This window comes from Rhodamnia argentea, chromosome 7 (assembly GCF_020921035.1).
Source record: "Rhodamnia argentea isolate NSW1041297 chromosome 7, ASM2092103v1, whole genome shotgun sequence".
NCBI lineage: Eukaryota > Viridiplantae > Streptophyta > Magnoliopsida > Myrtales > Myrtaceae > Rhodamnia > Rhodamnia argentea.
In genome coordinates, this window is record NC_063156.1 from 21,554,279 (window position 1) to 21,660,097 (window position 105,819).

General features: G+C 39.2%; 7 protein-coding genes across 13 annotated transcripts; 3 read left to right on the forward strand and 4 right to left on the reverse strand.

The window, feature by feature from the left end:
* The first annotated feature begins 4,337 nt into the window (after positions 1-4,337).
* On the forward strand, positions 4,338-94,095 carry LOC115734880 (serine/threonine-protein kinase ATM). 6 transcript variants are annotated; one of them, XM_030665853.2, is made up of 79 exons: positions 4,338-4,532; positions 4,918-5,026; positions 5,131-5,274; positions 5,799-5,960; positions 6,054-6,243; positions 6,337-6,493; positions 6,572-6,708; positions 6,829-6,916; positions 7,316-7,419; positions 8,097-8,195; positions 12,626-12,682; positions 13,006-13,057; positions 13,738-13,812; positions 14,297-14,338; positions 14,445-14,515; positions 14,866-14,914; positions 15,402-15,473; positions 15,747-15,902; positions 16,007-16,093; positions 16,176-16,366; positions 16,744-17,347; positions 17,443-17,514; positions 17,672-17,836; positions 18,274-18,399; positions 18,870-18,997; positions 20,263-20,419; positions 26,451-26,497; positions 26,586-26,649; positions 26,784-26,858; positions 27,343-27,465; positions 27,719-27,904; positions 28,530-28,651; positions 28,733-28,802; positions 28,891-29,018; positions 31,091-31,232; positions 31,322-31,462; positions 31,590-31,688; positions 31,795-31,841; positions 32,088-32,265; positions 32,360-32,581; positions 33,575-33,646; positions 34,286-34,355; positions 35,181-35,298; positions 35,403-35,526; positions 36,634-36,777; positions 37,303-37,410; positions 39,924-39,971; positions 40,169-40,273; positions 40,393-40,479; positions 43,426-43,743; positions 43,890-44,002; positions 46,540-46,606; positions 46,966-47,040; positions 53,035-53,157; positions 54,130-54,294; positions 54,381-54,479; positions 55,051-55,202; positions 55,285-55,486; positions 55,563-55,610; positions 55,743-55,826; positions 56,635-56,718; positions 62,052-62,132; positions 62,280-62,369; positions 62,448-62,510; positions 63,369-63,509; positions 63,598-63,654; positions 63,786-63,845; positions 64,055-64,149; positions 64,272-64,380; positions 65,125-65,214; positions 66,185-66,264; positions 66,358-66,436; positions 66,720-66,766; positions 66,855-66,954; positions 67,685-67,816; positions 68,018-68,152; positions 68,238-68,303; positions 68,685-68,828; positions 69,140-69,558. In XM_030665853.2, the coding sequence occupies exons 1-79, from the start codon at positions 4,455-4,457 to the stop codon at positions 69,215-69,217; spliced, it is 9,069 nt and encodes a 3,022-aa protein (XP_030521713.2). In that variant the 5' UTR covers positions 4,338-4,454; the 3' UTR covers positions 69,218-69,558. The 6 variants fall into 6 exon arrangements, 4 of the variants coding, with proteins under 4 accessions (XP_030521713.2, XP_048138241.1, XP_048138242.1 ...); XM_048282284.1 differs by lacking the exon at positions 14,297-14,338; XM_048282285.1 differs by lacking the exons at positions 64,055-64,149; positions 64,272-64,380.
* On the reverse strand, positions 59,753-61,519 carry LOC115734883. The gene is made up of 2 exons (XM_030665857.2): positions 60,199-61,519; positions 59,753-59,888 (listed from the first exon to the last, which is right to left on the reverse strand). Exon 1 carries the CDS (start codon positions 61,213-61,215, stop codon positions 60,472-60,474), a length of 744 nt encoding a protein of 247 aa, XP_030521717.1. The 5' UTR covers positions 61,216-61,519; the 3' UTR covers positions 59,753-59,888; positions 60,199-60,471.
* LOC115734708 lies at positions 69,723-75,482 on the forward strand. Its single transcript, XM_030665606.2, has 2 exons — positions 69,723-70,734; positions 75,437-75,482. Exons 1-2 carry the CDS (start codon positions 70,154-70,156, stop codon positions 75,465-75,467), a joined length of 612 nt encoding a protein of 203 aa, XP_030521466.2. The 5' UTR covers positions 69,723-70,153; the 3' UTR covers positions 75,468-75,482.
* LOC115734640 (serine/threonine/tyrosine-protein kinase HT1-like) lies at positions 73,830-76,835 on the reverse strand. Its single transcript, XM_030665504.2, has 3 exons — positions 75,851-76,835; positions 74,421-74,876; positions 73,830-74,315 (listed from the first exon to the last, which is right to left on the reverse strand). The coding sequence occupies exons 1-3, from the start codon at positions 76,205-76,207 to the stop codon at positions 74,067-74,069; spliced, it is 1,062 nt and encodes a 353-aa protein (XP_030521364.1). The 5' UTR covers positions 76,208-76,835; the 3' UTR covers positions 73,830-74,066.
* LOC115734709 (CASP-like protein 4A3) lies at positions 85,791-87,945 on the reverse strand. Of its 2 annotated transcripts, XM_048282288.1 has the most exons (4): positions 87,235-87,945; positions 86,613-86,748; positions 86,248-86,320; positions 86,052-86,139 (listed from the first exon to the last, which is right to left on the reverse strand). In XM_048282288.1, exons 1-3 carry the CDS (start codon positions 87,843-87,845, stop codon positions 86,297-86,299), a joined length of 771 nt encoding a protein of 256 aa, XP_048138245.1. In that variant the 5' UTR covers positions 87,846-87,945; the 3' UTR covers positions 86,052-86,139; positions 86,248-86,296. The 2 variants fall into 2 exon arrangements, with proteins under 2 accessions (XP_030521467.2, XP_048138245.1); XM_030665607.2 differs by lacking the exon at positions 86,248-86,320 and having other exon boundaries at positions 85,791-86,139; positions 87,235-87,944.
* Positions 91,247-96,521, reverse strand: LOC115734639 (protein EXECUTER 2, chloroplastic). The gene is made up of 11 exons (XM_030665503.2): positions 96,116-96,521; positions 95,541-95,657; positions 95,391-95,456; positions 94,563-94,669; positions 94,410-94,491; positions 93,231-93,923; positions 92,732-92,858; positions 92,471-92,634; positions 92,279-92,353; positions 91,737-91,829; positions 91,247-91,640 (listed from the first exon to the last, which is right to left on the reverse strand). The coding sequence occupies exons 1-11, from the start codon at positions 96,440-96,442 to the stop codon at positions 91,539-91,541; spliced, it is 1,953 nt and encodes a 650-aa protein (XP_030521363.1). The 5' UTR covers positions 96,443-96,521; the 3' UTR covers positions 91,247-91,538.
* Positions 96,522-103,994: 7,473 nt separating this feature from the next.
* Positions 103,995-105,607, forward strand: LOC115734815 (transcription factor bHLH162-like). Its single transcript, XM_030665761.2, has 3 exons — positions 103,995-104,269; positions 104,615-104,971; positions 105,434-105,607. Exons 1-3 carry the CDS (start codon positions 104,132-104,134, stop codon positions 105,500-105,502), a joined length of 564 nt encoding a protein of 187 aa, XP_030521621.1. The 5' UTR covers positions 103,995-104,131; the 3' UTR covers positions 105,503-105,607.
* Positions 105,608-105,819: the final 212 nt, after the last annotated feature.

Consider the following 105,819-nt stretch of genomic DNA (forward strand, 5'->3'; position numbering starts at 1 on the left):
GTTGCAATATTTGTTTTGAATTTTCCAGGTATGATGATAAAATATTTTTTAAGACACTTTAGCTGTATGCTTTATCATTCTCATGCTCAATTAAGTTGTTGACAGTCATCGTCTTCAACTTCCATGGTGGTGAGGTTTTGAGCTAAATTTCTTCATTCTTTTCCTTTTCCTTTTTCATTGTCTGATATGGTTTTCTATATTTTTTTTCTTACTTTCCTTCCGTTTTGATGAGCTTTTCTATTATGATATTGTCTAGATCTAGAAATTTCTCTCTTACATTTTGGGAAGGTTTCTATCACGGTTTAGTCTAGATTTGGGGGGATAATTACTAAAAAAGTCATAAACCTATTGCACTTGTGCCAATTCAATCATAAACCTTTTAATTGTGTCAATTTAGTTCTAAACATTTTGATGATTTGCCAATTTAGTCATAAATCTTTTAATTGTGTCAATTTAATCATAAATCTTTTGAAATTTTGTCAAGTTAGTCCTATATTTTTGAAGTTTTTCCCTTTTTGTGCTAAAACTATTATTTGAGTAATTGGCCGAAAGGACTAAATTGACAATTCGTTAAAAGGTTTAGGTCGACTAATTTGGCAAATCATTAAAATGTTTAGGATTAAATTGGCATAAATGAAAGGTTTAGACTGAATTGGTAAGTTGTTAAAAGGTTTAGAACTGAATTGACGCAAATAAAAGGTTTATGACTAAATTGTCACAAGTGCAATAGGTTTAGGATTTTTTCGACAATTTTCCCTGCATTTGGGGATTCTTTGGGTGTATGATTTCGGAGATTTGTTGGTGTACAAATCCAGGTTCAAGGAGATCGGAGGAGTTTCGTGAATGATTCACTATTACGGATGTTAAATCTGTGCTTGTTCAACGTTACTGTTTTTAACAACAATGATGTTGAGGACGTCGAATCTAAACACACCGCCAAAATGTTACGCAAGAACAATAGTTGACTCATTATTGAAGATGCATTAGATTATCAATAGCCGATTTTTGTTTGAAGACGATAATCTTGTTATAATAATTTATTCTATTATCTGGAGATTTTTTTTTTGTCTCGAAGTTGTCTGGAATTTATATTGATTTGCGGTTGAATTGCGTTGTTTCTCTTTTGTATTTCTATAAAAATGGATGAAATTTTATTTTGAAATGAAAAAACAATGGCTGGATCAACTATTGTGGAGTACTCTTTAATAAAAAGTTACGGGTCAGAATCGAAAATTACGGGAACCAGGCGGGAATATTAAGAATGAACACTAGCTGTTTTTACAATCGGGCAACGGGTTTGCCGTCAATCCGCGTTTTGAATTGGAGAGTACCGGCGTCAATCCGACGGTTAAGATTCGGGTGGTCCTCGTGTCATCTCTGACGGTGATTGTCGGGTCAAGCGGGTCTCGCCTCGAAATCGACGCGGGTCAAGCTAGTAGCCTTCTCCGTGTTGGGCGGGGGGGCCCACGCTGATTCTATCAACATTGCTTTTGTTTGGGGGGCACGTGGATGGTAATGATGCGATCAGACGAGCAGCCCCCCCTCCTCCTAAAGTAGGGAATAAATGCCCACCGTCTCACGATCCGACGGCGACTTTCTCGGGCTGATCACAACCTCAGATCGGAACAGTGCTAAAGTGACTTGAGGTCCTGCGGGGCTACATTCTCTTTTTCCATATGTGCATTTTTTAATCAGGACTATTTTTTATTTTTTTTGTCTGATGACTATATTTTCATTCATTGTACCTTTTTCGTGGTTTTTTCTTATTCTTTTTCGTTATTTTTCTCTTCCTATTTTTTTTTATTTATGACGTGCGCACATAAAACATTCCCAATTAAGAAACCCCGAGAGTTTGGTTGATTTGACTTGGATGCGATCAATTGAGCGAATTCCGATTGAAATGGGCTCGAGAATGGAGCCCAATTTACTATTCAGACCCGTCAAAATTGGGCCGAGCATGAGACTAATCAGGCCGACTTGAGCTTGATGTCGTGCAGACATCCCGGGCCGGACTCAATAGAGCCCGTTTTCTATATTTTTGCTTGGATTAGATGTCGCGCGGTACATTTTGAAACTCACCTCTTCGATCCTAATTAACCGGAGCGGCGAGGTGCCCAGGTGGGTATTAGTTGGTCTATTGGAATTTGAATGCTCGGTAATTAGGTTGAGTCGGGGCAATTAATTTCTTCGTAAGATTGATTGCACCCAATGTAAGGAGTATTAGCCTCTTCCTAAAATCTTTTATAGCGGGTGATACTATATTACTATCCGGGTCCAAGGGACTCGCTAGGGATCATCATTTTATGTAATGCTCCTAAAAATTAGGTCATGCGAGATTTGAACTTAAAACTTTATGGCTGCATTTGTCTAGTTGTACCGATTTCTAATCAGGATAGAATTAAATGTAATATGATAAGAAGTTCAAGGGTTTTGTTATGTCCTATTTATTGTTTGGTGAGATACAAATATAAAGTCAAATAAGTAAAGGCAAGGTGCGATCGGGATCAACTCTATCCTGCGAAAACATCGTAATACTTTAGAACTTATTTAATGATGAGTTCTGATAAGTGAGCTATTATTGAGTAGTGGTTTGTGCCGGTTGAATTCGGGCACAACATTGACAGAGTAAATCTTGTAAAATTGGAGTTCTTGATTTGGAGTTGAATCATTTGACAAGACCCGCCGACCTTGCTCAATGTCTTTTCGAGTAGCAAACAAGTGCTGGACAATCTAGGTGTTTTTTTTTTTGGTCGAAACCGAACAATCTAGTTATTTGACATCTTTTCGCAAGTCAAAGATACACTCATGCGCAGTCGTTTAAGAGAGCAACCTTGAAAGTTGATGATTAACTTTGAGTTTTTCATAACATTTTGAGACCTCCGTCGAATGTTGAAAATGTTTAAGCGGTTAAAGAATGAGAGATGTGATCTTATATCACACCAAATAATCGATTAACGAATAAGGTCGTGGAAATACCCGCCTTTATGATCGAAGAGCCGCCCTAGTGTCACCGAAGAGGCAGCCACACTTAATGGTCACCACTGCTAGAGATGCGGCTTGGCATAGAGGAGAGGTGGCCCAACATGGTGGAGAGGCAGTAATTGTGAGAAAATTTTGGTTCTCCTCATGCTTGCTTTCTTGAGAAATCCTATCCTAATTTATCCCACTCATTCCTTGTGATTTTTTTTTTACCATAGCCGTATCTCTCTATATTCCCTTTATTCTATTCCGAACAGCTACCAAACATCTATCTTAGTATATATTCTGACAACCAAACGCAATCTATAAGGTAACACATGAGATCACAATTGCTTGGCCAACTCAACTAACCACAGGGATTTGATGGTAGATTGGATTAAAACGTGTCCCATTGCTAGTCTTAGGGCACTGCTCGTACTGTGTTAAGTTCCATGTATGGTCTTGTGAGTACTTCTCTACTACTCTCTTCTCGACAGTCCTAGAATCTGTTATAGCGGGCAATTCTATTTGGCCTCCGAAGTAATCATCAAGTCTTGGTTTAAGGGACTCGCTAGGGATCAACATTTTATGTAATATCCCTAAAAATTAGGTCACGCGAGAATGAGACTTAAAACCGTAGAAGGCGAGGTGTAGGATCGCGATTGCCTTGCTAGCTCAACTGATTGCCCGGATTTGATGGCAGACTGGATTAAGCATGTCCCATTGTAAGTAGTGCTGTGTTAAATTTGACATATGGTGCTGTCAGTGCTTCTCTACTATACTCTTTGGTGGAATTTCGTACTAGGGCCATGTTGTTTTGACACTGAAAATCAAGGTTTTCAATAAATTTTGTCGCGTATATAATATTATTATAATATAATTTAGTTACTCTAATAGAGCACTATATAATCGTCTGATCACCTAATTATCGAGTCTTAAGCATTATCAAAACGATAAAACGATAAAACTCACACATTGGTAAGTAGCGATAATCTCTATCCCAATTATTACAAACTTGCTCGCATTGCAAATCCGGTATTGCACGGTTTTGGAACAAGGTATTCCCGTCTTTGGTTCGATTTGTCCACGGTTATTGCAATGCAATTCGTAGAGGAGCCTCCTCTCGACGGTCCACATTGCGTTGGACATGACGGTCCAGGGCCGTTGGCAGGATCCGAACCGGCGGGTGAGGATGTTTGAGGTCCAAGAATTACCTTTTAATTTTCACATTTTATAAGAAGCCAGTAATCGGGTCGGGCGAAGATGGCCCATATGTCGTATAGGCCCAAATTGGACTATCGATTCGCAGGATACTTTATTGGATTTCCTTTTCCAAGTTAATTTGCTATATAAAATGCATTCTTGTCTTACGTCATAATTGACTAAACCCTGCCTCCCTGCCTCCCTGCCTCGCTCCCTAAACCCTCTTCCCGCCAACGCTCTCGCTCTTCCGACAGCGAGACGAAGTCCACGGAACTCTCCGACGATCCGCCGCCATGGCCGCGACGGTCACGTCGAGGGATGTTCAAGAGATCATCTCGAAGCTGTCTTCCGATAAGGCCAAGATCCGAGAAGTACAGTCGCCTCTTGTTCCTATTTCTTTTTCTCGGGAAAATGGAGGAATGTTGACACGTTCGGTTAATCGATTCGGGACTGTCTACCTCCAGTTTCTTTAACCGAACGAAAGAAGATATAGAGAATCGGTTGCTTGTCTGATATTGCGGAGGCTCGAAGGACGAGTCCTTAGAGATTCCCCAGAAAATCTTGAAAGTTCCGTGCTTTTCAATTGTAGAAAGTTGTCGGGGAGACCAAGTTAATTTTCAAGAACTATGTTAATTAGTTGCACAATCTTTGTACTAAGCGAATAAGTTAGCATCTGTCTCACGTTGTGATTGTTTTGTTCGTTGGCCATTTAGGTTCCTTTTGGTTGATTTTCTTTGATACGTATCGTGTTAATAGGAGGGAATCAAGTTGTTGAACATATGGTTGGATGGAGAGAGATCCTTTGGCTTCTGTAAATATCTTGGGCAACACACTGCAAGGCTTTCATCAAATGAAGTACCTCACTGTAAGCTATTGGACTTTCTGGGTCTTCCTTTTGCCCTCTCTCACATGGCGCCACCTAAATCAAAGAATGAGCAAAACTGATGAAGCTCCAAATTGTTTGTGCAGCTGAAACATGGCCATTTCTTGTCAAATTGCTCATCCAGTGCGTGTCATTGGAGGTATCATCCAGCAAAAGGAGGTTGCCTAAGTTAACATATGCAAAATCTCTCAGAATCGTGGTCCAAAGAGCGCATGATACAAAGTTTTCAGGTTTTCTTCCAGTAACCTGTTCAACACGATAAACAAGCTTGCTTTTCTTTTCCGAAAATTTCATTCTGATGGTCAGGAAGTGAATGATAAAAAAGCAGGACATTTTGCTGAAAGTTGTGTTGAAACTTCATTCTAAGGGCTCGTAGATGCAGGTGCCGTTAGTATTAGGAGAGGGAAAGTTCAGGTGTAATAGTGTGCTTCTTTACAGATTGCTATTTGGAATCACTTCCTTTGAGAAAATGCTCAATTGTGAAGGTTGATTGTTAGCCCTTAAATTCGTAGTTTTCGTTGGCACGCGTTCCTTGCTCCATGCTTGCATGACAACACTAATTTTCTGGATTTTTTTGTGTACTTTTAATTATTATTATTTTTTTCTGGAGAAAGCCAATGACAAGTGCTTCTGTTAGAGCTGCCCCCCTTGATCTTCTTCTTTTGCGGTCGAGCGGTAGCTTTCATTTTCCAGTCTGCATCAAGTTTCTTTTTCCACTTGCTCAGTTCGTGAATGAACATCTTTCTTTTACCAGGCGATGATTTGCCGCTGATATCTGTGGCGAAAGTGCTGCTTAATCACATATGGGATGTCTTAAGCAATGTTCCAAGCTTTCAATCAGAATATGGCTTGATTCTACGGCATCTTTTGGTTGTCAGAGATTATCAATTTCACATGAAGAAGAAAATATATGGCAGTGAGTCCCCACTTTTATGATTTGTACCTCTTTTTGGTATAGCGAATGGTTGCTGATTGGTTCATTTTCCACTTTCATATTCATAATGGCTAGACATGGTGCTTCTGTTCATGGAGAAGGTCGAGACAAGCTCGAGTGGTCATAGTCAATCGAATCTCAAAGAGGAGGTTTTTCGCTGCATTTCGCTGCTGCAGTGTATGCTGGAAAATCCTCCGGGTGACTACCCAGATAATATTAGAGAAGAAGTTATCGATGGTTTTGTTAGGATATTCTCTTTTGTTAGGTCTGTTACAAAATTTTTTCTTGCCTTGCTTAGTCATAGATTCCTATAACGAACTCTGGGCCTAAATTTACTTGAACTTTTGTTTTTTATTAGGGAAGAGGGAAAGATAGCACGCAAACTTCTTGAGTGTGTTAACACGTTTTTGCTGAAGGATGGTCCAAATTTAGGTTGTCAGGCGTTGAAAATTCACAAGACAGTGCAGCAATTTGTGTTACGTACTTGGTTGGCTTCACGGGGTCGAGGCCTTAAGGTGCGCTGCCCTGCCATCTTAGAGGCTTCTGCTTCTTTCCTTTTCGAATTTGTTATTCAGTGGAATATTGTCTTGCAGGATGCACTTATTTTGTATGCAAGGTTGCAGCTAAATTTGGCTAAAGAAGATGATGGGAAGGGTCTGGTTGAACAACTTTTGGATGTTGTTTGTAAGGATCTCGATCAAAGTGCTGCCTCTACCAGAGGCGTCCCTTGGTAAAAATAAATCTCTCTCTCTCTCTCCCACCTTCCCTGCGCAACCCCCCCTCTCTTAAAATTAGTTTTTCAGGGTAGCGCTTTGAAAAAATTGCTGTATTAAATGGGATCTACACTCAGGAGTGAAGTGGTCAAGGATGATAAATTCGGTGTTCTCGGTGGGTCTCATTGTGGTTTGGTGGAACTGGCTGCTCTCGTATTCTATAAGGTACTTCTTGGTCATCTCATTTTTGTATCTCCATGCATCTTGAAGTAATTGCTGTGCCCTGGACCTTGATTTTCTGTGTCATTGTTTGAGAGTGAGTCTGAATATTTTGAGAACAATTTTCTGGACTGTGTGCAATCGTGATTAGCTTTTGGACAGATGCTGTTTTTATCTTCTGCTTTTAACATGTTGAGCTGCATCTTATATCTTTAGGGTGATAAAGGCGTTGATGTACATATACGCCACCATAGTTTGAGTGCACATATAGGAAGATGCATTAGTTGATTTATTGAGATGTGAGCTTGGTCCTGTTTTTGCTTAGAACTTCTCATATGATTATTGCAATGTTAGGCCTGAATGCTTTGTTCACCTGATGATTATTCCAATTTATTGCTCTTCTAGTCATGCATCAGCTCAAGCAAAGCACCATCTCCTGGAAAACGGATTAAAAGGGAACATGCAGCCATCCTTTTGAAAGAGGCATTAATGGGAGGAAAGTGGTCATGGTGCGTTATGTGTGTACTTTTTGTGGTGGAGTCTAACTTTTGGGGACATGATAGGACCCAATAATCACGTTTTCTACGACATGCTAAACCTATCAGTTCATATTATGCATCTAATTTGAGCTGCTTATTTAATTGAAAATATTTCTTTTCCTTGCTAAGTAGAGAAACTCATGTTCAAAAGGTTGGGAGGTGCTATTACCCACTTACAAACAAACTACAAACGGTATTAGCATCAGAAGTTTGAACGATAATGCCTTGGTAATTGTCAACTAGTTGGTATAACTTGACAACTCTTATTCTTCTTCTTAAATTTAATTTTGCAATAGGATAAAGTTCATGAGGAAGTTCTTAAGCTGTTTTTGTCTCAATAACCACTTTAAAGGCTTAGCCAGAGAAAAAGATGCACGATTTCTAGTAATTCTAGAAGGGTTCAATCACCGGGTCCTAGTAGAATCCATGCAGATGAACTTGTGGGATATATAGGTAGTGCAAGGAGCATAAAACATTCATCACTGGCAGATTGAAGCAGTAACTTTTTTGAAGTTTCTATAAGAATTCCCCCTGGGGACTTGTCTAAGAATATTAAGTCATTTCTGCATTATATTTGATCTATAATCAATCTGAGTTGTTATTTGTAGTTTTGGTCACTTCATACTGATACTGACTTGCCGACACAGGCATGCTGCATTCTGTTGTCTTCTTCTTAGATACCAGAGTTGTATTAGCACAGACCTTTTCACCTACTGGTTTGAGGGCATATGCGCCAATTTTGAAAGGTGCCTCACGTTCTTTGGATTTCTAATTTTCCTCCCCTCCCCCCCACCCCCAATATATGCCTTTTTGTTATCACTGTCCACGTTTATGTTGCTTTCTTGCCCTACTACTCTGCATGTTTGAAAGCAATTCATTGTCCTACACCACATTATAGCAGTATTCCTGCTAAGGCAATTTTTGTCTATCATCTTTTTTGACTAATACGGTGTCATTTCATTTTTAGCATGTTCTTTTGAGATGCTTCTGGACAGTTAGATGGTGAATGACTGAATGGTGCCTATTCTTTCTTCTGTCTGTAGAATGTTTACGCAATAATTTGGTAATCTATTGAGTTCTGTGTTCTTCTGTTTTAATTAGCAGTCGTTGTGGCAGAACTGGTTGTGATACACTAATTTAATGTAGACGTTGTGGGGATTCATCAAGTGTAGTTTGTCTCACTGCGTGAATGTCTTTTGATGTTGCAACAGTAATAACTCCTTGTGAGTGCACAATAAAGCTTCAAGACTTTACCACACCTTATAGAGGCTTGAGCCAAAGAATAATGCTTCATGTGGATTTCAAATAAATCAATGTCGAAAGGGCCATTCTCATTTTTCATTTGGCAGTAGTATTCTTCACATGCACATCCGGCATGCATGTATAACGGGCCTTAAGTTTGGGATCGACCCGCGGAGCGACTTAGGCGTCCTTTGGATCGGTGGAGCTCCTAAGCTCGGCCTTTTGTTGATGATTCACCTGGATCTTCGTAGGGAGAGGAAGTTCTAGAGAGAGGCTCTGGGACGAATGCTTTGTGATATTTGTTTTGTGGATGAGCAAAAGAGAAAGAGGACTCCCCTTTATATAGTAGGGGCCTTGAATTACAATCGTAGAATTCTATCTCATTTAATGGCTAAGATCGCACCTCCTATTTTCTCAACTACCGACATTAAATAGGAAGGTTCTAAAACACAAGGCAAATTACTGTCTCGCCCGTCCCCGGAACCTTGTAGAATATGGTAGAAAACCCTAGACAAACTCTAGGGATCCAAGACATAGCAAGTCTTGGGGCATCTCTCGGCCATCTGCACGACCGGTTGGGACATGAAAACCTCAGCCTGTGTCATTCTCCCCCACCCATTTGAGCGCCGTCCTCGATGCTCTTGGCTCGGAGATGATTTCTGCAGCGGAATTTTTCTTTTGGCTGCCCGCATCCTTCTCTTGGATCGTCGGTTTCTTTTGTTGTTTGTTCTTTTGTCCACGAGAGCACTTTTTCTTCTGTTTTGGGACTTGAGGTTTCTTCGGTTTTTGATCGCTTCACGAGTCATCGGCGACTCTTTCTCTGTCTTGGCCGCACCAATGTCTTCTAGCTCTAGTAATAGCTCATTGATCGGCAAAGTGTTTCGTTTTTTTGTGGGTAGCTCCCACTTTTCCTTGAGCATCTCCAAAGGTCGGGTCTTTGTGCTTGACTCAAGTGGTGCCTCAACTCTTGTTTTACTCTCCACGAGTCGGATCGTGTTGATGTTCTTTGTCTCTTTCACCCTATTGAACATTGTTGCAATCTATGGGCATTCGGGATCGTTGATGATGATCGATTTGGTTCTCGGATCAACCACACTAGCCTTGTCAAAGATGTCCATACCCGGTAAGAGATCACAATCGTCGAGCGGGATTACCTCGAAGTCGAGCTTTCCTTTCCAACCGCCGACTTGAATCTTGACTCCTCTAGCAATGCCATTAGCTAGCTTATCTTGTGAGTTGAGTGTCTTGAAGAAAGGTTTAGTGGGTTCCACGTGGAGTCCCAACCACTTGGCTGCTTCGCTTGAGAGGAATAGGTTTGTCGCCCCCGTATCAACCAAGCGGTGAGCCTCTTGCCAAGTTCCTTGACTTCCACGAAGTTTAGCGTTGATGCCCACCGAGTTGAGTCGACTTATGCCACCAAGTCGCGCTACCCTTGGTTCTTCTTCTTTTTGCTGCCTACCATCATCCTTGACGACGGCGGAGTATAGTGTTTTCTCATTGTTTCTTTTTGGACACTATTGGGTCCAATGGCCGCCTTTGCAAATTGCGCACGGCTGCGAAGGAGGATGTTTGAACTTGTCCTCCGGGTTGATGTAGTTGTGTTGTGGTTGGTTGCCCCGATGTTGGTAGGCTTGATGTTTGGAAGACCTTTCTCCCCAATTCTTTTCTCTATCTCTGTGTTCTTTTCGACCACGGTCGGAATCGCTTTCATCATCCCTGCGATCCATTTCTCGATCCTTCCATCCATTTTCCTTGGATCTTTACGAATCGAGTTTGCCGAGGTCAACCGGAGACTCGGCCATGGAGATTGCGTTCGTGACACTCTGAATATCTCTTTGCTTTAGCTTGAGTTGCGCCCACGGCTTCAATCCATCCATGAATGCTCCGAGAGCCTCCTCATCAAGATTGGGGATTTGGAGTTTGAGCTCGAAGAACTCCTTGATGTATTCTCGGATTGTGCCTTTTTGCTCAAGGCGATGAAACTTGCTTCGGGCTTCTTATGGAGCAGACTCGGGGTAGAAGTAATCACGAAATGCCTTTACAAAATCGTCCCAATTGTTCATGGGATTGAATGTGCGTTTCCTGGTCTCATCACACATGAATCACAACCACATCATGGCGCCACTAGAGAGATATAAAGCAGCAGTTTGTACCTTGGCCGTCTCGTCATGGATAACAACGGTTCATACTTAAGAGTAAATTATCGACTTCCATGGCGGATTGTTCGCCTTTGAACTCTTTCGGTTCGGGCACCTTTATCTTCGACACCGCTTGAACGGTGAATGCACCAATTGCGGTTGCACCAATCGCGTTTCTTGTTTTGCACAAGACTAGCTCCGTCTTGAGCTCTTGAATCTCCACCTTCTCCGCTGCTATCTCGGCCTGGTGGGAATTATCTTTCTCTTGGCCATCTAGCTTCAAAACTTCAATTGATGCTTTGAGAGCTTTGTCCTTCATTTGCAACGGTGCTACGGCTCCATTCGTAGCGGTGGTGAATTCTTCGCGAATCTTTTCATCCATGTTGTCGATCCGCTCCTTAGCATCTTCAAGGCCATCAAGTAGCTCGTGCATCGTTCTTTTTATCTCGTCGAATTTGTCAGCAAGCGCGGACACAACATCCGACGATGCTTCTTTTCTTCTTGATTTACCCCAAGCTTTCTCCTGCGGGGCTTTCTCGTGAGGAACTTCTCCATCCATGGCAACAACATGATCCATGTCTGAGTTCAACATTGTCTCGACTAGCTTGATGCTCTACGACCTCATGAATGGCTCACTTCTATGTTGCTCTGATACCACTTGTCATGGGCTTGGAGTTTGGGATCAACCCGCACGGTGACTCGGGTGTCTTTCGGATCGGTGGAGCGGCTAAGCTAAGCCTTTTGTTGACGATTCACCAAGATCTTCGTAGAGAGAGGAAGTTCTAAAGAGAGGCTCTGGGAGGAATGCTTTGTGATATTTGTTTTGTGGATGAGCAAATGAGAAAGAGGTTGTAGATCTCCATGTCATCTAACGGCTAAGATCGCACCTCTTATTTTCTCAACTACCAACATTAAATAGGAAGGTTCCGAATATAGGGCAAATTACTTGTCTCGCCCGTCCCCGGGAACCTTCTAGAATATGGTAGAAAACCCTAGACAAACTCTAGGGATCCAAGACACAGCAAGTCTTGGGGCATCTCTTGGCCATCTGCACGACCAATTGGGGCACGAAAACCTCGGCCCGTATCACATGTCCGGGACATTCAAATTGATATATATATATATATATATATATATATATATATATATATAAATAGAATACTTTTATGCTCCGTAACGTGGATAGATGCTTCTTTTTGGTACAGGTAAGATTGGGGCCATGGGTGTATGGTTTCTTTAAGCCATTTCATGCGAATTTTAGTATTTCTGAATGATTTAAGGTCTTTCAAGTACTTTATAGGATCAATCGGAGGGTTAAAGGACTTGCTGGAGTATGAATATTATAATGTTCCGATAATGGGAAAACATTCTATATGCTTTTTGAGAGATTTTATGGGACTACAGTCAACTGCTCTAAAAGCTTAAGTTGATAGAAGAAGGTGTGGTTTAATATTTATATATTCCAACACTCTCCCTCACGCTTAGTCTGGTTTTTTTGCCTAGTACTAAGCGTGGAAATATTCATTGGGGAGGCAAATAGAGGCCTAGAAAAATTTGAACTCGGGACCTCCCGCTCCGATACCATGAGAGATTTTATGGGACCACAGCCAACCGCTTTAAAAGCTTAAGGCGATAGAAGAAGGCGTGGTTTAATATTTATATATTCCAACACTTTTCATGGTCTGAATCAATTTTAGCCTAAATTTTCCTTATGCATGTGGTATTGGCATAAAGCATCTTGGCATTTTCAAAGGGGTTCAATTAATTGCTAAGTGATGACTTTTATTGTGAAATAGGATTATGAATGATGCCAACACAGAGCAGAGTTATGAAGGTTTTTTGTGGACTTTGAGGTATGAGGTTTTTTTTAATGTGACCAGTGAGTTATATGGGATTGACTCGTGATTTCACATGTCCTTTCACTAGGATATAATTCATCTTTTACTTTGATATGAAAAGGGTATTTTTATTATTTAATAGTATATAAATGTGGCCAGTGAGGAACTCAGAAAAATTTGAGGACTTGATTCTATAGGTTCAGCATTAGATGCTATATATGGCTCTCAAGAGTTACATAAGCTTGTTAGATGCACACGCAATCATTTTTTATGGGTAGAAAACTTCTATATGTTTATTCCTATATGTTCTGATGAACAATATTTTCTCGTAACTCAAGGAGTTTGCAGAAGCTATCTTCACTGCTGTCTCTCTCAGGTTCACTCAAGGAGGTAATTCTGGAACCTTGGTCACTCGACTAAATTACTTCTTTATCATCTCATGTGGAACCTACTCTGTTGTATCATGTGAAATTTCTTTCTTTAATTTTTGAAGTCGTTGCTGATGAATTACCTTCTGTCAATTCCTGCTCAGACAAGACTTTATGTTAGCAAAACCACTGACTAGAAAGGATGTTGCTTTTTCCTTTTCAATGTACTGAAGTAAGGCACTGGCGCTCCAAAATCTGATAATCTTGGTTCTTGCAGCATTCTTTTTCCTAATTTATTATCCATTTAGGAGGATTTAATGCACTCTGTAAGGTTTGTTTTTTCCCTTTTTCTTTTGCTTGGTTGACTATGTTATGATTTTGAATCCTTCGCCTCTGTTCCAAACTCCAACCTGTTGTTACTAGGTAAGTGCCCATGTCTCTCTGCGAGCTTTGTTCAGAGTTTCGTGTTTGTGTTAACTAGGAAGTTACTACATGGCATTGTATTTATGTGAATTGAAGAGGCTGTCTTCTTTTGCTAATCAAAGTATTTCAGACATAGTTCAGAATTTATTGCACGGAATGATACCAGTTGACAATTGAAGTGAGGTTCTTGGGTTTTTTTTATTTTTAAAATCTCTCTTTCCCCCTGGAAGCATGTCTAGACTGGAAAAGGCACTCAGCTCCAGGATGAAACTTTTGCAGTTTGACTCGGGCTGGCAGTTGATATGGAACAGTCTGATGCATGGTTTGCCACTGTTCAGTAATATAACCATGGTGGTAAGCTTTGCTCATTGAATGTGCTTAGGCTTATAGAACTGATTCCAACAATGATGTCATATTCATGAGTTTCACGCTGGCACAATCGACTTACCCCATCATATTAATGAAAGATTAGATACATTACCTCGTGACCCATGGATTTTGTTGCTACTTCATCGAGCATTCTATTGTATTTTTAATTCTTTTGTCGTGTTTAACCAGAATTTTGTTTGGTTGGTGTGCACTATAGATTCTTTATTTGTGTAGAATAGATTCCTCATGAGAGCATATATCCTTTTCTTCAGTGCTGGTTCTGCAGCTATCAAGTCTACCGTGTAAAATCTGTATTTTGTTGATGATTTTTGCACCTGAACAATAAATAATGTCAAGTAATTTCAAAACCTTGGTGAAGACTTGAGTTTTCTTTTTCATATATTTTGATTTTATTATCTAAAGCTTTTATTTAGCACTTGTTTGCATTTTATTGAATTCTATAATGCAGGCTGATGCTGCTCTCATGCTCCTTGGAAGCCTGATTTCAAGGGTTAGTACGAGGGATATTTTACTTGATGATGCATCTTCATTACACTGACCATTTCTTCATATGGATTGGATTGAAATGCTCTTTCATGTCCTTTTTTTGGTTCCAGGATTTAGTTATTACCTACTTAATACCTGAGGACATATGGGATCTAAGGTTATTCACACGAACAACGTCGGAGTAAGTACTCTATTCTTATATGCGCTGACAGGGTGTAAGTTCATCAAGTTGTTTTTTATTCAAAGAACAAGGCAAATAAGAGCAATAAAATACCTGAGCCAGCTTCATCAAAGACCTCAGATCTTTACTTTGCTCTGATCCTGATCTCTTCTGAGGACTTTAATGAAAAGCTTCAGTTATGGTGCTTAGCTTATCTCTTGTGGACTGGGGCTCCTTGGTTCAAATTTTTTGCATTCTAAAGTGGCATATCGTCGTCAACTGTTATTATGTTGCTTCCCATCCAAATAGTGAATCATTAACTGTCTTTTATTTTTTGCGCATCTAATTGTGTGATCGCTTCTTTCATATAGGTCTGTCTTGTATTTCATTTCCAGTTACTTCTCCAAGAAAGGTTCTCAAGTAAGTGTGTTAGACTGACAAGATTTTGCAGTTCTCACATAATAGTGTATTGCCATCCCTGTTAGTTAGTTCACTATTGTACTTCTATCTGCTAAATTACTTTTCCTAAGGCTGCTTCTCCATTGTATTTTTTGCATGTTTTTGGTTTAATTTTTTTCAGAGTAGCCTTTCTTCAAATATGATTGGTAGAATTGATTATTCTTGCTTCTTGGATCTTATGTTTTCACACGTTAGACTCCAATATTTTGCCTTCACTTGATGTTTTTCCTCTTTTTTGTGGGGGGGGGGGGGTGGGTGGGTGGGTTTGAATTTACTTGTTTTCCTTGTCTGTCTCATTCCCTGCCTTTATATAAGCTGCGATAAGGTTATTTTGGCCCTCATTTTCCCTGGCTGAATGCAATGAGTTTAGATTGGATTTCACTGTACACGGTCAAACTGAGTGATCATTTTTTTTATTGAATCAGTCTCTTTCTGCTCGATTATGCAGGTTGACCCCAGAGACATGTTACATCTGAGGAAAAATCTGTTGAGAACAGTCTTAGATAATTTAAGATGGAAGGTTTGTGTGCCCAAAGTTTCCAGAATTCTATATGTTAGCCATTCTAGGACTTTCTTCTGTTAAGCTTGATATGCTGGTACTTATAGGTAATAATGTACTTATTTATACATATACAAATACTTAATAGGTGATAGAAATTTCTGGAGTATTTTGAGATCTTTGTACTTTTAATTTTTGTATTAGAGATCTGTATTCATCTTTGCTAGCACCTCTTAATCTTTTGTTCACTTAGCACACTTATTATGGATTTATATTTTGTTGGTAAATTACCAGGATCCAACCCTGTTCAATGAGAAAATTGTGCTTTTGTTGCCCGCGTCCATTTCTGCCCTTTGTTCTGGTTATGATCCATTTAAGCAGCGGCACAAATGGACTCCTTTGTCAAACTTTCCTCTAAGTGATGCAGATTCTGTTGCCAGTGGAACCAAGGTAGGTAATAATGTTCTTGTCCTTCTGTTTCTCTCCTCCCCTTCTTATCAGGCTTTTCTTTCACGATCCTCTTGTTCGTTCTTTGAAACTTGACTTGGTTTTAGGGAGAAGATCAATGTGACAATCTGCCTGACATTTTTGACTGCTCTGTGGAAGCTCTGACAAAAATTGACCTATGTTGCAAGAAGGAGGTGCAAAAATCTGGTCTCTTTCTCTCTGATGGTTTTGGTTTGCATAGTTCCGGGGCTTTTCTTTAAAGTCTACAAATTTTAGGTTTCCCTTGGCCATCTTCATCAAGAAGTACATCTTCCTCCTCGGCAGTTAAGAGAACCGCTATTACATGACTTGGAAATTCATATCGAAGGAGCGTTGGTGTTCGAGGATCCTAAAAGCAAGCCTCTGTCAGATATTTTCTTTGTTTGTGCTCACTTGGCTAACTTAATATACGCCTTAAATTTCACCAGGTTTGACCCTTTCTCTTTGCATTTTACAGTAGCAATTTTGTCAGAAGTTCTAGTGAGTAATTTTCATTCTTTAAGGTGCCTGACTATTGAGTAACATTTTAATTTGTCTTCTCTTGGCTTGCTTTTTGTTTTACTCCTTCCTTTTTTTTTTTTTTACTGTCTTGGACTTTTAATAATGTTTTCCCATGAATATACTCATGCTCTGTTCAAAAGTACCGAGTTCTTTTATTTTGTACTTGTGCTTCCTTGGAGTATAATCATCAGGGACTAATGATCTTCAACTTGTTTCTGTCAAGCTCGAATGTTGATCTTGTTTGATGTTTTCTCTCACTTCTCTTTTATTCCTTGTTTCTTTTTTAATTCTTGTTTCCCTTCAGACAAAGGGAAGAAGTAGTAGTGGTCCTGTCAAAAATGGCCAAATTCTTGTCAGAGCTGTTGGATAATGCCACTGCTGTCATTCAAGAACCCCAAAACGATGTTCATTCTCAAGGTTGTTTCGGTCCTAGTGTGTTGTGCGATGGAACAAGTGCTGTTTTAATTTCCTTTAGAAGCTTTGTTTCCTCGCCTATTTTCTTAGAGTGGAGAAATGGAAATGCTCTAGATGCTGTCTCTCATAGGGCAATAAACCAGTCCATGCAGAGGCTCTTGAGAGTATTGGTTGGTCTCTATGAAAGTAGAAGGTATGAAAGAAGCCCTCAGTCTGATGTGGGCTTATCTGCTGTTGATGTGATGCTTGATCAATATTCTTGCCAAAGTGGTGGAGATAAGAGTCGTATTGTGGATATGGAATTGGATGCGGGCAAGGATTTCAAAGATGTAGACATTTCTCCAGATGGTGGGGAAATTGATTGTGGAATACCTTTTTCTATTAAAAGTTGGAAGTTGGGCATGATATCGCTGATATCATGCTTTTTCTCCGTGGTACCTGAAATGACATGGGAAATGTTATTTGGTTTACTGAAAATAGAGTGTGATAGGAAGGTAAATACCTAGCTTACCTTTTCCTTATTTCTAATGGTCACATGTTACCTTTAAACTAATAATTTTCTTTCAATTTTTATCCATTTTCGCTTCAGGTGTCAGAGAATATTTTGCATAGCATTTGCTTGTATCCATATTGGTCTTCTGCAGTAAATGTTTCGGATATGGTGAGAGGATACTGGGCTTTTTAATCCCTAGAGTTCCTTGAGTATTTGTCCAAAGATTCTGGTCATTTTTATCGAAGAGCTTTTCTTCATTGAGTCTTAATAAGCTGTCTGCAGATTTTTATTTTTGTAGTTCTAAAACTCTTGTTTTATGTCATAGGTGAATCTCCTGAATGACATGATGAAGATGCAAGTCAATCTCAAGCTGGATTGTGGCAATATAGTAGCTGCTATTTGTACCTTCACAAGAACTTTGTTGTGCCTAGACACTGACAGAAAATATAGGGACTCTATTGGATTTTTTGGAGATGAAGAATTTGACCAGGTCAAAACTTCTCTTCACTCTGGATTTTAAATGTAAGGTCATAACTTGTAACATCTAATATATCATTTGGAGCAAGCAACTACTCATTTCTACTTATGACTTTCCTCCAAATTTCAAATAAATGAAGGTATACTAATTTTCAGAAAAAAAATGTGGTTTTGCGTGTCAATGTTTGTATATTTAAAACGTTTCTGGTGTTTTGCATTAAGTGTGAAAGGTGCAAAATGTGCAAAAATAAAAAGTACAAGTCACTCCAATCAGAACATTTCTCGTAATACAGAGAGAGATAATGATGGTATGAAGATATGGTACTCTGTGTACGTTATCCAAAATTGAAAAAAGAAAAAACTATAGGATTGGCTGACATTGTGTCTACTGTCATGTGGTCTTTGCTAAATCTTGCCTTGTTTTGTTAGTGATGTCTTCATCTTTTGCAGAGTTTGGCACGACTTGGAGATATGGTGTCTGAAATTGCAGAAGTTGAACTTCTTGATTGGTTAGGACGTCTAAAGCTCGTTGACAGCATATGCAATTTGGTCCTAATATCTCCTAAAGTGGGCCAGGTAATTGCAGCTTGTATAGGCATCAGTTATAGGAGACTGAGGAAGTTGAATTAGTATAATGAACGGTGCAATCCTTCAAGTTGTGGGGCCACTACCCATTGTTCTAAAAGCTTAAGCTGGTAGATGGAGGCGCGGTTTAATATTTAAATACTCTAGCAATCGCCCTCATTCGTAGGCTGGATTTTGGCATAAGACTAGAGCATGGAATTCTATAATGGGGAGGCAATTAAGGGGCCTGGAAAGATTTGAACTCAGGAACTCTTGCTTTGTTATCATGTGAGATTTTGTGGGAGTCAACTATTCTAAAAACTCAAGCTATTAGATGAATGCATGATTTATATTCAGATAATCTAGCAATCCTATTATGTCATTAACCATGACATAGGTCTGAATCTTACATTTACTTAAAGGATCTCTTTCTTGTTCATTCAACCATTTTCTTCCTGAACCTGCTATTCACATTACTACAGATGCTGATTGAGAGATTGCTCACAATGCTCCGAGATTCTGACTATAGAGTAAGGCTGTTCTTGGCTAGACATATTGGTGTTCTTTTTCAGACATGGGAAGGTCATGAAGAGCTGTTTGAGGATATATGGTCAGTTTTACTGTGTTATGTTTTATTTTATTCAAAATTCTTGGACAAAATATATGGCTTGATATCGCGATGAATGTTATTCGATAGTGGATTCCGGTGCTTTATTATCTGATGTTTATTTTTGTTAGGAACCATGGAGAACAACATCGAATCTTTTTTGTAGTTACCTTGTTTTATGTGCTATGCTGTTGACCAGATCACTTTTATTGAGTTTAAGTTTACCAGATAAATGACATATTGCTAATATCATTTAAAACGAAGACTACATGACAATACATGTTAGCATGACATACACAACTGTAAACCTTTTGGTCATGTTGGTGCATTTTCGTATGTGAACTTTGACCATATATCATTATTTTAGGCACTAGCTAATCTCTGATAGTCATTGAAATAATTGAAAGTTGTGGACAATTTTAGCAATGGGATATGCATATATGTTTTTCGTTTGACCTGTCTTGGTCTAAAAATTTGTCATATCAAGTATGGGCAGAGATTTGGTTGATCTGATAATTGTGGACTTTTCTACCTCCAGCCTCTGTTGTGGTACTCTATCCACCCACTTGGTCCTTTGGTAAGTTCATAAGCAACAAGCTTCCCCTCCACCTACTACTTCCTCACCTTCTTTGCTCTCTCCTCATAACCAAGTGCCCAAAATTGCTGCAATCTGACATCCTCCTTCCTCAGATTGTCTAGTTACACTATTGCCAAGGTTCTCTTAAAGTCACCACTCCAATGAATGGAGATTATGTTGGACTGATCTCAGAAGCCTCTGCCATCTTACAACTTTTCGAACAAAATGTAGATTATATAAGAATTACTTCTAGTACATCTTCGGTTTTCCCTTTTTGCAAAGAAGAATTTAAAACTGTTTTATCTGTACATTCTTAAGTAATTTCTGGTGATTTCTTCGATGATGTCTACTCCCACCCACTGTGCTGCTCTTATGGTGGCTGTTGAACTCATTAACAGGTCTAGAAGTGGTTATTTTTATTTTGTAGTGGAAAGCCAAGATGAATGAATATTTTGGATGTTAGCAAGCAGATATAGATGCAAGTTTTAGTATTGGAAAGGCTTAATTTATGAAAGTTACAAGAGTAGGGTGTGGATTATTTGTTTGGTGGACTTGGGAGTAACAATCTTTATTCTTCATTTTATTCTGTTACTATAACAGTTTCCTGTGCCATAAGGTGAATTTTTTTCTTTATCTTTATTTGTGCTGAAATGAGTAACTTTAATTTGCATAATGCTCTTGATATGTCCAGCTCCAACTTTGGTGTTCCGTTGGTATATCTTATGAAAGGAAAGATTGTCCCTGCAAGGGATGTTTTAGCAGCTGGTCCACAGCCTCGCCCCGTGATGGAAACCATCATCCTTACTCTGTGTCATCTTGCCTTGCACAGTGAAAAAATAGAACTGCAGGTCTGGTAGATGAATCCCTAGAACTCGGTTGTCACATCTGTATGTTCAATTGAATTTTCTGGTTTCTTTTTCGGTTGGTCTAGGTAGTTTGATGACTTGGCTTAAAATCTGAAGGATAAATTTGTGGTCAAGATGAGCTGGTGAATGCAGTAATTCTATTCTTGACTAATTGAAGGTAAATAGAAAGGTGTGGAAGGAATTGAAGAATTCTTGTTCCTAACCCCGGAAATTTGTACACTATTTGGTGTTCAGTTTCCAAAAGTTTATCATTGTAAACAGTACTCAATAATCTTATTCAATGAAAAGAATGACATACTTATACATACTAGGGTAAACTCCCAAAGCCCACAAACCCACAAAGACCATCCTACCCTTTTTTACTCTTTAACACTCCCCCTCAAGCTGGAGCATGGATATTAAGCATGCCTAGTTTGTTACAAATATACTCAACCCTACTACTCCCTAGAGATTTGGTGAAAACATTGGCCAATTGTTCACTAGTCCTAATGTAACCAGTAGAGATAACTCCAGCTTGAAGCTTCACATGGACAAGATGGCAATCAACTTCCATATACTTGGTACTCTCATGGAATACTGGATTAGAAGCAATATGGACAGCTGCTTGATTATCGCACCATAGCCCCATTGGTGCGGGATCTTTGAATCCGAGTTCAGCTAATAGCTGGTGCATCCAAATTAACTCACAAGTAGCTTGAGCCATAGCTTTGTATTCGATTCTCGCACTTGATCTAGCCGCAACATTTGCTTCTTACTCTTCCAAGATACTAGGTTTCCTCCCACAAAAGTGCAATAACCCGATGTAGATCTCCTATCTATAGGGGATCCTGCCCAATCAACATCCGAGAAGGCTTCCACCCCTCTGTGACCATGATCTCTACATATGAGTCCACGACGTGGAGCTTTCTTCGGGTATCTCAGAATTCTGATTACGACATCCCAATGTGAGGTATGTGGGGAAGACATAAACCGGCTCACAATACTCACTGAAAAGGAAATATCAGGTCAAGTGATAGTTAGATAATTTAGTTTTCCAACCAGCCTTCGATACCTTTTCAAATCATCTAATAGTTCACCATCCTCTGCCATCAATTTCAAGCCCACTTCCATTGTTATATCTAGTGGTTTAGCTCCTAACATACCCGCCTCGGTAAGTAAATCCAGAACATACTTCCGTTGTGAGATATGAATATCTTCGCCCGTGCCACTTCGATACCCAAGAAATATCTAAGTGATCCCAAATCCTTTGTATGAAACTGCTATTGTAAGTACGGTTTCAACTCTTTAATACCTCTAGAATCATCTCCAGTTATGACAATATCATCTACATAAATTATAAGAAATATCCGACCAGCTTCGGAAACTTGGCAAAACATTGAATGATCTCCAGTACATCTACACAATCCAAATTGGAGTACCGCCTCGGTAAACTTCTTGAACCAAGCTCTAGGAGACTGTTTCAAACCATACATAGATTTTTTTAAGCAACAAACATGGCCGGACTCCCCCTGAGCAACAAACCCAGGTGGTTGCTCTATATACACCTCTTCTTGTAAATCACCATGAAGAAAGGCATTCTTAACATCAAGCTGAAACAAAGGCCAACTAGCAGAAGTAGCCAAAGAAAGTAAAAGACGAACAAAGGTCATCTTAGCCATCGGAGAAAAGGTATCACCATAATCGATGCCACAAACTTGTGCATACCCTTTAGCAACCAATCTAGCCTTGAGACGAGCAAGAGAACCATCGGGGTTAACCTTGACAGTAAATACCCACTTACATCCAATGGCTGTCTTCTCTTCGAGTAATGAAACAAGATCCCAAGTCCGGTTTTGGTCCAGTGCCAATAGTTCCTCTTCCATAGCTGTCCTCCAGCCTGGACTAGATAATGCTTCAGCAACAGTTTTAGGAATTGGATGTGTATCAATGGTCATTAGACTAGCCCGACAAGAGGTAAAGAAACTAGAATATGAGACAAACTGTGCAATAGGGTGTTTCGTACAATTACGAACTCCTTTGCGATGTGCAATAGGAATATCAAGATAAGTATGTGATCGACTTACCTCGGGATCATAAGATGATGAAGAAGAGATAGGCTTAGATACATTTGCAGGGGGCTCTACATGCCGACAAAGACGTCTATTGTAAACATATTGGATAGGTGGAGGAGGAACAGGAGGTTTTGAAGTGGGTGTTGATTCCATAATAACATATGTCAAGGAATCATCATCCTCTGTAGGGGGCTCCACCGGATTATCGGAATAAACAGTAGACTCAAAAAATGAGACATCCGTAATAGTGAAATACTTATGCAAAGAGGGATTGTAGCACCGATAACCTTTTTGTGTACGGGAATACCCCACAAAAATGCATTTAAGCAATCGAGGATCAAGTTTAGAAAGTCCTGGATGATGGTCGTGCACATAAGAGACACAACCAAATATACGAGGAGGCAAATGAAATAAGGGGTCAGAAGGAAACGGAATAGAGTGGGGAATTGCACCCTTAAGAACAGAGGATGGCATGCGATTGATGAGATAACACGCAGTCATAACAGCGTCAGGCCAAAAGGATTTATCTACCTTCATTTCAAACATCAAAGAACGAGTAATTTCTAACGAGTGGCGGTTCTTTCTTTCCGCGACACCATTTTGTTGTGGTGTATCTAAACAAGAGGATCGATGAAGAATCCCCCGTTGGGACATGAATTTCTAACAAGTGGCGGTTCTTTCTTTCAGCGACACCATTTTGTTGTGGTGTATCCGAACAAGAGGATCGATGAAGAATCCCCCATTGGGACATGAATCCAGAGAAAGTCTTAGAAAAATGCTCTTTGGCATTATCACTGTGAAGAACACGGACAGAGGCTGAAAATTGAGTATGTACTTCGTTAACAAATGCACAAAAAATAAAGAATAACTCGGGACGACTTTTTATTAGATATAGCCATGTGGCTCTTCAATAGTCATCCGCAAAAGTAACGAATTACTTAAAATCCAACTTTGAAGTGGTAGGACATGGGCCCTAAACATCGGAATGAACTAAAGCAAATGGCCGAGAGGCTTGTTTATCGACTCTTGGACTATAAATAATACGGTGCAATTTCCCAAACCGATGCGACTCACACTCAATTCGAGATAAAGAATGAAAACGGGAATCTAATTTCTTCAAACTTTCCAAAGAGGGATGTCCCAAGTGACAATGAATTTGATGTGGAGAAATTGCTGAACAAGCAACACCGGTAGCATCGTCAAACACATATAGCCCCCCCCGGACATATGTCCTCTACCAATCGTCTTCTTCGTCTTCAAATCCCGAAAAATACAGGATTCGAGATAGAAGGCTACGTAACGCTTATATTCTTTGGTAAGATGACCGACGGACATAAGGTTAAATGGAAAATTCGGGACGTACATCACGGAAGATAAAGATATGGAGGATGTCAAGGGAATAGTGCCTTGGATAGGGACTCATTGGCTAATGTAACATTGGACGTAGACTCATGAAAGGTAGGAAAGATACTTGAAGATCCGGTCATATGATCGGTAGCACCCGAATCAATGACCCAAGAGCGAGAGGTAGATGAGAGACACTTTGTGGCATTACCTGTCTAAGCAAAAGTAGCTGTGGAAGAGGAAATTGGCTGAGAAATTTGGAACCGATTGTACCTAGCAAGTTCCTCTTCTGACATTTTCATCAATGTTCCTCCTTCGTAGGAGCGAGAAGAAATACCAGACTCAATTGCATTAGCTACATTTGCTGCAGTCAAATGAGAGGGCCTTCCATGAAGTTTATAGCAAAAGCATCGAATATGTCTCGGTATACCACAATAATGACATGTCCGTGCAAGTCCAATATTATTTCATGTATCACCATACGTACTATTGTATGATTGTGGTTGGCCTCTGCCGAACCCACGGCCACTACCACCACTACTAAAGCCACGACCACTACGACCACCACCACGGCCTTGACCACCACCTCGGTTCCCTTGGACCGCCAATGCAGAGCTATCATCCGTGGGGGATATATCTTTAGATGATTCATGCGAAACCCTTAAGACCCGAGAAAAGGTGTCCGTTAGTGAAGCCACAAGTGTTTCCCCGAGAATTGGTGAACGAACTACATCAAATTCTGGTCATAGTACCCCACAAAACCCATAAGCGCCAATTGTTCTCGTTGCTCCCGCATCTTCTTAACATCGGAGGCAATTGGCAAAATATGATTAAGCTCTTCATACTTCTGTTTAAAATCAGCAAATAATTGTGTAAGAGGCCGACCCTTTTCGTCCGCTCTAAAGAAATCCCGAGAAACTTCATAGATTTTTGATAGATTATTTTCTCCAGAGTAAAGAACATTTAAATAATCCCACAAGTCCTTAACCGTAGTGACATGTGTAACCAAGGCAGCCACATGAGATTCCATAGAATTCCACATTTGTCCAAGAATTCTGGCATCTATTGCATCCCATTTAGTATCAACAGCAGTTCGTTCACCTGTCGGATGGTGATTTTGCTCTCTTGCAGCAATACCACCACCACAATTCTCTTCCATCGCTGGAAGTTGGTGACCCCAGCTAATTTCTCCTCTGTCAAACAACTAGATGATGCAGATACGAGTTCAGTCAATACTCCTTTGTTGTTATCTTCCATACGTAGATACTTCCACTAAACTAGGAAGAAAGCTTCACAAAATATCACTACACCACTGATTACCAAATAAACCGACACTAATTGAATCAAACCACATGCCACTAAACGACCTCTGCAAATTCGATAAAATCAGAACACCAGCTGCCACACACAACGATACTCTGCCTTTCTCAATCAACCCACATATCATCACACACAATCAGCCAATCAACATTCACAATAGTACTATGCCCCCCTCATGCATATTAGTAACCACGTCAAACTCCATACTACCCATCCACTTCACAATCATCTGTATAGAAGCATTTAGAGACGCGCACAACGTTTACAAAGCACTTACTTCAGCTGTCGTGCCTTCGTTTGCACCTCAAGCAGCAGATCAGATGAGTACAGGTTGTGCGACCACCAAAAAGGTAATCACACCTCAACGAGCAACGTTAGAAGCCGCCAGAACCAAGTTGCTGAACCTGGGTTGAGTCACGTGACCACCAGAAGGACATCGCTGGGCCTTGGTGACGGTAGCCGACCACCGGAAGGGAGTCGCCTGGGCTGGGCGACGTCGGGTTTTGGGTCGCTTGGCCTGGGTGACTGGGATCTGGGGTCGGGTCTTGGGTTGCCTGGCCTGGGCGACTCAGGTCTGAGTTCCCCTGGCCTGAAGATGCTTGAGCAACGCTAGTTTTGGTGGTGATTTGGTAGTCGACGGTGATGGAGATTAGTTCTAGGGTTTAGAATCTAATTTGGCTCTGATACCGTGTAAACAATACTCAATAATCTTATTCAATGAAAAGAATGACATACTTATACATTTTAGGGTAAACTCCCAAAACCCACAAACCCACAAAGACCATCCTACCCTTTTTTTTACTCTTTAACAATCATAAACTTTATTATAAACAGCCTTACCAAAAAAAAAAAAAAAACTTTATTATAGACAGCTTTATGTTTCTATGAACCGGGCAACTTTCCTGTTGAAAATTCATTACTTCACTGTACCTATAATGAAAAGGTTCATTACTGCAGCGGTGTAGGGATGTTGTAAACAAGCAGTCTTAGCACTCTTGCTAAGACAAATGTATTAAGTAATTATAAATCTAAGACATACGAATGAGTTAATGTGCCGTAATGCACACATCACAAGACCTTTAGACATGTAAACTTTTACATTTCCAGAGCACATTCATGTAGCTTAACTGGGTGCTATTTAACAAAATCAATGCAATAATGAGTAAGTTCAATTTCTCTCTTGCTCTGGTTTCTATGCTTCTTTTGGACTTCTCTACTGATTTCCATCCCTCGTCTGTCTTGGGAGTGCTTCCCTCTTTTTCCTCGTCCTGAGTTGATCTAAATTAGAAACTTTGCAGGCTATCTTTATGATATGCGTAATTTCTGCAATTGATCCATGTCACAGGTACAAGCATTCTCTATTCTTTGTTATTTAGGGCCTGACAGTCTCTATTTCCCCACTCATTTTTGCTCAGAAGCTTTGCTCCCTGCAGGATGTTGGCAAGTGCAGTGCTTGACAATTTGTCTAGAATGCTTCATTACACTACCAGGTTAAAGGTGACGGACATTACTTTTTTTTTAATCCCTCTCCTAACATGGAATCTGAAGCGCATTATGAGTGCAATGGTGTATTCATCTTGAATATAATGATTTCTTGTCAGTAATGACACAAGCATCTTAAACTTTTGCAGTATCTGGAAGAACTCATGGGACCTATCATCTTCTGCTGGGTTACTTGTGGTGTAAGCTTGGCTGCCCTTGTTGAGGTGATGCGCTTTGCTTTTGCTGTAAATATTAATTGAATGCACTTAATTTGGTCTACAGAGGCTTCATGCCCTGACAACACTTTACAAACTCTCTTTAATGTTCTTGTGTTTGCTCTATTGCTTTATTATGTCTCATCAAATGGATGCCACTTGAAGCATTTTACCTTTTACATCCTCTGTTCCTTTCCAGTGACCCTAATGAGCTCCCTGGACTTTCTCGTTTGGAATGTATTTAAGATCACCTCTTAAAGTGATTTAATGCTGTAGGTTTATCCTACATCACCACGGGGTTTTCATTATCTTATATGCATGTGGTCTGATACCATGATAGAGCACTTGTCCAAAAAGTTTTAAGCGTTCAAGAAATGGGCCTAAAATGTATACCAAGAATATTTTGTTACAAGTAAAGTTTTCTGTTCCTGTTGGAGCTTGCACTTTGCATGCATTTTGGAATCGTCACTATCGTACCATTTATTTATTGCAGGTGAGAAATTTATTTGTTTCAGAGGTGGAACCTAGTTACTTTGTGCAGTATTGTTGCGATTGGCTTCTTCCAGCATTCATTCTGCATGAAGACAGTAAATCTCATCTCACCTGGCTTGCACAGGTAAGATTTCATTCTGACATCCTTTTATCTGGGGTTGACAGCGAGGATTGTTCAATTAGTGATACATGTGGTACTTTTGTGCCATACAATGAAGGACAAATGTTTGAAATGATCATACATCTGAAGTCAGCTGTATATGTTTTTCTTTATTTACATGGTTATGTTTACTTTGATAATCACATTGTCCAATGCTTCTAGACTTTTAATACCCGGGTGTTTTTCGTCTTAGCTGACTCGATCATTTTGATTCCAGATTTCTGGTCAACCTTTGGCAGTGTTGGTTCAAAATCACTTCGTCCCAATTTTTGCAGTTTGTATGGCTCTGCACTGCAGTAAAAGCTCGGGATGGGAAAAAGGAGCAATGGTGCTCCAGAGTTCAATTCTTCAGATTGCTGAGATATCTGAGACTGCAAGGGACAATCTTATTAAGAAGCACATGGTTTGTTTGTTCCTTTCCATTACAATTTTAGTGGTGGAATTTTGAATCAGTTAGCCATACTATCTTTGGATGTTATCGCATTTAGGTCTTATTAGCACTTAGTGTAGTAACATCCTTATCAGGACTTAACTCATCAACGAATGTATTCAGGATTTATCAATAGAATGAAAAGAAGATAGAAATTGATAACGAAATGTTTGATCTTTTCGTCCCCTGCCATTTTGTTGTATTGTCAGGGGTACTTTTTTTGTGCCAAATGCTTTTTATGTGGTATGCTATATGTGGGCATTGCCTCTTTTAGTTAGGTGGCTAAGTTTAGCAACAGAAGTAGTAGTTCTGTTTGAATTCTGATTCTGTGAAGGCTCGGCAAGCTTCATATCACGCATCTTCCTATAGAGCTGTTTGTTGTACTCTTATATTACCTCCATCATTTTTTACCTAAGAAATTACCAACAAGGGAATACCTTCTTTGATACTCCGGAATTATTTCCTGATAATGCTTCACGCCAGTTTCTACTGATGTCATGAATTGTTTAGCTGGTCAGTTCTTTGTTTACTTGCAGCATTTTGCTCTGGAGATTAATGAAGCATTTTGATAAGGACTCGCTCTTGTTTTCTTTTCTAGGTGTCCATAGTTAGCCACCTGTTGTCCCTTGCCTATGATGGGTTGGATCATCCGCTTCCTTTCTTTTGCAAGGATAATATATCCTGTGCAATTCGAATGGTTGTCGACGGGTTCCTGGATCAGTACATGGCCTTCTCTGCACTTTTTGCTTAGTCGTTTATGAATCATCTTGGTAAATATGTTCTCACATTTGATTGTCACAGGGGAGACTGTCCTTCAGTGGTTGGTGTTGTGGATAAGATTAACATTTTCCGCCCTGATAGAGTTTTCATGGTGGTTCTTATTTTCTTGGACTTCAACTGATTTTCTTATGAATTAACATTGTTTTCATCTCTTAGTGAACTCATCTCATGGTCTGCAGTTCATAGTTGAAATTCATCACAAGGTTGCATCAGCAAGTCATCACAGGCACAGATGTCATAGGTTGGCTGAAATCGAAGTTCTTGTAAATATACTGGAGCATAGAGCTGCTATAGCAAGCACTTCAAGGTGAGTTTACTCCTTATGTAATTTCTTTTGTAGTCTTTTGCACTGACTATATTGATGACTGGGGGATCTCCTATCCTAGATAGTGCCATAATCAGTAAGAAAAAGCTTCCTGTAGGGCTGGACATTACTGTGCATGTGTTTATCCTTTTGTATGGGGGAGATGCTGAAGATGTTTGTATATTCTCGGTCTCAGGAACTTTGGAAGGAAGAGGCTCGCCTGCGTGGCTTGCACTCTGTCCTGCATTAATGAACACTTTTTAAAGTAAAAAATTTCTACAACCTCCACTTTTCTCGCCACCTTAGATTTGAATTTGGCATTTATATTGAGTGTACTTGAAATTGAGTGCACAATCGTTTACTCCGAGAGCTTGTGCTGTTATAGAATGACAGGGAATATAGTTTTTATCTTAACATGTCCCCTTAGATGAAGGCTGATTTGTTGATGAAGGTCTTAAACGTGTGAATGTGATGTTCGGGGTGAAATAGTTGTCGCAGTCCCATACTTATAATGAAAGGGGAGCCAGTAAATGGGTGAAATGGGAGTGGAAGGAATGAAAATCGAGACTTTTGACTCTGATACCAAATTGAAATTGAGTGCGCAACTGTTTAATAAGGGGAAGGAAGCACATAACAGACAGGTGAAGCGATAGAAATGAGGTAAACATTGATAAATGTATAAATTCATGGCATTGTTTGAACTCGAAAGATATTTATAAAGAAGGGGAGATCAGTAAGTGGGATCTCATGTGGTATTATTCTGAAAGGAATGTTTTACTGACGCCTATACTTTTATGAAACTGGACGGATACCACCTGCTCCTCGAACCTCCTTTGACCTTTTAAAGCCGTGCATAAATTTGCCAATAATTCATATTTTTAATTACACCACCATCTCTTTCTGGCAAGATAAGTCTATTTAAGCTTAAGAATTATCGGAGATTTGCACATCATCCGAGTTACTGTGTTAGGTCAGTTGTTTAATCAACTCAGGTGTCTGAACCAATTATTTTCCCTTGCTGATAAGAAGTCCCAATGCTCACATTCCTAGTTCCCTGATCCATTCTAGTCCCTGCGACATCAATCAAAATCCGATCTTTGATTTTTTGCATAGCTTGGTAAGTTTTGTCCCCTAATTCCTGACCACCATCATTTATTTGCATTTGTATTGAGGCTCTCATGGACTAATGCCTGTTAAGTTGGTCTATACATGTCTAAAAGCCCCTGTGTGTTGGTGTGAATATTCCTGACTACCATCATTTATTTCCCTTTGCATTGAGGCTCTCATGGACTAATGCCTGTTAAGTTTGTCTATACATGTCTAAAAGCACCTGTGTGTTGGTGAGAATATTCCTGACTACCATAATTTATTTCCCTTGTCATTGAGGCTCTCATGGACTAATGCCTGTTAAGTTGGTCTATACATGTCTAAAGCACCTGTGTGTTGGTGAGAATATTATGTCAATTGAGCCTTTTTTGTGTTGATGAGAACACAACGAAACTACGTGTGTTCTCCGTTTCAACACGATTAGAGAATGTTGGGGTAAGGGTGTCAAACCGTCCATAAATTGTTCAGTCTTTGGAGTTTTTTAAATGAAGAGGAGGTAAATTTTATCGGCCCTCTCTACCTCTTCATGTAGGGGTAAATTTGTAAGGATGCCTAGGGAGAGAGACCCAAACCCCAATATAGTGGTGGAACCTGTCAAAGAGTTGGCAATTCTACGTCAAACATGTTGATGATGATAAAAACAACTTGGCTCCTATTACAAGGCATAGAACCCCTCACACAAATTGTTGGTATAAATCAGAGGAACTTGGGGTTTCAGTGGTGTCAAAGGAGATTATGGAAAGATGGGAATGACCATCAAATTTCATTGGATAAATGGGGTGTTTATGAAATGACGGTATTTTAAATTGTAAAAGAAAATTATATTTATGGTTGTTGCTTGGAAAGATGGTGAAAGTTCAAAGCCTAGAGCTAGTCCATCTGATTTGTTTACAATGCACTGATGTAATCAATGAATAGTCTGCTGTGTTTATCTATCCAAGTTTATAAGCCACATATGTTGTTTGCAGTTATCTTTTCAATTTGGTTGGTCAATATATCGGTTGCCATGCTCTGCAAGATCAGTGTTGTCGTATAATAGCCACTTTGCTAAAGACTTTTGAGAATGATCCATCCAAAGAAATTTCCAGTGTGTTGGGAGAGCAACTTCAGGTGGATGTTCTGTTGCTAAATTTATTAAGCAACTTTTCTGCTTAATTTTGTGATAGTGAGTAGCTCATTGCTTTTTGCGTGTTCTGCAGTTTCTGGTATCAAAGTTGGTTACATGTTGCATACCATCCAATGCAAATGGAGAAAACCCTCCAAGTGGATCATCCCAAGTTTTATCTTTGCTTCATCAGCTAGTTTTACATTCTGGCCCATCGCTTCATGATTATATTAGAGTGAGCTTTCTGCCTGATTCCTGTGCTAATCTAGTATGTTGTCCTTAAATTGAAAAGTGATAAAATTTGACCTTTTAACCAAGGCCTTGTTTTTATCTACTTATAAAGCATGACCTTTGCTGGCCAGGATTTGGAACCTTTTCCTGAAATCAAAATATTTGATGAGCTGCGGGAGTTTCATGAGGATCTATGCATGGTGTACTCTCCAAGGGATCACTTGTTGAAAGTACGCAGTCTCCATATTGGGGACAATCCTATAGTTGCTTACTTCAAACTGTTCTAATTCTTCTTTTTTATTTAATTCTTACATTCCTCTTATGTTCGTTCATCAGTTTGCAAAGAGGTCTTGCTATCTTCCCCGAAGGCTATTTCTCTGGAGGTGATTTCTCTTCCATGACAGTCTCAATTCCGCATGTGATGTATTCAATTTTGTATTCCTCTTGGAAGATGTATTTTCACTTAAATAAGGGTGCAAACAGTTAATTTGCTCAATTTCTGAAGTATCGTATCTCTATTACTTAATCTTCTAACAGATGGATGGTCCCGAATTTATTCTTAAGAGTTCTGCAGCTGGAGCGGTTCTATCATTCCTATTAAGATGCTCACCATTTGACTATCTTTGCAGTCTCCAAGCACTTCATAAGAAGTTACTAATGGGAGAATCATCTGTAAATTTTGACGCAAGGAGTACGCAATGGCATGATGATCCTGAAATAAGAGATGCAGTTTGGACGCTAGTTCGCATGTGTGGCTGTGAGGATGCTGACGGTGTTGGAGCATTGGTGTCAGATCTTTTGTCTAGGGTATGCTCACTAAGCTTTTCTTCCTCAATGTTGTCACTTTGTACGGTATTTCACAATGTTGATTACTGCATCCTTTTTTCATGATTATGTCAAGGTTGGTATTGGGGATTCGCATTGTGTTGTCTTTCATCGTCCTGGAGAATTTAATCGTGCACATGTTTGCCAACCCATATGCTCTGGGGGGGCTTCAAAAGTGAAGCTTAAACTCCAAACAGGCATACCTGAAGAACTTCTATCGGCAGTTTTGAGACTTTTGAAGAAGTATTTGATGGACGATTCTGTTGTAATTGTTGAAGTGACATCGCAGGCTCTCAGGGTGAGTTTGTGGAGTGCTTAATGATTTGAAGTTCAAGCTATTCACACGAGTTTTTGGAGTTGTTCTTCTGAAGTGCATTTTGGAGTGTTTTAAAGTCGATAGTTTGGACAGAATAAAGGGTGATCGTGAAAGTGGTCTACATTATTAAATTGTTATGGATAATTGCAAAGTAAAATGGCATGGTATGCATAACAACTATCGCACTATTCTCTAAGCTTCGGAAAAAGTTATTTAATCTATCGACTACATGACTGACACGGAGCATCCAATGCACAAAATACTTTCTCCTAGGCTTGATATCAATTTTGTAGTAGGATTCTTTTTTTAATGAGTACTCTATAAGTTGGTTTTGGGCTATAAAAGACTAGTTGTTAGGAGAATCTATTTGGAGTTTAGGGGGTGGAAACAACTGAATAAGGACTTAGGACCTGGGAACACTTTGCAAACGTTATCTTATTATGATTGATATGAAAGTATTTCTCTAGTAGTAGCATTCTTAGTTTAATAAATGCTTCGGTAATTAGCTTTGGGCTGCCAAGGACTGGTTGCTAGGAAAAAGCTATTTGGAGCATAGAGGGTGGAAACAACTGAATAATTTGTAAATTGAACTTTAACGGGAAACAGGATGTTCATGGAGGACTTAGGAACACCTTATTATTGAAGAGCCTTACCATGACTGTAGACATTCATTTACCATTATACACTTCGACGAATAAAGTTACAGAGGATAGTTCAGGACTTTGCAGCAAGTTAGAGTGTTAATTTTGACTTGAAGAATTTGATTGTACTGAAGTCACGATCCTTATGTTGCACAATTCTCCTTCCTATGCTTTTTTTCTCAAGGAAAGATTTTTTGTTTTCCCATGGCTTTTCTTTTTGATAGCTTTGGAATGGTGTTCTCTCAGCTCGAGTTTGGCTTTATCGCATTAGCTCTTGGTTTAGACACATTGTATGAATTTGCTATCATGCATGACGTAAGTCTGTTTCAACCAGGGAATTCTTTCAACTGAAAGGGGTCAAAGTGCTTTATCAACATTTGATTCCTATGAAAGGTCTCTTGTGGAGGTCAGCTTTTCTTTTATGTAATTGTAAATTATTAAATAAAAAAAGGAACTGTTTACGGTTGTGTTAGAATGATAAGGCCTGGTGAGGTGTCTAGTTGGAATTAGTATATGGTCTGGGCATCATGTCTTCATATACTAATGACAACTAAAATGTTACTTCCACTACTTCCTCGCAGGCTACATCCTGGGAATAAATATGTCGAAAGATGAATTTCCTACTCTAGCAACGCATTCCATGTGTTTTTTTTTTAATAGAATGGAATATGAAGGGCTAGCGAATTTTAAATGCTTGCTGTCGTTCAAATCCTTAGGATTTGGCTTTGATGCATGCTGTTGAGTTATCTCTCCTTGCTTATGTACTGGATTTGTCTTGGCCTTATATTTGCAATCTCCTTTAACCTAACCTAAGCTTTTCGAATGGAATTCCTAATACGTGCTCGTTTCAATTCCATCAATTTTTTTTTTGGTAGCCACAATTCCATCAATTGGTGTGTGCAATAAAGCTCTCATATCTGACTAGCTTCTACTTTAATATTAAAAAATGTTTTACTCTGTGAATTTAAGTTATTGTACTTTATCATGACTTTGGGCTTCGTGAATCTTCATGCTTTTAGTTTATTTTATGTTCTCCCTTGGATAGATTCACTCAAGGGGGGTTAACATGGAATTGGTGGAGAAGCTTCTTTTGGATTTGGAGCGGAAGTTTAATGGTAAATCATGCCTTTTGCGGCTTTTCCCCTTTGGTGTTGCTGTTTCATTGTTTTTGTTTATGATTTCAGAATATGCAGCTTCTTTGGTTATCCTGAACTGTATATAAAACAGGCTTAAAGTCCATGTTTTTGTGCGACCTCTGTCAGCTGGAGAAAGAAATGCTATTTAGTTTTTTCTTCCATTTATTTAATTTTAAGGCATTTACTTGGCTATCAGCTGTGATTAATTAATAACACAGGCATTTATGAAGCAATAATGGAAGTACCTCGTGGGTACTCGAGGGTTAATCTAAAATTTGATCATTATGAGTATGATATTGCTGGATTAGCATGGTATTGACGTGATGGCCATAATCTGAAGAAACTGTAGCTGGATTGACATGCTGACAAGTAACATTCAATGTTACTGGAATACTTGATATTATTGGGATATGTGTTAGATCCTGTAAATTAAAATTTGGAGGGCTAACAGGTTTTCGCAGCATTATAATTGGTGGATCTAATCTGTCATCAGTTCCAATTTAATATGCTAATTAGGCCGTAGAGCTTGCCCGGGAAAAACTGAATGCTACTGCTTTTATTCCCTATACGTAGAATTCGTCTTACGATGACTGCTATAAAGCATGGTAAGCACAAAGCAAACTTGCAATGACTACTCTAAAACATGAAGCCTTGGGTTTGTATATGTGTATAATTTTACAGTTTCATGTCCAGATCGCTGGAGTATATACGATGTGGTGATGTACTCTGTGTTGGCTTTGGTTACTTTTGTGCCTTAGCTGCAATTCTGAGTGGTTGTTTATTATCTTAATATCGATATCTCAGTCGAGGCAATACCACTGGAGAATTCTGAAGTATGGGAAACATTTGGTAAAACTTTTGATACATGGATCTGTCCACTTGTTTTCTCTCTGATTGGACATTGCGATGATGTTTTTTTGAGGTAATGCCGTTGTCCTTTGTGGAAAAGTTTTTGGTTTCATATGTGCTGGATACCTAGCTAACACATAGAAAGCATTTAATCATTAAGTTTCATGCCTGTGTCAGACTATGTCAAGATGTTGTTTCGTTAAAAGTAGAAGTGGCTGAGCTCCTGCTTCCGTATATTATGGTCAACCTGGCGGGAAGGAAGGGTTTGGATAATGATTTTTCCAAGATGATCTCCTCACAGGTTTCTTCCTTCTTGCTGTGAGATATGTTTTAAGCCATATTTGAGAAGTTTTATTCATCATTCTACTTATTTCATGCGGTTTTGGTTTATCCTTAACAAAATGTATATGTTAGATCGTACTGTTGACATAAAGCTAATCATTCATTGATAGCTGGCGAGGGTATGTAGTTAATATGATGGGGCCGTGACCTTTTGGAAAGTCCTCATACTGGACCATACTAATGGAGAGGACAATTGTGATATGCTAAAGAAACAATACCTTAGAAGAAATTCAACCCAAAATGGTAAGCGGAGGGAGATTACATGTATATAAGGCCCTGTGTACCGCGTAAGCAAGCGATGTGGATATTTAATACCTTCCTCACATGCACCGGAATGAAACATTGGGGAAGATATGTGGAGTTGATGAATAGGAAATAACCTCAACGAGAAGCTAAGTGAAATATTAAATAGTGCGTGATGTTGTAGAACCTGGCTCTTTTAGAAGTTGTGGAACCAAAAGTGCAAGCTACTCTTCATGTGTATAAAGCCACTGTATATCCTTTAAATGGATGATATGGAACACTTTAGTGACCTTGAGAGAGAGGAGTTCCGGTTGCTGCAGTAATAGATTGTGGAATATAGTAGACTTTTACATGAGCCACGTATTTGTGACACCTACATAGCTTAATTTTCATCCTTGTGGTAAAGTGGCTTGCGAGATATACTTTAGAACTCAGAATTGTACTTTTATTACGAACTGGAGTTGAACACAAATGAGGATGTTTGCAGTAGACGAAGTAAGGTTGAGATGTGGAGACTATAGTAATGTTTCTCACTATACCTTGCGCAAATCTTGTAGTTTGATTTTTATGTTTGCTTTCTCTTTTGGTAAATGCTTTAACTTCAGCTAATTTGATCCTACTTGATGGTGCATTTTTAGTGAATGCTTTGATTCTTATTGTCATAACTGAGCTCCTTTTTGTTTGAGCTCTTTTTATATATGCGTTTGCACTCCCTTGGTGTCTGTAGTAGCCTATTTTTCATCTATTACAAAATTAGATGTCATTTGATGGTGGATTATTCAATTTGCTTGGGATTTTGAATTCTTCAGTATTAAATTGCCAGGTTCAAGAGCACATATTTGCTGAGACAAATAGGTTAACCAAATCAATCCAAATATTTTTGGATGTTTTAAATGGGCTTCGTCTCTACTATAGCCTGGAAGGGTCTGCTTCTGCTTCAGTATTATCGAAACTGGAATGTTCTAAGGTAAGTCTGTTGAACAACCCAAGTCTTATTTGTTTAAGTTTTTTGGCCATCTTTTTCCTATCAATCAGAAATGGTTTGGTTCAAGAAATGCTATCCAGCAGTTTTTTTGGTTATTTTGTTCACAAAACCACTTGTGCATTTCTAGTTTTTAGCCCCTTCATGGCTCTTGCCATTCTTGAAAGGTTGTTGGTTCTTACAACCAGCGTTACAAGTATTTGGACTGAATGAACTTAGGGTTGGTAGTTGAAGCATTACTCCCTGACTACAATCGGGATTTAGCTTGATTCTCATTAATCAGCATCATTTTCCATGTTCTACTGTCAGGACTCCAACTGGCTCATTTATGTTTGATATTTAGGCCTATACCAGTACAATAACACCTCACATAGTTCTGAAGGCGCTATGTCTCTCCGAGTTAAATGTGTCTTCTAGTTTTTATTTTTATTTTTATTTTTCTTGACTTGCTTTGAATCAATGTGGTTTTAATATCATTATCCTGATTTTCTTTGGAAACTGGCTCTTCAGTATACTACGATCTCCAGTCATGGATCAAAAACGCGTTCCTCCTCAACAAAAGCTAGAGATTCAACTTCTAAATTGGCTTCTTCTGCATCATCACATTCATGGGAAAAGGTCAAGTTTGATTCTGTACTTGCTTTTCTTAGGATCTCTTTCTTGCTTCGTACTATCTGATACTAAGCAACTCGAGAAAATTGGATTTATGTAGAAAAGCTGTAGAAGAGTCATTTCCTGAGAATGTTATCATTTTACTTAAATGGTTTGGGTTTATCTGTACAATATCCTTTCCTTACAACCGGAAGATATTTTATCTGTACTGAAGGTATCAGGCCATGTAAAACTTTTCGGAATAGCTTTTACTGGTAAATTGTGGTTGACTTTATCCTTCTTTGCTAGCTTCAGGCGCATAGGAAAGATGATATCTTGACCCAAAAATAAAAATAGTTGGATTTTTTGCTTAGAGATGTCTTCTTTGTTGGAATAGCTTTTACTGGTAGATGGTGTTTGACTTGTATAATTCTCTGCTAGCTTCAGGGGCATTGGAAAGATGTTGAACGATGATATCCTGACCCAGAAAAAAAAAAGTTGGATTTTTACTTAAAGATGTCGTCCTTGTGTTAATGTGGAATAAGTTATAGCTTTGTAAGTGAACACTAGTCATATAGTGGCAACCTAGGTGTGAGAGTGTAACAGAACGTAGATCCGGGTATCCTCCCATTATGAGATGCATATGAGTTAACTGTAGGAAAATGGGAGCAGAATACATAAGTTTTCCATCTGCTTGTTGAAAATGTAAGTGGAAGAAAGCCATTATCACAGTCTTATTTTACCCTTATTTTTTGAGGGAAAGAAGGGATAGACATGGGAAAAAATTTACAGTTGCAAATAGGCCTGATAAAAATAAAAATTATTCCTGAACTTATTCAAATCTTTGAACATTTTCTTTCCTGTCTCCAAACATTTAAAACTATTTTTTTCCTTCTCTCCATGTGCATGCTCATGTGCTCTTTTGCTAGCATCCGAAAGGAAGAGAAAAGATAGCAAACATTCATTCCTTTCTTTTCTTCAGAAGATGTATCATCTGCCCAATCCCCTCTTTTTCACCTTCAACAGTTCCGCAACTGCCTACATCGATGGAGAGGCTTGTCAATTAAATTTTATTGAAGATAATTTTTTGAATTTTATTTTTTACTGTCAAATTCTATCAAAGGTTCTTAGAGAAAGCTCAAGAGGATTTGGCACTTCTTTCAGTAAGGATCTTTCATCTATTTTTCCATGCAACCCTTTCTTCAGCAACCCCGACAGCAACTTCAATGGTTTCTTCCCCTATCCTGGGTTATCAAGAATTGAGAATTGATTGTTTCGGGTGGAAGGGGAGCTTTAATGGTTGGAATGTATGATAAGTAAATTGGCCACTCTTTGCTTGTCTGTTTCCATGAACTCACTTGTAAGATCCCTTCGGTTTGACCAAAAAAAAAAAAAAAGATCCCTTTGGTTAAGTGAATATATATTGCAAAAGCTTGTTAACAAAGAATGGATCAAAAATATAAATCAAGCATACATCTTAATACTCTCCTTAGTGTCTGAGGCTTCCGTGTGAAGCTCTAAACCCAGAATTCTATTTGTAGTTTGTGCTTATGCTCACTTGATTTTGACGCAGTTTCAAATAGACAAATAGACAAGTAGAGACAGGAATTTGCAGATTTGCAATAAGAAAGTGTTTGGGATTCTTGTGCTCTGAGATCTCTTGTTAGTAATTGTTTGTCCTGAAAGTTTAAGCTGTTGGAAACTGACTCGCAGTGTATATCAATTATATTTCTAACTCTTTTGCTTTCTAATTGAGAGCCTTCTTCCCTTTATGCCATGTCTGAATGGGAAAAACAAAAGATCCATCATCTGTCAATACTTCCAAGCTCATGTCTGTCCATATCGTGTTAGTATTTATTAATTTACCCTCACAGAAATATCTCCTCATTACCCTGTTTTATGAATTGAAAAGATCCCCTCCCTGGTCTTGTTCACTGGTTGAAAGATTTCCTTCAATGAGTATGTGGTCTTTGATGGCCCTCGTGAACATTATAGACTACCCAGAGATGTCCTCCACACGAAACTTTATCACTTAACCCCGCAGTCTGGTAATTTGTAATATCAGCTGAGCAAGCTCATAATTTGCCTCAAGAAGATGATAAGAGATTCCCAAGATCTCTTGCTGAATTCAGATGAAGGTGCAAATAGTCGAATGCTATCTTTTTGCACAAGGATAGGAAGCATCTGTTGATTTTCTTATTGAGAAGATAAGTGCATGATTCAAATGAATTAATAATTCCAGGAAAGATTAATCAAACAAAAGTTCAATGGTAATGATAGATGGAGCAGAGGATAATAAAGCTTGATAAAGTCTTCTGTTCTGTTGCATCACTTTCATTTGGTGAAAAGGACTTTTTGATCAATCCAAAAGTACAGGAAAAAGGTTCAGAGTTTGGTAGAGGAGTTTGAGGGAGAGCAGAAAATTGGCGTGGCACTTGTTGGAATGGGATAGTGAAAGATGACTAACACATCACAGGAAGTTTTTGAATTTGAATTTTCTTCTTGTATACTAACTTGGTTGTTTCTCTGCCATGTTCCAGGTTTATTGGATGTCCATTGATTACCTTACTGTGGCAAGGTCGGCTGCTGTGAGTGTCAAACCATCTCTCTCTCTTTCTCTCTGTTTTGGACTTATTTTATTTTTTACAAAAGGAAGGGAGTGGAGAGTTGTCAATATTATGGGGCATGAGGCGGCTGCAGTGCTCCTCTTGCTATATTATTTCTTTTGCTGAGTTTTTCATTTTTGGCCAGATCAATATAACTAAGTTTTGTGTCCCCATTGCAGTCTTGTGGATCATACTTTACCTCCATTATGTATGTAGAGCATTGGTGTGAGGAGAATTTTAAGAGTCTCACATTGGGGAGGCCTGATTTCTCCTATTCTGAGAAGGTATTCACTGCAGTCTTTTTTAGCATTTCTTTGATATTTCTATGGACTTGTTACTTAGGTGTTGTGAAGTGCGTTCAACTGGGTACCTTCACATTTGCTTTATTGTTTCCCATCACCAGCTTCCCTGTCACATTGAGATACTGGTATCGGCAATTACTCAAGTCAACGAACCTGACAGTTTATATGGGATAATTCAGTCGCACAAGGTTAGGTTTTATTCATTTTCAAGTAGATATAGTCACTGTTTCCTTCTTGACATTGCATTTTTCATAACTGAATATGATTGTCATTGTGTTATTTGCTGTTTAAAATGGTGCAACTCTTGTAGTTTACTTTGAATTTGTGATGTCACAAAGCTCATTAGAGAACCGGTGGTAAATAGCCAAGAGAGAAGAAGGAAAAGAGGAGAAAACGAGAGGAGAAGAAGAGAGGAAGAAACAGATGTAAAAGCCAAAAAGCGGCTCTCAGTTTCTGTGTTCACTTTACCCTACATCTATTGCAATATATTTAATAAATTGTACATGACCATAGGGCCCTCATGTACGTAGAAAGAAATAAAACCTGGCAAATTGACAAAGTAACGTAACGAGTGACATAGTTGAAACTATTCTTGACATTGCATTTGTCTAACTGAATATCGTCGTCATTGTGTTCTTTGCTGTTTAAAATGGGGCAACTCATGGAGTTTACTTCGACTTAGAAACAGTTGGAAACTATGAGCTCATTCTTGAAAGGAACCATAGTTTTTGCAATTGGCTTTTAATTCGTTTCATGTAGTAAAAAGAGCTAACCTAGAGACACGACAGGGGTAACCTGGATATTGTTTAGAGCGGGAAATCTAGTAAGAACTAAATTTCCACATCCTTGACTCTTTCTTTTCTTTTCTATGTAGAAGGTGGGACCTCTCTTTCCTTTTGAAATCTTTTTTAAAAAACCTCTCTTTGTTGGAACATTGGAGGGCAATGCAGCCTGATCATAGTCATATAGACTCTGTCTATGAATCCTACACCTCAGCTAAATGTGTTACATGGTTAGAGGCGTGGCTCTATTTTCTGCTTCTACACCGACATAATTATACCATTTCACTTCTTGCTCTTCCACGAGATGAAATTTTGTCCAATGGACATATGATATCCTGATGTAGATTATATTCAATAGGCATCTCCATATCTGATGGTACAAATATACCTTGATCCTGGTGCGACGCTACTTTACCTCAAGCACCTTTATATACTGAAGAATATGAGACACTGCATCCCAATGGCTCTGTTGTAATGAATCAAGGAACTGACTTACTCACTAGGGGAGCTATATCGGGACGAGTAATGCTAAAGGTAGTTCTGGGTTTGGAATTCATTCCCCTTCATCCTGGACTATATTCATGTTAGGATCCATAAGGATATAAACTGGTTTAAGTCCCGGCATACTCGTCTCCTCTTCTAGTTGTCATTTATATTTTCCTGTTTGCAAGTTGAAATATTTTAATATGTGGTGTTACCTTTATATACCGAAGAATATGAAACACTGCATCCCAATGGCTCTGTTGTAATGAATCAAGGAACTGATTTACTCACTAGTGGAGCTATATCGGGATGAGTAATGCTAAAGGTAGTTCTGGGTTTAGAATTCATTCCCCTTCATCCTGGGCTATATTCATGCTAGGATCCATAAGGATACAAACTGTTTAAAATCCCGGCATACTCATCCCCTCTTCTAGTTGTCATTTATATTTTCCTGTTTGCAAGTTGAAATATTTTAATATGTGGTGTTACCTTTATATACCGAAGAATATGAAACACTGCATCCCAATGGCTCTGTTGTAATGAATCAAGGAACTGACTTACTCACTAGGGGAGCTATATCGGGATGAGTAATGCTAAAGGTAGTTCTGGGTTTGGAATTCATTCCCCTTCATCCTGGGCTATATTCATGCTAGGATCCATAAGGATATAGACTGGTTTAAATCCCGGCATACTCGTCTCCTCTTCTAGTTGTCATTTATATTTTCCTGTTTGCAAGTCGAAATATTTTAATATGTGGTGTTACCTGGACTCAACACTTTGGGCCAAAGTACCTGTGTGACACAACACAGATGTGGACTTAAGATTTGTGTGTGGCACACATTTGAGTTGTGGACATGGCTTGCCATCACTTTGAATTCTGGTCCTCCCTTTTCTCAGTAGAATCTGGTATACAATAACTATAGAAGAAGATGAGGATGAAGGAAAGGAGGGAACGAGGAAGGGAGGGAAAGCGGTCCGGGGGGGAGAGGAGGGAGGGGTGGGAGTGGGAGGAAGAGAGGGAGGGAGGGATATAGGCTGAGGGCGGAGATCCTTGAGCCATTTGGGCCGACAAATGCCTTGTGCAAATAAAGGAAAAGGGTAAACTCACTCAAGTTTTTAATTTATGAGTTTATTAATAAGTTTTCTAGCCTAGGTCGTACTCACAAATGACATTTTAGGAAATACGATTATCTTTACAGATGAATTTGAGAAATTAGGCTAAAACCATGTGTGAAGAAAGTAATTGCAAATTGAGCTGAAAATTGTGCTGCAATGACTTATTTATTAGTAGACTAGGATGGGAGAAATTAGGCTAAAACCCTGTTTTCCCAAAAGTATCATTAATCAATTGAATTTATATTAAGGTCACTACATCGTGCCCCTGCTTGTGTCCCATTTCTCGGGTCCTTTTCAAACGAGTTCCAGAGTAATATTTTCTCAAAGTACTAATTAGATGCCTGGATTTGCAACACCTGATCCTCGCGAGTGCAGATAACATTATTAATCAGGCGCGTCTTATTTCTCGGATCCTTTGTAACCTGCTAGCATAGTTAGAGCTAAACTTTGAGTTCGGGATGATGGTGTCATGTTACTTCGAATTGTAATCCTTGCTTAGCAAGCATGTGCAATAGTCTGCTTTCTTCATCTTAGATCTTGGCTGTGGCATGATTATGTATGGTCGGTGGATATGCTAGTGTAATCAAGTCAATACGGTAGTATGAACAAATGAATGCTCAAGTCTCCCGAAAAGTTATGTATTTATCCTAGCGTGTTTTGTTCATTTTGCTTGTCTCATGCATGCTGTAGTCCTGTTCAATTATTACAAAGTTGTTCTGTATTAAATCAACAAATGGATATTACTGTTGACAGTTGACCTCTCAAATCATCACCTTTGAGCATGAGGGAAATTGGAGCAAGGCCCTTGAATATTATGACTTACAAGTACGGTCAAAAGCGATGGTGGCGGATGACAAATGTTCCAGGACAGTGTTAGCAGAGACCCTTCCTTCAACAGCTCATCCATCTTCTTCTACATTTGACGGTGTGACTGGGCTGGGAAAACCTTACAAAGGGATTGTTAGATCTTTGCAGAAAACTGGTTGTAGTCATGTGCTGGATTTGTATTTTCAAGGACTGACTTCTCGTAGAGGACAGTTCCAGTATGATGAAGAACTTAATGAATTGCAGGTACAACTTTGTTCATTTCCTTCAGTGGAAAGATACCTTTTTTGCAATACATATCCTTCTTTGTTGGATTTGCAACATTTGCATTTATTTTTAACCAACTAGAGAAAGCATACCAATCGGGATGATTATGATTTCATGGTGCACAGTATGAGGCTGCTTGGCATGCTGGGAACTGGGATTTCTCCTCACTTTACAGATCTACTGCTCTTTCTTCTGGTCAACAGTTTAGATGCGACCGTTTCAATGAAAGCCTCCACTGGTAATTTTTTAATATATAAATAACCTTTATTTTCACTTCAATTATTACAACTTCTAGTTCCTTTATAAGTTTCCATTGAAATTACTAGGACGCAACATACGAATGGAAGACGATAATTGAACCTTTCCGAGCAACTTTTCCTTTGGTTATATTTTAATAGTAATTCCGAGTGTGGTCGATTCCTACATATATGAATGCACATCTATGTAAAACTATTGTAAGATTTTGTGAGACCATTGCCAACGGATTTAAAAGCTTAAGCTTATAAGAGGAGGGAGACTACATGAATATAAAGAGCATATAATACTCGTTCTCAAGCGATATGAGATAACAACTTCAACACCCCCTCTCACATGCAAGCCGGATTAAGAGCGGCACGTGGAATTTGACTAATGGGGGGTGGACGCACAATCGCGGAAAGGGATAACTTGGCTCTGATACTAGTGGGTGGTCTTAGGCCTCTATCATCTCAAAAGCTAGCTCAAAGGGCGAGGCTTTTCCTCACACTTATAAACCGACCATCAGCCTCTTCCACAAGCGATGTGGGCTCCGATACCATGTGAGATTTTGTGAGACCACTATCAAATGTTCTAAAAATTTAAGGCGATAGGTGGAGGGAGACTACATGAATATAAAGAGCATATAGTACTTGTTTTCAAGTGACGTGGGATAACAATTTCAACAAGTATAAAATATGAACCATGTGAATTTACCCTAAATGATGGAAAATACTTCGTTTCCTCCCATCCTCATATGTGCGTCCTCTCTCTCTCTCTCTCTCTCTCTCTCTCTCTCTCTCTTAGATATTGAATGCGAACCATGTGAATTTCTACTCTCTCTCTCTCACACAAAAAAAAAGAAAAAAAAAGTGCGCGCACACGTATTCATGACAAGCTTCCTAGTATAGGCGGTCGGTTGGGAGACCGGAGTTCTCATGATTGTTAATAGTGATCTAATGCTTTCTGCTTGGCATTTTTTCGTTTTTGCGCACCTAAAACACCAGATTTATTACTAGGCAGATCAAAGGAGAAAATTGAAAATTGAGCTAAAAGACCGAGAATGAAGATACGTAAGTTGTCTTATATTGCTTATTGTTAGAAAGTCCAACTCAAAAGCTTAAGCTTATAGGTGGAGGGAGATCACATGAATATAAAGAGCATTTAGAATTCTTTGTCAACTAATGTGGGGCATATTTCAACAATCCCACTCACATGCAGGCTAGATTACGAGCAGCACGTGAAACTTTGACTATGCACATTCACATGGACTTTTGAGGAATTTTCTACCACGCATATTCGCGAAAGGGGTAGCATTGGCTCTGATGCCATGTTAGAAAGTCCAACCAAAAACTTGAAGCTTGTAAATGGAGGGAAACCACATGAATATAAAAAGCTTTTAGAATCCTTTGTCAAGCAATGTGGGACATACTTCAACACTTATCTATAGTGTTAGACTAGTCCTTGTATCCATGTTATCTTCCTTCATTTTATAGCTTGAGCTTCTAGGTTGGACATTTTGGCATAATATAAAAGTTAGGTCTTGATTCTTCATGCGCTATTCATTATATCATTTCAGTTATGATTCCTGTGTGTCTTACATTATTGTTGGTCAATTGAACGTGTTCTTGGTCCAGTTTGTACATAAAAGGTGGTGTCAAAATTAGGCCACAACGCTTGCCTATGAGATTTGACAGAGTTTGATATGCATAGTCTTCACCTATCTAATAGCTAAAACTTTTAGGATGGACATTCTAACTGAAAGAAAGTTTCTGTCCCTTCTACTCTCTCTCGATTGTGCTATGTGCATTGTCTAATTTGGAAGGAAGGAAAGAGACAGGAGAAGGTATTGTAGTGATGTATTGATAGATGCAGAGATTTTGTTCAACATCTTACAACGTAAATCTTAGTGACAGCTATTCGCATATCAGTAGGCATCGCATCTTTAAAGAAAGAAACATATTTTTGTGAAAAAATTCTGCAAATATTGACCAATGAAAGAAAATATCTAATATCTGATGGATGTTATCATAAACTCATGATCTATGAGCTAACCAACGTCAATACTTTGAATACACATATTCAGTATTATACTGCTGTTATTTTATGTGCCGCTTATACGTCAGTTTCTGACATGTCAACGCAGTTCTTTTCATCATATATCTTCTTATTTTGACCAACATTGTAGATTTGGTGTCTTCGTACATTTAGAAACCATGAACTAGATTCTTCATCATGTTACGAGATGGATTTTTTTGTCCATCAATAATTTTGACTATAGGTAGTTAGCTCTACTTGAGCACAAGTTCAATGGATGATTAGTTGAAGAATGGTGCTATTCTTGAAGCTATTCTAGCAAAGCAGTGTATACCAATTGATTTGAAACTTTGATGTTGTCCTCCAGTCCGAATGATGGATTAACTGGCTAGTCTTCATGCAGCACATTGTATCTTGCATTTGCTTTCTAGTCAAAGAACAATGTTATTGACCTTTGCATGCTTATATTTTTTTCCCCTTTCTTCTCTTCATTGTGGAATGCAGTTGTTTGAGGTCACTGCAAGATGGGAATCTTGATGAATTTCATGAAAAACTCAAGGACTCAAAGCAGGTGATTGCCTTTTAGTTACATCAACGGGATGTCGTTATCTTTGTTACAATATTTAAATATTAAAGCACTCATTCATTTAACTGCTTAAGCTATTATAATAGTTGGCAGTGTTCCGATAAAATTTGATGTGGTATTAGAGCAAGACGTCTTGAGTTCAACTCCTTCTAGGGCCCTTATTTATTTCTACTATTGTCAATTTGTACACTTTAGTATTAGGTCAGCCCATCCTATGAGTGAAGCAGAGTATCATGATACTTAAAGATTAAATCACACCTTCATATAATAATTTGAGCTTTTGGAATAGTTGGTAGGCTTTTTACAAAATTTAACAATGTTCCTTATCTTTATCTTTGTTTCAGGAGCTTGTATGGTCTCTCTCTCATGCAAGTGAAGAAAGTACTGAACATATCTATTCAACAATCATCAAACTCCAGGTAATAATCCTCTGTAGTTTCTTGTACTCAGGAAGTAAAGATAAACAATGTCAATTACAGTCCTTCATGGACCTGTTTCAGCCACTGCTCTCCAGCTTGAGTTTGCTATAGAACACCTTCTAGACATTAGTGTTTATGCAAAAGGCATCACAAGACATTAGCAAACAGTACAAAGCCTTTATCACAATTGCTCTTAATCCAGTTGGCGAATGCTACGCAGCTATAACAGAGGCTTCGTAATGTGGTTTCTGTATGATTCAGTATATGTAGCTAGTGGTGTGCCCTTCTCTTTATAATGCCTCAAAGTTTTGCTTTGATTGTACATAAACATTCTAAAGTAGCAATGTAGGTGCATAATAAATTTTAGATTCTTGGATTGTAGTTCAAAGGGTGTTGGGAGACAAAAAAATTGAACTAAATGCTTGATTAGGTCATTGTGACCCCAAGCTATTATAATAATGCCAAAATTACAGTATTGTCCTTATTGCTGCCATTCATAAATAATAAAGAAAATACTCAAATATGGCCCCATCGACCAAATGCTCTTAACACTCCCCCTCGAGTTGGAGCTTAGATATCGCACATGCCCAACTTGACTAAAACAGGATGAAACGATTTACCCCCTAATCCTTTAGTGATCACATCTGCAAGTTGATCACCTGACTAAACAAATGACATACAAATTAATCCACTCTTCAGCTTCTCCTTGATTCTGACCCCAAAAAAAAAAAAAAAAAAATCCTTCTCCTTGATAAAGTGCTTGTCAATCTCCACGTTTCATGTGGTCATGCTGTGTAGGATTGTGAGCAATACTAATGGCGGTCTTAATATCACAATATAGCATCATAGGAACCGGAACATATACACTAAGATCTTCAAGTAATCTTTTGAGCCATAACAGCTCACAAACTTCCTATGGCATCGCACGAAACTCTGCTTCAACACTAGACCGAGCAACTACATTCCATTTTTTTGTTGCGCCAAGTCACAAGATTAGTACAATATCCAGAAATGGACTTCCGATCAAGAGATCCAGCCCAATCAGCATGTGTATAGGCTTTGACTTTCATCGTGAGGAGATAAAAGAATTGCTTTCCCAGGAGTAGATTTCCAATACTGAAGGCTTCGAAGAACAACATTCATAGGAGGAGAGTAAGGATCGTGCATAAACCGACTCACCAGGCCCACAACAAAAGCAATATCAGTTTAGGTGTGGGACAAATGTATCAACTTGCTCACTAACCATTGATATTGGATCACCATCCTTTTCATCCTTTTCTTGATGACAAGTATTGGCCTCAATAGGTGTGTTAGAGGGATAGCATCCTAATAACCCAACTTCTATCAAAAGATCAAGGACATACTTCCTTTGGGATAGAAATATACCTTTTGAAGATTGGGCAAATTCAATCCCAAGAAAGAACCGAAACGTTCTTTATATCGAACTCTGGTTCAAGAAACTTCTTCAATTGGCTAATCTCATCACTATCATTCTCTTGACAACAATGTCATCTACATAAACAATGAAAACAGTGATTTTAGCACCTTATTTCTCCACAAACAAAGTATAATCAACATTGCTTTGTTTATACCCAATGGAGACCATAGCTCTCTAAAACCTACCAAGCTGGGCTCAAGGTGACGGCTTTAAATCATGAAGTGCATGTTTCAGTTTGCACACTTTACCTTGAGTTTTGTCACAATAAAAACCTGGAGGAATCTCCATGTACACCTCCTCTTCTAACTCTCCATGAAGAAATACATTCTTCACATCTAAATGCTTAAGATCCCATCCCTAGTTAAGAACACATAAAAAGTAGCATTCCAACAATATTCAGCTTGGCAACGGGAGCAAAGGTGTCGTGAGAGTCAATCGCAAAAGTCTGAGTAAATCCCTTTGCCACTAATCGTGCTTTGTATCTGTCCACAATAACATCCATCTTATGTTTGAGTAAAAATGCCCACTTACATCCTACCGGTTGTTTCTCAGGAGGAATAGTATTCAACTTGGCAACGGGGAGCAAAGGTTTCTTGATAGTCAATCGCAAAAGTATGAGTAAATCCCTTTGCCACAGCACCATCCATCTTCTGTTTGACTACAAACATCCACCATTGCTATGTTCCAGCTCTCATCTGCGAAAGCTTCCCGCCAATTTTGCGGAATAGAGACTGAAGATAGGCAAGACACAAAAGTACGATAAGAGCTAGACAAAGAGTCATATGAGACAACAGGAGATATAGGGTGTCGAGTACTAGTTTCAGTACCCTTTTGAAGTGCAATATGGAGATCAGAAGGAGAAACCTCATTGGAAGGAGCAAGACTGCTTGTTGGTAATGGGATCCCTAAGACAAGATGTCTTCAAAGTCTTACTACTATCAATAGTTTGCCTAACAGGTGTGGGAGTAGTCTCCCCTTGAAGTGGTTGCTCTGTTATCTCCCCTTGTGGTGTTGTGCTATTCTCTTCTTGTGTTGCATTGTTCTCCTCTTGGGAAGAACTATCATAGACTATCGAAAGAGAAGGTTAAGTAATATCTGGAAGAACATCCAGAGTGAGCAACACCTCTACGCAAGGAGAGTAAGTAATATCCATAGGAACATCTAGAGTGTTGACACTTCTACGCTAGAAGAGTAAGTAATATCCGCAGGAATATCTAGAGTGGGCAACACCTCTACACTAAGACACTCCACCCGAGAAGGGGGAGCCAAATAGTAGGAATTAGACTCCTTAAAAAACACATCCATAGATATAATGGTGTGCCCGGGAGGAGGATGATAACACTTATAACCCTTATGAGTAGCTGAATACCTAAGAAAAATGCAGCGGAGACCACGGGATTCCAACTTACTCTTAGAGGAGGTGTTACGAGCATAGCAAATAGAACAAAAAACTCGGGGGAAAGAATAAAAGTTGATGATTCCTGTAGATCATCAATAGGTGTATGAAAATCAAGAATTCTAGTTGGCATTCAATTGATTAAATAAGCAACGGTTAAGGTAGTATCACTCCAATACTAAGTTGGGACATGACGGGCAAACGTAAGAGACCTAGCAACCTCTAACGTATGTCGGTTCTTTCTTTCAGCGACCCTATTTTGTGCTGGGGTGTTAGACATGACTGGTCCGATCAATAATGCCATGATTAGAGAGAGAGAGAGAGTTTACATTGAGCAGTAGTGTACTTAGTGCCATTGTCGCTGTGAAGAACTTTCAAAGTGGCATTGAACTGAATCTGAACCATTTTGTGGAAAATTTGAAAACAATGAAAAACGTTGCTCTTATGTTTCAACAAATAAACCCAAGTTGTACGAGAATGACAATCGATAAAATTGACAAACCATCGATGACAGGAAATGGAAATACGCTGAGAAGGACCCCACACATTAGTATGAATCACATGAAAAAGGGAAACGTCTTTTATTATTTGATGATGGATACATTGAACGAGTATGTTAGCAAAAAGACAGGCTTCACAAAAAAAATTCGTATTTATTACAAGCTGAAAGAAACTAAGAAAAACTTTTTCTAAAGTTCCTAAACAGGGATGACCTAATCTGTAGTTCCACTGATGAAGATCTGTCAATTCTGGATTAACTTGATGATGTGTAGAAGACAAAGTAGAAGTAGAAACCCCACTACCCTAGAGCAAATAAAGACCACCATCCAATTCACCATATCCAATCTCCTTCTTTGTTATCACATCCTGGAAAACACAAGAAGGAAAAAAGGTTACTTTACAATTTAAATCTCGAGTATTGGTAGAAAGGAGATTAGTAGATAATGATGGAATATGTAAAACAGAAGAAAAGGGAAGAGTGGAGGAACGATTGATAGACCCTTTTCCCGCAATGGACGAGAGGGTTCCATCAGCTATGCGAACTTTTTCTCTGCCGGAAGTAGGGTTATATTGATGGAAGAGACTAGAAGAACCTATCATGTGATCTGTAGCCCTTGTATCAATGATCCATGGGCTGGAAACAACAGATGTGCTAGACCCCCCAAAGAAGATACCTAAAGTGGCTAGGTTTGAAGCAAAAGGAAAAGACGAATTGGCAACCGTAGAGGAGGCAGCAGTAGCAGAAGCTTTTAGTAGACGTCGAAATGCTTGAAGTTCTTCCTGGGATAAGCCGATATCAGTAGTAGATGCAACAAGAACAGTTTCAGTATGGTTTGCCTTGTTTTTGCCTTTATTTGTACCCTTTTTGCCTCAAAATCTACAGGTTTTCCATGTAACTTCCAGCATGTAGCCTTTAGTATGATATGACCTATGACAATGTTCACACTTCACAACCTCCTTGGAGGTATCATCATATCAAAAGGACGATTTAGATTTGGCAATAGTGCCAACACTGGTTTGTGCAGCAAATTGATCAATTGTAGAGGGATGGAGCATTGCCGTCCGACCGGCTTTCTTCAGAGTGAACTAGGGCATAGGAATGTTCCAAAGTAGGGAATGCAGACAGGCTGAGGACTTGAACACGTATATGATCATATTCAATGTTTAATCCTGCCCAAAAATCATAGGCTCTGATCTTGCACACCTGCCTCTTACAGGCAGCATTGGTTGGGTGATAATCAGCATAATGATCTAGCTCTTGCCACAAACTCCGAAGCTCAACATAATATTGAGATATAGTCATCTGCTTCTGAGTGGTGTCATGAATTTTTTTCCGAAGCTCACACTCTTTGTGCATCATTCCTAAGTTGACCATGAGTATCCCTTGCAGCCGACCAAATCTATGCTGCAATATTAAGATGCAGATATCCGTTTACAATATGTGCCGCATCGAGTTAAGCAAAAAGGTCATTACCAAAGAGTCATTCAAGGTCCACTTGTCCCGAGCAGTACCTAATGTAGTCAGCATCACAAAATTGCCATTGATAGGTTTTGTATGCCCACAGCTTGCAATGATCAAGAATGCAGATCGAGACCAGATCAAATAATTTGTGCCACTGAGCTTCACTGGGATCGTAGAAAAAGTAATTTAATATTTACGGCCGTCTCCAATATGTAAAGCTTACAATTGTATTCTCAGACATTGTCTCTTAGAAATTGACTAGAAAAGTGTGAAAGGAACAATAGAACCACCAAAACCTTGCTAGAGAAGGCCAAGGCTGAAGTTTTCCTCCAAAAATCAGCCAAATCAGATCAAGGGAAGGCACAAAAATCTATTTTTTGCAGGGTTTTGAAAACCTTAAAAAAATTTCGCTAATTCTGATTTTTCCCAAAGAATCTGGAAAAAAATATTTCATGGTCCACGGACTGCAACTATTTGGTCTTCACACACGGGAGAATCGTAGGCCAACGGCACGGTAGAAACAATCTCAAACAAGAAGATCCAAAAAATCGCAAAGGAGGTTGAACCATCTATCGTACAGTGCAAGGAAGCTTTAATTTATCTCATAATGGTGATGTTTAGGGCAGACACTTGATTCAAAGATCACCTCATTAGTGGTGCCCTACACTGTAAAAGAGAGCAAAGAAGAAGGTGAGAAGGAATTGCGGTGGGAGGGGGTGAAGGTGAGAAGACAGAAAGAGAAAAGACCACTTGCGCAGAGAAGAGATTGGGGTTAAGGTTTCAATTTAGCCCTTGCTTTGATACCATGTTGAGAGACAAAAAAACTAAACTAGATGCTTGGTTAGGTCAATGTGATCCCAAGCTATCTATTTATAATAGAGCGAAAAGGCCAAAATTACAATATTGCCCTTATTGCTTCCATTCATAAAATAATTAATAAAATACACAAATATGCCCCCATCGGTCAAATACTTTCAACGAAGGGGAATCTTGTGGTCCATAATGCCCCTTATTTGCATGATATAGGATCTCTAGTGTTTCCCTTTACTAGTTTATGTCGTTCTTCAAAAGTCAAAGCAAAATTTACTGGATTTGTGTCTTGTGATTTCTAGAAAAATTGTTTTTTTTTTTAAACTTTGCTATCGGCTATTTTTAGTTATCCTTTTCACTCTTTTGGCCATGATCATTATTCTGCAGATATTGTACCATCTTGGCAAAGCTTGGGATATGCGTTGGAGAAATTTCTCTTCCAATAAATTGAAATTGTATCCATGGAAGCAAAAAGTATTTTCTGAATCTTCAACTCCTACAATGGACCAGGTAATTACTTGGCTTTCATCTGCTTAGGATGCTCTCCAATAAATATAGTGGTGATCAAGCCTGAGAGCTTCCGTGTCAACTGATGTCATTGTTTCATAGATGCTTCCACTTCAGAACAGTGTTTTGACTGATGATGTGAGGTGTGGAATGTTGGTCAATTTGTATATCTGGTGGAACTTTTCCATTTGCTTAATGTGATCAATCTTTTGCAGTCTTTTACGGAGTGGACATCCAATTTATGAAAGCCTCTGAACAGGTTTAGGTTGAGACAAGGATTTGTAGTTAGTGTACTAAAGTAATGATGGCTCATTAGCCAATATGATCTATAGAAACAATATTACCAAGACTATGATTCAACCTCTTCTTGGTTTGCATGTGTCAACCGAGATATTTAAATGTGGATCAACTATACAAACACTTTTATGTTCGTGTCCTTGATTCCATATCAAGTCTTCTGTAAGATCTAAGACCTCCATAGTTAATATTTTCTCCACATCTTTTTAGGTCTTTTCTTGCCCTTTTTAATCTAAGTCTCTATTCTATGAGCTCCCAATGAATTGCCCGTATCTAAAGAACGGTGGAAAACGATTCTGGGCATAATTATTTTTTCCTGTTTAGTCAACATTCAAATCCTAATTCATCAGACTGTTAGTAGGCTTGACATAACTGTTGAATTCTTCCTTGTGGAGCGTAAGCCTTTTGCACATGTACAGTCAAACCTAGTTGAGAGCTCGAACTAATGTAGCCAGTTGCCTGTTTATGCAATGATGTTGTCATTTGATGATAAACCTCTTCACTATACCTGACAGTTTAAGTCTTTCCTTAGTGTATGCCTGTAGCTATTCTCTCTGTGTCTAAAGCTTTTGAAAGCAGACTACTATCTCAACTTTTACTACTATTATATTTTAGCTTGTATGTGTTTCTCTAATTTCTATCAGACCTAATGATCTATTTCACTTGACTTCAATTTAGATGGTTTGGCTGAATTCTGATTGGGAATGGATTGTGAAACGAACAGAGCTGCACATGAATCTTTTAGAGCCTTTCATTGCCTTCAGAGGAGTTTTGCTCAATATTTTGAGTTGCAAGGACTGCATGGTGCAACATCTTTTGCAGTCTGCCTCCACCCTTCGGAAGGTATAATTTAAAGTGACTAGTTTCACTTAGTACGTCAATAGCTTATGCATTTCTTAGTGTAGTTTCTTTTACATGCCTTTATACAGGGTTCTAGGTTTTCTCAAGCAGCTGCATCTTTACATGAGTTTAAGTACCTCGTGGTTGGGAGTGGTGAGCCAGGCTCTACATTATGTTGGACTGGAATGGTAAGATTGTCTGGTTTAGTTGAGATTTGCATGGGCTAAATAGTAAATGGACATGCTGATATGAACTTTGACTGTGCTGCCTTTTTCTGTCGTTGGTTCATCTCTTTGTAACATTTGTTTCATCTAAGAGAGAGATCTTCTCCTTGCAGTCTGTGATAGGATTTTGTTAGTGTCTCTCATGCTCTGTAAATTGAGCCATCTTATTAACTCTTTCATTAAGTTATTGAGTAAAGATGTAGCCTCGGAGTATTTCTCTCTCCCTCTCTTGAAGATCTTAGAATAATTACAGCTAGAAATTATTTGTGGTAGCTTATATATGGTTTTACACCTAATAGAATTCTTATAAAAGTGGAAATGTGGGAAAATTTCATTATGAGTGTTAAAGTTGAGTGCAAAACGATCTCCTCTAAAAGCTTAAGCGGTCAGAGAGCTGCACAGAATTGCTTTCTACAGAATAAAGAAGGGAATACCATAAATGAGTGAAAGGGGATTTGTGAATCAAACTTGAGACTTTAGAGAGCAACACTGAATATAGTTCGTGTCTTAACACTTCAATTTGCTGTATATGCAGCTGGAAGAAGCAAAGCTTCTGCGTGCCCAGGGTCAGAATGAGATGGCCATCAGCCTTGCCAAATATGTTTCAGAAAATTTCCCACTAGACGAAAAGGCTTCAGACGTATATCGCTTGATTGGAAAGTGGCTGGCAGAAACCAGATCTAGCAAGTAATCTTCCGCATTTATAATTGAAACTTAGTTTGCTTTCCGTTAGAACGTTCAGGAATTCCTACTTTTCTGTGAAATGCAGCTCGAGAACTATTTTGGAGAAATACCTGAAACCTGCAGTTTCACTAGCTGCGGATCGTAAAAGTACAGATAAGAAATCCATAGAAAGACAAGGTCAGACCCATTTTCATCTTGCACACTATGCAGATGCTCTTTTTAGGAGTTATGAGGAGAGACTTACCTCAAATGAATGGCAAGCAGCGATGCGGTTAAGGAAACACAAGGTAACTCTTTGAGCTTGAACTGTTGCGGCTAATTGATGGTTGCTATGACTGTTGTATTTGCATGTTCATTGTGCAGACCTTGGAATTAGAAGCACTTGTAAGGAGAGTGAAGAGATCAATGAAGGCAAGTCCAAGTGCTCAATTAATCAATGACCTTCCTTTGGTCGTTTGACGCAACAGTTTCTACACATCAGGAACTGATATTCATTTATGTGCTATAAAAATTCTGATAGACAGTGCTCTATTTCATATTTAGGGGGAGAAGACAGACTACTCAGTGAAAATACAAGAGTTGCAAAGGCAGCTTGCGATGGACAAGGAAGAAGCTGAGAAATTACAGGTGTCTGTAAAATACTGCTTTACCTTTCCTTATGCAGAGATGCTACTGTGTTGCCTTCGAAGCTTTGACCGTCCCTCTCTATCTGCCAGTGCATTTTATTTTCTTTTACCAAATTAATAAATATAGAGGGCTAGCGTTGTAGTAGCTAAAGGTCACTCCATTGTGGCCTGAGGTCACTGGTTCAAATCATGGAAACCCCCTCTTTGGTAAACCAGGGTTAAGGCTGTGTAAATCAACCCCCACAGTGCATGGAGCCTTGTGCCTCAGGACACCCTGTTTTTTACCATGTTGATATTTGTACTCGAGATGCTCCTAAAGGGTCTGTTAGAATGTTTCAATATTGAACCCTGCATTGATCTAAAGCCATTAGAAATGTTGGCAGTGGTCCCATGAAATTTCACATTGTAAGAAGGATGTGTTGAGTGCAAATCTTTTTAGGCCTTTTATATGCATTAGTTTTATGCTAAATTCCAGCCCACACGTGAGGGTAATATTAGAATAAATAAATATTAAATCATGCTTTCGTGTAATAGGTATGCTTTTAGAGCAATTGGCACTAGTCTCGGATAATTTCACTGGGGTGTCATTTTCGTGTAGCGGAGAACTTGTGGAATATGCTGTCAATTGTACTCCTTAAGGCATTTAGGGATCTGTGACTTCAGCATTCCAAATTAAACTTAAGAATGGGCTTTGCTTAAACATCTTTGTACATAGCACCCAAACTTGAATTACCTCATTTTTCATTTGCTTAAGGTGTAACCTGTTTAATGTTCGTCCAAGATTGCTTAATTGCTTTTCAACCTATCAGGATGACAGAGACAACCTTCTCAACCTGGCTTTGGAGGGATACAAGCGTTGTTTGGTCATAGCCGACAAATATGATGTAAGGGTGGTAAGTATCTTTTGATTAAGGGTGTTTCAGAAATTTGTTCTCTGGTGCTTCCAAAAGACTAGAATAATGAAATTTGGACTGTATGGCTTTGATAAATTCTTTTTCTCCAAGAGTTGACACGCTTCTTGCCACAAAGCTGATTAAAGAACCTGCGGTAAATAGGAAAGAGAGAAGAAGGAAAAGAGGAGAAAACGAAACGAGAAGAGAGGAAGAAACAAACGTAAAGCCAAAATAACAGCTCTCAATTTGTGTTCTTTACCCTATGCCTATTGCTATATATTATATAACTTGTACAATGACCATAATGCCCCCATGTAAGTAGAAAGGAACAAAACCTAGAAAACACTAGTAACGTAATACTCCCCCTCAAGCCGGAGCATAGAGGTCACCAATGCCCAGCCTGGTACAACCACTATCAAAGGCAAGACGAAACAACGCTTTAGTGAACATATCAGCAAACTGATCTCTAGAAGCAATGTAAGGAGTAGCAACCGACTTTCGCTTCACAGCATCACGAACAAAGTGACAGTCAACTTCTAAATGCTTAGTTCGCTCATGAAATGCAGGATTCCTAGCAATATAAATAGTTGTCTGATAATCACATCATATCAATAGGTTGATTAGTAGAAAGTCCAAGCTCCTGGAGAAGGGATTTCAACCACAATAATTCAGCCACAAATGTGCCATGGCACGATATTCAGCCTCCGCACTAGATCTGGCAATGGTAGTCTGCTTCTTGCATCTCCAAGTAATCAAATTTCTACTAAGAAAAGTGCAATACCCAATCGTAGACCGCCGATCACAAGCTGATGCAACCCAATCAGCATCAGAATAACCAACCAAAGTAGAAGAACCATTTGGTTTATAAATTAGTCCCTTACTAGGAGAGCCTTTAAGGTACCGAAGAATGCGATAAACAACATCCCAATGAGCCTTTTTTGGTGACTCCATAAATTGACTCACCACCCTAACAGCAAAGGAAATGTCGGGATGTGCAACGGTAAGATAAATTAGTTTTCCGACTAAACGCCGATATTGATGCTTATCTTCAATGTCATCCCCATCATCAACTCCAAACTTCTGATTTGGATCCATAGGAGTATCTACTGGCTTGGATGCTAGTGTACCAATCTTAGACAAAAGATCAAGAATATACTTTTGTTGAAATAAATTTATACCTTTTCTACTTCAGAAAACTTCAATACCCAGAAAATATCTAAGAACTCCCAAGTCTTTAATCTGAAACTGTTGCTGAAGAAAAGATTTGACCTCAGAAATGCCAATCACATCATTGGCGGAGACAATTATGTCATCCGCATGTACTGCAAGAATAACCATCCGCGACTCCTTGCTAACAAAAGCAGAATGATCAGAATAACATTGGTGGAAACCACACTTAGAAATCATTGAACTGAATTTCTCAAACCATGCTCTCGGAAATTGTTTCAACCCATAAATGGCCTTATATAGCCGGCATACTTTACTATGATTCTCCCCCGAGCAATATACCCAGGAAATTGCTCCATATATAATTCCTCCCACAAATCACCATAAAAAAAAGCATTCTTCACATCTAGTTAATATAACGGCCAATCAAAATTCACAGCAAGAGATATAATAACACGAATAGAATTGAGACGTGCCACAGGGGAAAATGTCTCAAAATAGTCCACCCATAAGTTTGAGTAAAACCTTTAGCAACAAGCTGGGGCTTAAGATGCTCAATCGAACCATCCGGGTTGTACTTGATAGTGTACACCCACGGACACTTCACCACATCTTTCCCAAGAGGAAGATCAACTAAAGACCATGTCTGGCGGGACACTAGAGCTTCCATTTCCACATCCATAGCTCTTTTCCACCCAAGGTGAGACAAGTCCTCAGTGGAGATAGGAATTGTGTATGTAATGATAGAGCAAAGTCATGTAATGGGGAAGGAAGATGTGAGAGAGACACATGACACTCGATAGGGTAAGCAAAAGAGGATTTTTGTGTACAAGAACTAGTACGTTTGCGAAGGGCAATCGGAAAATCATCTGGACCAGGAGACAAGGATGGAGATTGGACAAAGGGCATGGAAGAGCTCGAGAGCGGTGGTGCCGTAGATTGCTTTCGCCTTTGATACACTTGCAAGGGAGGAGATACAGGAGGACTAATAGAGTATAAGGGGATAAATTGCGGGATAGGAGGATCGACCACAATGTTAGTTGAAAACTCTTTACCCTCAGTAGAATAGTATGGTGTGCTCTCAAAAAAAGTAACATCAGCACTTACATATTGTGTGCAAGTCATAGGATCATAAAATCGATATCCCTTTTGAGTACGTGAATACCCAAGAAAATTACATTTGGCGACATGAGGGGATAGTTTATCGGCACCTGGACGTAAGTTATGGATAAAACAAACACACCCAAAGACTCGAGGGGTAAGAGAGAATAACAGCTTGTCCGGGAACACAACACCGATCGGTGACCGATTATTGAGGACAGTAGAAGGCATACGATTTATTATATAACAGGCGATAAGGACGGCATCACTCCAAAAAGATTTTGGGATCTGCATATACAACAAGAATGAATGAGCAACTTCTAGAAGATGACGGTTCTTTCTCTCGGTCACACCATTCTGCCGAGGGGTATAAGTACAACTTGTTTGATGTATTATGCCAAGATTAGAACAAAATGAAGAAATTGAAAAATTTTAAGGGATGTATTAAATTGATTAGTGATTTCACGATGAAATAATTGAAAAATAGATAAAAATTCATAACAGTCATGAAGCATATAGAGCCATTTTAGACGAGAATAATCATACACAAAAGTAACAAAGTACTTAAAATCATTTCTACTTGCAATACGAGTAGGTCCCCAAGTATCCGAATGAACAAGTTCAAGTAAAGTAGATGCACGAGAATCACTACAACTAGGAAAAGAGCTACGATGATGTTTCCTAAGTTCACAAGCCTCACACTCAAGAGGAGAAGCTGATTTACACTCGGGAATTAGTTGTTGTAACTTAAATAGAGATAAATGTCCTAAACGAGAATGCCATAATAGGGGACTAGTAGAACTAGTAGCTAGAGCATTGGCATCAATAGTAGAGACACCATCCGGATAGTAGAGTCCATCACGTTCATGCCCTCCACCAATCGTCTTCTTTGTCTGAAGGTTCTGAAATATGCAAGAAGAGGGGTAAAATGTAACAGAACAACCAAGAACTTTAGTTAATTGACTAACATACAACAAACTCAAAGGAAGTTGGGGAACATGTAAAGCAGAGGATAGAGATAACGAAGTTGTAAGTGAAATAGTCCCCGATCCAATCACACGAGTAGAGGAACCATTAGCTAAACAACTTGAGATGAAGGACTAGAGTAATGGTGGGAAGAGAATAGTTCTTGCTCGCCCGTTATGTGACTAGAAGCTTCCGAGTTAATGACCCAAGTGCTTGGAAATAAAGTAGAGAAAAGAGCCATGTTACCTGTTCGTGCAACAGTTGCAGTAGATGAGGAGTTGGAAGCCTCTAGTTGCTGGACACACTTGAGAAGTTGTGTAACTAAATCATCCCAAACCGCAGACTCAAAAGAACTACCCCCAATTGGGATAGATGGATTCGTGTCACTAGAAGACACATTTCCAGCACTCCCTTCAGACATAGCAGCATTTGCAGTAACTAATCATTGAGCCCACTCGGGCTTGCCATGCTTGGCCCAACAAGTGTAAAAAATATGACCAAATTTGCCACAATATTGTTTCAATCAAAACTCTGTCCACTACGTCCACCACCATGGCCTCCCCCTAAACCATGGCCTCTATGAGAAAATCCACCATGACCACGAGTACCACTACTAGCCACAAGTGCATAATTGTCTTTAGATGATGTAGAAGATGGAGGGACAATGCGCTGAATTCGGCCAAAAGCTCCATTCATAGAAGGAACTTTCTCTCCAGCAAGAAGCTGGCTCTTAACAGGCTGCAAGTCAGCATTCAACCCAGATAAAAACTTGGCCACTTGAAATTCAGTTCGCTGTGTCTTTAGTCTCTCAAGATCAGTAGTGATGGGTTGATAAAGATTGAGTTCTTCCCACATGCCTTTCAAAGCACTGTAATACTCTCCAAGAGAGTTGTCCCCTTGTTTAAAATTAAAGATCTTCTCGTATAATTCATAAACTCTAGACATGTTTTTGTCTTGTGAGTTGCCCTGCATAAGATCATCCCACTCTCCCTTGGTAGTTGTGTGGAACATCACATTAGCAGCAATAGATGGTTCCATGCTATTCCATAACCACACCAAAACTGTGTTATTCTTTGTCATCCAGTCACCATATTCTTTGGCATTAGCATCGGGGGGTTCAGTCGTAAGATAATTGAGTTTCCCTTTGGCATTAATGTAAACTTCGACTGCTCGAGCCCATAGCAAGTAATTAGGGGCCCCATTTAATTTAGTAGTGGTAATATGAATATTAGCACTGTCCGTAGGAGGCTTACTGGTACTCATGGTGATAATCTCGAAATGAATATATATCTATCACAGATCAAGAAGATTGAAACTTCAGTGCAAGTAATAAAACAGCCCTTTGCTATGTATAATCAATACCAACAGTCATGTATCTTTGATGAAAAATCATACAATACCAGTCGACCATAATCAACGAAATATTCTGATCATTGAATCCGACGATTAGTAAAGTGTTGTAATCCATAGCTGCAAACAGATCCATAGCCGCGAAGAGAACCTGATGGATTTGATTTCTCCTGGTCTTATGTGAGGACAGAAAATACATAAAAATTGCAGCTTTAGGTGGCTGCGCACCAGTGAAGGAAAAGGGGTATTAGGGGAACCTCAAACTAGCAATACGATCAAGGAATTAGGTAGTCAGATCTGCTCTGATACCGTGTCACAAAGCTGATTAAAGAACCTGTGGTAAATAGGATAGAGAGAAGGAAAAGAGGAGAAAATGAGAGGAGAAGAAGAGAGGAAGAAACAAAACAAAGCCAAAAGAACGGCTCTCAATTTTTGTGTTCTTTACCCTATACTTATTGCAATATATTATATTACTTGTACAATGGCCATAATGCCCCCATGTAAGTAGAAAGGAATAAAACCTAGAAAACACTCAAGTAAAGTAACACTTCTTTTTATTGTTTCAATAATCTAACTGCATGTGACTTGAAGAACTGTCATTTGTAAATTGCATTTTCATGAATTTTACATTTTTGTTAGGTTTAGAGAGTCTATAGTAGTGCCTTAAAATGTTAAGTGTAGGCTCAGTGTCCTCCATTTGATCTGGGAATTTTGTTCCCTTTTGAAGAAACTGATCTATGTGCTTCCAGGTGTTCCGGCTGGTTTCCTTGTGGTTCAGTCTCTCTTCCAGACAAAATATCATAAATAGCATGCTTAGCACAATTGACGAGGTACGGCTAAGCTATTGGATTAGTTTCCAAATCATATTATGACATATTTTATTACCAAAATTAGTCCATCCTTTGGTCATTATTTAAGAATTAGTCCATCAGTTTGTCATTATTTTCAATCTATCCCTTTTTCTAACGTGCTTGCAGGTTCAATCTTACAAATTTGTACCACTAGTCTACCAAATTGCTTCTAGAATGGGAAGTTCAAAGGATACTCAAGGACCTCATGGCTTTCAGGTTATTAAAGCATGTAATACTGTAGATCTTGTAAAGATGCTCTCAGTTGATTTAAAAAATAATAATTTCGTATTGCAGTTTGCTTTGATCTCTCTTGTCAAGAAGATGGCCATGGACCATCCATATCATACTGTCTTTCAGGTAATCAGGTTCACAAATAGTTGGCATTAATTGCTAGCAAGGGTTTACTTCTTATCCAAGAGTATGCAAAATCTCTCTTTGACATCGACACTCACCTTTATCAAGGTCACCCTTTGAAAATCAATTATTTGATATACCAATATCTTTGGACTGGTAATACACGTATCTCGAGAAAGATGTAAGGCAATCGGCAATTGAGCAGACTGTATTGATGGAAAATGGAACTTGAAAATTTTCATCTCCCATTATCTATCGCATGATAATGCTGCCTTAATGACTTCATGTAAGCTTTTCAGCAGCCAGAATGAGAACCTTCCATGGTGAACGAAGGCTGAGAAAAATGTAAGTTAAAAGATAATATTAGGAATTCACACGGGAAATCTGCTACCCTATCATTTAGGCTAAATATGAAAATATGGATTGGTGTAACATGAAAAATGGCTTTATCTTACATTTCGTTTCTGTGGACCAAGGAGAAAGGAGGGTAGTACTTTTAATGTGCACGGTAGCAAATATAATTGTTAGAAAGTCCAATCTTAAAGCTTAAGCTATTAGGAGGAGGGTGACGAATTGTACGTTAGACCCCAACAAATCCGTGGGCAGGTGATGTGGGATACATTATCTAACCCCATAGACAAGCAATATGGATATTCTAACACCCCTACTCAAACTAGGCCAAGAAGGAAATGGGACTTATGGGTTAAACACATCACATGAACAAACAATATAAAATATTTTTAAGAGTGTTGTTGGTCATTTCCGGAAATCCTATGTATGTAGAATTTTTAATATATCCGTGATGCAGTCTTGTTGTTTCGTTCTTCTCCCCTTGCTTCAACTTCTTTACTCTTTGTCTAGCTTCTAGCTCTGGCCAATGGTGACCGAATCAAGGACAAACAGCACAGTAGAAACTCATTTGTAGTGGATATGGATAAGAAGCTCGCAGCAGAAAACCTCTTACAGGAGTTGTCAGCACATCACGGAGCTATCATCAGACAAGTAATTTGGATTACGGTTCGATAATTTTATTTTTATCTGTATTGGCCACTCCAATGTGAGTTATTGATGAGATACATTTTGTCCGCAGATGAAACAAATGGTGGAGATCTACATCAAACTTGCAGAACTGGAAACGAGGAGAGAGGTTTATCTTACGTTTTGAAATGCATAAATTTTTACATCTTTTTCTATCTTCGAAAATGAAAATGTTAAGTCATTGTGTAATTTGAATGTATGTATGGCATCACTGTAACTACTAATATGTGGTATTTACAGGACACCAACAAAAAAATATCCCTACCACGAGAAATCCGGAATCTTAGAGAGCTAGAACTTGTAAGCCATTTTCTATTATTTTCCTATTAAGCCCAAATAAATGTATAATGATAAGCAATGTGTGTACTTTTCAGCGGCTCCATTTATATCACTGAAGTTCATGGTTTCTCCATGCTCTTTCGTAAACATCCACTTTTTTCTGCCGCTTTTCCTTTTATCCTTTAAAACACAGCATAATATTTACCTTTTCATACATGATTGAATTTTAGGTGCCAGTTGTGACAGCTTCCTTTCCAATTGACCGAAGTTGCCAGTATAAGGAGGGCTCCTTCCCATATTTCATGGGATTAGAAGATACCATCACGTTTGTCATCATCATTTGAAAAAATTCAACACTCTTCCTTCAACCCAATGTGCCCAAAGATATATGTTGAATTGCTCATGCTACTTAATGCCAACTTTGACTTTCTTCTTTGTGATGTATAGGGTAATGAATGGAATAAATGCGCCAAAAGTTGTTGAATGCTTTGATTCTGATGGTCACAAATATCGGCAGCTAGCAAAATCTGGAAATGATGATTTAAGACAAGATGCTGTGAGATTTTTAAGCCCTTCAATATTCTACATAAAAGGCTGCCGAGAGTTTTCTTGCGGCTTTTCAACTTTTGTGATTTTTTCTTTTTAAGCATATGATGGTTCTTGCTAAATGATGGTTCTTGCTAAACAAAGTCTCGTTCTGTAAAGAGGTCTTTGATGTTTGTGTTCATTTGGATGATTTTCTGGCTGTGGTGTAGCTTTTAAATTTTTTTATATGTTAAATGCCAGTGTAAAATCCATCAATGCTGAAGTGAGAAGATAAGGACTAGACCTCACCCCAGTTTGACTCTTCTCTATAGAAGAGTCAAATATTTTCTTAGCACAGAATGATCAGACTTCCCTAGAAAATTCCATGCTACTATTTTATGCTGAAATATATCAAAGGCCTGGCCATCTTGGTTTATTGTTTTTATATCATTCTTCAGTAATTTCAGAGTGAATAGTACTTTTTAGATTTATTTTTGTCCCACTATTGTACAAGCTGCCATTCCTTCTTTTTTGAAAAGAACACATAGACATCAGTAGACATCTACTTCAGTAATGATTGTTGTTGTTTCTGGCGCACAAAGTTAGAATTTTTTGATATTCTCCTTTGGGCATGAATGGAAGTTTCTGTTTCTTCAACATATTCCAGAATTTGCAATGTTCAAGGGTATTTTCAGAGTGGATTGTTGCATCTAGCTTTGCAAGTAATGGTACTTTGATCCTTATGCTGAACATTGATTTTGCCAATCCTTTGCAGGTGATGGAACAATTTTTTGGTTTAGTGAATACTTTTTTGCATAATCACCGAGATACACGAAAGAGAAGATTAGGTGTACGAACCTACAAGGTACCTTCCCACTCAAATGTTAGCCTGTAATCACAATCCTATATAATGGTTTTCTTATTGACAATATAAGAGTATTATGTAGTATGTCGAAATTGTATCCTATTGGTCAATTTATATCCGGTGACAGTTTCTTTCTCATATAACAGTATAATAGTGATAAACTCTTGTTATCACAACTAGACAAGCTTTAAATCTTCCACTCATTTCAAGATTATATATTTGTAGTCTTCATTCACTTGCCTGTGAGCTTCCCTCCTTTTGAAAGTGTTTTGGTAAACTCTGATTGCTGCCCAAATGCATTGTTAAATAGTACTAATATCATAGTGTCACAGTAGTCTCTTCATGCTTAACTCTTAAGTCTTACAAGTGGATTGATCTCTACTGTCGGTTACCCAGAATTCCACCCTCTGCATTCATGAACAGCTTAACTCAATCCTTAATGATTGAATCTGCTGTGCTTGTGTGGTGCCTCAAGGTCCATCTCTTCCCTCCTTTCTACCAAGGAGACAATTTTTAAACAGATGCACGGCATTTTGTGTCCCTCATCACGCAATATACAGCTTTCATGTTGTGCTGAATGCATCTGAGCATGCTTGTTTCGCAAATAATCATCCCTTATTACTCTCTAAAACAGCATTGGATGCCTCTCCTGGGTGAAAGTCTTCCAAATGATTTACCCTATGCTAGCGTTTTATGTTTCCACCTCAGATGTGGAGGCTAGGTAGAAAGCAGACTAATTAATATTTAAAATGAACACATTTCTAACGGTAACCATGCTTCCATCGATTTTAGTACTCTCAATTTGGACTGAGCTTGATGAATTTCTAGAACTTCTGTTTATATGATCCTAGATAGCATCATTGGAGCAAAGGGTTTCTGACTTTATTTTTTCTGTTCTTTGTTGTATATACCTTACTTGAATGGCATGTTCTAACTGTGGTAGATTTAATGCCGGTTTTCTTTTGAATAGGTCATCCCTTTTACACCTAGTGCGGGTGTGCTTGAATGGGTTAATGGCACTCTTCCTCTAGGTGAATACCTTATCGGAAGGTCAGCATAAATAAAAGATGCGGTTTCCTAAGTAAGTTGACTTCTATTGTTATTTGAATCTTTATATAGATGATGTTGTCAATCTAATTTCAGCATGAGAAATGGAGGTGCACATGGTCAGTACGGGAGAGGAGATTGGTCATTTCAAAAATGCCGAGTGCATATGGCTAATGTAAGTGTCATAACTTTCGGAAGTTATTAACATGTAGTCAGTGAAGCATGCTGTAATTTATCATGACGAGTTGGAGTTGCATGATGGGCAAATTCAGTTGGTGTTGAGGGATGTAATTTAACTATCTGAGTCAGTAATACAAAAGGGGGCCAAAAGAGGGTAGGTGCTAAAGTTAGAAATAGGAATATTACCCCAGCTGCTTTTCTTTTGATAAGTGTTCGATAAGTGACCATTTTCCCTTTCTTTTAGTGAATATCGATTGGATCTGTCTGTGTGTTAATAGGAAAAGGACAAGCGCAAAGCATTCCAAGAAGTCTGCAAGAACTTCAGGTTACTGCCTCTGCTTGGAGATAAAAATGCATACTTTAGTGAAGATCAAAGCAAACTACCTTGAACTCATATTTGGCACTTGACACAGGCCAGTCATGCATCACTTTTTCCTGGAGAGATACTCATTGCCAGCTGATTGGTTTGAGAGAAGGCTTGCTTACACAAGAAGCGTGGCTACTAGTTCAATGGTTCTTCTATATATATTTTCTCTGATATTTCTTGTAGAAGACATACCTTTTTTTTTTTTATGTTGTTTAGCACATTGTTGTGTTATATTCATTCAAGACATTGTTGCTGATATAAGGATTACCTTAAGGTTTAAGCTTGATGCCACAAAGCAGATGGCACGATGTGATAGAAACTGAAAGGCTTTAGTGTTAGAAAGTCTAAGTCAAAAGCTTAAGTAGATAGGTGGAAGGTGATTACATAAATATAAAGCTAAATGAAGCCCATAGACTAGCAATGTGGAAAACCTTGACACCCCCTATATATGTGAAAACAGGATTGATGACGGCGAATGAAATTGACGCAACAGAAGCCTCAGACACGAAATACCGGTCGGAACTGACTTTGATATCACATTAGAAAGTCTAACCTAAAAGCTTAAGGCTAAGGATGCTACATGAATATGAGGTCCTTTGAAATCCTGTAGACAGGCGATGTGGAGTACTTTAACAGTTAGGAACTTAATTTCCTGTTAGTGTCGATTTGACCTAGGCAGAAATTTATCTTCAGAAATTTCAGATAGAAACGTGAGCCAGTGATGGGTGAACACATTCCATAGAAGTTAAAATAAGATTTTACTCTGTGATTCTGACATTTATGCCAGTCCTTTTTCACCTTCTCTTGGGAAATTCTTTTAGTTAATTGTTTTCCCAGAATATGTGAGAGATGCTAATGAATTTGTTTCTTATTCAGGTTGGCTATATAGTCGGTCTAGGAGATCGACATTCCATGAACATTCTAATTGACCAGGCCACTGCAGAGGTTGTTCACATCGACCTTGGTGTTGCCTTTGAGCAAGGCTTGACGCTGAAGACGCCAGAGCGGGTTCGTTAGTTTTAAAGCTTTCAATATTTTGTCTTCCTCTTGGAAGAATTTCTGCAAGAAAAAATTATTTTGGAAATATTAAAGAGAAATTCGTTAAAAGGGTACAATGAGGTACTACTTTCCTAGGAAGTAATTGCAGGGTAGAGTGCAATTATAATAACCAAAATTCCACTCAGCAGTCTCATTGATTGAATTCTGCAGGTCCCTTTCAGGCTAACAAGAGACATCATTGATGGTATGGGAGTTACGGGAGTAGAGGGAGTGTTCAGAAGATGTTGTGAAGAGACTATTTCTGTGATGAGGACAAATAAAGAAGCATTGCTGACGATTGTTGAAGTAGGACTAGCTTTTACAGATTGTCTTGAGAAATTGGTTGTAGTTTTGTGTTTCATTATGAAGACTGAAAGATAATCTTTTGCAGGTTTTCATCCATGATCCACTTTATAAATGGGCTTTATCTCCATTGAAGGCTTTGCAGCGTCAAAAGGTATTTTCAAGTGTTGAGCACATTTATCTAGAATATTGCAACGAAATTGAAAACTCAGTTCCCTTTGTCTTATTCTTCAATGGTTAAAGCCACGGGTGGATGGTCAACGTTGTCCTATGGGACTTATTCTAGGATTCATAGAAGAGATTCGAGAGTTGCCAAAACTGTGCTGCCTAGTGGCGATAGATTTTCTGTCAAGGGAAAATTTGGAAAGCTTAAAGAGCCATGTTGGCATATTTGACATGGTTTCGAGTATCCCACAAAGGAAACATGACGTTATTGAAGTCAATGAATGTAGTCTACACTCGATTCTTTTTGCCGTTTACTTGATCTGTGATGTTGTAGAGATTTGCATGCTGAGTATTGATCTTGACTTGACAGGAAACGTCTGATGACCTGGAGACATACTTTGAAGACTCTCAAGATGAATGTGAAGGGAATAAGGATGCTACAAGGGCACTGATGCGTGTCAAGCAAAAGCTGGATGGATATGAGGAGGGAGAAAGGAGAAGCGTGCATGGTCAGGTAATCCCTCCTTTTCCATTCCCAGTGGTCCACCATTCAATTGTGATCCTGAGCATGGTCTCTCAGGCTCATCTTTAAATAACCAACGTCATCTGAATTAAGAAAGACATGTCGCATTCTCCCATCACTGTTTATCAAGTTTTCTTTTCTAGCTCAAATGCGAAGCCGGTGTTTAGTTGCATTTAAGTGATCCTGGAAATGAATTTTATAGCGACTCTAGTAGTAAACAAATTGTTTGGCATCAAGGGTCATGAGAGACTTTGCAGTGCTTTAGTGAGAGTATGGTAACGTTGATTGTGATATTATTCTAGGTCCAACAACTCATACAGGATGCCATTGATCCCGACCGTCTATGTCAACTGTATCCTGGATGGGGAGCCTGGTTGTGAAACAAACACAACTCTACCTCCAGACTTGTGAAGGCACCCACCACCCAGTCATCCTGTACAGGCGGCTGTGTATATTATTCTTATTGGCTGAGTCATGTATTGGGTGTAGCGGGTGTTTGTAAGAATGAGAAAAGGATCCCAGTTATTTCATTCGAACTTTTTTTTTTGGGTGCCCTTCCTAATTCAAGCTCATTCAATGATATGGTCTGCTAGCTCTGATGTAACCAGCCCGAGAGCCAACATCCGCATCTATAGTTCTCAATGTCACATTACGTGGTGTTGGTGGTGGCTCCCTTTTGTGTTGCGCTATCAATGCCTATGTGTTTACTTTTTCCATTTTCTGTCGTCAATTTTCATCAAAATTGCGTGGCAGAAAGTAATGGGAGAGTTAGGGACAGCTATCTTGGGCACATTGAGAGAAACTCTACAAGTTCTACAAGCTTCTTGTGTGAAAACTCCCTCTTAACAAATGAAAGTCAAATAGCACGTGGTCTGGCCGGTACCGAGTGTCCACCTCCCCATTGGGTCAACTCCTTTTTCACCTAAAATAAAGTTGGACATCCTCGCTCCGTCCAAAACAAAGTTTCGATCGCATGGTTATGTCGTTGCCTTTTCGGTTTAATTGCTCAGGGATGCCTATGTCAAAGAAGCGTCACTATAACCACTAGTAGAGATGGCAAAGCCTACTTGTTGCTTTTGTATGTAGCGGGTAATGTGAACGAAGTAGAAGCACTCGTGTCTCAAATGAAAAAAGAAAATGACAAGACGTACCTTTTTCGAAGTCACGCATGTTGTCCAGCTCCATAACCGACCACCGCCAACGCATTAATAGCTACTTCAACTGCAAGTCCTCCTTGTATAAATTGCATCTGCCTTGTGAACTCTTAACGGCTTCCTCTTTCTCTCTCGCTCTGAATTCAAGTTCGGACATCCCTTATGATGCAACATTTACCTACTGCTTCTCAAATGCAAGCATTGGCTTTGCTAGCTCTCTGTCCAAGCTTCGGCAGCTACTTTTTGAGCAAGATAGCAGAGATTGCTTCTAGGGCCATGGAAGCGATGGTCATGGATAACGCGCTCGACCGAGAACCTGCCAGAGAACTGCCAGAACAAGAAGAGCTAGCCGTCGAGCGAGACGAAGAGGGTGAAGCACGCGATTTCGAGTTCACATTTGTCGGTGGGGGTTCAGAGTTGCCTGCTTTGGTAGCCGCTGATGAGATCTTCCACAATGGTCGGATAAGGCCTCTGTGCCCCGTCGTCCATGAAGCTCTGCTGTCCAATGCATGGATCGGAAACCAGGATGAGGATGGCCTTAATATGAGGGACTCCAGGAAAAGGCCTTCGCGGATGCCACTTAAGAAGCTCATGAGCGAAGAACGATACTCCTGTTCTTCATCCGAAGCAGATGAACTCGATGGGATAGCTCCAGAAATGTATTGTGCGTGGACGCCAAAATCACCAGGGGCATCTCGGGCGCGCTCTAAAAGCAAGAGCAATTCTACTTATCGTTCGACAAGGTGGAAAATCAAAGATATGCTCTCTGATTAAAAATGAAGAGATATTGACAGCACAAGGGAGGTGGATTGAAGGCGTCATATTGCGAGAACTATTGAAATTAAATCAGTTAGAGGAATGATGGATATGTATAACGTCTTCTTCTATTTTATGCCATAGAGCGTGTTATTATGTGTCCAAATTCAAATTATTCGAGTTGGATGGAACTAAATCGGGACCAACTGCAATGGAAATGAGAAGTTATTGCGGAAAATTTGTACTGGGACCTTGAGATTGATTATGGAACTAGGATGGGTATTGCTAATTTTTCCAATAAATAGTCGAAGTTTGTTGGCGAAACGTTTCAACATTTAACACTTGCCAACTTTTGTAGAAAATTATCAACCCAGTCTAGTTATTAAATTTTGGACAAAAAATTGTCAAAAAAGTTCCAAATCTATTGCATTAGTGCCAATTCAGTCAAAAACATTTTAATTGTGCCAATTTAATCCTAAACCTTTTGCGTTTGTGCCAATTGAGTCCATCTAGCTCATTTTGGCCGGAAATTGCTTACATGGACTTCGGTTGTCCTACGTGGCATGGCCAGTGATGATTAGGACATTTTTTTTTATATTTTTTTACTTTATAATAATTTTTTTAGTGTTTTCTCATGTTTTTTCTTTTTTCTTTCTTTACTCTTTTTTTCTGATTAAGGGCCGGCAAGGGTCGCCGACCCAAGCCCAGTGGCCTAACAAAAATAGAAAAGAAAAGAAAAAGACGGGAAAAATAAAAAATATTTAAATATTATTAAAAATTACCCACGCCAGTGTCGGCTAGCCAAATGGACTGAATACAAAAATTTTAGGACTCAATTGGCCAAAAAAAAAAGTTATAGAACTAAATTGACATAATTACAATAGGTTTAGGACCTTTTTGGTAAGTTTCTCGCCAAACTGTCCATGAATGATTAACCATTTGTTAAATTTCTAAATTTCAGCTCATCCATTTGTCATTCGTCGCATGAGAATATTAGGTATCGGATTCTTCGATAATGAAAAAATTTGATCCCCAGAAAAAAACTTATCGATATCACATAATGTTGCCTTCATATTGTATTTAGACATTAGAAACATTTTTGCTTAGTAGTAACATGTCCACGTCAAAGGATTTGCGTTTGAGTTGGCCCGGTCATGATGAATTGAATTGAAATTAACTCAAAATGTTGAACGGACTTGAATTTAGGAGATGAGAGAGGCCCAAATCCCATTTGATCCAACCCGTGTTGAAATTCAGCCGGCCCACATTCCCATCTCCTATAGCTGAAATCCCCATGCGCATTCCACCTGAAGTTCTACAATTTGGTTTTAAAAAAAAAATGCATATTTCCTCTTAGATTTTCTGCCACCTGTGAAGATAAGAGGGTCTAGATTTTTATTTCTTACTCTTGAGTGTCATAATTTTTTTTTTTTTTTGTGTCTTAGCGACGGGTACTTTTGTTTACTTAATAAAATTTGAGAAATAATCAGAAGTAGCATCAAAACATAGCAAATTCCGAAATGATGGGGCTTAGACAGCTAATTAGAAGGGATGCAGCGTAATCTACGAGCCTTAGCTAATCAATCTGCACACGAGTTTTGCCTGAGATAATATATTTCGGACAATTTCGCTTAATCCCAAAAAAGGGAAAGTGATACTTTCTCTCTTGCTTTGAGAGCTCAAGACTAGTGCCTATAAATTGGAGTGCATGGCCGGCCGTTCAAGGGGAGAGAACACAATTCACTCTCTCGGTTAGTCTCTCTCGTGGTCTCTCTCCGGCGGTAGCTCTGTTGGCTGTAGTCTCTTTTCCGGATGGCGGTTTTTCATTCCGTATGGCCTCCATCTTCGCCCGGACATCCTTCAACTATCACGAGCACTGCCGAAAATTCCCACCATCGCATCCCATTGTGCTGTTCGTGAGCACTCTCCGCGGGTGGCCTCCCTCTCTTAGTTGCGGTTCATTCATGTCAGCCAACCCTTGGTTCGTGACTCTACTTTGGTGATCCAATGTTCCACCCTTGCGGCCAATCTCCTTCGACGTCCTTCAACGAGCCCCCATCCGAGTCCCGGCATCTCTGTTGTCTAGGGGTTGCACTATCTCCGGCGGTCCCTTTCTTTTGGCGTCCATAGTGTCCTAACCAAGGTAGGATCCAACTATTAATCCTAGTGGGAGTAGGATCGATGTCGTCTGCAATTGAATTCGATGCTTTGACTTTAGTTTTTATGTCATGTCATGTTTTTTTTTTCTTTGTATAGTGTCATGCCTTTAGGTTTAATTCAATTTCTCTGGGTTTACCTTGCATCATATATTGCATATTCTATTGGGTGAATCAGATCTTGAGCCAAAAGATCGGACCCTCAATCCTATTTCCGGTTGTGGTAGCGTGCATTTAATGTCAAGAACGTTTGATAATGTTGAATCTTGGTCATATTGCGTGGTTCTTGACTAATATTGACGAACTCGCATGCCTATTGAATAATGTTGAGCAACTTTGAATAATCTTAAGCGGTCTTTATTAACATTAATGAATCTTTGATAATCTTGCCTGATTCTTGATTAATCTTGATGAGTCTTGGCTGATATGGACAATTCTTGATAATTCTAGGCAGTTCTTGATACTCTTGAATCATATTGCATGTATTGCATTACTCTCAATATTCAGCGATTTGCAAGCGCCACGTCAATAACTGACGCTCTGAATTTTTTTTTCTCTTGTCCTCCTCCATCTTCAACCTCCGCTTCGCCTGGGCTTGGCTTTCTCCACCAACCAAGCCGCCGCTACAACCATCCTTGAGCCGCGCTGCCATGGCCATCACAGTCCACGGAAAAGTTGTTGGCTTGGCTTTGTACGTGCATAACAAGAACTCAAATGTGGCTGATATTTCGGCACTCGCACGGTTGCAAACAGATGTAGGTTCTCAGTTGCGACTGGTCCAAAACGATGAGCTATCATGATTACATGCCCAGTTTGATTTCCTTCAGTCCAAATTCGAATCTCAAGGCCCTTTAAGAGCATACATCAAAGCAAGATTTGAACTCGACCACAGAAACTTTGGCTAGTTTGGCTGGATTTGTCCACCGTTTGCCAAAACAAGAAAGATGACTATTCTTCAAGTCATAATCTAGATTAGGTAAGTAGAACAAACGAATACATCAAAGGTAAGGGAGACAACAAACTTTCTGTCACTCCCACATGTATGGTTTGAGAAAATGGATGAGGACAGTGAGTTGCTACTATCAGGCTCCTGACGATAATCAAGCCTGTAAATCCGGTCTATAAAACCACGACTAGCATTGTAAGCTATTTGCCGAAGGTCGCTAAGCCCTTATGGAAGCAGATCTCTGACCAGCAATACATTTTGGTAGGCATCCAAAAATAGAGTGATTGGGCGAGGGTACAAAGGATGAGAAAAATTCCGGATCCCGCTCGAGAGATTCTACATATCTCTCCAGTATCGAGACAATCTCATTGAAATGGGGACGTTTTTCTGGATTGCTTGACCAGCATCGGCTGATGAGGTGTCTAAACGCTGGAGGACACTCTGGAGGCAGTGGTGGTCTAGCGTTCTGCGCAGAACCAGCAAAACAGTATGATACTCAACATTTCCATTCACCCCAACAACTTAATGCAACACATCAGACGGTTTGCGATTTCAAATAAGTCAATAATACCTTCTGGGAAACCGCAAAGGCTGCCTGCTCTGGAGTCATGTCCTCAAATGGTGTCAACGCTGTCAAGAGCTCCCACATGACTATGCCAAAACTGTAAACATCAACTTTCTTAGTATGGTGCTTCTCTTTGATCATTTCAGGTGCCATCCAACGGTAAGTTCCAGTGAACCCTTTAGTGCTTCCCAACTGAGATTCTGAGCATGAGATACCGAAATCGGCTACCTTCACAGACATGTCGTCTCCGAGAAGCACATTCTCAGATTTGAGATCTCTATGGAGAATCCCTTGAGAATGAAGGTATTTCATTCCTCGTGCAATCTCAAGAGCTAACTTCAGAACCAAGTTAAGAGGAACGGAATGCGGCTCCTGGTGGTGGAGGTATTTCCTCAACGATCCGCCAGGCATATACTCAGTGATGATGCAGAACACGGGTGGTTTTTTACAAGCTGCAACAAACTGCATAAGTATGGAAGATTAAATAAATGGGCGTACGGTTATTTTAGTCTATCTGTTAGATGATGGATAATTCTCAGTAATATATGCATACGAAAATTGCAATGATTCCACTCAGGACTTAGGCCAACAGCTCAAAGGAAAAACCGCTCCCAAAAAATAGGGATAGACAGTCATTCTAACTTATAGTCTCTCAAGAGTTCTCAATCTGACCCCATCCGGCACTTACTTTAGGGAGGAATTATTTCCAATGGAATGGTTCTATTCAACAACAATTAAACTGTCCAATGCCGTTCCACAGAAAAATAAACACAGTTGAGGAATGAAGGCCAGGAAAGTAGAAGGTGTAAATGCCATCAAGACGGCGAGTGTGGAGTATATGGTTTTTTTTCCCGTACTTGGCACCACACTGCATTATCGTGGAAAGAGCAAGATCTGTAATACCCGACTATCTGCATTTTGCCTAGATTCATCCTAAGCTGAATTTAAAATCCATTTCGACTGGCATCCATCCATCTTGTGCGCATAGCAAGATTACAGAGGTGATCGTAAAAGAGTAGCAGATCAAACATCGTTTGCCAAACTGACAAGTAAAGTAGTTCAGCAGAAAGAAACAGATCACAGTTATATAGATGCAATTTCTCTAACATAATAGAAGCCACTGGTGGTTCATATTTCTCACAGACAATACCGCTCTTTAACCCAGTAGAATGCATCTTCAGATGCTTCCCTATCCATGTTTATCTAACAGCAGTAGATGAAAACAGATTCTACCAACCACAACAGCTAGTTACTTTACCATGTGATCATTCACCGTCTGTCCTATCGATGCTTCTCTAACAGCATGTTCTCCATTTAAGCAGCAAAATGCAAAAGAGGAAACCCCTAAAGCACACTGGAGATTCTCCGAACAACCAAACCACATATGCAAACCAAAACAACGGTCACAGACAAAGGTTGATGCCTAAGGCCCTTACGGTTATGATATTCGGATGCTGTAGCTGGAGCAGCGACACGACCTCGGAAGCAAACTGCTTCTCGAGGAAAGAGGCCAAGTCCTCATCCTCCTCAGGCTGACTGATCATCTTGATAGCAACATCCCTCTGCTTGTAAATCCCTCTGTATATCCTGCTATGCCTCCCCGAAGCGAACTTGCCCCCAATCAAGAGCTGAGACATGTCAGCACTCCACTCTTCTTCTCCCTCCCCTTTTATCTCTGCACCAGAAGAAACCAAGTACTTGGACCAAGAGATGGCCCTCCTGTACTCCCTAAGCGAAAGCCTCCTCTCTGGCTTCCCATTGTTTGATGTATGTTTCAGCCACTGGAAATTCATGAATAAGTGCCAAATCTTGCAAGATCATCAAAACCCAGGAAGAAGAAAGGGAAAAACAAAAAAATCCCTCCCTCCTCCTTCGGCCCCCACTCTCGGAACCCAACGAACGCTTACACCATCAAAGGAAGCTGCTTTATCAAAGCTTAAACCTCCTCATCTCCACCCACATTTCCGCCACAATCAAAGACCCATTAATGCTAAGCTCAATTCTGCGGAATCAATGCAGCGCACAAAGCGCTAAATCAGAGCAAAAGGCACAGCCTTGGAATCAGAAACCACAACGGAACTCCATTTACAAGAAAAGGGACACGTTCCTTTTTCACAACAAAAACATCACCCGTCTTTATCTTTCTTCTTTTTCGCCCCCCCTCAAATATCGGACGTAACCATCAAAAAGATACAAAACCAAAGGGAAAAAAGAAACAAACAACGGAAATCAGCGAATGACAGCCATTTCCCACAACACGGTGAAGGAAAGAAAGATGATCTCACATGGAGAACGCAGCGACATGGCAATTCCAGAGAGAGAGAGAGAGAGAGAGAGAGAGAGGAACGAGAAGAAGTTAGGTTTTGGAAGCTAACGACGGAGATTTTGGAGAGAGAGAGAGAGAGAGAGTCGGCTGAGGTGGTGGAGTTGTGATTTTATGGTGTGCAGTGAAGGCATATGCGCAGAGCTGGCGGTTTTCCATCACCACACTCTCTCTGTCTCTCTCTCTCTCTCTCCGTTCACTCCTATTTTTAATCTTTTCTACTTCCCCCCTGGCAAAAATAAATTAAAGAAAAAATAATAATTATTCTTCGTGAAGGAAATTTGACGCATTTGAACTTTGAAGGATGTCTTCCGACCACAAATTGTTTTTTTTTTTTTAAGGATGTCCGGCATGAGCTAAGGATTCTTATTATTATTTATTATTTTTTTTATTTTGGTTAATTGGTAATTTTTAAGGACACTTGTTAAGATAATTCAATTACAAATAAAATGTCAATTTGAAAAGGAATGGCGGAAAAAAAAAAAAAAAGGGAAAAAAAAGTAGAGTACCATAACTGGTGCTAGTACGACAAACATGAGTAACGTGCGACGATCCACCCATGAGCAGACCGGATGGGCCCCGTGACACCGACCACCACCAGTCCTTCTCCCCATTTTACCCCTTCCTTTTCCCTTCATTTACCAAACTGCCATCCCCTCCCCTCGTGCCTTCCTCTCTCTCTTGGGGTCGTGTCCTCCCAATCCTACTTCGGCCAGTTTCATCATATTATTAACTTGATTTTCAAACCGTATCATGAGTTATTGGTGAAATGTTGCCAAGATGCATGTCGAACAAGAAAAATAATCAGCATCGATGCTTTTGAGTTCGATTTTCATTACTCCGAATTATAAACATACTGAAAATTCACCTACGTTTTTTTTTTTTCATTATTGATATGAAATATATACCGAAATCAAACTACACCAGGAGTTTCCTTAAAACTTGTATATTCATTTCAATACAACGAGCTAATCACTGGGTTTATTCATTGAGGAGTCACTTTTACCGGATCGGACGGATCAATAACAATAATTTTTTTTACAATGTGCGGGGCTACCATTTAGGGGGGGGAATCTCAATCCGACGACGTGCGTATAATATCAACTTACATTACTTCACATAAGGCATACAAATTGCGCGCTGTGTCCTTTCAAAAAAAACAAAATTTCGAATTCTCTACCTGCTCGAGAAGAATACGTTATGATGGTTAATTGTTAGCGAGAAAAGCCAATACGTCTTGCCCGTGCATAGAATTTGAACGGCGCCTCAAAGTTTTAGTTTCGACAATTGCCGACCGCACGGTGAAAGGGGCAATATGGTCATTTGGGAAGTGGGGGTGGTCGGGGGAATGAGGTTTGCGGTTAGCGAGCAGTTAAAAGGAGCCACGTGGGGACCACGCTCCGCAGGTGGGGAGCGTGTCGGACGAGGCCGTATGGTCCTCTTCCGTATACGGTCATTCTCTCCTTTTTCAACCTCTTTTTTCTTTTCTATTTTTATTTTCTCATTAAATATAAAATATCATCATCATCCACCCTTTCATTTATTTATTAAAAAAAAAAAAAGAGAACAGGGGAAGCGCGTGTGCGGTGAGCTCGCGGAGGGGCCCACGAGAACGGCCAGTGGGCCTCTCCTTATGTGATGACGATTGGCCAATGGCTGGAGATGTGGGGCCCAGATTGCCTGGGTGGATCAGCCTACACAAATCCTCCACGATAGATAATAACGATAATAATAATAATAATAATAATAAAATAGGAGAATATTCTCATATTTTGATAATTCTTTTTCTCGAGAGCGATAATCATAATTAGGGTTTGGTGGGCGGGGTGGTACTCGGTAGCAATCATTTGAAAATTTGACGTAGGATCCATCTGATAACGAGGAGATCACCAAAGAAATTTGCTCGTCGCCATCTAATCTGATCCTTGATCATTTGTTTTTTTTTAAAGCTGTTCATCTTACTTCATTTTTCGTAAACGATTCGCAGTTCAACTGCTCCTAATTTTATTTTATTTTTCTGGCGAAATTGGCGGAAATCTGATATCGGCAACGGCATCAAGAGCCGAGTATAGCAATCGGCACATCCTAGGTAATCACCATTTCCTATTCTTCTGAAACGTTATGTCCTCATGAACGTGGTAATTTACGCACGGGCATGACTTTTAAAGATCCGAAGGAAATTTACACGAATAAGGGCCAAACCACAAGTGTCGAAAGGCGCAAGCTCAAGGCTAAAAAAGGATAAAGTCATTCTCGAGACTGAGCTATATAATTCCAAAGTCCGTCGAGAAGTGTAGGACACACGGAACGTTCGAATAGAAGGGAACAAAGGTACGCACCGGCAGTGATCGATCGACGCCAATGACCTTACTTGAATCAACAACTATATATGGCGCGGGTGTGTACAAGAAAGAAGGGCTTCACACGATCCAGATGAAGCGGAAATGGAGACGGAAGGTGAATTCCTTGACGAAACGAAAACCGCCCATCGAACATCGTACCGTCCACTTAGGACAAAAGTTAAGCACAACGAACGAGAATAGGGAAAATGCCATGGAATATCTCAATTTCAATTATCGAAGACATTGTTGTTCCCAATGCAACGTAATTGGCGTCTAATTAGCGGGGACGTGGCCCCCGTATAAAGTATAAAATGAGGGGAAGTTGTTGACCTCCATGCCTCTGCAACAACGTAGGAGTCGCATTTTAAAAAAGTGTTTTTTTTTTCCTTAGGTCCGTCTGCTGTACTTTGTAGTTTACCCATTATTGAGATACCACTCTAAGAAGAGTTAGAATTCTAATCTTATATCAGGACCTACAGGCCAATAGATAGTCTCAAGTAGATAGTTTCTACTAGGTGTACGCCTCCCAAAAGACAACGGAGGCATGGAAAGATTTTCTCGAATTGTACATGATTAACAACGCTGATTCGATGTACTCTACCATGGGCTCGAGATTTTAGGCGTCGTGTTTCCAACATCGTATAGCTCGGAAGTTGAAATCACTTGGCGAGTACAATACAGAGTATAAAGTTCGCGCTCATCACTCTCGAAAAGGAGTAGAAAGACGGCCACCCAAGAAAAAGGCCCGGCCCTGGTTGCTGAAGAAAGTGGACCAGACTAGGGGCCCATTATCCCGTCCATACAGAAAGCTAACGGCAATGTGACCAGTTGTCCATCGATCACGCCAAAGATGCAGTTAGAAAGAAGCTACATACGTATGCATTGCCCTTAAAGGTCACTATATTCACAAATCAAATCCTGATTAGAAGTGTGATTGAACTTAAGCTACCAATCTCCTCAGGACTATGATTATAGCTGGCAATGTAATGTAACCTATGTTGCACTGACCCGGCATACAACACGCGACATGACACGACACGCCGACACGTGAATTCTCAAAAAATAGAGAATTCCAACTTGTTAGGATACGTTTTGTGTGTGTGTGTGTGTGTGGTTACCTTTTTCGGGCGAATAAACTCGAAATTTATATAAGATACATCAAATAAGAACAACCATCCCTTCCCCCATGACTCTGATACCATAAGCATGCATTTTGAAGGGAGATGAAATAACTCATAAGCACGCATTTGAATTCAATTCCATAGAAAACACTACAATTGGAAATTGGTTTTTTGATGATTTTAAAAAGCAAGCCAAACAAATTAAAGAAAAATATTATGAATTCCTATACCAACTTGGAGCTCATATGTTCTTCTTTGATTGGTTTGAGCAATATTTTTTAAAATCTATAGAAATATTTGTTTTGGATAAACAATACAAATGGAAATTAGAAGATGGCCAAATCATTGAATCTAATCATCCACCTCTTAGAAAAATTAAAGTTGCTCATCGTGATAAAGAAATTCCAGCTTCACCTTTCAAAATCCCATCTGAATATGAAGAACATGGAATCCAAAAAATCATATATACACACACACACATGCATACATGTATATATGACAAATAATAATTTTTATGATTTCAATAATAATAACATCATGATAAAGAACACAAATAATAAATCCATGTAAGGCTAAAGAGCAACATTTCATTCCACCAATGTTTCGAATTGAAAAATTCAATTATATTCCCTTCCAATAATCCATAAACTAGGAGAAAAAAATGACAAGACATCCACATTCCACCATTAAAATTAATATTTAACAATACGTGGAAAACAAAAAACAAACCCCATTTCACCATAAATAATAATAATAAGTCATTTATCTACATTATCCACTCCTTTTGACAAAAGAACGGACTCTATATCCGGCTCATCAAGTAAAATACTTGCAACTTTAAGCACCCCAACATCTTCAAATGTGTCAAATGCATCTCTACCAATATCCCACATCTTGGTTTATTCTTCTAAATATTGTGGGTCTTTTCTTGATAGAAGATGAAGGTTGCGATGAATGAAAACCAAATCTTCCGTACATCTTGGGGTCATCCTATTTCTTCTCGCCGCGTGCACAAAAGAGTAAGTAATTCAATTCCTCTCAGCACATGATGAAGAAGAAGGTTGTGCAACAAGTTTTAAGGCTACTCTTTGAAGCATAGGTGCACATGCATCATGTTAAACCCACTACATCTTCGATTCCATAGAACACCGGTCTCGAATGGAATGAACATCTTGAAAATGCTCACTTTGACACGCAAAATCTACATACTCCATACTCACCTTGTAGAGCTCATCCTCGTTAGGAAATTATTTCCTAAGGTACTTCTTTCTTTCTTCATTGATATCATAATCCTTGTATGAAGAAATTCGAGCAATCTTCATCGAGCCATTGATCGCTATAGTACCTTATCTAACAAAAAAAAAAAGTAAAAGTATTATATCATTATGACAAACAAAGATAACCAATAAAATAGTAATCTCATATAAGTTTAGAACTTACTTAAGATTCAAGGCATGTGCCAAGTAATGAAGAGGAGCATTGTTCCTAGTCTAATGATCCACAAGAATTGCATGAACCACATCATAAAATGTAGACTCCTCATTTAGTCTTTTCACTTCATGCATGTATATGGCTCTCTTTACTTTTTCAATCATCGAATCTCACGTATCATAAACCAAGTGAAGACAAGACTTGTCGGTGTTACAAATTCTAAGCATGCCATAAATAGGAGCCGTGAAGAAAAGTACGTATTCAATTGAATCCCACTAAAGATCATCCAATACCTTCTCTTTGACAAACCTAGCCCTTCCTTGATTATAATCTCGATAGATACTCCATTTCCCACAAAAAATCATGCTTTGAAGACCACCTTTTATCAACTTAAACATTGTAAACATCACAATTTGTCGCGACCTAAAAAATAAACAAGTTAATTTCCGGGCTAATGGATTATCAGGTTAATTAATTAACTAACCTAACTCGGACTCTCCCAAGTCCATACCAAATCGCAACTTAATGTTCGAATAATTAACAAACAATGTAATTTGAATTTGGAGTCGCCACTAATCATTTTCGGTAGGTTGATTAGAAACCTAAATAAAATAGCAGGAGAAAACTATCTTATTTCTACGAACCAGAAATTTTGAATCCGGGGATTTAGTTACGCTAGATTACTCTAACGCCCTTTCGGTACCATTTTCATGAAAAATGTCTGATTTGATAATTTTGATGGATTTTACTTGAAACTCAAAGGTGCAGTTTTTTGGTTTTTTCCTTTTTTTTTCTTATGAGAACGTAAGACATTGAACTTTATGCGATATATACCATGGATGATTTAGAAAGAAAGAAAATGCAGCCAGTCATGAGTATTCACAAAAATAAATTAACATGTAATAATGTTAAACTTTGGAACACGTGGCATACCTAAAATAAAAAAACAAATGTTCAAACCAAACGATTACATCTTTGTATATCGAGATGGAGAAGATGACCTTCTATTACACAAAATCTTACTCACGTACACGTTATAGTTTCGTTTAAGATCTCGGAGCTGGAAGAACGTAGCTGTCGTCGAAAATGGCAAGCAGTAGCGTTGTTGGGTGGCGAGAGGCGAAGTATGTGTCGGGACTTGTTAAAGATGATGCTCGACTAAAGCTCTTTTCTTTACTTTCGAATTTTCTCTTCTGATTTTTCTCAAGAACTCTCTCAATTCCTCTCCAAAAAACTCTCCTTCCCTTCAAGAACTCTTCTTCTTTTATAGGCAAAATTCTTCATCCTTCATTATTCATCTTCATTTTCTCATCTTCCATTTCCATCTTCTCTTCTTCATCTTCATTTCCCCATCTTCCATTTTCATCTTCTCTTCTTCATCTTCATTTCCTCATCTTCCATTTCCATCTTCTCTTCTTCATATTCATCTTCTCTTCTTCATCTTTTCTTCACCATCTTCCTTTTATTATCTTCTCTTCACTATCTTCCTTTTATTATCTTCTTTTCACCATCTTCCTTCTCCATCTTCTTTTGATATTTGCAATACAATCCCTGAGATTCTAAGTATTTGCAATACGAGTTCTGAAGTTTCAAGTATTTACAATACAGTCCTTGAAGTTCTGAGTATTTGCAATACATTCCCTGAAAAAATATTTCTTTCAAACCCAAATATTCTTGGTACATTTTTCACCCCATGTCTAGTCTAGACGCATGCTAAATTAAGTGTTCTGCTTGCCCAATTATACGTCAATGCAATGTACGCTAAAAATAAATATGTGATATGATTTTTATTTAGAACTAAAATTAGTTCCAATTTTTATGCAAAAAAAATAGATTAGTCAAAATTTAGGTGTCAACACAATTATCAAAGCAAAACGTGTATCCGCCACGGAAAACAACTTCAAGTGAAGAAACTCATTGTATATTGCTAATCTAATAGAATCGTTTATGATAAAATTTTTGATTTGCATAATATCCTCAATAATCTTTGTAATCTAACTACATTGCCCATATACTACTTGATTGGTCTCTACATTTTTTGCGGCATAAATGTTCTTCAAAGCTAGATTAAGGGTGTGCACCATAAAGGCGTCCAAATAATAGACGGAAATTCTTGTTCAATGAGCTGTCCCGCGCTCTTACAATTTGAAGCATTATCCGTAATGACTTGCACCATATTCTCATGCCCAACTTCATTGATTACTTCTTTCAATAAGTTGAAAATGAAATGCATGTCCTTCCTTTTATTCGAACAAGCAACCGATTTTATAAACATGGGATTTCTATTCGGCACCGCTATAAAGTTAATAAGTGATCTCCTTTGTGAGTCACCCTATCCATCAGTCACAATAGTTACACCCTTATCCCTCCACATCTTTTTAATAGGTATACACAAATTCTCAATATTTGCCTTCTCTTCTTGCAACAAAGTAGTCCTTAACACAAATTATACTTTGGTGGTACTTACCCCACTATGTTGTGATTAACGGCATAAGTGAAAGCGGATTGAAAGTAAGGGTTATTTGCTCGGTTAAACGGCAAGCCCGCCGAATAGAAAATCTTAGCAAGTAAATGATCTAAATATTTTCGTTGAGTCATGTTGAATGCCTTCTCAATTGCTCTTCCACTCCTACTTCCAATCTTCATTTTCATAAGAGTTAAAAGATGAATCCATCCCACCAATGCTGCTACCACCACCACTAGCTGAAAAGCTAGAAGGGAGCAAAGGTACATATCTAGGCGCATTACTCATTAATCTGGCATCGACCTCTCCATCTCCAAAAGATCTTTTTTCTACTTTTCCGCATTTTCCAATCCTTTTTCCACCTATCAGTAACAAATGGGCCCTAACTATTGTGTATGAACTCTTAAAATTCTTTTCACAAAAATTGGCAATTCCCACCCCCGCTTCACCATGATCGGCCAACCTAGCTATATACTTTCACAGTGGTATATTTAATTCTTCATTGGAGGATGTAAGTGGTTTGTGCCCTAAAAGTGCTACTTTCCATGCTTGATATCACTTTACAAAAAACACAATTACACCAAACCAGAGTTTATACAATCATTACAAAACGTATGAGATATTAAAAAGGAAAAAAATCCTCTTTCTCCTTGTGAAGTATATACATGAATAGCACTATATAACATGTTGACAACTTAACTCTATATTCGGCTCAGTTTTATAAATGTACAGTCGCGTTTAAACAATTTGGCCTTGCTGAGTATGATGAACTAAAATGAAATAATCAAAAGATATGTTAGAGAAAGCTTAGCTGTTGCACCGCAATTTCACGGGAGATATTATACCGATGTTCAATACTAAAGTAGAATAATTAGATGAAAGATTGAGACCCACATAAAACCTACTTTTTGGACCCTAAGCAAAAGAATCAAAAGAAAGATTTTTGGACCCTAAACAAGAGGAGTTCAATGTCGAGCATTACCTGAACCGAAAAGCGAGGAAAGTGAAGGGGGTGAGGCGAGGTGAAGCGGCTAGGCCAGGCGAGAAGGCTAGACGAGGTAAGGTGAAGGGACGAGACCGGTGATATGGCAAGGTGGTGAGGTGAGGCTGCTAGCCCAAGCAACGGGCGAGGCAGTGAGGTGGCGATTGGCAAGGCGAGGCCACAAGAGAGATAGAGTCACAAAGAGCGAGAGAGATGCAAGAGAAACAGAGTGACAAAGAGCGAGACATACGCGAGAGAAACAAACTGAGAGGGAGAAATTAGGCTAGCGATTTTGCAATTTTCAGATTTTCATGCCACTTACGCTTTTGCCCTAAAAAAATTGACATTTTCTCAGTTTGTCCTCTAGCACAAGCGAGTCCCAGCGTGTCCCTACCATTGACTTCGTGTCGGAATCTCGAACACGCGGTCAACGTGTGTCCGACTCCGAGCATCTCCCAGCGTGTCGGACACAGACACGCGAAAAACTCCCTAGAGGGTGTGTACGTGCAACATAGACTGTAACACACGCAAACCTTGTGGGGCTCAGCCTCCTTTTTGCTCTCTAGAACACATGAAGCTCCAGCTCCTGCGGTTTCATCAGTCTCACGAAAGAGTGGTTCTACCTCTCGTGTCATCAAACAAACACAAGCACCAAAGGAACTCTTTTATCTTACACAATAAGGCATTCCCAACAATCAACAAGAAAATTGGAGTGCAGTAATCACCCATGCTTTTGTGTTTATCTGCCTATTTGATCACAATGTTGGGAATGGATCTTACACCCTGTACAACTTAAGCAACAAAGCAAGAGGAGAAGAATTAGGACTTCCCGAGACTCTACGTTCTACCAGCTACACAGATCTATCATCAAGCAAAATCGCGAGTACACAGGTCGTAACCAGAGATGAGGGAACTAAAGGCGAAGGATACAAAAGCCAGGAAGGCTATCCCGATTGAAGCACTCGCCATTTCCGTAAATTGATCTTTGCCCCAGTTTGTTTCCCAGTCAACAACCCGGGTTGCTGCTGCGGATGATGCTGCTATCAAGAGATATGCCAGAATCTGCAATTGAATCAGAAGAACCTTCCCACTCAGTACGTATGCCCCTCATCTAAAATGGGAAGGTCTAAATGCACCTATCATCGTAAAGAAGAGGTTTCAAACAAGACCCTGAGCAAGCCTAACGTCCATCTAAGCATGAGACTGCAAACATAAAGAGTCAATCCAGACTTCCCAACTGCCTCTGCTGAATTAACAATAGCCATGTTTTAGTTCTGTCTACAGCAATTCTTCTCTCCTCCTCTGCCGAAAAAAGGACCCACAAAGATGGACAGAATAAAGAATCAAACGACGAATACAACTCCTCGAGAGCGCTAGAAGACAAACTCTTACGAGTCCTGAGGGTATGAGTGTAATGACTGCTCTGTGATTCTACACTTGTATACTTCACGATTTCAAAAGCAAAGGAGCAAAGAATAGTTCCACTGCATGCTAAATGTACGAATGGAAAGGGAACATATACTTGCTTGACTTGCCTGATCCATGAAGAAATCGAAATGAGAACGGAGGTGGTGGCGAATGACATGCTTCCCAGTGATCAAATGGTAAGCCAGATCATATGCTTGAAAACCCGAATATGCAAATCCAATGACATTCACGGATAGACAGAACCTGCCATCAAATCAGCTTTCTCATTAGAATAAAGAGGAGGAGGAGGAGGAGGAGAAGAAGAACCCTGTGAAACTTAGAGCTAGAGAAGAAACAAATGATCTAAAGAAAGAGATAACAACGTTTATGCCAGAGTTAGCATCCAGTTTCTATAAGAAGCAAAACGATAATGTCGAATCTACGACCTCCAGAATGAACCCACAAAGAAAAGGAAAGCATTTTAGCGTGAAGCATCACTGCATCTGATTCTGCAAATTACAAAATGATTCAGAAGAGGCAAAGTCAAATGATTCTTCCGTTCCTTTCCTCCTACAAAGAAGTGTGTCCGTGCGAATTCCTCTATATGATTGAAGTATCGATTTTGCGGACAACAAGCTTTTTGGTAAGGTCAGGATGATAAAGCATGCATTTTTGTAAAAAAAAATAGACGCAATAATGGTTCTCGATCAGAAGCTAAATTGAAGAAGAAAATCCACAGTAAAGGCACACCTGTACTCCTTGTAGCGATCAAACGAATCGCCGCTCCATCCCTGCGTCTTATCAGCAGCCATGACCGAGAACGAAATCAGGCACAGTATCATCTCGCTCATCCTAAACCCTAGCCCCGCCCTCTTCACCATCTCCCTCATGCTTGACCTCCTCAGTATCGTCGACACCGCCGTCGACCGCCCCTCCTCCCTCCCTCCTCTCCCGCCGGCCTTCGCCGCCGCCGGAGGAGCATCCTCATCCCTCGCCGCCCTGTTCGCCGCCCACGGTGGCGGCGGAAGCGGCGGCGGCGGCGGCCCAGGAGGCTTGTGGTTCGCGCGCTCGAGCGGTTTCTGGACCTGGGGAAGAAGGCGCGATTGGAGCGGGGAGTACCGGGGTTGCCTGTCGACGGAGAAGATGGCCTTGGAGTTGTCGGGAGGAGGCTTGTCGAGGGTCGCGGCCGGGGAGACGAAGGGCGGCGAATCGGGGGGCTCGCCGAAATCGGATCTGTGGGGGGAGTCGTAGATGGTGGAGGACTCGGAGTTCCGCGACGACGACTTCTTCATGGCGGTGCCGCGGTGTTGTGGGTGGAGGTCGCGATGGTTTTGAGCGTCGGAGGTGGCGATCGATTCCATATAGTTTCCACTGAAATGGGGCGGGCTCTTAAAGAGAGGGAAACAAGGTCCAAGTTTTGGAGTTCGAGAGGAGCGAGAAAAAGCAGAGAGAAAGAGAGAGAGAGAGAGAGAGAGAGAGAGAGAGCTTTTTCAGTTTCCACACTCTGATAGTGAAAGAGAGACACACACGAACACAGACTTTCGAAGTGGGGTCCACCGACTGCCACGTAAGCTTCGCCAATGGGGTGAAACATATGGAAATTGATGAGCAGGATAATTACGAAAGTGGTCCTTCACCGTCACCCTAAATTTTTAATTTATTTAATGTGATCCCTCAACTATTTCCTCTTATGTAACGTTGTCTATGAAATTTTAATTTATTTACTATGGACAATCTTTAAACATTTTTATATAGTTTATGGATTAGATTGAACATATATAAAAAATTCAGGAACTACATTGATCCAATTAGAAATTTAGAGATGATATTACATATTAGGCTAAAATTTTATGAATCAAATTGAATAGATTAAAAGCTAAAGAACGACATTGTACATTATATGAAAGTTGAGTGTCATTTTTCCTTGATGACTCAAATTTCTTGCTATATCCATACCACAATGATTAGAGTCCATAGTTACTCGGGGAAATTACCAAAAGAGTCCCAAACCTATTATAATTGTATCAATTTAGCCAAAAATCATTTTTTTTTATCAATTCAGTCTTAAATATTTTCCAATTATGCCAATAAATTTATGACTGAATTAGCACGATTTAAGACATTTTTAATAATTTTCCATAATTACTTAATTGTTCTCCGTAACCGCGGGTTCTACACTTGCGACAAGATCATCTTGGGCTGCCACAATTCAAGAGAGGAGTAGGCGCCCACAAACCGAACATGTATAAATCTCATTTGCAATTTGTCTTTCCTTAAACTTATTAGGTTTTTGCCGTTAATATTGTCAGTTCGATTTGCTTGCAGAAGCAACCTTTTGTTTGGAGTTGGGCCGACAAAATCAATTTGTGTCTTCTTGGAAAACCAATTCGCCTTTACCAAGTATCAAAATCGCATGGAAAAGTTTCTCCTCAACGTGATTAGTAATTTCGATCGATCGCGAATTAATCAGTCTTTTCATATAGTCCCCATCAGAAAAGAGTTCAGATGATTAATTACTACTTCCCACATAAAGATGTAAGTTTGTCGGTAACTTTAATAAGTAACGTAGCAATCATCTATTTGTTGCTTGGATCAAAGGCAAAGGATTGCTCGGATCTCTTATAAGGATAACTTTGCCGTCTTGTTTTGCCACTCATTTTTTATCATTAGGTTTTGAATTTGTGATCGTTAGATCAAAGTATTCTTCATAAATCTCTCTCAATTTTTCCTAGACTATAATTGCGGGTAGCCGGCGGCGATTTTTTTTCAAAAGATTTTCTTTTTTCATAGAAAGACTTTATTACCTCCGCCTGTGACTTTCCTTACAAACTTAAAGGATGAGAGTTAATTTCAGAAAATAGTCTCACGTTAAATAAAACCGATTAAAAAATAAGCTCAAATTTTTTTTAAAAAAAAAACTTTAGATTTCACCCCCAAAATAGGACTAAAACAACAAGTTAAGTCATAGCTCGCCATCTAATTCAGACCCTTTGGGTAGAGCCACGCCACGAATCAACCATGGTTATCGATAGCGATGATCATCAAATTTTGGAGAAGATTTCCAAGTACCATGATGTAATGGTAGGCCCTCATCCGATAAGCCAAAGCATTTGTTTATTTATAGTGTGGAATGATTCAGTGATTCGGAGCACCTTAAACTCACGCACTTTTTATATCAAAGCGCACCCAATCCCACCCCATGACAACGAAAGAAGTAAACAAAGCTCTTAAAGCCACCTTGATGGTGACGTTAATTTAGTACTTTGACCAAATATGTAATGTGATATTTAAACTTTTAATTTGTTCAATGTGATTTCTGAATTTTAGCCCATGTGCAATGTTGTCCCTAGTCATTTAAATTGTTCGATATAATTCCTGAATTTTTTATAAATGTTTAATTTAGCCCATTGACTATATAAAACTATTCATTATTGTCCTTAATTTTAAATTAATGGAGGGACTACATATACCAAATGTCCAAGGACCACATTGAATATTATATTAAAGTTCAGAAACCACATTACATGTTGAGTCAAAGTTCAAAAACTATTTGTGTTATTATCCCATTATAATTCGATCAAAGGGGTCTTAATGACAACTAAAGGCACTAACTAATTCAACTAAAATTTAAAAATAATATTTTTAGAGAGGTTTAAAATTGTACTACATTATTGAGGAAGCTACTTACTTCAAATGGAAAATTTCACATTTTCGGGACATTGATATTTTAGGGCTAACGAGTGGAGCGCACTAAGAGCACTCTTTAATCTTCTCCTTTCAGCAAAAGGTAAGCCACACAAATTGGCCTTGGGTGGATCCAAAGTCCAAACAGGCTGGCCATGGACATTCCAACACGTCCAAAAGCGATGCTTTATTAGGTTCTTTGTTCTTTTAGGAGTGCCCTTATGCTTTTGTAGGGGAAAAAGCCAAAAACACCTCACAAGCTTTTTCATTTATCTTCTTCAAAACAGATGCCTCTTTTTCTTTACCCACTTTTTCTGCTGGTCTCCCCTTTTCTAGGTTCAATAAAAAATATGGATCAACAAGAAGAGATCATGAATGGTAAAGAAACATCAAATACTTCACCTTTGAAGCGACGCCGGCGAGACACCTGATTTCGACAATATTCTCCACGGGCAAAAAGGAAACAGAAAAGACAATAGAAAGAATGCAATTGGAATGAATCTAAGGAAAAGCATCACCTAATTCCTATCCCATGGTTTCTTGCCTTTTAATGCCTTGAAGAACAATAAGAAAACCCCCCAACCCTAACATTCATGTTAGGGCAATGTGAAAGATCATGTACACGAGTAGTCAACATCAATTTTTCAGCACAACAGCAGATCAAGAACAACAGGAAACCAACTATAAATATTCCCAGACAGCAATCACATACCATCATGAGCACTCCATCCTCCTATTAGCAAATATCTGCCAGCAATACGATGGCACAGCGGCACTTGCATGAACTTCAGTTCAGAGAAAATGAGAATGTATCCACCAATTTAACATAACCCCAGCAAGATTCACAATGTTCTCCAAAACCATAAAGAACTTAAGAGTTTAGGCTATCAAATAACATCAGATATCATATTCGAATGAACGGAAACCCCAGGGAGGAGTCGAAGTAGAATGTCTCACTACAATGTGTATCCCAGGGCATATCTCACTACATGCAAATTTGTTCACTGGTCATCCTCCTTTAGCTTGAGGAAATCCATGAAGAGAACAGTGATGAGTAAATTGTAACAAAGTAAACAAATAGCACTCAACAACTCATTGCATTAGTGTAGAGTCGGTCCTTATTTTGGTCAGGGAAAAAACTATACATATAAGACATAAACACTACAAGAAAAGGCTGAAAACAAAGAAAGCATAAACAAATACTATCAAAACTTTCCTCTCAAGACGAGATAAGTACTTAACGGCAGGTGATCCTCCACCAGAATCAAACATGCTAGGGACAATAACCTCTATGCTCTGCCTTTTAAGTAGATATGTCTTTTCTCTACCACATCAAAAAGGGTAATGAGAAATATTCGATAGCTACGAGCTCATTCAGGTAATTTCAGACGGTTGAATAAGACAAGGAAACTCCGCTCAGGTACCACATAAAGGAATCCAAGATCAGCTCCCTTCAAGTATGGACCCATGCCCTATAATTTGAAATCAGAACAAGAAAACACGTATCTGACGTAAATGACCTGTTATACACAAATTTTGCCAGCAGACAGTCTAGGGAATGGTGTTACCTTGCCATTTAATTGAAGAAGCTCTCCATCAACCCATTTTGGGTTGCGAAATCCGAACTCTGCTATCCTTCCTTGACCTTTGTAACTACCAACCTAAAAGAAAAGCATTCCACAGTTTAATATATCTACCCATCACGGCAATAATGCAAAGAAAACATCAGAAGGACTTTACTAATCCGGCCTGGAGGGGAACAATCCACACAATTTGGCAATTTTCTGGCACCTATACTGACCAGAAATGATATCACAGCAAGTAAAAAGAAATATCTTCATGTCGTTTGTTGAGATGCTAAAACTGTCATTTCAAGTACACTAGACTTTCGACCAAAAAAAAATACACTAGAAGAGATGTGAATGGAAACTTTATGCTCTGAGGATTTAGCAGCAGCTAGAATGTATTACTGTACCAACCAGCAAAATTAGAGAATAAAACCAAGACAAATTACACGGTACCCCTCGAAAAAGAAGCAACCTAAAAAATCAGGATGCACATCCTCAACCAGAGAGAGAGAGAGAGAGAGAGAGAGAGACAGAGAGATTACCACGCCTAGTTCATCTGGGTACAGCCCTCGATTAGAAGCTCGTCCCCTTTTCCCAATTTTGGCACGAAATGTAACCTATAAAATCATACTTTTGGTTAGCTCAAAATTAGATGCTCCTCGCATAATAAATAAATACAAACAAGTAAATACATAACCCTTTATGATCATCCCAAAGACATGAATATAAAAGACCTGGCCAGCAGGAACATTAAGATCCCCAGTCAACTTCACCGCTTCAACATATTCAAAGAACTCCACATCCGATGAACTAATATCGGAGCCATTCCAATGTCCAAACTTGCGTCTCAGTTGAACCACCTCAGTACCATAAGGGCCAAATGCACCGACATATAAACCTAGATTTTAGCAAGCAAATGTCCTTTAATGTCAGGTTTCTCATGGTAAAGAAAAAAGAAGACGAGAGAAAGGAAAAATTGATAATCTGAAGCGTACCATCAAAGGGATCTAAATCGCCTTTGGAAGTAGTGATTCGACTGAAATTCGTAAATTCAGATAGTCTATTCCTTTTCTCTGCCTGAGTAACTGCGAGTTTGACGATTTCCCGTACATCTCTTGAAACCTACAACAAGAGAAAGTTCATAGTGAAGGAATGTTTGAAACATGAGTACAGAATGTTTGTGAAAAGTAGAAGACGCATACATGGATCCAATGCCATAATGTTCTGCTTTTATGTGAAAGCCAATCATATTCAGAAAAAGAATTCAAGAACTTTTCATTCACTGTGACCTGAATGCAAAGACACTGAACAGAAGTAAATATGCTTCTGTTGATCAAATTTCTTTGGCAACATTTGTGTTTGTTCAAGCTAAATACAACTTTTGTGCTAACCATTAGAATATTAATAGGACAAAATCTACAGATGAGTATGGGAAATTTCAAATTTTCTATGTATACTCAATTCTAGGATCAAAGCTTTAATACTTAAACTCACCTTTGGCGAAACTTTGTCTGCAGCCCAGAATGCCTTTGCAACATCAGGGGGCATCAATTCAGATACACCTTGAGCTGCTATTGCTGCAACTTTCAATTTGGATACTTTGTTATTTCCGCCATCATGCCCAAGGCCTTTAATAGGAACGTGTAGCACGAAAGAATCTCTTTCTATATCCTTTAATTCTGCTGGAAGACGAGTATACTCATCCTTGGAAGGTGTATCCTCATTATGCACTACCCCACCAATAAAAAACTTCATATCCAAATCCTTTTCATCCTCTTTGACACTGCTATCTTCACCTAAACCGATTTCATCAGACTGGAAATTTTCCACATCACCATCTTCATCTTCTGAATTCTCCAAAGGAACTGCTTCCTCATCATCTTCCTGCATTAACTGCTTGACAGGTTCGCTTTCCTCAATCACTTCCTCAGCTACATCAATATTCATGACTTTCACTTTCAGTCCAGGAATTCTATCTTTCAGAAAGTTTATAACACTTTTTACCCCTTCCTCAGTTGCTCCTTCAATATTCAAGCCCTTATCATCATTCGTCTCATTGTTCAACTCATTTTCTTGTAAACCTACGCCTGATGTTTCATCAACTTTAGAAGATTGGCTTTTTGTGGATTTTGGTGAGGAGCTTGTGGAGGCCATTGAGCTCCCTTTGGTTCGATGCAAATATACTACCTAACAACATCGTGACATCAGAAGCATTTCGCAAAATCTTCAACAGAACTAGGTGAATCACAATGTAGCAGTTTCCGCTTACTTTACAAGTGCAATGAGAACGATTTTGGGGTAGAAAAATGCTAGAAACAATTTTGAGGATGACAGAAACAACTAACTCAGTCTGCAACTCTGAGATATCACAAAGGGTCCATATGTAAGGAAAGAAAAAATAGGAGGATTTAAGAACAATGTCTTAACCAACATTAACTCAGATGCACAGATTTGTACTACCAGAAACAAGGTTGGCTCATCTAGAAGATTCACATCTCAGAGAAATTGAACTTCATTCATGTATCAGTACAAAGAATTACCAAAAGTCATGCACGGTAGCCATCATGTCAAAGAAATCAAAAAGCGTAATCACACATGTACGGCCAATTATAGGCTTAAGGCACAAACATTTGAAGCTTATGTGCAATCCAAGTTAAATCATCAGTACATCACCTGCATTTGATACATGTCATCAGCATCTTTGACAACAAAAATTTCAAATATTGGAGTTCCAGGAGATGCAGTGACCAACTGCCTGTAACAAAAATATTAATCACTGCCCATTCCAGTTAAATGCTGCATAAACTATAGTCAGAAGAAATTAACCTCGGGCTGTAACTTCTTCCGACAAATCTGCCCACACTGGGAGTTATGCGTATAAGTCGGCCAAAGGGATCATCAGAATCTTTTGAGTAACCAACCCACCAGCCCACCTGCCAAGAACAGGTGGTGAAATTGTTAGTGGAATTCAAAAAGTTCAGCATGGCCGCAACCTTTCCAGTTCTCCATTCTACCTGTTTTAGGAAATAGTTTTGGCAATATGAACAGACAAAAACCTAATTAATTCCAGTACATTCTTCAGACGACACGACATTTCGCTGTTCTATATTACTTTCTATTGCCCAAGCTAATTTGACAACATGAAAACATATTATTAACTCAATGACACATATAATGCGTCAAATATAAAATTAATTTAGGATAAACAACAATGACAGGGTGGCCCACAACAAACAACAGCACAGGGCAAAATGCCGACATCATGGAAAGGGAACAAGGCGTGCAATATTAAATTCTTTCATACTGCAAATCCTACCATTTCAGCAGAACACCTTCCTTTTATAATGGCCCTCCGCATAGTATTTAATGACAGTCTACAAAAACTTGAACCAAAATCAAACCAGTACATAATACCCTATGACATGAACACAGAGAAGTACATGAAATAAGACGATAAAAAACGGAACCAAACAGGAATAAGATGACCAAAACTGAGTTATGTTGGGCCTCAGATAAAGATGTTCAAAAAGAGTAAAGATGAAAAGAATTTTAAAGGTTACTTAACAACCAAAGAGTTTTCAAAGCGTAAAAAAAAGGAAAAGGGAAAATAGGTAGATCAATATGAACAAAGTAATGTCGTATGATGAAAATTACCAGTCCACTTCCCGTATGTTTACATAGCCTTGACGCCTCATGATAACGCTCTTCCTCTATTGCATTCTGCATGTAAACAGGAGATTAACCAAAAGGTGAACTGGCTAATGAGCAAGTAAATGCTTCTAGCAAACAAAGCTCTGGCCCAACCTTCAACTGAGACATGATGTCAGCAACAGTATCCTTTGATGTCGTTTCAGAAATAGCCATCTTCAATTTGGCAGCCTCATGGAAATCTTCCTTCTCGATTGCTTCTTCAAGTTGGAACTGTAAATCATGATTAGCATCATGAAGAGGACACTACTACATCATCGTTTAGCTTTCGCAGGGGAGACTGCAGTGACTTTGAATAAATTTACAATGACCAGAAGTAAAATTTAATTAACAGTCTTCCTAAAGAATATAAGTCGTGCAAATTAGCATTCTTCAGCAGTTTAAAACATCGCCCGATAATATTTGGATAAAAGAGAACAGGAACATCTCCTACGTCAATCTAGAAAGAAGGGCGCTCACGGCTTATCAATATCGTGTTGCCCACAGAGCACATATCAACACTAAATATTAGGTAATAATCAAAATCAAGGGCAGCTAGTAAGCAACATGCCAATTCAAAATCCCGCTAGACTAGCCACAAGAAGTAGAATGGAGAAACCCAATTCAGAATTACTCGATTCCAAGCTCAGAAACTTGCACGCTAAAGCCAAGAAAATGAGCACAAGGAATACCATGAGAACAGAGGCGAAGCTCTCGGCCTGTTCAATCTCGGAGAAATGGCGGCTCCATCGGTTCCAGTCCCAATCGGAGCAGGAGCTGCTGGAGGCACCGTCAAGGCTGACGTTACCACCGCAACGGCAGAGCAGAGGGGGGTCCTTGCGGGGCCCGGCGGAGGAAACGCCGGCGTTCTTGCCGGGGACAGTCCGGCCCCCACAGCCGAGGACGAAGAAGCTGGCAGGATTGGCCGTTTTCTTGGCCGGCGAATCAAGAAGGCAGAAGGGTCTCAGGTGGGAGGCTCGGATTGAACCGCCCGTGACCCATGCATTGGCCACCGCCATCTCTCTGCCTCTCTCTCTCTCTCGCTGAGCGCAGTTCAATCGATCTTGGGAGGTTTGTGTTGAGGGACCTCCCGGTGTATGGATAGCATCGCCAGATAAAAAATTGGAATATCCGGACCGAACATGTACATTACTTTTCCCCGGAGTTTTTCCTTTTTGTTCTGTCCTGCGTTGTTGGAAAAATTCATTGATGGGGATGCCCAAATTTAAGCTCCGGAAAATAAATATTTTTGAAAAAAATACTATTTATATCGTTTATAAAAATAAACGAATGAAATATATTATCTTATATTTAGACATAAATTACTGGCGATCATGGGAATATTTTTCATTGACCGATTATTTTAGGCAATGCAAATGATTAATTTTAGAAAAATATTCTCAAAGACATTCGTTTCTCGTAGTAAGACAGACGGAGTTGAATCTAAAACATATGCGTAATTCTCAATGTTATTTCCTTCTCTCACACGTTTGATGACGTCGTTCTTTTAAGGCAAATTTGAATCGCGCGCTCATAAAACACATAATAAGTTATACTCATGTAAAGATACCCCGATTTCGAACTTATTTTACACATTTTTTTTAAATCAATTAATGACATGCCGATGGCACAGGTTAAAAAAATTGTATACAAAGCATATGAATTTAATTATTTATCTTCTTATTAGAAAGTACAAACATATTTGCTTATAAAAATGAACGAACGAAATATATTATCGTATATTTAGACATAAATTATTATCTATCATTAGAATATTTTTCATTGACGGATTATTTAAAGCAATACAAATGATTAATTTTACAAAAATATTTTCTAAGACATTCGTTTCTCATAAGACAAACGGAGCTGAATCTAAAACATACTCGTAATTCTCAATATTATTTCCTTCTCTCGCATGTTTAATGACGTAATTCTTTTAAGGTAAATTCGAATCACGCACTTATAAAACACATAATGCGTTATACTCATGTAAAGATACCCCGATTTCGAACTTATTTTTCACATTTTGTTAAATCAATTAATGACGTGCCGGTGGCACACGTTTAAAAAAAAATTGTATACAAAGCATATGAATTTAATTATTTATCTTCTTATTAGAAAGTACAACATATTTGCTTATAAAAAGAAACGAACGAAATATATTATCGTATATTTAGACATAAATCGTTGTCGATCATATTTTTCATTGACGGATTATTTCAAGCAATACAAATGATTAATTTTACAAAAATATTTTCCAAAACAAATGGAGCTGCATCTAAAGCATATGCATCAACGTAATTCTCAATATTATTTCCATCTCTCGCACATTTGTTGACGTCGTTCTTTTAAGGTAAATTCCAATCACACACTTATAAAACACATAATGCGTTATTCTCATGTAAAGATGCCTCAATTTGGAACTCATTTTACAACTTTTGTTTAATTAATTAATGACAGGCCGACGGCATACGTCAAAAAAAAAATTTATATACAACGCATATGAATATTACCATTCATCTTCTTATTAGAAAGTACAAACTAGAAACAAAGCTTAATTACTAAATAAAATATTTTCATAAATCTCGATAATATTTTTCATCATGATGGCATCGTTTCGTCTTTATATGAAATTAATCGGGCATGAGCGGGTTTGGATCCGCTAAGTTTGGGCGGGTCGATCTAAACAAAAATCCGTTCGTAGCAAGAGCAAACCGAGTATGATTTTAGGCCCAATAATGAATTTAACCATGGAGCCTGTTGTTTTGGGCGGGCTTATCCATGACTCGCCTAGGCCCATCCGTTGACAACCTTTGATTCTTCGTAAAAATAATCATGTTTCGGAAAAAAATCAATCATTTTATGTATGCTCCACCGTTGATTTAGATATCCCCACTTTATATCGGTCGGATTACATGAGTGTAAAAAAAAGTTTATCCCCGTAATTACAAATAGACTAGACCCCATTACAACAAGTAAGCTGGATCAGGCTCTAGTTATTATAATCTTCAATTGGTTTGCTCAACTTTAAAGTGTCCCACTGCTGCCAAATGTGCATTACAAAACACATAAGTCGCGGCATATTTTTTCAATTCTTGAAGACGCGTGTGTATTGTACGTACTCAGAACATGCAAGTGAGGTGATTTGAACTCGGGCCTTGAACGAGAAGAACGAACACGCATTATGCTAGGGGCTAACTCCTCGAAATTCACTCTACCGGCATCGTCAGAGTTCCATCGAGCCAATACCAAAACAGCTTGTGAAACCACGGGACGTCGGGACCGAATGATTAATCCGGGATTCAACCGACGGTCATTCCGTTTTTCCGGAGCCGGGTCAAGCGTCCTCTGCGGGTGCGGATTCGGATCAGGGTTCGCTACATTTTTTTTTTTTCTCCTTTGCTCATCTCATGATCTGTACCCGTTGATTTGCGGGGCCTTCTCCGTACAATACCAAAAGTCAAGCTCCCGACAAAAGGCAGCATCGTCTTATTATTATTATTATTATTTTTGTGGTCGGAGCATCATATCGTGGACCAGCTATCTAATTTCCCATCTTCTACGTTCTTCTGGAACGATTATTACAATTTACTCCAATGCCGTACGCATTTTCACTTTGATTTCACGCCTTGCATGGTCAAAAGTGAGGAAATGAGGCTCGGAAATTTCAACTATTTCTGCTACTAAATAAGGGACAAATAGAAAATTTTCGTCATATTGTGAAGAGATTACGAAAAAAATGTTCAAATATTTAGTACTATATTAATAGAATCGAAATATTTTAGGATTGCATTGAAATTTTTATAATAAATTTAAGACTGATTTGCGTATTTATGCTTTTGTTGACGTTAATCGCGACAAAGAAAAGAAAAAAAAAAAGGAGAAAAAAAGCCGGGGGAGGATATTAATCAGAGCGAAGAAAATTCAACCATGGATGGGACATCACTGTTTTAATAACGGCAAGATTCTAACACGACAAACATTTGCAGATGGAAACCTAGACTCGAAATCTTGTCACTAGTTCTTAGTAAAAATTATAAAAAAATATTAATCAGACCGAAATATTTTCTTGCGATGTAAATTGACACTATTGAAGTAGAATTTTTGTTCTAAAAGTACTTATGGGATATAAATTCGTTTGGTAATCCAATTTCTAGATTATAATTCTATTTTGTTATGCAATTTCATTTTTGTACTTCTAGGTCATTTTTTTTTTATTCAGAAGTAATTTTGAAGTCTCTTGAAGAAGTAAAAAAAAATATTATTTTTCTTCAGAAATAGAAAAATCAACTTCTGCTCAAAATAGAAGTAGAAAAACCTACTTCTAGCAAGAAGTTGATTTTTAAGGTAGAAATATTGCCATACATGCCCTTAACTACCCTATGGCCATCTATGTAGCATGGACACGCTTCCTCGCGAAATTTTCACGCTCGGACACAGCCGGACACGCTTGGACACACGGTCAACACGTGTCTGAGCTCCGACACTTGGTCCATAGAATGGACATGCGTGTCCTCGGTAAGGAGAGTCAAAATTGAAAAAAAACCTAATTTTTTTTTTTACCTAATCTCCATCTCTCGCATTCTCTACCTCTTGCTCTCTCGACTCTGTCGCTCTTCTCCTCTCTCTCTCTCTCTCTCTCTCGTCATTGCTCTCGGCTTTGTGGAGACTCGTCTCTCCTGGACGCCTTGCGGATTCTCCCGGGAAACCGACGGGAAAGTGAGGGAAAACGGAGGCGGGTCTTTGACGGAGGCCTTCTTAGAGTTCATGCGAGGCATTCGTCGTGGGGGAAAGGCGCTGCCTTTTGTTGTTCGATCATAAAAATAGAAACTGCATGCACAGAATGAGAGAAAGAGAGATAGAGAAAGGTGTAGTACTGTTGCTTGATGGAGAGAGAAAGAGGGGGGAGGGGAGAAGAAGCGGCGGAGATTGAGGCTGAAGAAAATTGGGGAAGAGAGAGAGGTGTGTCGGAATTCTTTATTTTTTGAGAAAGTGCGTGTCGATATGTCGTGTCGTGTCATGTCCCGTCTCGTGTCTCGTGTCGTGTCCGTGCTACATAGACGGCCATGATGACTCGATTCGAATCACTATGTTTGTGAAATTTCATGGTCAATTACTTTAAAAGCTTGATTTATTAGATGAATTCGTGGTTATTATGTCTAAATATTACAACACTCACTCTAATAAGTAAGCCGTTATATAAAGCCCTTGATATTTAAGATATTTTGATAGAGTTCCGAATTATGATGAGTATTTTCGCCTGAGGAATATCTTTTTACCTTTGGCAAAATTGATAAGAAGATTGATTTGTACATATGCACACTGTTCAACTTTTGGATATACGGTCTCTTAGGACACAAAATCGTTCCAAAGCTAACACATTTGGGCTCGACTACTATGTTTAGAATTTCGTTAAAAGTGCCATGGAGCACCTTGTTAAGCTATCAAGTAAGGAAATAACACGACCTTTCAATTTTGAAAACCAAGTATTGCCTCATTAAATATGTTTAACACATGATCCGGGGCCTAAGCACTCATTAAATGTTTACTACATCACGATAGCATATAGCTTCCGGGGCTGTTTAGTTTTGCGGACATTACTGCATCTCGAGTTCATGCCCAACAACGGCGAACTAACACTAAGAGAAAAGAGCTAGAAAATGCCACAAAGTACGTTGCAGTCGGTCAATCGACGAATAGGATTCGGTTTAAAAAAAGTTCCCTTAGGATAGACATGGCCAAATGAACCGGGGCCCGGAACCGGCCCGTTGATCGAGTCTACGGTTCCGACCCGGTTTTTTTACAAAAAAAAAGGAGGAGGCCCGGCGAAAAAGAGCCGTTGGGCCTAGGAACCGACGGTTCTGAATCGGAACCGGAACCGGCGGTTCCAAACCCGGAACCGGAACCGCTGGTTCCTGAATCGAAACCGGTCACGTCTACCTTAGGACATTCGATGGGAAGTATTAATTATGCAACGAAACTCGCGTTCGCGTTCGGGAGATGCTAAAAAAAAAAAAAAGAAACAAAATTTCCAATCTCCGATATTCTCTGATGCGCGTGGAAAAGTCATTCAATTTATATTTATCCCTACTCATGTTTTTGCTAGACAATTACCTAAAGAACCTTGTCGGCAAGAGATATTTCTTGTGGACATTACATTCGGTTGAAAGCAATTAATCAACGTCAATAATGAGACCTCCACAGCTCATTCATGAAGGTGCAAGACAAAAGAGAAAGACATTGATGCCTCCCCCCGAGTTGTTGAAAATGTCTGGGAAAGGGCATGTAGAAACGGTCTGCTCATAGGAATTTCTGCTTCTCGGATTCATACTTAGTCGACGAGGCAGGTTCCTAATTCTCGTATTCAGACTCATTGAACCGCTCGGAAAATGATGTTTACTTTGACGTTCCAAAAGATCGGGAAGAAAGCATTTATGCGCGCGGCCTGTCGCTCACGGCCAGCATGGGAAACGTTACAAATAGATAAGTAGGTTCGCATAAAAAGGAACAAAAATATAATGTAAAAAATCCGAAAAAAAAAATAATCGGATTATTATTAGAAATTGTCCATGTCGACGCCGGTTGTGCCGTGTCACGTAGGACGACCGACGTCCACGTCAGCGATTTTGTGGATGGACTCAATTGGCAAAATGTGATAATGTTTAGGACTCAATGTTTTAGGATTGAATTGACAAAAGTGTAATAAATTTAAGACTTTTTGGATAATTTTTTCCAAAAATAGGACAATTGAAAATAATTGCATGAACCACAAAGTAGACATTCAATAGAAAAATCAGAAAAGAAAGGTTTGAATTATATTGCTGTTTTGACCCCGTAGATGACATTTTTCGTTCAATCTCAATGCACTCACATGCGAGCGATGCCCGCTTTTCAATTTCAGTTACGCTATAGACACATAGATATACAGATACACCGCGATAGGCATCGCCGATTGAGTAAAGAATAAACATTGATCTACGACTTTCCTTGACGGTGGCCAGAAAATGTACAGCCTCGCATCATGTTTTACGAAATGGTTCGCAAACCTAACACGAGAAACCCTAGACGAGCAACGTATGTTTCGATGGACTTGTACATCGAGGAGCCGAAATTATCGATCAAACCAGTACCGACCCGTGATTAGGAATTGGGCTGGTCTTTCACGATAATGTCACGAACACGGAAACGGTTGTTGTGGTCTTCGATTAGAATGCCAAACCCTTCCCAAAAAGATCGTTCTTGGTCGTTCCTTAGATTGTCCAAATCTCCAATTGAGTATCATCTGGGGTGGTCAGAAGACCAAATCGCCCCACCGTAATTTAAAAAAGAATTATACCTAACGACGACCTTATTAAATAAAATTGTCACATGGTTAGAAATCTTTGATAGGAGAGGCAATCGATACGAGGGTGTGGTCGGCGAAAGCGCGGTCCCTTCCAAGCAAAAAAGGAAGTAGTCAAGGGTCAAGAGTCAACGTAGCCAGCTGGCCCGCCTCTTAGGACAACATTTAACTACGTACACAATTAATCGTCCAACACTTGTAATAAATTGATTTATTATTAGTTTATAAGTCCTTATGTGCGGGCCACATTTGACCCTATTATTTTCTGAACTTTGACCCCACTTAGGATATGTGAGCACAAATTTGAGCTCGTTATAACTTCTAAACCCCAAATTTACAAAAAAAAAAAAAAAAAGCTCAAAATCCAAAATTTGTCTCGAATTTTACTGGCCAACAAATGGAAAGAAAACACAGAAACTAAATTCACTTGAAATGTTGCTCGCCATGACTTTTCGCGTGGCCTTAAAGTTGCTTTTTTCTGAACGGGCTTTCACATATTTTGATGTGTACACCCTCCTTATCCAACGTACATGCAGTCGACGTCACGTTTGACCGTAACGATAGGGTTGTAGGTTCTCCAAGATCATGCCATTCATCCTCCTAAACGATCATTTAATAATACATAATGTTAGGTGGAAAATTTTTTGGAGTGGAAGGCCGTAAATACCTAGCAATGATCTCCATTAACATGTCCTACATGACTTGTCCATAGGTTTATGTGCTCTTTGCACGTGATCTCCGATTACTATATAGGCTTAAGGTCTTGGGTCGGACTTTTTAGTGCGGTATCGTTTTGTCTCGATTTATTTCGTGATGTGGGGTCCGCGTTCGTCAAATTTCACATGCTGTACCTAATCTCCTCACACGCTCGTTTATGGGTTTTTGTACAGAACTATGATGGCGTTGCACTAAAACACGCACGTAGCAAAGCGGGTCACAGTTGAAATTCCAAAGCAAGACTTTGACCCCATCGTATTGCCGTGAGCACAATATTAGACTATTGGAATACGAGTCAAGCAGCAAATTTTTTTGACTTACCAAGTTGTCTTTAAAGGTCCTCAACTTCCCATTCGCGTTGCTGTTGAAAGCTACGGTCGGTGGCGGGGTTCAATAATCTCTCTGTTCGATTACGGTTTTTCTTGCTCTTCATCAACAATCTTTCCATTTATAAGCACGCATGCCCGCAAATATCAGACCTCTTCACTTCACGTTTCAAAGCACTCTCTGTCGAAAGTCCTCTGAGGAGTCTCCCAAGACGCGCTCTCTTCTCAGCTATTGTTGCCTCCTGCTCTCTTTTTTTCAGACACGAAAAGCTTAGGTTCTGTGGGTGAACGATACTACGGCTGATCCAATCTGGAATCCAAAGATGAAGAAAAGCACAAGCAACGATCCGTCGGCGAAAGTCGAGCGCAAAACCGTGGAGAAAAACCGAAGAATCCACATGAAAGCTCTATGCTCCAAGCTTGCTTCCCTCATCCCTCAACACCATATCACCACTTCTAAGGTCTCTCTCTCTCTCTCTCTTAGGGTTTCCTAGAAGTGATCAAGTAAAGTGCTGTTCTTTTCGAGCCTAACCATCAAGTAAAGTGCTGTTCTTTCCGAGCCTAACCATTAGATGACACAGCAATTTTTTTTCTATTGGCTTCTTGACAACAAGTTGAAAATAACTGTCTTTTGAGGCTTTTAGTTTTCTTGGAAATAGATGGAAGCGATCTATCAAAATTTTGTTGTATATAATAGAGAAATATGTACTTAAATCCGGGTTGTGTGCATCCACTTCAACAATCAAGAACAAGTGAAAATTTCCATAATTTCCCTTTGTCCTTTTTTTTTTGTTTTCGGATTTCAGGAATTGCCGTCACAGCAAGATCTGCTGGATCAAGCAGCAACATACATAAAGCAGTTGAAAGAAAGGATTGAATGGTTGAAACTGAGGAAGGAACAAGGAGTGCTACGGTCCAAAGGGATTGACACAAGCAGCTCTTTGACTTCGTCGGATGATCAGGAGGCTCAACTAGGGCTCGTGGTTCCAGTGTTCGAACTGAGAGACCACGGTTTAGGTCTAGAAGTGATCTTGATTAGTGGGAGGAGGAAGAACTTCACGCTGTACGAAGTGATCAGCATTCTTGAGGAAGAAGGAGCTGAGGTTGTCAGTGCCAGCTTTTCGGTCATCGGTGATAAGATCTTCCACACACTCCATGCTCAGGTAATTCATTATCTATACTTATTTCATCTAGGATATTATAGTTTTGGTTTAGCAGAAACAAAGATCATTGAGTCTGGATGTTATGCTCAATTAGTTAAAGAATGGAAACATGGAAACTAGGGTTTCTTAAGTATGCGCAAAATTAGAGATATGGTGCGGTATTAACTGATTTTGGCAATTCAAAAGTTATAAGTACCACGTAGTAATGTAGTCTTTAAGGTAGAGGCTAAATTACATATAATTTGAAGGGTAACTAGGTTCAAGAGTTAAATTTAATGAGGTTATATAACTAGTACAAACTTCACCACGCTTTGTTCTTGGTGTGTTGAATTTAGGATGATAATTTCCATCACTAAGTTCTATTTTCTTTTGCTCCTCTTTTCAGTTCTTCGTTGTAAGTGTTTCTGCCGACCCATGATTAGATGTCTAGCTCTCATTTTATAGTTTGTGATGGAATTGCAGGTGAGACTATTTAGAGTTGGAGTAGAGACCACAAGGGTGAGGGAGAGATTGAAAAAATTGATTCGTTGATTCTCTCTAGAGATCGATCTTGTAATGTTGCAACAACAAACAAGACGAGAAAAGACACGAACTTTTGCCTGAAAAATGGTAATTAGCTGATGCATATTGGAGATGGAACGAGCAGAGTCGACGTATATTTCATGTGTTGCAGAACTGAAGTAGCCATGACTAGCAAGCTATATAGTCATTAGTGGCAAATGTTGAAGAAGTAGTCCCAGTTATAAAGAAGGCCAACAGAGAGTGATATGTATAAAAGGTTTACATACGATTATCGTATACCCATATTGGCATGTAACTAGTTCTGAAGCAATTTTGGATCTATTCAA

What these genes read in the sequence shown, in the direction of transcription:
- LOC115734640 (XM_030665504.2), bottom strand. Translation starts at nt 76,207, where the DNA reads ATGAATTTCCAGTGGCTGAAACATACATCAAACAATGGGAAGCCAGAG. An exon ending in AGCATCCGAATATCATAACC is followed by an intron (nt 74,877 to 75,850) that starts GTAAGGGCCTTA and finishes ATACTTATGCAG; the next exon opens with TTTGTTGCAGCTTGTAAAAA. An exon ending in CCTTTGCGGTTTCCCAGAAG is followed by an intron (nt 74,316 to 74,420) that starts GTATTATTGACT and finishes GGTTCTGCGCAG; the next exon opens with AACGCTAGACCACCACTGCC.
- LOC115734708 (XM_030665606.2), top strand. Translation starts at nt 70,154, where the DNA reads ATGATGCAACATTTACCTACTGCTTCTCAAATGCAAGCATTGGCTTTG. An exon ending in TCTACTTATCGTTCGACAAG is followed by an intron (nt 70,735 to 75,436) that starts GTGGAAAATCAA and finishes AAAGAGTAGCAG; the next exon opens with ATCAAACATCGTTTGCCAAA.
- LOC115734880 (XM_030665853.2), top strand. Translation starts at nt 4,455, where the DNA reads ATGGCCGCGACGGTCACGTCGAGGGATGTTCAAGAGATCATCTCGAAG. An exon ending in TTGGAAGCCTGATTTCAAGG is followed by an intron (nt 14,339 to 14,444) that starts GTTAGTACGAGG and finishes TTTTGGTTCCAG; the next exon opens with GATTTAGTTATTACCTACTT. An exon ending in GAAGTCTGCAAGAACTTCAG is followed by an intron (nt 66,767 to 66,854) that starts GTTACTGCCTCT and finishes CACTTGACACAG; the next exon opens with GCCAGTCATGCATCACTTTT.
- LOC115734815 (XM_030665761.2), top strand. Translation starts at nt 104,132, where the DNA reads ATGAAGAAAAGCACAAGCAACGATCCGTCGGCGAAAGTCGAGCGCAAA. An exon ending in ACCATATCACCACTTCTAAG is followed by an intron (nt 104,270 to 104,614) that starts GTCTCTCTCTCT and finishes TTCGGATTTCAG; the next exon opens with GAATTGCCGTCACAGCAAGA. An exon ending in TCCACACACTCCATGCTCAG is followed by an intron (nt 104,972 to 105,433) that starts GTAATTCATTAT and finishes ATGGAATTGCAG; the next exon opens with GTGAGACTATTTAGAGTTGG.
- LOC115734709 (XM_030665607.2), bottom strand. Translation starts at nt 87,845, where the DNA reads ATGGAATCGATCGCCACCTCCGACGCTCAAAACCATCGCGACCTCCAC. An exon ending in GATCGCTACAAGGAGTACAG is followed by an intron (nt 86,749 to 87,234) that starts GTGTGCCTTTAC and finishes ATTTGATGGCAG; the next exon opens with GTTCTGTCTATCCGTGAATG. An exon ending in TCGATTTCTTCATGGATCAG is followed by an intron (nt 86,140 to 86,612) that starts GCAAGTCAAGCA and finishes ATTCAATTGCAG; the next exon opens with ATTCTGGCATATCTCTTGAT.
- LOC115734639 (XM_030665503.2), bottom strand. Translation starts at nt 96,442, where the DNA reads ATGGCGGTGGCCAATGCATGGGTCACGGGCGGTTCAATCCGAGCCTCC. An exon ending in GCTTCGCCTCTGTTCTCATG is followed by an intron (nt 95,658 to 96,115) that starts GTATTCCTTGTG and finishes CATGATTTACAG; the next exon opens with TTCCAACTTGAAGAAGCAAT. An exon ending in TTCTTCAATTAAATGGCAAG is followed by an intron (nt 91,641 to 91,736) that starts GTAACACCATTC and finishes TTCAAATTATAG; the next exon opens with GGCATGGGTCCATACTTGAA.
- LOC115734883 (XM_030665857.2), bottom strand. Translation starts at nt 61,215, where the DNA reads ATGAGTACCAGTAAGCCTCCTACGGACAGTGCTAATATTCATATTACC.